General features: G+C 46.9%; 3 protein-coding genes across 6 annotated transcripts; 1 reads left to right on the forward strand and 2 right to left on the reverse strand.

Moving 5' to 3' along the window:
- Window positions 1–2431: 2431 nt before the first annotated feature.
- On the reverse strand, window positions 2432–9894 carry CNOT8 (CCR4-NOT transcription complex subunit 8; the record flags this gene model as incomplete). Of its 2 annotated transcripts, XM_079703187.1 has the most annotated exons (6): window positions 2432–2581; window positions 4491–4601; window positions 5303–5447; window positions 6185–6346; window positions 8403–8596; window positions 9778–9894. In XM_079703187.1, the coding sequence occupies 6 exons, from the start codon at window positions 9892–9894 to the stop codon at window positions 2432–2434; spliced, it is 879 nt and encodes a 292-aa protein (XP_079559313.1). The 2 variants fall into 2 exon arrangements, with proteins under 2 accessions (XP_079559313.1, XP_079559314.1); XM_079703188.1 differs by lacking the exon at window positions 6185–6346.
- Window positions 9895–35059: 25165 nt separating this feature from the next.
- FAXDC2 (fatty acid hydroxylase domain containing 2) lies at window positions 35060–48687 on the forward strand (the record flags this gene model as incomplete). The annotated part of the gene is made up of 8 exons (XM_079703381.1): window positions 35060–35107; window positions 37141–37232; window positions 37364–37467; window positions 40768–40889; window positions 45924–46129; window positions 46620–46725; window positions 47125–47291; window positions 48068–48687. 8 exons carry the CDS (start codon window positions 35060–35062, stop codon window positions 48222–48224), a joined length of 1002 nt encoding a protein of 333 aa, XP_079559507.1. The 3' UTR covers window positions 48225–48687.
- A 5506-nt stretch (window positions 48688–54193) lies between these two features.
- Window positions 54194–107561, reverse strand: LARP1 (La ribonucleoprotein 1, translational regulator; the record flags this gene model as incomplete). Of its 3 annotated transcripts, none has more annotated exons than XM_079703899.1 (19): window positions 54194–54637; window positions 56161–56288; window positions 56465–56574; window positions 58233–58377; window positions 61142–61293; window positions 62155–62261; window positions 62724–62929; window positions 63052–63175; window positions 63977–64369; window positions 66563–66732; window positions 66835–67009; window positions 71142–71286; window positions 72118–72280; window positions 72477–72578; window positions 72656–72784; window positions 73710–73884; window positions 74828–74893; window positions 75160–75221; window positions 107123–107561. In XM_079703899.1, 19 exons carry the CDS (start codon window positions 107559–107561, stop codon window positions 54428–54430), a joined length of 3201 nt encoding a protein of 1066 aa, XP_079560025.1. In that variant the 3' UTR covers window positions 54194–54427. The 3 variants fall into 3 exon arrangements, with proteins under 3 accessions (XP_079560025.1, XP_079560024.1, XP_079560026.1); XM_079703898.1 differs by having other exon boundaries at window positions 72378–72578; XM_079703900.1 differs by lacking the exon at window positions 107123–107561 and having other exon boundaries at window positions 72456–72578; window positions 75160–75211.
- Between the last annotated feature and the right edge of the window lie 36618 nt (window positions 107562–144179).

The raw sequence follows: 144179 nt of genomic DNA on the forward strand, positions 1-144179 counted from the left end.
TTTTTGGGGGCTCTGAATATTTTATCTTAAAAAAAAAAAGGAAAGAAAGAAAAGGGGGGGAAAAAAAAACCGTCCCCACAAGGGGGTAAGGCCCCCAGTGGGCCCTGCCTGTTGTTCTCCCCGGCTCCAGAGACTTCTGCATAGGCCTTAGCTGCTTGCCGGCCAATCTCCTCTTCCTGGGGCAGCAGCCACTGCTAACCATCCTATCCTCACTTCTTGCTGAAGCCTGTTCCCCAGAGTCCTCAGGTGCACATCTGAGCTCCAGGGAAAGGAAGAACCAGTGGAAGCGCCAGTGTCCTGGGGCAAGCCAGAGCTTTGCTTGTCAGCAGACCCTCCGCTGGCACAGCACCACTTTAATAAGCTGTTTCTTATCTCTCCCATGCAATGAGCACACCCCTACTCAACACTCAGTTCCTCAACCCTTCATCTCAACATTTCTCCTGACATGTCAGTAAGCCTGTTGTCAACTGTGGCAAAAATAAACACCTATTTTAAATCCAAATTTGTTAAGGATATATGTGTAGGGCTCACAGTCACCAGCATGCTAAAGCACCTTGGTTGAGAACCACTGACCTATGCTGCTTTACCACAAATCTTACGATAAATATATCTCTTCCAATATGTGAACATCCCAGTCAAAATCCTAGATCTGCGCCTGTACCTGACTTCTTAAAACCCCACATTTTTGGGCCAATAGATAGGATTGGAAACAAAGTCCTGAACCAAGTCTAGGATATCAGACGTTCAATTTATCCAAAAGAAGTCCACTAATTAATAAGTGAGTCTGCTGTATATAATGGAGTAGCACCAGGAAGTAGAATTAAAACTGATTTCCTAGTAAGGCCCGATAATCAGCGAGGCGAATGAAGTAGAGAGACAATTCCGTTTACACAGCTGCTCATTAAAAGCTTCCTACGAAGAGACACTTTGTTTGCAAGCCAACTTGTGGAAAATGGAGGCAAGAGTTAGGGAACAGACAAGATGCTTCCATGTCACTGACAGCGAACAACCATCTTCTAAAGCCAGCAATTCAGAGCTTTGAAAGACCAAACCTTCATGCCAGTGGTTAAAAAGAAATCTTTATTTTACAAAATTAAAAACATAAATAATATTTACAAGCATCTTAAATACCAGCTTATAATACTTGACATTTTTGAATCATTTTAAATTGAGTTTTCCATAAGCTTTTAATATGCAAGACTATTCAACCACTTCAGTGAGTTACCAGTTTTCATTTCCACTATTCCAAAGGAGTTTTTGGTTTTTTGAAATTGTCCATACTGTAGTCATTCAAAAAAAATACAGTGTACTTTTTAAATGACTAGTTAAAAAAAAAACAAACCACAGTCCTGAGCTTCCTACCCCAGTTGTAGGATATTACTCCAAGAGAACCCTATAACCCAAATTCCTTACTGTCCTGTTTACATGTAACCACTATAACTTTAAAGACTCACATTTCTTGTACTCACCATAATCCATCTCCCTAACTTCTCCTCAGTTTGCTGAAAAGGCAGGGAAAACAGAGAAGAGAGGCAGGAGAGTACAGACGACCATCTGAAATCACATTACTGAAAATGTAACAGACTTATGATCCAAAAACCTGCTCTTAGTAATTTCCTTCGGGATCAAATCCAAGGTATTTTATGAAATGAAAACTTAAAATGATTTCAAATGATGCACATGTGACAGCAAATCTCAGTGGCACAATGGAACACAGACTTAAAGGAAGTGGTTAAGTTAATACCCATTCTGGAGTTCCTTGTGAATAAAGGGTAGACAGATTCAGTAGAATTTTGTTTTTAAGGAAAGTTTTCATTATCTGGTCTTCGTATTTCAGCACTGAGTAATTCATTTCCACGGAATAATACATAAAGACCAACAAAGTGTGAGGAAAGCAAATGTCCTCGAGAAGGGTCAAAATAAACGAAAAGAAAGGAAGGAAAGGAAAGGCTCAACATCTATAACCCGCTTCACAAGACCACCACTTGGTTCCACTTTGCCTTGAAGCCCTCAGCTCAGCTGAGAATCACAGCAAGAAGTCTTCATCCTCAGAGATTAGCAACAAATTTAAAAGAAAAAGAATGACACAGGTAAGAGTTATATACATTTTACTAGTTTGTTTCTGACTTGTCCTGGATTTTAGAAGGTGTCAAATGAGCCATGGATGCTGGTGGCAGGAGGCAACTGGAGAAGAGAGGCTTAGGGATGAGGAATAGGGAAGACTTGTTTACAAATTCAGAGCAAACTCCCTTCTTTTGGATCTAAAAGACATCTTTTGTCTTCAGTAAAACAAAAGTCTTTTTGTCAACGCAGATGGTAGGTACGGTTTGCTCAAAGAAGCGTCTTCTCTTGGGGAGGAAGGTAAGTATACACAGTCAGCACATTAAGCACCACTCTGGGACCAGGCCCACTCCGCAGAGCCTCGCCGCCATCACTGCTGCATGTTGTTGATGATCGCCAGGATGCTCATCTTCTCCTGGGCAGAGTCCACATCCTCATTCTGCTTCTGGGCCACTCCCGTGCCTAGGCCATAGAGCCGCCCACAGTACTTGGCATCATCAATACTGTCCTCAAAAAACAACTGCAGAATAGGACAGAGAACCCCTGGTGAGAATCATGCCAAGAGTCATGCCAAGAATCAGGCCAAGCCGCAACACTACTACATCAGCACCTCCCAGCTCTCTTAAAGCCTTGAAAACCTAGCCAACTAGAAACTAACTTCATAAAGAAAGGCTCCAGACCTTTCCTACACAGTCTTTTCATGCTCCTTTCTCTCTACATAGGCTCCCCTTTCTGAATAGACTTCCACTTTCCATGAGTTTTTACTGCCAGGATCCCTGTGCTGCTGTTGCTGTTTAATACAACTGCCTCTATCTCCTCCCTTCTCTTTAACAGGCAGTGCAATGGTGAAGAGCTTGAGCTCTAGACTCAGACTGACTCACTGTGTGATCTTAGAAAAATCACTTCAACGCTCCTTAAGCCACGGTTTCCTATCCGTAAAATGGGTAATATAATAATAGGTTGTTACGAGTGAGAAAATGGACAGGAAGCACATACACAGCAAGGTATCTCACCCTCTTGGGCACTACTAGGCAGGATAACTCTCTGCTGGGGGGTGAGGAAGGTTGTCCCATGTATTGTAGCACTGTAGGATGTTCAGCAGCATCCCTGGCTGGTAGCACACAACCCAACTCCCACAGGTCATGACAGCCGAGAATGTCTCCAGACATTGCCAAAGGCACCTCAGAGGGCAAAATTGGGAGCATGATGCTTCCAGCTATGTTCTTCCTCCTCAAGATTGCTTCGGCTATTTGGAGTCTTTTGTGGTTCCATACAAATTTTAGGATTATTTGTTCTATTTCTGTGAAAAGTGCCACTGGAATTTTGATCAGGATTACATTCAATCTGTAGACTACTTTGGGTAGTATGGACATTTTAACAATATTAATTCTTCCAATCCATGAGCCCAGAATATCTTTCCATTTATTTGTGTCTTCTTCAATTTCTTTCATCAGTGTCTTAGAGTTTTCAGTATACAGGTCTTTCACCTCCTTGGTAAAATTTATTCCAAGGTTATTTTATTCTTTTTGATGCAACTGTAAATGGGATTGTTTTCATAATTTCTCTTTCTGATAGTTCACTATTAGTGTATAGAAACAACTTTTTTTTTTTTTTTTTTTTTTTTTTTTGCGGTACGCGGGTCTCTCACTGTTGTGGCCTCTCCCATTGCGGAGCACAGGCTCCGGACGTGCAAGCTCAGCAGCCATGGCTCACGGGCCCAGCCGCTCCGCAGCATGTGGGATCTTCCCGGACCGGGGCACGAACCCGTGTCCCCTGCATCGGCAGGCGGACTCTCAACTACTGCGCCACCAGGGAAGCCCAGAAACAACATATTTTTAATATTAATTTTTTATCCTGCAATTTTACTGGATTCGTTTATTAGTTCTAACAGTTTTTTGGTGGAGTCTTTAGGGTTTTCTATATATGTCATCTGAAAATAGTGAGTTTTCCTCCTTTCTGATTTGGATGCCTTATATTTCTTTTTCTTGCCTAACTGCTCCAGCTAGGACTTCCAATAACATGTTGAATAAAAGTGGAGAGAGTGGGCATCCTTGTCTTGTTCCTGATCTTAGAGGAAAAGCTTTCAGCTTTTCACCACTGAATATGATGTTAGCTGTGGGACATTTGATAATTAATAGAACTTAGCATAAAATAAGTGGGTGGTTTCACAAATGTGTTCATATTATAGAAATCAGAAGAAAAGCAAATAATTGCAAGGATGAGAGGTGCTAGGAACACCAAGTACACTTGAGTGACCTCCATTTCAGAATGCTTCTTTGCCTCCCAAATCACATCTAATATACTGAACACATGCATAACAAACAAACCAAAAAAAAAAAAAAAAACACACTGCTTTCAAGGTGATCACCAACTTCCAAGAGAAACTATAAATTTTCAACAAACCTCAGCCCAAAAAACCTTTGCCTTACCTCTTTCATCCTGAAGAATGCCATTCCCGTTAGCAGTGAGTCTGAGCCTGCCTGGTGCTGCCTTCCAATTCTCTGCAAATCCAACTGATCAGCAACTTCCTGAAGACCTCCCTGGAGATGTAAGGAAAACAAATATAATATTACAGACCCCACTTCTCTACTGGAGTCAACTATGTCTATTCTTGAGTTTACTTCTTGTGGTGACAGGAAGTAGGAACAGGCCATTTACTTAACAGGTCTTCCCCAGCAGTATCCCCTTTTCAGCCCTCCAAATGATACACTGTGTTATATTCCACTTTTCACTCTGATCGTTCTTTTCTGTATCGTTAATTTTGTCAGACCTCCGCCCCTGAAAGTCCTCACTGCTGTAAAACAAGGTTGGGGAAATAGTAAATGCCAATCCAATTCTAGATGGCAAACCTCTTATATCAACAATTTATTAGAGGAGGGAGTTCTTAAATTGTCTAGAGCTAAGAACCCCTCTGAGAGTCTGGTACACTGTAGACCCCATTCCTAACAAATCATACATATACCTCATGTCTCTAACTGTTTCACTAGGTTCGTGGGCCCTAAGTGAAGAATGCCTGCCTTAGGGTGAGAGTAGCAGAAGGCTCCCTTCATGCCCAGGTTAAAGACAGTTACCACACAAATCCCTGTGCCAATCAACTCTCTATATACCCTGTCTAGCACCATGCTGGCACCTAGCAGGTACTCAAGGACACATGCTGAACAAACTGCAATAAAGCAAAATGATAAGTCTGCACTTTTGTCTTCTTGTTGTCATTACTACTATTAAGAAAAATATTGTGTACCTTAAGATTTTTGCAACTTTTCATCAGGTATTTCACATCATAAATGGATGGGAAGAAAAGGTTCAGAATGTGAAAGAATTCATGTTCCTCTTCTGGCAAACGAGAATCCGTAAGTAACTTTACCATGTAGCCAAAATCATAGCCACTACGAGGAAAGAATGAGGCAGTAAGGTGAAAGAGCAGGAGTTAACAGGCCCCAGCATTGAACTGCTTTATTTCTCAGAGCTTATGATGCTACCTCATGGTAGGAACTTTCAGTTTTCCAAAGTAGTTTATCCTGTCCTCTGAACTTTCCATTAAATAACCACATAACAGATTAATATGGGAGATATACAAGAGAACCCAAGGGTTTATAAATGTGGGTTTTATTCATCAAAAATTTAAACGTACTGAAAGGTATGGAGTCCCCTGGGGGGGCTAGTGGTTAGGATTTGGCACTTTCACTGCTGTGGCCCAAGTTGAATCCCTGGTTGGGGACTGAGATCCCACAAGCCAGGCGGGGCGACCAGAAAAAAAAAGAAAAGGTACTGAAAGGTAAAATAACTTCTCCTAAGGGGAATTTGGCTTTTGAGTACCCAGGAAACTCCAGGCCAGCCATTTAAATGACGAGAAAGAGATGACCAAGTGCTTCCATCCTTCCCACCCTCCATCTTTCCACTTGGCATATGCCCACTGCAGCCACATGATACAGCCTAGTACTGTGTGAAATAAACCAGCATGTGCTCCAAAGTGTTTTCTGAAAAACTGAAATGTAAGCAACTGTTACCATTTCAACTTTATAACTGCTAGTGAGCAACAAAAGAGTGCCAGAGGACTGCAAAAATAACACAAGAATTCAATTCCTTGCTTCCAAAGGAAGAGAGAAACACTCTCGAGACTGACCTGTGAAATGAAAGCCATTTGACATTGTCACAGAGAACCACCCCTGATGTCATAAGCAGCTCTGCAAAGTGCAATGTGTCAATCCCTTCCTCTTCATGCTTCTGAAACTGCAGTCCTGAGTTAGCAAGGAGATCTATGGAATCCTGGGAGTACATGTCCTCTCTAAAAAGAGAAGGTGTTTACTTCTTAGCTGGTGGTAAGGTAACAGAGTAGTGGGTAACAATATTACCATCACCTTATAAATTACAGAATAAGTATTCTTTTTTTTAATTTATTTTTTTATATTTTATTTATTTATTTTTGGCCGTGTTGGGTCTTCCCTGCTGCATGCGGGCTTTCTCTAGTTGTGGCAAGCGGGGGATACTCTTCGTTGTGGTGCGTGGGCTTCTTATTGCAGTGGCTTCTCGTTGTGGAGCACGGGTTCTAGGCGCGGGGGCTTCAGTAGTTGCAGCATGTGGGCTTCAGTGGTTGTGGCATGCAGGCTCCGCAGTTGTGGCTCATGGGCTCTAGAGCACAGGCTCAGTAGTTGTGGCGCACGGGCTTAGTTGCTCCGCAGCATGTGGGATCTTCCTGGACCAGGGCTCAAACCCATGTCCCCTGCCTTGGCAAGTGGATTCTTAACCTCTGCGCCACCAGGGAAGTCCCTAGAGTAAGTATTCTTGAAGTACTTTAATAATTTAAGAATAAATCAATTAATTCCTCCCAGTATTCTAGCAAACACACAAAGTAATCTTACCTGTGACAGAAAGAAAAATGGGATTTTTCCCCCACAAAATAAGTATCTTAATTATGAAAGATCCACATTTTCTCATTATTTAATGAAAAGCAGGACTTCCCTGGTGGCGCAGTGGTTAAGAATGTGATCTTTTGTGTCTGGCTTCTTTCCCTTAGCGTAATGTTTTCAAAACTCATCCATGTATAGCATATGTCAGTACTTTCTCTCTCTGTACTGTGCAGTAACATTCCATGGCATGGATATGCCACATATAGCCATTCCTCAGATCACAGACATTTGGACTGTTTCCAGTTTGGGGCCTTTATGAATAATGCTGCTATGAACACTCACATACAAGTTTTTACATGGATGTATGTCTTCATTTCTCTTGCGTGGAATTGCTGGGTCATACACTAACTCTATTTTTAACCTTTTGAGAAACTGCCTGTTTTCCAAAGAGGCTGCATCATTTTATATTCCCAATAGCAATATATGAGAGTTCTAATTTCTCCACACCCTCACCAGCATTTGTTATTATGTTTTTTTGATCATAGCCACCTAGTGGGTATGAAGTAGTATCTCATGGTTTTGGTTTGCATTTCCCTAACGACTAATGGTGGTGACCATCTTTTCATAAGCTTATTAGCCATTTCTAAATCTTCTTTGGAGAAATGTCTATTCAGATCTTGTGCCCATTTTTAAAATTTATTTATTTATTTATCTATGGCTGTGTTGGGTCTTCGTTGCTGCGCACGGGCTTTTCTCTGTTTGTGGCGAGCAGGGGCTACTCTTCGTAGCAGTGTGCAGGCTTCTCATTGCAGTGGCTTCTCTTTGCGGAGCACAGGGTCTAGGCAGGCAAGCTTCAGTAGTTGTGGCTCGCGGGCTCAGCAGCTGTGGCTCGCAGGCTCTAGAGCACAGGCTCAGTAGTTGTGGTGCACAGGCTTAGTTGCTCCGTGGCACAGGAAATCTTCCCAGGCCAGGGCTCAAGCCCGTGTCCCCTGCATTGGCAGGCAGATTCTTAACCACTGTGCCACCAGGGAAGTCCTTGTGCCCTTTTTTTTTTTTTTTTTTTTTTTGCAGTACACAGGCCTCTCACTGTCGTGGCCTCTCCCGTTGCAGAGCACAGGCTCCAGACATGCAGGCTCAGCGGCCATGGCTCACGGGCCCAGCCGCTCCGTGGCATGTGGGATCTTCCCGGACCGGGGCACGAACCCGCGTCCCCTGCATCGGTAGGCAGACTCTCAACCACTGCGCCACCAGGGAAGCCCCCTTGTGCCCATTTTTAATTAGGCTGTCTTTTTATTGTCGACTTGTAAGAGTTCTTTAAGAGGGACTTTACTACTTTTTGAGATTCCTTACTCCATCTTCTGCTTGACTACTCTCTCCAACCCCTACTTGGGTTTGGTGGAAACAAAACTTAAAATTAATAAAATCAGTTAGAAATCAGTCTGTACAAATGTAGCAAATCTAAGAATAACATTGAGAAGTGTCTCAGACACTTACGTAAGGTTGAATTTGAAGTTGAACTGCCAAGTGTTGATTCCAGAAGGATATTCTCCCTTCTCATTCGTGAATGTAAGGCCCAGCTGGATAATTTTTAAAAGGTCAACATTGCACCGTAAAAGCTGATACTGGTAATCTATGGAACTACGAAATTCACCAATGGGTCGCACCACAACACCTGGAAATTCTGTGTCCTAGAAAAGGAAAAAGTCTCTCATCGTAAGGTTTCACAGAACACTGAATGCTGAAAACAACAACAACAAACACTGAATGCTGACTTGACCATTCATAAATAAAAGTTTTATCTCAATTTATAAAAGTTATGTGAGAAGCCCCAAGCTCAGGCACAAAAATTCACCTTAAAATACTGATTTCATTGATGTATACAGAAGGAGCAGTAGAAACGTGAAGGTTTACACAACAGCTTGGAGATCCTAAGCAGGATGTGAATAGAAGTAGTTGACTAACTCTAGGTCTATTAAGAACATTCTAGGTTCGGGAATTCCCTGGTGGTCCAGTGGTTCGATCCCTGGTCGGGGAACTAAGATCCCACAAGCCACGCAACACACCCCCAACCCCGCCAAAAAAAAAAGAACATTCTTGGTTCATATACAGTTAATTAGGAACAGTCTAGGTTGAGAACAAAACACTATATAAATAAAAATACAAATATAGGAAAGTGAAACAGCCATTCAACAAAAGTAATAAATAGCCACATTTGGCTTAAAGTAAAAAACCTGGAACAAGATCAGAGAGAGTTCTGAATACCAGGCTAAAGACATAATTCTATACCCTCCACAGCAGGAGTTGCAAACCAGGCAGCTAACGTAACAGAGTAAAGTGTGCAGGGTATTAAAATGGTATGAGTAATGGGGACTGGAGCAAACTAAAGGGTACATGCCACCCCTAAAAGAGGCTCTTGATATCACTATGATACGTGCCTCCCTCCAGCCACTCAGTGTCAGGCAGGAATGTAGACCCTATAATGCCGGATCTGTCCATTTCTTCCAGAGATACCAGAAATCTGGAATTTAAGGAAGGTCTCTTGATTTTTAAATGTTGGCAACTACTTTTTAAAAACTGCTTTAACACTGCCAGTCAAATTCACCATACCTGTGGAAGAGATGTGCCCTATGGACTGAGACAACTTCTGCTTAGAGACTTGCAGACAAAAGTAACATCATAAACACTAGATACTAGAGGTTACATCCTTTTCAGACACACAGGCTACCTTGATGTTTCATAAAAGCAACATAACCCTCCATGATGTTTAATTTACCATGGCTTTAGTATAATCATTTCTTTCAAAAATCTCACATTAAATATTCCCTAAGTCCATACCAGAAGGTGAGTCAAACAGAGTAGAGCTCTTTACCATGGCAATATAACTGTAACTGAGCACGATTTCTCGGATCTTCCTCATCTCTTCTTCTAGATTGCTGGCCCAGACTTCACAGATGACCTGGCTGTTCTCCACAAGTGCCGCAGGCATCCTGAAGAAACTTGAAGTCGCTTTCAGCTGACTATGTTAGAGGGCAAGTCAATGGTTGATCTGATCTACATTCAAAAACATATTTTGAAATCACATTAATTTACATACTGGCATTAAGACATTAACAAAGACATCAAAACAGTATTTTACCATCACTTCATCAGCTTAAGCTAAAACATTAGGACTTTTATATTTATTCTCCATTTTATATGATGACGGAACCTGCCTTTGTCAAAACAGACACACATACAAACACACACACACACACACACACACACACTCTCCCTCCCTCAGTTCTTTAACTTGAAGAAAATAAAATTCCTTAAGAAACATGAAGAAACTTTTGCCCAAGCTGCCCTTTAGCATAGAAATGAAACCATTGCCCTAAACCAGTTTTTGAGCCCTCTCCAGACACCTAAAGACTAAAATAGTCCCCTGTTAACACAAATATGCCCTTACCATGACTTTCACATCACTTTGCACAGGGACCAAATCATGGAAACATTTCTAAAGGAATCACTTTAGCCAGTTTAAATGTACTGGGATCTCCAAAAGCCTGAAAGAATGTGGACCTGAACTCTCACACTGAAGTCCTAACACCGTATGATGAATATGGACGTGGGACTTGCCCCTCCACTCCCCCAAAAAAGGAAATTCTTTTTCCCAACAATCCAAAAGTCAAATACAACTAAAGGCAAATAGATCATGAAGTGAGAGATGTAAGTTGTAAAAACCAATCCCAAGTTGAACAACCACAATGAAAATCAGAATTTATTAATGTCTACTTTTCAACATACAATATTATAAAGAAACTAAGTATCAATTCAACAATAAAAATAGAGAAGACAGCAGGTATAAATAATTCAACCAGAAGCAGAATGACTTATAGTGTATATTCTGGGAGGAAACTGGGGAGGCAACAGTATTCTACACGATAAAACTCAACATGGTTCAGCCTCAGAGTAATGCTGTTATTATAGCAATGATACACTTAGTTATAAAAAGACAAAAAGGAGCTTATCATAAGGGGATTTCCTTAAACGCAAGCCCACGCACAGATCCTCAACACAATGTAAGAGTGGGCTCCAGCGCACATATTTAAGGAACAATTCCTAGAAAGAGTAAAACGAACCTTTGCTTTCTACTTTCAAGATAGGCAGATACAACAATAAGAATCTGGATCAAAACAAAATTGGCATTCTCAAGTGTCATCATTTCTCTGAGGCACTTCTGAGAAAACAATCTATTGGTTTGTCACCAACCCTTGAAGATTCCATTTATTCAAGTTACTCTACACTTTTACAGATGCTTCTCTGAAATTACAGTAGACTTACTGTAATTAAACTTAAGTAGACTGTGGTAGCTTCCTAACAAATACGGGTGAACACTTCTTAAAGGCAGAATCCATTTCTTCTCATTTTTGTTCTATACACAATGGGCATGAATTAAAGGCATGCAGATGAAGAAATCAAGAATATCAGAAAATGGCAGAAGTTCAGACTGAGCGTGTAGTAAATTCCACTATCTGACCATAATTAAGAACATGTTGGGGGAATTCCCTGGCGGTCCAGTGGTTAGAACTCAGCGCTCTCACTGGGCGGGGGGTGGCCACAGGTTCAATCCCTGGTCGAGGAACTAAGATCCCACAAGCCATGCAGCAAGGCCAAAAAGACAAAAAAGAAAATGTTGGGGCTCAGAACTTTCGATTCTAAACCATGCTTAAGGTTTTCCCCTGCAAAAGGGCATAAAACCATTTCTATGCCCATTAATGTTAAATCAGTACCACTTCGCTTCCTTATTTCCCTAACTGAAACAATGCACTCCCTTTTAGGTGTCACTTTAGACACAACCATAAACTACTTTAGGGGAAGTGGGTATCACTAATTGAAACATTTCCATAAAAGCAAAAGCAACTAAAGGGACTCAAGCAAAAAATGTCTCTGGCCTCCAAGCAGCAAAGAGCAGACTTAAAAAGAGGGCAATTAGATATTTACATTAAACCCTTAGAACAAGGCTCCCCAGCTAAGAAGCTCTTAAGGTTTTATCAAAAGAACTCAGGAAACAATATGAAGAGGCTCCCTCTCATCAAATAAAATATGATATGAACATCATTATGGATAATTACTACAATGCATCACGACTTTTCAGATAGAGATTTAAATCCAGGGGTTCATAATGAACTAAGAAAATTAATTTACTTGGCCACCATTGGAGAATGCTAATGAATGGACTTATTTTTAAAAATACATATCTTGTCTTTCCTATATAAACTGTAACACCAAGTAACCAAATAGTTGAAGGAAAGTTTCTCTTTATAAAAGTTGTATAAATAGAGCTTCCCTGGTGGCGCAATGGTTGAGAGTCCGCCTGCCGATGCAGGGGACACGGGTTCGTGGCCCAGTCCGAGAAGATCCCACATGCCGCGGAGCGGCTGGGCCCGCAACGGGAGAGGCCACAACAGTGAGAGGCCCGCGTACCGCAAAAAAAAAAAGTTGTATAAATAAAAATAAATAGGGAATGACAGATTATCACCGTTTTGTAACCCCTAATGAATTTAGAGATCTGGGCAATAATCATAATGGCGTTTATACAGAATTTCCAGAAAAGGCAACTCTATAAAGGCAGAAAAGACTACATGGTGGGATGGGACTGAGAGTTATATAAATGGGAATGAGGTACCCTACTGAGGTGACAAGAAATGTTCCCAAACTCCATTAAAATGATTATTGCACAACTCAGTAAATTTACTAAAAATCACTGAGTTTTACATGAAAATGGGTGAGTTTTATAGTATGTAAACTATATCTCAATAAAGTTGTTAAAATAATCACTAGGGCTGTAATCATCACACAAAGAGACCACCAGGTATTATGTGCCTCAAAACAACACATCACCACTATGAAACAGTCTTGACCAAAAAAAAATCTAACTTGAATCTGACCAAGCCTCTAGATTTAACTACCAATGTACAGAAAATACAGGCAGAGAAACATATTAAATGACACCAGAGAAATGCAATCAGCAAAATCCAGAAACTTCTATAGGAAACTAGAGAACCCAGCTTCTTCAACAAATAAATTACAAGAAATAAAAGTAAAAGACTCTCAGGAGACCTATCAGTCAATCAAAACATACAGACCTAAATTAAACCCTGCTCTAAACAAGCGATAGGAAAAAAAAAAACTATAACATTTTTGAGACAAGTAAAGTCTGAACAATGCCTGATTTGGGTTTTTTGTTTCAGGGTTTTGTTTATTTTGCTTTTTTTTTTTTCTTTCTGGTGTTATACTGTGGTTATGGTTTTTTTTAAAAAAGAGTTCTCACCTTTTAGAGAGAATGAAAAATAGTTATGTGATACAATATGAAATGTGGGGTTTACTTCAAAATAACAGTGAAGAAAACTCACAATAACTTTGTACAGTACTATCTTTCTCTACATTTTACAGATAAGAAAACTGAAATGCAGAGACATTAATTTTAAAAGGTAGTGCCCGGGCTTCCCTGGTGGCGCAGTGGTTGAGAGTCCGCCTGCCGATGCAGGGCACGCGGGTTCGTGCCCCGGTCCGGGAGGATCCCACATGCCGCGGAGCGGCTGGGCCCGTGGGCCATGGCCGCTGAGCCTGCGCGTCCGGAGCCTGTGCTCCGCAACGGGACAGGCCACAACAGTGAGAGGCCCGCGTAACGCAAAAAAAAAAAAAAAAAAAAAAAAAAAAAGGTAGTGCCCATGGCTTCCATTTCCAAGAAAATTCTTTTTACAATATAGGGGTTGGGGATTAAGAGGTACAAACTATTATGTAAAAAATAAGCTACAAGGATATATTGTGCAACACAGGGAATATAGCCAATATTTTATAGTAACTGTAAATGGAATATAACGTTTAAAAATTGTGAATCAGGGCTTCCCTGGTGGCGCAGTGGTTGAGAGTCCGCCTGCCGATGCAGGGGACACGGGTTCGTGCCCCGGTCCGGGAAGATCCCACATGCCGCGGAGCGGCTAGGCCCGTGAGCCATGGCCGCTGGGCCTGCGTGTCCGGAGCCTGTGCTCCGCAACGGGAGAGGCCACAACAGTGAGAGGCCCGCGTACCGCAAAAAAAAAAAAAAAAAAAAAAATTGTGAATCACTATGTTGTACATCTGTAACATATAACACTGTACATCAACTATAATTTAAAAATTTTTTGGATTATTTTTAAAAGCTAACCATTGTTATACATATCTGACAAACAAGGAAGTCAAAACCAGACTAGTGGCAAAACATTTAAGGCATTCTTCCACCAAACCCTTACCTAGGAAAACTTGCAAGCCCCAAATGTAGTGCCACACAAACAATGAAAAGGAATCACACTGCACACATTTAACTTAGCATAAATTACTGGATATGCTAGCCAAAATAGAAATAATAATAAAATAATACTAGCAATTCTGCCTGCCACTTTCCACTCAGTGAGCACATGCTCCAGTATGAGCCTAAAATGGGGATCACAAACATACCATTCCCCTTGGTTATTAGTCTTCCTCCTTCTAAGCCTCTCAGAGCCAGCACTGCACAGTGCACCTCACGGTGCAGAATAACTCTATGCCATTCACTTATGTTTATTTGTGCAACAGGGCCCCTAAAAGTAAACCTAATTACTCTACCTGGGTTACAACCAAAGAAATAGTAACAAGTTTCAAAACAGAAGGAAAAACGACTGTGCTGGATTTACTGAGAAACACTATGGCCACCTCCAACTCCACACCTTCCTAAGGAATTTTTAAGGATAATTTTGGTTGCATGCACTGCTTGCCTTGCAGGCTGACTTTAAAACTTGACTGCCAAATGAGCTACTCTACATGAAAGCAAAATACAAGCCCTGATACCTGCTGTTTCCCAGTACTAGACTGTATAAGAAGGTAACCCAGGAGTTACTGAGGTCTCTGCCCTGCGCTCATCTGTAGAACAAACTATGCAGTTCGCCCCCCAATGATCTACAGTGTAAACTTCTCCAAAACAAAGCTCCTTACTAACCCAGGAAAGCTCTGAAGAGCAAAGTAAATGATAAAGGCAACCGAAAGCTTTCTCTGCAAGCAATTCAGAGTGCCAGACCTTGCTGGAGAAAAGCATGTTTTGGTTTTTCTGATTGTGTTTTGTTTAAGGCTAAGAGTGCAAGGAAACAATAAACATCACTTCCCCATTCTAGACGACCGGACAAAGGCTTTGCCGCGCATGGGTAAGATGGAAAAGGAAGTAGCAGCACTTCACAACAAATGGCAGCCGCTTGGAAGAGGGTTCTCTCTATCCACGGCCGCGGGGGCCGCAGTCCTCCGTCCCCGCCAAACACAGTATCCCAAGACACCACTCTCTTGGCTCCTCCAGAGCCAAGAGCTCGGGTTCATAAAGCCACCGAATAGCAAGGAAAAGTTGCGGGGACGCAAGAACCAAGAAGGGGGAAGCCCGCAAGGTTCCAAAGTCAGGTCCTCTGACTCACACCGTCTCTCGTCATCCTTCTCTTCCTGTTCAGGATCACTCTCCCTCTTCAAACCACCCTCATCCCTCTCCTCCTCCTAGCTCCCCTTCTTCTCTTTTTTTCTTTTATTGTAAACCGAAGATTTTTAAGTTGCATGCCTTAAGGACAGAGAGACCTAAGTTCGAAGCCAGGACACGGACGAGCTGTGTGGCTTTGCATAAGTTACTTAACCTCTCTCGTGCCTCAGTTTTCCCTTCTTGTAAAATGGGTCGTCTAATGGTGGTACACACCTCGGAGGACTGCTGTAGGGGGTAACAGAATGAAGCATATAAGGTGCTGGCACATATCACTAGAATATTAATATCGTGTGGTAGTGGTGGTTATTATGACGACTAGTCGATGGACCTCTCTCTCTTTTCACACACCCTGTCCCTCTCGCACGCTCCCACTCCCCTTCCTCCCGCAGGCCCCCGATGGCCTCCCACACTCTCTCATCTCACGCTCCTCTCTGATAAGCGGGAGCCCGCTTACCCTGACCGGCAGGGCCCGCGAAGCGCGGGCAGACGGGCTGGCGGACACACTACCCGGGAGCGGCGTGACCCGGTGTTCTCCGCCCGCTGCCCCGGATCGGCTCCTGGAACCGAGCGGCTCAGTGAGATGAGCGCCCTCATGCCCAGAGCGGCCTTACGCACAGCCCTCCAAACAACCCGGCCGTACCGCTCTACCCACCCGATCCTCCCGACTCGCCTGCTCCCTTCGCGTCGCTCCAGGCGGGCGCGCGCCTGACGCTACCTGCCCCTCCCCTTCTGCGCGCCCCGGCGACTCCGTGCGTGTTCGCCCAACCTGTGAGCTCGCGGGAGCGGCGCGCAGGCACAAAACCAAGAGGGCGCCGCGAAAACGCCGGGGCGGGGCGACCTCAGACGACGCAAGTGAAATACGGCCCCCTACGGCCTTCGCTGGGTTCGTTTCGCTGGTTCAATTCACCAGGATCACTGCTCCTCCATTTCGGTTTTACTTCTGTGCGCTCAGAGGGGGCGTGGTCTAGAACTAGCCCCCCCGTGGTGGGCGTGGCCTGGCTGAGGAAAGGGCGTGGCCCGTCTGACCAAATCCTCCAAATTACAACCTGCCCGTCTACCTTCTTTGGAGGGCAATTAAAATCGGCGGGAGCTGAGTTGGCAGGAGGTTCGCTGGGGGCGATCCTGACCGCTTCCTTCTGTACTAATGCGGCCCCCTGGACCCTTCACTTACAAAACCTCTACCATACGGCTTCCTTTCTGGCAAACAGTGGGTTGGGGGTGGGGCAGCACCCCGAAACCGAGTTTGGGTGACGTCAGCCAAGGCCCGCCTCCCCCCTCCGAGCCTCTGGGAGCTGAGCGAGCAGCGTTACCATAGCAACCGGCCCGCTTGGGTCAGCTCGAGTTACAAAGAAGATGCTGCCTAGGTTGGGGAGACGCAGGGCGAGCGCTGGCGCCCTCCCGCTTCCCGAGAAGGTCCGAGACCTGGCGGACGCTAAGCGAGCTCGCCAGATCTTCGCTGTGAGACCAGTGGGGTCCAGGCCTATATTAGGAGGTTCCTTCAAAGCTCCCACCCGCCCTCCTACTCTCTGTGAATCCTGTTTGGAAAGAGCTCTTTGCCAACGCCTGTCCTTAGCAGCGTTTGTTCTACAGTGGTGGGAGAGAAGACAAAGCACGACTTCCCGCACACAGCTATCAGTTCCGGGCCGCCCTCCTAGTCAGTCGCGCAAGACCTCCACCCTGTCCCTACGAGATGGTGCGGACTCCCCAGAGCATGGCTGTGGTCATACTCCTTGATGCCTTCCCTCGAAGGGGGCTGTTAAGTAGATAGCAAATTCACCCCCAAGTCCCTGCACCTTCCTACTTTTAACCATTTCCCCCTAAAGAGGCTCTCCAAAATCCTACCTCCGTTTCCGAGACTGGAGGCCGGGCAAGTCTTCAGCGGCAAATTCCAACCTGGATTCCCAAAAGCTAGTCTCCAGGGACGTGAACCGCCCCCCTCCCCATCAAATGCACTTCCTGAACACTCCTCCCCTTCTCCCCTTCACATGAGTGTCTGTCTCCTTATCTGTAACATACGGATATGAATAACTATCTCAGCGGATGTTTGCGTTAATAAATGGAAAAACCACCCCACACTGTAGAAGATATATAAGTGTATTCAATAAATAATTGTTTCTGGCCTGTCTCAGGTTGTTATCCCCGAGATATTCAGTGTTTGTTAGCTCTGCTGCAGACTTAGCACTCTTGTCATTCTGTGCAGCAATACTGTGATGCAGAAAGCAGGTAAGCCGCTCCCTTCCCCCTGTCCTGTGAGTTTCTAATATTCTGTAATCCACTCTGTAATTACATTCAGGGGAGCGTAGGCCTATCAGCAGCTAGTCGCATGAAGAGCAGCCTGTTTTTTCCTGCAGCACTGGGCCTGGTGTGCACTGAAACAATCAAGCAGGAAACATACCCCATCTCCTTCCCCCTAATGCCCCCTCACCCAGAACTGATTGTTCATTCCTCAGGTTACTGAAGACAAGGGTAACACAAACACAATGACGGCTTGTGTTTCCAGAGACCTTGGAGTGTTTGTTGCAAACAATGGATTTTATGCTGCTCTTATTGCAAAATTAGAACAATTGTGTAAATCACTGATTCCTGACGGGAGGGAGGCCCCAAACAAATAAGAGGGTAGTTGGAGTAGAATATATTCATTAATATAATATCAGATTCGAAAAAAAAACATTGCTTCTGAATTACAAACTATAGAAAGTAAGGCTTAAACATCTTCTCAGCTGGGAGAGTAAAGGTTTTAAAAAACCGAGGAACATTGGTTGTAAAACGGGTCTCCTTAAGAACCAGACAGGGTGATTTCCTTAGCCAGCCAAGCCTTTCCGTTATTACCAACTCTAAATAAATCTAACAAGATGAATTTCTTAAACTGGAATATGTACAGGAAGATAAAATCTAAAATACATATTTGGGTTTGAAATATTTTGCAAATGGAGAAAAAGGTAAATGCCTCCAGGCATATAGTACTGCTATATGAGCCCAAATCTCAAAAACCTGTATAGAGTGCTGACACACCTAGATACCTGTCAGCTGATTAATTCCATTCCATTACAGTACCCACTGCCCCAAGCTTAGACAAGATCTGTCACTTTGTATAATGTTGTTTTTTTATCAGATAATATATATGTATCTTTACATTCAACTGAAGATGCATCCAGCTGTCTGGTTTCCTTGGTATAGTTGGATAAATTTCCTGCTTTTGAAGTGTGTTGTCCCTGCTTTTCCTACATAATAGAAAAACCTTCTGACCCTTGACAATTATCAGCAGAGCATCAAACTTCCCCTAAATGTAAAGCAAAGATCATGTTTCATGACTAAGCATTTGAGTATTATTTTGATCTTTTTATTACAACCTGAAAAACCTTCTGATCTCTGATTAGATCAGAGATCAGAGTTCATTTTTTTAAATCCAGAAATAGGTATCATTTTATTTGTATCTCATTTGATTTTCCTTCTCCCTTGGAGTCTGCTAAACTAACATTTCAAAATCTACCAATAGTGATCATAAGACTTATTTCCACAGCTGAGAGGGTCCATCAAGGTGTCCTAACTAATACATTCCCCTAATTTCACAATAATTAAATAATTTTAGGTTACCCAGCTCCCAAAGATAGGACCAGGATTTGAGTCTTCTGATTTCCAGTCCAGTATGGGACTGGGTGTTCCCCCAATCAGTTGTGTTTACGGTCCATTTGCTATGGGCAGGGCTGCATTTTGGCACTGGAGGATGCACTGGTGAATGAAACTGATATGGTTCCTGGCCTGGTGGAGCTTAACATTTGGTGGCAGGGACTGACCATAAAACAAGTAAGCAAGCATTCAAGTAAGAAATAAAAAGATAATGAAAATTGTGATAGCCGTCATGAAGGAAACTAATGAGGTAAAAGTCATGGAGAATAACTGGATTGGGGGAAGACATAGGCAATTACTTAAAGAAGACCTCTCTGAGAAGGTGGCATTTGGGCAGAGATGAGAAGGACAAGAAGGACGAAACGAGAGGGGCGGGGGGCGGGAAGAGAAAGGCATGAGCAGCAGCTGGGAGCAGTAAAAGGATTAGAAATGAGTTTTCTGTGTTAGAGGTAGTGAAAGGCCAGGGCAGCCGCCAAGAGGTGGAGCAAGGGCAGAGTGGCTCCACAGGAAAGCAGAGGCCCAGTGAGCCTAAAGGCTGGGAGGCTTTAAACTGCACTCTGTTCAAAGCGCATCAGGAAACCCAGAAGGATTTTACTTACAGGAATGACCTATCAAATCTATGTTTGTTTTTTGTTTTGTTTTTTGGGTTTTTTTGGCCACACGGCATGTGGGAGCTTAATTCCCCGACCAGGGATTGAACCCATCCGTGGCCCCTGCACTGGAAGCGCTGAGTCTTAACCACTGGACTGCCAGGGAAGTCCCCCGATCTATGTTTTTAAAGATTACCTTAAAAAAAATAATAAATAGGGACTTCCCTGGTGGCACAGTGGTTGAGAATCTGCCTGCCAATGCAGGGGACACAGGCTCGATCCCTGGTCCAGAAAGATCCCACGTGCCGTGGAGCAACTAAGCCTGTGCGCCACAACTACTGAGCCCATGTGCCACAACTAGTGAAGCCCGTGCGCCTAGAGCCCGAGCTCTGCAACAAAAGAAGCCACCGAAACGAGAAGCCCACGCACCACAACAAAGACCCAACACGGCCAAAAATTAAATAAATAAATAAATAAAGATTACCTTGACTCTCAGGGTCAGAGAATGGAGTAAAGGCAGAGACATCTTAAAATTTTACATTTGAATTACAGTAAATTTGATAAGAAAAGAAAGCTAGCTTCCCCCAGGCATGATAAATCTGTTGCCTATGGAAATATTTGATGACAACTTAGGTAATTTTACTAGGTGGGTCTGATTAAGAGTGACTTGCCACTACTTCTTTTGATTTTTGTTACTGTGAAACTCATCAAGGCTGCTAAATGAATATTCAGTACTTTATAAAGAAGAAAGTTGATCTCTGTCTGTACAGAGCAAGGCAAATAGAAATACAAGCCAATGGAAAGAGAGCAGGAAAGCACATCAATATAGATAAGAGTAAAACTTTTACTTTGGGACTGTCTAGTCACTTCTAAATCTCTCTTCTCTAGCTCTCCCTTCCTCTCCCTGTTCGTGAATGTAACAAACCCATCTCTGGTGTTACAGCCAGATCTCAAAATCCCCTGTGATTTTTTTTTTTTTAATGTGACCAGTGTTGAGAATCTTGTTTTGAACTTCTGTAACATTCTGTAATTTTCTAGGACCAATGGGATCCAAAGGCTTCAGAATATCTCTGAAGTTTCTAACCAGATGTGTTTGTTTGTGGGATAAGGAATATATTCCAGAAAAATTGGTAAGCACAGTTATAAGTCTCAACTCCATTAGAAATAGAATGGGCCTCAGAGATCCTCTAATCCAACTGGCTCATTTTACAGATGAGGAAACTGAGACTCAGAGAGGCCGAGGTCACAAAGCTGGTCAGTGGCAGTGCTCAGTTTGAACCCAGATCTACCTTCTTCCAGGATCTCAGGGCCTCTCCTCCTTTAAAGGAGATCAGCTAAGGGAGGGGCCATCTTACACAACCTTGAAATAACAGGAAAGCTAAGCAAGTCCTCAAAATTAGAATGGAGAGAAAACCCAGAGGACCAGAGAGATATTCTCGTTTGTGCAAGCTCTACTGAGAACCTACTATGTGTGAGAGTTATTAGAGCCATGAAGATACATAAAGCTCCTATTTGACCTGATTACAGAAAAAATTACTTGCTACTCTAGGGAGTGTTGAACACATAAACTAAGAAAGTTCAGAAAGAAAAGAACAAGTGATTTCCCTGGTGGTGCAGTGGTTAAGAATCCACCTGCCAATGCAGGGTACATGGGTTTGAGCCCTGATCCAGGAAGATCCCACGTGCCACAGAGCAATTAAGTCCGTGCGCCATAACTACTGAGCCTGCGCTCTAGAGCCTAGGAGCCACAACTACTGAGCCCACGTGCCACAACTACTGAAGCCCGCACGCCCAGGGCCCGTGCTCTGCAACAAGAGAAGCCACCGCGATGAGAAGCCTGTGCACCACAGCGAAGAGTAGCCCCCGCTCACCGCAACTAGAGAAAGCCCATGTGCAGCAACGAAGACCCAACACAGCGAAAAATAAAATAAATAAATTTATATATTAAAAAAAAGAACCAGAGGCAGAGTAGTGGTCAAGACAAGGAAGGAAATTCTGGGTGGGAGGATTAGTATAAGCAATTACTTGGAGGTAGGCATGACAGAAAGTAGAAAAAATTTTTCTGTACATAGCGATCAATAAATATTTGCACATGACAGTGATGCTTAGAGCACAGGAAAATAGGAAGTAGTGAGGAATAATGTTATATGAGAGGAGCTAGATTAAGGCGGGCCTTGGAAGTGAGGTAGCAAAGGTTTGATCAGTGCACAAGGCAGACTTGGATGGCCAGGAATATATACATTACACAAATATCTGGAATATTGAAAAAAATATTGGTGCCTCTAAAAGGACAGATGATGAAAAACAGGAACAAGTTGTACAAAATAAAATTTGTAACAAACGTTGAATGTTTACTGACCTTTGTGCTGTGCAAGGAGTTAGTCAGGGAAAGATGACTAAGACATGGTCCTTTATTGGCCAAATAAAGTATGACACATCTAGACAACGGGACTGCACTCAGCCTTAAAAAGAACATTGTAGCTCTTAAAGGCACTAATATGGAACAATCTCCATATGTGCATGCTAAGTGAAAAAAGCAAGGAGCGTAACAAGTATATATGGTAAGCTGTTTCTAAAGATGGGGAGATGTATATGTTTCTATTTACAGAGACAAGCTCTGGATGCATATACAAAACACTCGTCCCAGGGGTTGCCTCTTGGGAGAAGTAGAGGACTGGGAAGGGGTAAAAAAGCCTTGCTGTTTACTGTACACTCTGTTTGACCCTTTTGTTTTTTATATTAGACATACCTATGACCTATTCAAAAATAATTTTTAGAAATTTAAAAATAAAAGCTCACTTCTTTTTCAAAGGTCTCACCTTTTTACATCACGGGTCAACCTGTATTCTAACTTCACCTGTTTCAAAGTGTAAACTTCACCTCTCCAGGGGTTCCTTTCCTGCATCTAGACTGAACAGTAGTAGTTGATACATCTCTCCTCCCTTGGCTGCCCTCAGCAGCAACAGAAGCAATCAAAAATGAGAAAATGAGGCCCTGTGGTCCATGTCACCTTTTCATCCACTTGAACTGCCCATCTTCTGCCTTCAACATGATCTGACCCCCATGCCTCTTATCGAAACTGCCTCCTAGGGGACCGTGACATTTTCTTAAGTTGAGGAAGATGCGGGAAGCTTGTAAAAAGAAGAAAAACAAGCCCAGAGGTCAGCCAAATGTGCTTTCTCCAGCTCTGGCTTGAACTGCGCATTTCCTCTCAGCTTTCAGGAGATGTCCTTTGGCAAAGAAGGGCGCTTTTGTCTCTCGTCAAAACAGACCCAAATTCTTTCTCCCGTCACGTGCCTGGCCGGAGCCAGTCAGCTGCTCTGTAACATGATCACCTTGGCCAGCCTCCCAGCCTTCCTTTTAATAACAGGGCGAGGCGGCAGCACAGCGACAGCAGCTGCCAACGTCGGGGCTGAAGGAAGAGAAAGCAGGCTTGAGCTGTGCCAGGACCTTGGAGGAGCTGGGAGACAGCCCACTGCAGAGGTGAGCGGGAGCTGCTGGGCAGGGAAGCTGGTCGCCAAGGTCAGGACGCGTCCAAGTTCACTTAAAGAAAGGCAAAGCGTACCCTTCTCACCTCTGTGTCCTCTCCACTTACAGGGCAGGTGAGATCTGCCTCTGAACAATGTCCTGGGATGTTTTCTTAGTACACAGAGTCCCTTCCTGTCTCACTAATGTCTGCCGTCCTCTGCCCATGTTTGTACAATCTACCTCCTCCGTAGTCTTGTTTTTCTAGCAATTGACAGCTAATACTGTCAAACGGACTTGCTTTGGCTTCAAAACCACATGAAAGAGAAAATCCCAAATCAGAACTCAAAAATCCTACTGGAAAAAGACTGCCAGGAAGCAACTGTGGTTGAACTGTTTCTCCTCTCTAACCTGCCAGGGTCACCTGGAAGGGATGGGGCCAATTACAACAGTCTTAAAATTGCAAAGGCCCCTGGTCGATGTGGGGACTAGAAGGTGGACAGCCATGTCAAAGCTGTTTTGATCGACATACCGGGATTTATCAACAGATGCTCCACTTTCAGACTTGCTGATGTCCTGGTAGTAGCTCAGGAAGGATTCCCACAGAGGTTACCGAGGGAGAGGAATACAGTGTGTGTAGATGGGTGTGAACAATGGGCCACTGGTTTTCAGGATGCTATATGGGTCTTTTGGGGCATAATGCAAGCAAGACAAGACAGAGACTTGTAGGGTGCTTCAGTTTCGTATGCAGTTCCAGCTAACTTTCTCTGGTTGGGATATAAAGATTCAATTCAATTTGGTAAAACAAGTGCTCTGAGCGTTAGCTTCTGACCTTAGAAAGGTAAGTGTGTAGTATAGGAAAAGGTGCTGACACGTTCAAGAGCAAATGTTGGACACATTCTGAGGGCAAAAAAATAAGGCTCTTAATTCTTTTCCCCTTCTTTCGTTTATTCAGCAAATATTTCCTGAGTATCTGCTACATGCCAGGTTTGTGTTTGGTACTGTGGATCTCATAGTAAACAAAATAGGCAGGCTTTCAGCCTCATGGGCATGCAGTCAAGTGGGGCAGGAAACCATAAAGGGTATAAGTACCCAAGGCAAAAGCAGTGAAGGGAGCATTGCTAAAACTGTCCAAAGGGAATAATTTTTGTCTCAAAATTCAACCTTTTCCTTCATGCATTTTACCTTCTTGAATGAATATCTTCCCCTCCGTAAAAGTCTCACATACGTACAGACCTTGGTCATAGCAGCTCCTCGAAACCCTCTTCATCAGAGGCTTTAAGCTAGAGGCAGGCTGTTCAGCTTTTCCCAAGAATACAAGCAGCCTGAGAACAGAGGCTGAAGTAATGGGAGTTTCAGTCCTCAGGAGAGTAGCCCTCTCCCGTATGAAACAGAATTTATGCTATTCTGAAAACACATGTGGCACCAGGCAAAGTGTTAGGAAACCTGGATTTTGCCAGAAACTGTGTGGAGTTTGGAACAAGTCAGTTTTGCTATCTGAGCCTATCTCCTGAGCGATAAAAATGGAAGGGGTAGACCAGATGGTCCATCAGGTCTTTTTTTTTTTTTTTTTTTTTTTCCTGATAATTTCATGAGATATTTACAAAGAAACCATGCACATTCACATAAAGATAATATATCTTGTACCTATAAAATGGGAACCTTCATCAACCATGCAGAATATCCAGGAAGCTAGAATCAGAAAGAATCAGGCTGCAGACAAATAAAAATTAAAATTAAACTGTCTACTTCTCCCACCCTCATCCCATTCCCCTTCCATGTCTTCAGATTTTTTTATGTTGTGAACATGCACTATAGCCTCACTGTGCTACTTACCTAGATTGGGGATTCTGCAATAAATCATTGCTTTCAAAACAGTCAGAATCATCTGCTTTCAAAACAACCACACTAAAAAGTATCTAATTTGGATAATCTTATAATATCTATCAAAATCCCTTTAAGGGAGAATCAATTCATTGTTATTAAGTATTAGAATATTTACTTTTAGTGCATTTAATTTCTCTCTCTCTCTGAATGCATTCTTATCATAAATGTTATTTCATATCCTCCTCCTACATACTTTCTCACTTGGAAAATCAAAGTTATATAGTATTACATTATTAAGTAGGACCAAGAAGCATGTCTTATTCACGTTTGTATCCTCTGTAGCTAGCATTGTATCTGGCATACAATAAGTATTTCTTGAAAGAATGATTATTATCTTAGAAAAACCATGTTCTATTTTACCTTTTGTATTAAAAAAAAAAAGCATACACACAATATCTAATCCATTATTTGTGGCTGACAGAGGCTGATCTCATTCCTTTGTGTCCTTTTACAATCCAAATGCCCACCCTGCATTCACCGACATCAGCACATTCTATACCTTTCGCAGACTTAATCGGTATAATGAGCACTGAATTCAAGTTCTGCCACTAAATAACTGTGTAATTTGAAGCTGAATAATGAAGATTTCTATGCCTCCATTTCTTCAAATGGAACATGGGGGCATCAGAATAGATGAGCTTAAGACAACTTCTAGTTCTTAGATGGGAGACTTCAAAAGGTAGAGAAAAAGAGAGGAGGTACCATAAAAATGTAATGATTATAGTACCTTGACATAGTAAATATTTAATAATTGTTGTTGATTTTGTTTGCCAAAACTTCTAACTTGAACAATACCACTGGCAAACAATGTCAAGGAAATTCTTTGGGTGAAGACACATCGGCCCACCATGTCTGGGGTCCCCCCTGGAACCTTTCTGACTGACTCTGTTCAGTTAAAACTGAAAACAAGTCTACAGATATAGAGAGGCACAGAAAACAAGCTGCTTTGTCATAAAATATTCAGAAGAATGATACGGTTGTGTAGCTTAGAGGAGTCAGCTACCTAGACAAACATCTCAGGAAATAGCATATGGGCCTAATGGCTTAGCCGAAGAAAAATGGCATATCACGAAATGTTTCATTGCTTCTAATGAAGTCAGATGTCAACAGATAAATGCTATGACTCCTGCAGCCAAAGGGCCTTCCCACCACCAAAAGATAAAGAGTCACTTTCCCTTTGACCAGAAGGCTGATGTTTCAAGGTCAAGCTTATGTATCAGCCCCTAATCACTCAGTCTCAGCAAAACAGTTTCTATGACATGGACGCAGCAGGCATCAGCACCCTGCCTGTGGAGTCAACAGAGCCGCCTCCTCCCAGGGTCTTATTGTACTGACAGCCATCCTAGTCTCACTTAGGTGTTTAATTTTAATACCTACTTAATACTTTACATCCAGCCTCCTTCTCAGAAGAGTTTGAGATAGCTTCCAATAAAAGGATATATGCAGTAGAACAGTTGCAGAAAAATAAAAACTGATTAGAACCCATCAGGCACTCAATAAATACCTTTTTATACTGTTTTGATGTGGGGGGGGGCAGTGATCTGTAGAGAAAAGAACCAGGTGCTTTACTGCTATTGCTTTGCTTTTGGACCGTGTAAAATCATTACCAAAAAAAAAAAAAAAGAAGAAGAAGAAACAGGGCACTGGTCCTTGTCATAGTTACCTTTAATAATCTAATGAATGCTATAAATATGAAAAATGAACATGGAAAAATCAGCATAGAATTTCAGGGGAGACAAAGATTTCTCAAAGCCCTTAAGGAACTGCAATTAATATGATGAAGAGTAAAGTAAAAACGAATTACTCTGTGAATCTTCAATAAAATATTTCCTATGATTGAGCACTGAATTCATTAAAAGTTTTTTAATATTTCTGTAATTTTCTGAATAGGTAAAATATACTCATGGTACAAAATTCAAAAGGCAAAAAATAAGGCACATGGTAAAAAGATAGCCTTCCTTCTGCATTGTCCCCCAGCCACCGAATTCACCTCACCAGAAGCCACCACTGTAACCAATTTCTTATTCTTCCAGCAATAGTCTAATATTTTATGTATTATTCTATGTATACATAAACAGCACACACACACACACACACACACACACATGTTCCACACATTACTTTTTCACTTAAGAGTTCTGGAAAGTACACATAGGGCTGCCTTATTCCTTTAATGGCTACAGAATATTTCATTACTAGATGTACTATAATTACTTAACCAACCCTTTATTGATGGAATTCAAGGTGTTTCCAATTTTTAGTCATTAAAAACAATGCCACAATGAACATCCTTGGACACACATCATTTTTTATATACTGGATTATATAAAAGGAAAAAAAATCCCAAGAAGTATAATTGAGCATTAAATTTAACTCTGAACTTACAGGCAGCCAAAGCAGAAAGGGGTGAGAAGGACCAAAATGGATTGCCTTTTTGCATTCCACAAGTAAACTTCTTCCAAAGAGGAGAACTTCTTTTAAAAAAAAAAAAAATTAATTTTTTTAATTGAAGTATAGTTGATTTACAATGTTGTGTTAATTTCTGCTGTACAGCAAAAGTGATTCAATTATACATATATATACATTCTTTCTTTTATATTCTTTTCCATTATGGTTTATCATAGAATATTGAATATAGTTCCCTGTGCTATACAGTAGGACCTTGTTGTTTATCCATTCTCTCTATATATACTAGTTTGCATCTGTTAACCCCAAACTCCCAATCCATCCCTCCCCCATCCTCCTCCCCCTTGGCAACCACAAGTTTACTCCCAAAGAGGAAAACTCCTGTGCACTAATTTCTTTATAAGAATTTATCAGCTGTATTCTCATAAAAAGTGCACTACTTCATTTGGGGAACTAAATAATGGGGTAAGGAATATATTCGATGGCAGTTTTGATATTCACGTGGCAGATTCTTACATCTATCTTGATTTTTTAAAAAAAGTATGATATAACTAAAACCCAGCATTCCTTGGATAAGCTAAAATGCAATTTAGGAGGAAAAGGCTTGGTTATAAGGTTGGAGACCACGAGAGAGCCTGGGCACTGTCCTCCTTTAAAGATTTCTTGGGCATGCCAGATCTCCTGCCCTACTCAGTGTTTTCTTAGCTCTGGACCAGATCTTAGGCTAGCACTTTTCATATGGATTTTTGAAATGATGGGTTCATGTACCTAGACTGAGAGTTTGCACCTCCAGGAATCCTTGTACGTAGTAAGTTCTTCGTAAATGTTCCTGGAAGGAACAGATGAGCTTCAAAAGGTCAAACACCGTGTCTTATTAGCTTTGCAAGCTCTTGGCAAAGATAATGGTGATGATAAGATATCAGGGAAAAGCTAGATGAGACTTTGACTTGTAAGTAAAGTTCCTGTGGCGTGGCATGGCATGGCAAAAAGAGTCCTGGTAGCTAAAGAAACGAACAGGCAAACAAAGAAACAAACCAAAAATCCCCTCAGCTTCCATCCCAAACAGGATGGATATCTCGACAGGGTCCACAGAGCCTTTCACACTTCCTAACAAGCACTGAGGAGGGAAATCCATGGTGATGTGAAGGTTCTACCTTTTTGCACATGGTTTGCAGACATTAAGATCTCCAAGTTGTTCCCAACTTGAGGTGTTTCCTTTAATATTTGGTTCCTTGTCATTAAGACACTTTACAGGCTTAGCCCCCAAAGTACCTAGCACATCTGGGCAGTTAAAGATCTGTGCTTTCTGGGACTCCAGGCAGAAGGCAAACTGCCAGATTGAAAATGACCCTGCTTCATCCCAGAATTCTACCACTGTGTGAAAGGTAACTTCATGAATGGGCCCATATCCATCTTGAGGATGTGGGCCAAACTTGGGAATTGGGCCAATAGGAATTGCTCAGCACAATGAAGGTGGAGAAAATCACTATTTAAAGAAGAATTCTTAAGGACCTACTGTATACCACAGTGAACTCTACTCAATACTCTGTAATGGCCTATATGGGAAAAGATCTAAAAAAAGAGTGGATGTATGTATATGTATAACTGATTCACTTTGCTGTACACCTGAAACTAACACAACACTGTAAATCAACTATACTCCAATATACAATTTAAAAAAATTTTTTTAAAGGATAATTCGGGCTTCCCTGGTGGCGCAGTGGTTGAGAGCCCGCCTACCGATGCAGGGGACACGGTTTCGTGCGCCAGTCCATCCGGGAAGATCCCACATGCCGCGGAGCGGCTGGGCCCGTGAGCCATGACCACTGAGCCTGCATGTCTGGAGCCTGTGCTCCGCAACAGGAGAGAATTCTTGGGAATCCTTATAAATTCAGGTTACTGAGTAACATCTGTTGTCCCTGATGTGGCGCAGGGCTGTTTACCATAGTTTGGGGCTGACACTTGTCATCCTGAAACGTTTGTGCAGTTATTCTCTGCAAGCCTCAGGCGGTACAGAATATGACTATAGAGCACCCCTAACACTCAGGTAAGCAAAGGAATCCTGCCTGCCCTCCTGGGTCAGAACAGGGAGTGAATGCCTGCAGCTTCACTTTATTCCTTCTCTTCTGTTGTGTGTTTTTCTTTCTTTCTTTTTTTTTGAGAACTCAGCACAGGGTGGAGCTCCACACCTCCAAGCTACAGCAGGTTCTCCTGCTGCTGGCCAGGCAACAGAGGGTGCTGGAGGAGGGAGTGGAGGTGACAAAGAAGCAGGCCTAGGAGGGTGGGGCTGGGGGGCTATAGTGTGGCTGAAATCCATTCCCCTGCCTCCAGGTAGAGACTGGGCTGACACTGCACCAAACATTCAGGTGCCTTTTCTTAAACCAGATGCTATCTCCCTTACTGGGAATCAAATCTCCCGGTATTTCTCCCTGACTGGCTTTTCCTCTGAGCTGACTGCCTCCCTTCTGCTGTGATGTGATTCACAGTGGAGCTGGTGAGCAGCTTATCACCTCCCTCTGCTGTGCTAACTTCTCAAACCCCTGGAGGCACTTTATAAGTCACCATTCCTCTCTTCCCTTCTCCAGCCTAAGTATTCTGTAAGAAATGAGGGTCAAGGGGAAGCTGTATCTCCTAAGGTCAAAGCTGGTAAAAATGCATCTAGAATAATAAAGCCAAGCATAATCATCCACAAAAGAATAAAACATCCTTAGAGATATTGGAAGCTGGGCCTGATCCTGGCTCTGCCATCCATAAACACACCTGGCCTCCTTTCTCTAGGTTCCTTCACCCTTGTCACATGGCAGGACGATGATCTGTAATGCTCCTCTTCAGCCAGGTTATGACACTATTCGATAGCGACAATAATAAGTGTTGGTGAGGATGTAGAGAAGTTGGAACCCTCATACATTACTACTGTTGGGAATGTAAAATGGTGTAACCACTTAACATTCCTCAAAAAGTTAAATACAGTTACTATACGACCCAGCAATTCCACTCCTAGGCATATATCCAGGAGAAATAAAAACGTGTCTACACAAAAACTTATGCAAAATTGTTCATAACATTATTCATAACTGCCACAAAGTGGCAACAACCCAAATGTCCATCAACAGAGGCCTGGATAAACAAAATATGATACATCCATATGACAGAATGTTATCTGGCAATAAAAAGGAGTGAAGTACGGATAGATACCACAACGTGGATGAACCTTGAAAAGAGTACGCTAAGTATAAGAAGCCAACCACAAAGGACAACATACTGTAGGATTCCTTTAATATGAAATGTCCAGAATAGGCAATGCCACAGAAACAGAAAGTGGATTAGTGATTATCGCAGGCTAGAGGGGGGTGAGGATAGGGAGACGGGAAATTCATGGCTAAGGCGTGTAGGATTTCTCTTGGGATGATGAAAATATTCTAAAACTGACTGTGATGATGAATGCACAACTCTGTGAATATACTAAAAGCCATATATATGTACACTTTAAATGGGTAAATTGTATTGTATGTTAATTTTACATCAATAAAGATATTTTTTAAAAGAACAAATACAATATTAAAGTCTCCTCAGCCTCATCAGCAGAGCATGTGGCCAAACTTTTGGATTTTTGTCACGCTGGCAGGTGAGAAATAATATCTTATTATAGTTTTAATTCACATTTCTCTTATTATGGAGCAAGTTCAGCATCTTTTCAGTTTAGAGTCCATTGATATTGATTTCTTTTTATTATATACTAAAGTCCCATGTATATTTTAAGGTCTATTTGCAGACTTTCTAATCTGTTGTATATGTCTGCCTACTCATGCGCTAGCACACAATTTCAACTATTAAAACTTCATGGTGGGGCTTCCCTGGTGGTGCAGTGGTTAAGAATCAGCCTGCCAGTGCAGGGGACATGGGTTCGAGCCCTGGTCCGGGAAGATCCCACATGCCACGGAGCAACTAAGCCTGTGCGCCACAACTACTGAGCCTGCGCTCTAGAGCCCCCGAGCCACAACTACTGAGCCCACGTGCCACAACTACTGAAGCCCATGCACCTAGAGCCCGTGCCCTGCAACAAGAGAAGCTACTACAATGAGAAGCCCGCGCACCTCAACGAAGAGTAGCCCCCACTCTCAGCAACTAGAGAAGCCTGTGCGCAGCAACAAAGACCCAACGCAGCCAAAAATAAATTAATTAAATAAAAATTTAAAAAAAAGAAAAAACTTTATGGTGGGACTTCCCTGGTGGTACAGTGGTTAAGAATCTGCCTGCCAATGCAGGGGACACAGGTTCGAGCCCTGGTCTGGGAAGATCCCACATGCCACGGAGCAACTAAGCCCCTGAGCCACAACTACTGAGCCTGCGCTCTACAGCCCGCGAGCCACAACTACTGAGCCCGTGTGCCACAACTACTGAAGCCCGTGCGCCTAGAGCCCGTGCTCCGCAACAAGAGAAGCCACCACAATGAGAAGCCCGCGCACCGCAACGAAGAGTAGACCCCGCTCGCCACAACTAGACAAAGCCTGTGTGCAGCAACGAAGACACAACACAGCCAAAATTAAAATAAATAAATAAATTTATTTTAAAAAACCTTTATGGTAAGACAAGTAGGGGGACAGTCAACCAAGTCAAGCTGGGCAGCAACTCAGGGTAAGTGCAATCCCCAAGCACCCTCCCACCAAACCCAGCCACCGTCCCAGGCTGTCACCTTCACAGAGAAGTCATGGCCTTATTTCAAATATGGAGAAACACAAAGTTTGTTGCAAAACACTTAATAGAAATGCCAAGAAATGTGATAAAGAAGAGACTGAAAAAGGTCAAGGTCTAAAAGGTCATTCAGATTGGCACAGAGAAGTCACAAGAACACACTCCAAAGACACAAACCATCAGAAAAACCTAGCACTTAATTTTGTGAGACTAAAGCCTAGGGTAAATGCTGTGGCAGCTGGAGACCAAACTGCAGTAGCAGTAAGCAAAGGCAAGTCTGGCAGGTGTAGTCAGATCTTTGGATGCTACACTGAGGAGTATGAACACGGACAAAGACTTCTGCCTTGAAGGACAATTTAAACACCGGTTTGACACATTGGATGTTCAAATGCAACAAATGGAAGACACAATGAATAGCATTTCAACCCTAAGAACACCACAAAGCCGAGAGGCTATGTCTCTTCAAGAAACACACCAACAGCAACAACAACAAAAAGAAACAGCAGATGGCACTGGCCTTGACCTCACTATGGAGCCACCACAGGGTCAGTCAGGTGGTGTTGGCACAAGAACAGGATGAACTGTCAGAGACGTACCCACATCCGTGATCAAGTGTAAGGTGTAAAGAACTGATGCTTCTGAAATATTCCCTGGGTGTATATGTATATGAATGTGTTACACCAGAGTTACATAGGAAACACTGCCTGAGTCAGCATGCATACTTGTCTACAATGCTTTCTTTTGGCTTGCTGTACCTTGAAAATACACTGGAAAATTCCAGAAAGTTTCTACCTTGCCAGATTTTATAGTTCTGTACAGTATGTGTGTAAGTGTGGAGGATATACTCTTGTAGATGTTTTTGACAGTATAGAACTAGCTTGTAGTAAAAGGAATATTGTCCTCAAAACTTAGATCAAAACTCTAGTACTGGGCTTCCCTGGTGGTGCAGTAGTTAAGAATCCGCCTGCCAATGCAGGGGACACAGGTTCAAGCCATGGTCTGGGAAGATCCCACATGCCGCGGAGCAACTAAGTTCATGTGCCACAACTACGGAGCCTGTGAGCCACAACTACTGAAGCCCGCGCACCTGGAGCCCGTGCTCTGCGAAGAAAGAAGCCACCGCAATGAAAGCGCGCGTGCAGCAACAAAGACCCAATGCAGCCGTAAATTAATTAATTAAAAATGTTAAAAAAAAAAAAACTCTAGGGCTTCCCTGGTGGCGCAGTGGTTGAGAGTCCGCCTGCCGATGCAGGGGACACGGGTTCGTGCCCCGGTCTGGGAAGATCCCACGTGCCGCGGAGCGGCTGGGCCCGTGAGCCATGGCCGCTGGGCCTGTGCGTCCGGAGCCTGTGCTCCGCAACGGGAGAGGCCACAACAGTGAGAGGCCCACATAACGCAAAAAAAAAAAAAAAAACAAAAAAAAACAAAAAAAAAACTCTAGTGCCAAAGTATTGTATAATCTTTAGAATAAAGGTTTTTATTTTTTAAGTCAAAATAGTTTATCTCTGCATGCATTGACTTGTGATGCATAAAAATAAAAGCAGGGAAAAGCACACCTAATATGTTGACATGGCCATAAAAAGAAACGATATTCAGTTATTTGTAGTGAGGTGGATGGACCTAGAGTCTGTCATCCAGAGTGAAGTAAGTCAGAAAAACAAATACCGTATGTTAACACATATATATGGAATCTAAAAAAAAATGGTTCTGATGAACCTAAGGGCAGGACAGGAATAAAGACACAGAAGTAGAGAATGGACTTGAGGACACGAGGAGGGGGAAGGGTAATCTGGGACGAAGTGAGAGAGTGGCATGGACATATATACACTACCAAATGTAAAACAGATAGCTAGTGGGAAGCAGCTGCATAGCACAGGGAGATCAGCTGGGTGCTTTGCGACCACCTAGAGGGGTGGGATAGGGAGGGTGGGAGGGGATATGGGGATACATGTATACGTATAGCTGATTCACTTTGTTATACAGCAGAAACTAACACAACACTGTAAAGCAATTATACTCCAATAAAGATGTTAAAAAATATGTTTACATGGCCAAAAAATATCTCATTCAGCATATATTATGGACAATGCCATTTTTTATCCTTTTTGTTTCATTTTGCTAAGTAGAGATGCAATTGGTTTTTAATCTGTGTTCACCACCTTTTGACATCAGAATTTTTATTCAGTTGTCTAATAACTACTATTTGGATTCCTTAAAATAACTTTTATTTTTCATTTGATCATTATCTTTATATAACCAGGAAAATTCTGCACCGTCACATTAGAAAATAAAAATGATCAAACCTTAATTTCTCCACTTATTAGATATTGGTTTTATTAAGACTTCCAGAAAGATTTACCCTGTCATACTTTCAAATGGAGATCTCAAACGCATTCCTAATTATTCTCCTTCTAGCCAGTTCTTGTTTGACTGCATTTTAGAAGGAGTTTCATACATGGCATTCCTATCCATTTACTTGGCCATAGAATTGTTGACTGGTTTCAGGAAAACCTTGGTGGTTGTTTTTAAACTGACAATAACAAAGAATACAAAACTGAACCAACTCAAGTTAGAGCTACTCTTTAAGTCCTGGTTAAGAGTCCATTGATATTCTTTTATCTCGCAGGAACAACTCTTTACTACCTTGAAGAAATGAGAAGAGCGTAATTAAGTTTTTTTAAAAGCCTTAAAATGTGTTTTAAGAGTTGCTAGACCTAGTATCCCTCGTGCCCGTCCCTCTACTCTTCTGCTGTATTCCTGGCTATTCTTGCTTATTTGTTTCTCCATGTAAATTTTAGAATCAGTTTGTCTGCCAGGGGTTTTTTTGGGTTTTTTTTTGTAACTCCCAGGTGATTTTAATGAGTTGCCAGCATTAAAAACCACGGCTGGCCATTCACCTTGACTCTCTCTATTCCTTGCTTCCTTGGTTGCATGTGAAAATGACATCTAGGCTCACCTGTGCTTTTTTATTCCAGATGAAGGGAGAAGCTGGAAGTGTGCCACACAATGAGAAGCAAAAGCAGGTAAACGCGAGTACCTCACCCACCAAACTGGTGAGAATGCAGCCAGTGACCCTTTCCACATCTGCGCCTGCAGCATAACTGACACCACCCCCCACCAAGGTTTCGGGATAGCTGACACATTAGTGAAGTGCTCGCTTCAGTAGCTGAGCAGAATCACTTGACTCCAGCTGCCTGATTATCACTCAAGCCCCTTTGCCCGCATGAAGGTAGCTGAAGAGCCCCATAGCTGTCCCACCAAGGTCTCATGGCCCTTAGAATGCCCCAGGCTCAGGCCTTTGGAACCACCCCTTTCTACAGCTGCTCTGGGGACAAGAGAGGCCCACTGGGGGCTGGGAACTGGGGGTGGGAACCAGCTGTTGACCCCAGATAACTTCTGTGCTGCATGCTCCTGCCCTTCACAGAGACCTTTGTCCTGTCTATTTACCTGGCCCTCAGGCTGCCAGAGAGAGAAAACACCACGATCCCTGAAAACACATCTAATCTTACATGTGAAATTGAGGTTTTAAATTTGACTTGGCTTGATTTGATTAAACTCAAATGAAAAATTCCTAGTGAATCTGGAAAGCTCATGAAAAGTGTCCTTTGAATCCTAAAAAAGGAATAATTGCAAAAGCCCAAGATGAACTGTCTGGCAAATTTGGGGGTGACCTTTGAACAGCCTGTATAAAAGAACAAGTTTCTGTGGTCTTAGCAATCCAGCCCTTAATGGGGGGAGGCAGAGAGAGAGAGAGAGAGAGAGAGAAACAGAAGGTCATTTTCAGAGCTGAGAGAGAGAGAAGGTCATTTTTCAAACCTCAGGACCCGAGGGGTACTAGACCTTTAAAAACATTTCACTAGCCATGGAAAATGACTTACTAACTTCTTTTTGGTCTTCTGATCAAAAGTGGGATGGGGTAATCAAAGAAGAAAAGAGTCAGTGCAGATTCAGGTTGCTCTGAATGAGTCAGTCAAAACGGTCTGCTCCTTTAGATCTCCAAAGGCTGGATTAAAACATGGCCCCCTATTAGATCAGCTTCCCCTACAATAGTGTATGTGACCTGATTCACTAACTGCACACACCTATAGGGACCACCACCTCCAGTCCTCTCTCATGAAAGAATATTAGCAGACTGCATCTGGGTGTAGAAACATAGGCTGTAATGGACATTTGTCATTCCTGCCCAAGGTACTATAGAAATTGGTGACAAACCTGGCAGCCAGGGTTTTCCTTCTGCAAGTCTGGGACCTGCTGGTTGACCATCGAGCTTGCAATGACCACTGTTTTAGGCTTTTGGAGGAGAACATGTAAGGACTGCCCAGTGACGGCCAGCGGTCTGTTCTTTGCCCCTAGAAGCCATCATTGTCCCATTCAGCTGGCAGCCCAGACTAATATCTCTGGAAGACATATTACAAGTCAGAAAATATGTTTATTTACTCTTTTCTTTAAGGACAAAAGGGTAATGGGCATGGGAAAATAGGCCTGGCTCAGGAATACAGTTGAAGTCCCTGTGGCCTCATCAAGGATTCTGCAGATCCTTCTGTGATGGCCATCCCCGCTTCACCTGTCCATTGGAATTAGCTGGGGACCTTTAAAAGACAGGGAGGCCCAGCCCCACCGCCCCTACCCCCGCACAGACTCTTATGTAATCGGGCTGGGGAGTATTGGGATTTTTTGAAAGCTCCCAGGTGATTCCAATGTACAAATAATCTGCATCTCTGTTCAACAAGAAGACTGGTCATGAAATCCCATGGCTCTTGGAAGGCTCATCTGTCCTTCTCTGGGTGACGAAATTGCATGCTAGATTCTCTGGATCAGGTTTGCTCTCTTCCCTCCCCCAACCTTAAGCTCTAACTTTCATACTCACCTCCGCACACAGCCTGAGAGCTCTTGATAAGGAAGAGCCTTCCACGGAAGCTGGGAAAAGGTCAGCAGATGTGCCATGGTGGCACGATTCAGATCCTGATGGCACCTCACTCCTGCCGGGCTTCAGCAGTGAGCTGCGTGGGAAGGCAGGAGGCTTGTTGGGACCTGACGCTTTCTTGTCCTCCCCTAGGAGGGACACATCTGGGGCTCCATGAGGAGGACGGCTTTCATCCTGGGCTCTGGCCTTCTCTTGCTTGTGGCCCTCTGGAACTCAGTCACATGGTGAGTCTTCTCGGCCAGCTCTAATTCGGGAGCTGGGGGCCGTGCGGTGGCGGTCTATGGGCAGAGCATGGATTTAGGAGCTGTCCACCCACCAGTCTTCACCCAGAAACATGAATGAGTTTTCTTTCAAGGCATCTTCAGAGATTTTGGGGTGCTTCTGGCTACTTCTGGCAAGCCCAGTGGGAGAGGCTGCTGTCTACATTTGAAGGGAAGGAGTGGCTCCTCTACATTCTAGGTGAGATTCCCAGACCACCAGCACTTAGGGTTTGGGTACATGGTTATAGCTTAATTCTTTTTCTTTTGTTCTCTACCTTGGGACTTCTCAGTTTATTACTCTAAGGAATGAGGACTTAAAGTTTAAGGCACTGGTAACCCCAGAGTGCTAAATTTGGGGGTTAATCTGGAATGGATGTTTAAGGATATCTAAGAAAAGAAGTTGAGACACCTCCTCCATCCCCCCAAATAAAAAATAAAGAAATAGTTTGTTTGAAAATAAATGCTTGTGAGAGCAGTAATCCTGCTTCTAGACGTCAGGTCCAGAAGTGCAAAGGGCTGTTCTGTCTCATGTGAGGCTGTGTCCTTGGACCTGGTGCAATCTAGCTAGCTGTTGGGCCTTGACAGCAAGTGTTCACTCAAAATGTATTTACTGACAGTGCCAAAGCCTGAAAGCAAGCTCAAAACATAGTAGAAGAAAAAACCTATTTTAACATCAATATTTATGACAGCATTATCTACAATAGTGACTGTCCTCCGTCATACATTCATTCACTCACATAATATTTATTAAGTTATTCTGTGCCAAACTCATTTGTAGGATATAGAGATATTTAAGATAAAGTATTAAGGTAAAATGTCTACCCTATTAAAAAACTATGTCACCGTTTGACTGGAAGAAAATTAATAACTACAAAACAAACAAACCTCAACCAAAAAAACTTTGTCACAGTCTAGAATGGGAGATTAAAAAAGTGTCAGTTGTCACAAAGCAAACATAGAAATAAAATGTTTCTGATGATTGTTTTCTTCTAGGAAGAGAACTCCGAAGATGGGCTGAATATTAAACATGACAGGTTAATGGAATCTTAAGCACTCATTGAAAAGAACAATGCAGATTGCAGATATACATGGGGAGAGTGGTGGGAAAACATTTTATATGTTTCTGTTACGATGATGGGAAAACCACCTGTCATCTCAGTGATAAGCAAATACCAGAGAGAAAAAATATTTGCCATTTGAAATGTTAGAACTGGAAAACAGTTCAAGATCACCTCTTGTGATTTTCATTCGGTATTCCTCAAGGAGCCCTTGGATTGACACACAGGCAGGCACCTCGAAGGGTGGCCCGCTGGGCAACCACCAACCTAACATTTTTTTTTCAAAATAAAGTTTTTTATTTCTGAGGATAAAAGTAAATACATGCTCACTGTTCAAAATAAAAATCACACAATTCAAATAAGCATAAAGAAGGTGAAAACCACCTACCTCTCATATCCAGGAAATAACCACTGTTAGTATGCTGCATATTTGGTTAAACTTAAAAGACATCTACTACTTTTTAAAATTTATTTGTTTTATTTTTGGCTGCTTTTTTTGGATCTTCGTTGCTGCATGCGGGCTTTCTCTAGTTGCGGACAGCGGAGACTGCTCTTCGTTGCGCTGCACAGGCTTCTCATTGCGGTGGCTTCTCTTGTTGCGGAGCACGGGCTCTAGGTGCTTGAGCTTCAGTACTTGTGGCTCGCGGGCTCTAGAGCGCAGGTTCAGTAGTTGCGGCTCACAGGCTTGGCTGCTCCACGGCATGTGGGATCTTCCCAGAGCAGGGCTCGAACCCGTGTCCCCTGCATTGACAGGTGTATTCTTAACCACTGCGCCACCAGAGAAGTCCCGACATCTACTATTTTTTTAACTTTTTTTTCATTGAATTGATTATGGACATCTTTCCATATCAACCGATACAGATTTGCTCAATATTGTAAGCTGTCCTGTCTATTCCATTGTGTGGAAATATTCTAATCAATTTAGTCCATTCTCTGGGAATTCCAGTGGTTAGGACTCTGTGCTTTCACTGCCATGGCCTGGATTCAATCCCTGGTCAGGGAACTAAGATCCGGGACATTTAGGCTACTTAAAGGTTCTACGGTGCTTTTTTTTCGATTGCTGAGATGGACATTTATGTGCATGAGTGTGTGTATGTCTTTTCTTTCTTCCCCCTCTTTCTGTCTTTGTCTCTCTGTCTCTGTCTTAGTCTGTCACTCTGATCTTTTCCTCACTTCAGACACTGCCAAACTGCCCTGAGGATGTTTGAGCCAATCACATTTCCTCACAGTGCTAGCCAAGTATTTTTCAGGTATCAACTGCCACACAGCACAGTGATTGATGGAGCAAGACGGGTACCGGAGGAAGAATAGAGAGACAGAGAATTAAGTAAAACACCCTTGTTCCTCGGAATATTGAAATTAGAGGAGGCGGCAAATCAAGGAAAAATAAAGTTAATAGTACAAGAGTTAGGTAACACTACAACGTCACTTGAATAACTGCCAACTGGGGTGGACAAAGTGCTTATCTGTTCACAGGAGGAGAACAGAAATACTTGGGATGACTTCATGGAAAAGTGGGATGTGGAGCAAAAAGCCCTATCTAAATGTGTGTTGATCGGTATTTTCTAAAATACCCTGCAGAACATCAGTTCTATCGGAGGTTAATGGGTGGGGAGACCATACGACTTATCATCGAAATGGGACATTTGTGAGAATAAAGGAGGGGTTATTAATCATGATGCTGGAATGATGGATACGTATTGAAACTGTCCTGGGCAGACAGGGACGAATGGCCAGCCTATTCTGAGATGTTCTGAGAAGACAGAGTGCTGGGTAAAGAAAAGTCTGAGAAAGGTTGAGTTTAACAAAGTCAAACAGGAATTCTCAGAGCTGTGACCACACTTGTCTGGACCCTGACTCTCCAAGAAGGTAGGGTGTGAAGACTGTTTTAACCAAGGAGCCCCTTGAGAGGTAGGTTTTTCACTTTGGAAAATGCTCACTGGACGCCTGAAGTACCCCTGCTCATGTCATCATAGGGTCATGGGGATTGGGGAACCCAAGTGCCCGTGGTGAGCTGTACCATACCAAACTCTTCCTCTGCTTCTCCCTTTGCTTCTCCCTTCCTTGGCTATTCTTAAAGGGCTCAAGTGGGCACAGACACCCAAATGTCAACCGAAATTCATTTCTGTTTGGAGTGTATCATACATCTTACCATAATTTTGTGTTTTTTTCTCCAACCACCTAGAAGGTTGTTGTCCCCGTTCTACAGCTAAGAAAAGAAATAGAGACACTCCTTAAGTGACCCATCCCAGTCCCCACAGCTGGTGTGTCACCCCAAGACTGAAGGCAGGCCCCCAGCCCCGAGCACCAAGACATCAAGGCCCTGGCAAGGGCCTGCCTACAACGCAGCCTCAGTTACCACCGAGCATGTGTTCAGGGAATACGTGCGCCGCCAGCTCCTGAAGTTGTCCTGATGGTTTCCTTCTTCTTCCCAACCTTAGGTGCCACCCAGGTGCCCATTCTGTTCTTCTGGACCGTCAGTGGACTTCTACTGGTGGTTGACACAACTGGAAAGCCTAACTTCATCTCCCGCTACCGAATTCAGGTCGGCAAGAATGACCCTGTAAGTGTTGCTGCAGCTTCTCCTGGTCAAAGCACAGAAAGCAGGGGCTAAAGCCACATTCTCCAAATTCTGCTGGCTGGCCCAGGAGAGACCGGGGCCAGTGGGAGCCAAGTGATTCTGTACAAGGCTCCCCCAGATTAGAAGATTAGAGAGAGGAAATAGTATGCCCCAAATCTCAGAGCCAGCCAGCCAAGACTAATGTCAGTCAAGACTAATCTTCTGACTCCCAGGCCTGGCTCTCTACCTGCCTGTGCTGGCCTACGGCACTGTGGTCAGCATTTTAGCAACAGAAATGACTGTCTCAGCCCAGCACTGGACCGAGTCCCAGATATGTCAGGTAGGTCTCCACCTATCCATGGGAGAAGGGACAGCAATAACTAGCTGCTGAAAACACGGATAACAGCTGCCCTTGTGAGGGAGGGACACAGCTGCTGAAATAACGGATAACCCCACTATCATATTAATTGTGAGTGTGTCGGTGGTGGTTGTTTTTTAAGCAGGTCCTCCTTCCCAATTATTCAGTACCACCAATAGTATGTAGGCCATCCATGGTAAACAAGGCCTGGACCTTGCTGACAGGAGCTCGTGGCCCAGAAGGAGAGAAAAAGCCAAGCACATATCTTGTATGTACACAGGCCGGGGAATTGAGCCCCACTGTTCACTGCTCCCTGAGCCCGGCTTGCCTGCTTAGTGCTCTGACAGCCTCAGAAGCCTTTTCTTACACAACAAGGAAGAAGTTGATTCTTAAACCCAGATATTTTTTACCCCAGCTCCACCAAAACCACATCCTGGCTTCTTTCCCAGACAAGACAATCATTTTCTTCTTTTTTTTTTTTTTTATAAATTTACTTATTTATTTGTTTTTATTTTGGGCTGCGTTGGGTCTTCGTTGCTGTGTGCAGGCTTTCTCTAGTTGTGGCGAGCGCGGGCTACTCCGCGTTGCGGTGCACTGGCTTCTCATTGCAGTGGCTTCTCTGGTTGTGGAGCACGGGCTCCAGGCTCTAGTTGTGGCACGTGGGCCCAGTAGTTGTGGCTCGTGGGCTCTAGAGCACAGGCTCAGTAGTTGTGGCACACGGGCTTAGTTGCTCCGCGGCATGTGGGATCTTCCCGGACCAGGGCTCGAACCTGTGTCCCCTGCATTGGCAGGCGGATTCTTAACAACTGCGCCACCAGGGAAGCCCAGACAATCATTTTTAATTATCTGTCCAGGTGCCTGGGTGAGTCACCTCAGCTCTCAGGGAATTCTACCCAGGCCAGCACTCTAGAAAGCAGAGTGGCTGATAAATAGTGCCCTTGATCCAGGCTTTCAGGACGGTCCCTTCCTGAACCAGAGCTACTGGCCTGGCTCACAGTTCCCCTCACTTGAGATGGCAGGGGCCTCCTCCATGTCCAGTTCAGCAGGCAGGGACCAGAGCCAAAGGGTTAAAAGCAGGGCTTGTTCCTTGAGAATGTTTCACCTGTCAGACCACGGAGGTCTCCTTACCAGGCACCCCTGACTAAATGCGTACGTCTTCAAGGCCAAGTACTGTAAACATCTTCATCATTCAGAAGAGAAAACAGAGGCTTTGAAATGTGACATGGCTTAGAACCATGAGTCACACTCAAGTTTTGTGACACCAGGGCTTGTGCCCTGAACCACTAGGCCACATCAGCTCTCAAGAGAATCACCTAGCGCAATAAACTTCACAGTCTACAATGAATGGAGGACCACACAGGGAAGGTCTCGTGGCATTTGGCAGAAGCTGAGGTTCAGAAAGGTGCACTGACTAGTTCAAGGTTAGACTGTTCTTGGAAAGAGAGCCAGGGCTCGTCTCATCTGCTCCTACACTGTGTGCACACTCAGCTAGCCACCCAAGTAAGGAGGAAGCCCCAGACGCCATTTGGTCTTCGGCCCATTCCAAGAAGGTCTGACCCCTGACCTAAGACATTAGAAACAGGTCATCGAGTGGGACCTGAACGCAACGGCATTCATAGGACACCACCAGCCGCCCCCGCCGCCCCGCTCTGGTTACCCTCCCACTCTCCCGGCCTGGATGGCTAGTTCACGCCTCTCCTCCCTCCTCAGATCCTCAACACCTCCGCCCGTCACCTCCTCCCAGAGGGTGGCCTTGCCTTAAGCAGAAGACAGCTCCCACAGCCGTGCAGCACCGCAGCCTGGGGGCAGCACTTGCGCACCCGCTCTGCCTGCCCACCTGCTGCAGCCCGTGGCCTCTCTCTGGTCCTACTCCAGCCCGTTCCTCCACTGTCTGCACGCTACACCCACCACCTCTTGTTTACTCCAGCAAGTTGCTCCAGCAATTCTTCCTTCTCTTTCTTTTGTCCTTTTTTTTTTTCCTTCCTCTTCTGGATTTTACTCTCTGGCTTATTACAAACCTGCTATAATTTTTCCCAGCTTAAAACCCAACCAAAACCAAAAACCTTGCGTCCATCTCCCATACTCACTCCCACTCCTATTTTTGGTCCCCTTTGCAGCAAAGCTCTTTAAAGACTTGTCTATACAGTTTCTGATTTCTCCCTGTCCACTGTCTTTTCCCAAAATTTCAGAATTATGAAAAATTGAAAACACGTATACAGAAGTGGAAAAGGTAGTAGTACCCTGATCACTCATTTATATACCACCTAGATTCTCCAGTCTTGTCTTAAACATTTTACAATATGTGCCTTTTCTGTATATAAAACTATAAATATCTATGCATCTGTAATTTTTTGCTTCACCATTTGAAGCTAAGTTCAGACACCATAAAACTCTAAATCCTTCAGCCTGCACCTCCTAAAATAATCACAAAACAATCCTCTCACCTCCTGTAGAAACCTCCTCGCATCAGGCCTTCACCTCCACCGCTCCACCACGATTGTCCTGGGCAAGGTCACCAGTGTTCCTGTCACAGGCTTGTCTCATTAGACCTACCAGGGCTGTCTCCACAAGTTGCTCATGCCGCATCCTGCTGTAGCTTCTTATGCCGGCTGCCAAGGCCCCACTGTGTCCTCACAGCTCGCCACTCACCCCTTCACAGCCTGCTTTCTGGATCCTCCTCAGCCTAACCCCCCCACCCTCTTTACGCTGACGTCCAGGGCACAGCCTCGTCGTCTTCTCTGTCCTCATCCCCTCAGCGTCGTGACTTTAAATAACCGCCTCAACGCCAACAGCTCGCCAATTTACCTCTCGAGCTCAGAACTCTCTCCCGATGCAGGACTACTAAACATCCAAATGCCTCCTTGGCATCCCCAACGCAACATGACCCAGAGAGAATTCCTGATCTCCCAGCCTCCAAAGCCTTTGATACCCACAGCCTCCCCAGTCTCAGCTGGGGAGCCTCTCAGTCCAAAGGCCTTGGAGTCACCCCTGGCGACTGTCTTTCCCTCGTACACCACATCCAACCTATCAGGAAACCCTATTGGCGCAATTTCCAAAATGGATCCGGGATCCAGCCCTTTCTTACCACCTCCATCGCCACCATCCTCTTATATGCGTACTTGAGCACTTCTAGTCTTCCTGTTTGTATTCTTGGTCTCCTACTGTCTATTCCCAGCACAGCAGCCAGAGTAACCCTGTAAGGTCCTGTCACTTCTCCGCTCACAACCTTGGGATGACCCTCGCTTCTCTTGGAATAAAAGCCAAGGTCCTCATAGTGGCCTACGGGGCCCTATACGCACTGGCTCCTCCCTGCCTCTTTGACCTCCCCTCCCACTTCTCCCCACCTCACACCTCACTCTTCTCCAGCCAAGTACGCCAGGAGTGTGGCCTGTCATAGAGCCTTTTCACCAGCTCTTCCCTTTGCCAGAAGACACTTCCCCCAGATACCTGTTTCCCTCATCTTTGTTCAAATCTCACCATCTCAATGAAGTTTACCCTGACCATTCTATTTAAAACGATAAGAGTATAAACACAGTGAGGGCAGGAATCTTTGTTTTGTTCACTGCTTCCTTCCCAGCACACAGAACACTGCCTGAAACATAGAGGGTGCTCAATAAATATCAGCTGAATGAATAATCGTATGTCACACCCACCTCCTGGTCAAGGCTGCCAGAAGAGGTGTATGGCTTCCTCTGTGGTGCTCTCAAACCAAGGCTGCCCAGACCTGGCTTCACCATGGGATGGAACTGAAGGTTTAGAGAGTGAATTCTGGTCCATCAATACAAGCAGGACATGAAAAAGCCAGAGGAACAGGCAGGCCTGAAGTATGAGGACCACGCTGAACCCGGCCTCACCTTGGAGCAGAAACCCTCCAGCTTGCAGACATTTCTCAGGAGGGAATCCCCTTTGAGAATGCCAAACCAGTTCATCAGGACCAGCAAATGACCTGTGGTCATGGGGCTGTTCCCAGGAGCTCCAGGGCTCTGACAAATGGAAGGGTCAGGGGTCACTGGTTCCCAAGGAAACGCTGGCTGTAGTCTTGAGGCTCGAAGGGATGTGAGCACGTGGGGCCAGCTCTCCACAGGGCTCTGGGGAGAATGTGCAGGCAGCCCCTCATCCTGACAGCCCCACCCTGAAAACCAGCAAGACCTGCTCACAGCAAGCGGGACAAGAGGCCAGATAGCAGCTCCCTGGCTCCCATCCAGGGAGGCTGGACCACATGAGGAGGCAGGCGACCCTGATCTCTGCACCTGATCCTGGTCAAGGCTCTCTGGACGAGCAGGGACCAAAAGGCTGAAGAAGGAATGAGGCTGGGAGCCTTCTCCAGCACCCTGGAGGCTCCCCAAGATGCCTGTCGGGAGTGCGTGGGGTTGGGCCTGGCCAGAGAAATGGGGAGGACAGTGGTGGAAGCTGCAGAAGCAGGAAGGAGCAGGCAGCTTCAGGCAGAGACTAAGGCCGGGGGAGGGGAGCTTCCAAAGGCAGGGCATTACCAGGTGGTTCCATCCCTGGGCTGGGCAGCACTCAGGGGTTGCTGGCTACAGCCAGACATCACTCCTAGCATCCAGCCCCGAGTGAGGGCCTCCCGAGAGCTGGTCACAGAGGAGCCTGGTTCCTAGAAGGCAAAGACCTACTTCTCACACTCTCGTCCACCTCCTTTCTTCCTTCTTCCCCCTGGGCAGGTGGACCCCATGAAACTACGCCAGTCTATCCACATGGTTCTCTTCAACCAGCTGGTGATCTCTTTCCCCATGATGGTCTGGCTCTATCCCATCCTCAAGTTGGGGGGCGACCCCTGCCGCCGAGAGCTACCCACCTTCCACTGGTTCCTCCTGGAGCTGGCAGTCTTCACGCTGACTGAGGAAGTGCTGTTCTACTACGCACACCGGTGAGCGCTTTCCTTCCTGAGCACAGCCAGCTCCTCACTCTCCCAGGTTCACCCACCAATGGGGGTGAAACCTGGCCTCCTCGGAGTTGTAGGGGTGCGACCAACAGCACCTGGAATCAAGAGACTCCCGCTAACTAGTTAACACGAAGACAACTCTTCGCTCCACAGCTGATAATGTGCGACCACCGACGAGTGTCTGGGATCTCCGTTCATGTGTGTGGCAGGGTAGTTTCCCATTCATCCCTTAATTGAATCCTTTCTGGCCATCCTCCCCATTTTACAGCTCATACAACTGAGGTAGAGAGAGGCAACGTCACCAGGAGAACTCACAAGGCAGGGCTGTCGGAGCACCAATCCAGTGTGTTTTCACTGGACGTGAAACTTTGCTCCATGGATATGACCCCAGTTCCTACCTTTGGTTTCTCGTGTTCTGGTGGGGGAGGGGGAGAGGGAGGTTGGCTGACTTATCAACTGTTAACTCTCTTCCCAGCCTCCTTCACCACCCAAAACTCTACAAGAAAATCCACAAGAAACACCACGAGTGGACAGCTCCCATTGGTGTGATCTCCCTCTACGCACATCCTATTGAGCATGTGGTGAGTAGAGCTCGGCTCCCCCAGAGGAAAGGGCAGCGGGCGCCAACCCCCTTCCCCAAGCTAGTCTCCTGCACAGAACGGGATCACACTGGCTCTTTCTTCTGCCCATTCAACAGCTACCATTTGTTGTTGGCATATGCCGGGCGATGCTGTATGCCCAACCTAAGTTATCTCATTTAATCCTCCCAACAACTGTTTAAATCCTCATTTTGCTAATGAGGAAGTTGAGGTTCAAACAGTGAATAACTTGTCCTACGTTTCATGTCTGAACGAGTCCAGCAAATCAAGTCCAGAAACTCATTCAGCTTCCCCAGATCTGTGTCAAAAAGTCTTCCCGGACACCCACCTGCGTCCCCTCCATCCCCTTGGGCCCCTCTTCAAACCGCCCTCTCCTTGCAGGTCTCCAACATGCTGCCGGCGATGGTGGGTCCAATCATCATGGGTTCCCACTTGTCCTCCATCACCATTTGGTTTTCTTTGGTCCTCATCATCACCATCATCTCCCACTGTGGCTACCACCTACCTTTCTTGCCTTCACCTGAATTCCATGACTACCACCATCTCAAGTAAGGCACTCCTCCTCACTGTGGGTCTCTGGGCAGTAGCCCCCACGTTTACTCCTAGACCTCCTGACAGCAGACACCAGTGTCTCAGTTCAAATGTGGGTCTAGTGGAGGGAGAGGTCTGCAGGTGGGACAAAGGTGACCATCCTGGGACCCAGATCACCTTGTCATTCTCTTTCTGATATTGGATCTTCCTGCCACTATGGGTCTTTAACCTGCATTTAGGTCCTGGACCCTTTGAGGATCTAGTGTAAGCCATGGGCACTACCAGGAAAACGCATACATGCATAGAATTCCTGCAGGCAATTCAATAGAAGTTGTGAGTGCTCTGAAAGCCTCCAGGCTCGTCGGTGTGGTCTAGGAAACTCCTGCATCAGAATCACCTGAGATGCTTTCCTCAAATGCAGCCTCTTGGGTTCCACTCCAAATACACTGAATCAAAGCATCTGGGGGAGCAGGCCTTGGCATCTGCATTTAGTTAAGTGTTCCAGGGGATTCTGATGGAGGTGGTCCCAGAACCTACCTGAACAAGCCGGCTTTGCCACAGGTTCTGACTTGTGTGCATCGAAATCACAGAGAGCTTTCCAAAGGAAGAGCATAGCTTTTCAGTCTGGAATGGCCCCAGGAATATGTACACCACCGCCTGGGTTAATCGGAAGCAGGTGGGCAGCATGGTGGGGACGGGTGTGGGATAGGAGGGCTCAGAAATGTGTGCAAGGCTGGCACAGGTGAAATGAACGTGAGCTCGCCTGCCTCCAGCACCCTCCTCTCTCCTCCAGGTTCAACCAGTGCTATGGGGTGCTGGGGGTGCTGGACCACCTCCACGGGACTGACACTGTGTTTAAGCAGACCAAGGCCTACGAGAGACACATGATCCTGCTGGGCTTCACCCCGCTCTCCGAGAGCATCCCTGATCCCCCGAAAAAGATGGACTAAGACACGGCCCGAGTGCCATCCTAGCCGTGCCCTCTGCAGAGGTCTGCTAAGGTGGCCTGAGGCCTCCTGGTCGCACCTACCAACTCGCTCCTTCAGCCACGCACTCTGATGACGAACCACGAGGGCAGGGGGAAGGTCAGCTTCCTGGAAAAGCAGGCCCAAGGAGGGGACCAGGGCTCCCCCAACTTCCCCAATCATCCCAAAGGGGACCAGGGATTGGCATAATGAAAAAATATAGCTCCCTGGAATAGAGGCCAATCAGAGGGAAGAAACCACTTTGAGAGGGCTCCTGGGGGGTCCCCCTGGTCCTCTGCTGTGGAAGGGGAGAGGGACACCAGATGACTCCTTGGTAGCCCTGGCAGGACAGAGAATGACAAAGGTGGCAGGAGGCCACGTGGCTCCAGCCATAGCTCCTCCTGATGCCAGGGGGTGGGAGAACCAGAAGATACTGCTTTGCCCCTTCCTGTCCCCAAAAGCCTCTCATTCTCTACTCAGGCCAGGGCCAGGACACCCTGGCAACGGTTCTGGGATCAAGTGCCCACTGCTTCCCAACACACGCACGCATGCGCACGCACACGCACACGCACAGACATGCAGTATGATAAAGACCCCACTTCAACTCTGCCCCACTGCAATTGGACATCACCCCTCTGAAAAGGAAAATACCAATCACAAGAGCTCTTCCTGGGATTACAACTGAGATACCAAAAAGAGGCACAGACCAAACCCCAATACCTTCAGCCACAGGCGGAAACCAAAGGCCAAACCCTGTGGCCCCACTCAGCTGGGGCCCCCTTTTAGCCACAGAGGGTAGGGTCAGAGTTGCTGACCTTTGGGGACACCCAACTGAGGCCCCTTATTAGGCTCTCTGAAGCAGGACCAAAGGAGCTAGAACCCTCTTCCTCCACTAAGGCAAGAAATACACGGCTGAACAGAGGGTAAAATCCTTATTTCCCCCTCAAACGATGAACCAGTTGTTTCACCACCATTTTTACAGGATGACTTTAGCAGTGATGCCTTTTCCAATGAGACCTTATTGTCTACAACAAAACCACAGAGCTGCCCAGGTGGAAGCAGTCCCCACCCTGGGTTCGCTCAGCTGCTTCTGACATTGCCAGGAACCCTGTGGCTCCCAGTATCACCGTGAAGACACTCTGATTTGCAAGGCCACCATTACAGTTTCCAAAGTCTGATATTTTCCTGAACATTCAGTTCTCCTCTGTCCAGAAAACCACCCGCTGTAGTTTTATAAAATACTTTAACATCTGATAGGGCCACATCTCCAGGTAGAGCTATCAAAGAAACGACCTCCTGCCACAGGCCCTAGCTCCCCAGAGGACCTGCCCAGGAGGCCGACCAGGCGCTTAGCAGGCAGCGTCCTCCTTGGGCCTGGGTGGGCCCAGCCCCCTCCCTGGGACCGCACACCCTTCGCTTGAGCACAGCTCCTGGTGCATCAGTGCTGGACGTGCTCATAGCTGCTGACCTGCACCCACAACCTGTCCTACGAATAAACAAACAGTTGGAAAACAGTCCCTCTTCAGTGCACTAAGCGAGGGTCGGGAATGAGGAGTGTGGAGAAAGGGGAAGAGTGGCGGTCTTTCTCCTTTTATCATCTGTAGACCTGGAGGTACTGCTGGGGCGCAGAGGGGCGAGGGGCTTCGTTCTCTCACCCTTTTTCTTAGGCAGGTCGCTGGGCCTGGCCCCGCCACTGGTTACCAAATAGCCTCAAGGAAAGGTCGAGGTCTCAACACTGGCAGAAGAAAATGTGAATGGAGAAAGCATGGAAAACCAACCGGTCTCCTTTGACTGCAGTGGATACTTGGGTTTTTCTCTCCCTACGTGAGTCGTTCCGGCATCATGACCACATGGTGTCTGGGCGCCACAGCAGCACAAGGAAACACTCTGTGGCTTCTTTCAGAGTATTCCCAGCAAGCCATGGAAGTAAGGTTGAATGAATGTCTTCCTCTTCCCAGAGCGGCCTGCAGAAGCCCTGCCCACTGTCTCCTAGCCTCACCTTTGGCCCCTGCAGGCCATCGGTGCTCTTAAAGTTCCTGTTCACCTGACACAAGGTGGAGTTGTCTGGAAAACCATTTCTGATGGGACGCTCAAGTGCCAGGCCCAGGAGACAAATAGCTGTCAGTGAATGAGTAAACAAGGTTCATTTTTAGTTTTGTAATGACACCCTGAGGCCAGGCCGGCATTCAGACTGTTATCACTGCTGGTGCCTGGCCTCACGGGCCAGGGAGAGGCACCAGCAGCTCAGGGGCCAGTCCCAGTGGGAGCGCTCATCCTTCCTTCCCGGAGTCAATCCTCAGGGCTCGGTGGCCGACCTGGATTCCACAGGGCCAGAGTGTTGGTCCCTCCTTTATACCCCGCAGGCAAGTCTGTCCAGTGAGGAGTCACAGCAACTTCTATCTTCCTGGCTGTGCCCTGACACCATGCCAAGTCACAGCCAGTGCCTGAAGTCCTGGAATTCCAGCTGCTGGACTGGTGTCGCTCTGGTCTGTGGCACTGCCTACAGCTCCCCCATCTCACTTGAGACACAAGGCGGACATGAATTCAACACTGGCAGAAGCTCTCCAGATCTCCGAGGAACCACCTGGAAGCACTAGCAGCCATAGAAGCTGTGTCGGGAGCCCCTGCCCTGGGCAGACTCCCCGACAGCACAGTGGCCGAGCCCCACAGAGGTTTCATGTACACATCCCGAGCACAGGCTCCTCTGGATATATGCAGTCGGAAGGCGAACCAGGCTCCACCCCACACACCCAACAGCTGCACCCCTCATGGGAGACCAGCCAGGCTTTTGCCTTTTCAAGTTTTTATTTTTATACATTTTTTTGTATTAAAAAGAAAAGCAATATTACCACAAATTACAAACGACTAAAGCAGGACTAGAATAATGAATCACTTCAGCCTGGAAAGCAGATACTCTCAATAATATTAATGTTATAATACAAGCTCATTCAAGTATTTTACATTTTTTTTGTCCTTGTAAGTGTGATATCCTAGCACATGGTAAAGATAACGTACTATGAGCATAAGGTGGAACCTTCTCCGCAAAGCCGGTGACAAGTTTTCCTCTCCAGTCAGAAATGGGCTGTATGCTCTGATCTTCTCTGCCTCTGCTATCCACGCGGCTGAAGGAGAGGGTGGGGCTGGGGCACATCCCGGGCCCTGCGCACACAGGAGAGACCCGGGGCCCCGCTCAGGAGGCACCAGGCGATCCAGACCGCTCTACCCAGGCTTCTGGCAAAAAGCCACCACCCTCCCCAGCTGGCCGTCCTTCTTGCCCCCCCTCCCCACTGCCAGGGCTTTCTGAGCAACTTTCTTTTTAAAAACCAATCATCAGGAAAGGGAAAAAAAGAGCTACAATAAAACAAAACAAAAACATAACAACTTTGACACGGGGGCTCTGCACCTGGATCTGAGCCCAAGGGGTCCAGGCTGGGGCAGGGTCAGGCAGCCCCTCTCTACTGGTAGTGCCTTTACTCCCAGATTCAGGAGAGCACGAGAGAAACCTGCCCCTTAGCAGGGCTGAGGTACACAGACCTTCTGATGTTTGATGCCCGAAGGTTGTGTTGGCATGGACCAATCTTGGAAGGGTACAGGATGAACGGAAGGATTTGGGCAGGCTGCTGCTTTGTGTCTCCGATCTCGGATCCCCACGGAGGATGGTGCTTGTCACAGATACATCGGTCCTAAATTCAAGTGTCTTCAGAAAGTGAAGATGTAAACTACTCTTTGCAACGTTAACTCCGAACATGTTACAAAAAAAAAAGAAAGAAAGAAAAAAAAGGAAAAAGCCCCCCCCAACCCCAGCCTGTGTTGAGATGACGTCCTCACCTCCCCACCCAAAAGGGGCTTCCTCTTTGTGGGGTGTCTGTGGGGAGGATCAGGGAGAGGATGGCAGCCCCCTGGCTTGGGAGTAAACTATAGATATGCATGAACAGCCTTTCCCCACACTCCCAAGGCTTCCTTGTGCCCCCAAACCCAGCAGAGGACAAACACTGAGGTTTCTGTGGTGCTGGATACAGTACAGGGCCGAGCAACCCAAAGCAAAGAAAGGCAATGAAGGGAAGGAGGAGGGCGTCCAGTGTCTGGCACATTGTGGGGCGGGGAGAGGCCTCCAACCCCACTGTCAGAGCAGAGACCAGACACTCGTCCTTGGCTTTCGAGACAACCGGCTCACAGGAACTAAGATGGGCTTCCCCATACTAACTGCTGGGAGGGCAGAGACGGGGGAGGGCACAGGCCAAAGCAATGAGGCGCCCAAGACAGAGGGCAAGCCCTAGCCAGCCTGAGATACTGTCTCCAATTCCCAACTTTAGGGCCCGACAGAGGAAGCAGTTGACAAGGGCCAAGAGGCGTGAGCACATGACCCCCACCACCCTGTGGTGAGCGTGTTGGCACACCCGCATCCAGCCCCATTTGTGAGGGTCAGTTCTGGGTCACCCTCCCTAGCTTTGGATGCCAGGAGACTCCAGCCATTCCACTGTCATTCACAGCCCAAGTCAAGCAGTCAGTGGCTGGAGAAGTCAGGTATACTCTATGTCCACATATACCTTCCTGCCACAGGGCTTCTCCAACTGGCAGGACGCCCTCCCCCATCCTCAAAGCCTCCTCAATCTCTTGTTCCCAGGCAGGGTCAACTGGAGGGTGGGCAGAGATGGCTTGCAGAGGGGGGGGCGCAAGATGGGGATACCCACCCGGCCCAAGGGAGGAGAACAGCATCTCTCTCCACCTTTTAAGAGACAAAGCCTCCTTGAGGTCTCAGAGATCTATCAAGGGAACGCAAGAAAGGTTTCCAAGCCTCAGCTGCCAAGTGTTCACCTTTCCCCTCTGAGGTGGGGGAGACAGTCAAGCTGAGGACAAGTGTGTCCCAGATCCAGGCCAACGTTGTCCTCCAACAGTCTGAAGCAAACTTGGCCTTGGCGTTCCAAGGGTAGGATGAAGGGTGTCACGGCAGGACGGGCCCTGGCGTGAGGCAACAGCAAGCAGAGCAAGGACACGACAGTGGCAGCAGTGTACAGACACGGGACGTCAGCTTCAAATGATGCAACAGCGGAGATATTTTGGGCACGGCTCCGATCTGAGCCGCCCCCAACTCTCTTGCCTACAGGCAGGAGGCACTGTACATGCAACTCAATCCAGAGACAGATTCTAGTCAATCCAGCCCAGGCACATCCAGAGAAGGTGGGAGCTCTTCGAGTTGACTCCACCGAGGAAAACAGGCATTTGGGTATTTCAGATTCCCACTCCACAATAAGGCAACTTTTAAAAAAATACTATTTCCAAGAACAAAACAAGAAAATTCCAAGGGTAGGGGAAAGACATCACTTTCTGTGGATTAGGTGGGGGTTTTCTGATGGTTTTTTTTTGGTCTTTTATGGTCGATTTTGTCTTTTTTTTTTTTTTTTCTTTTCCATTTTCCCAAGGATGGAAAGGTCAGAGAAAAATAAAATAAATCATCTTTCAATAGTCTCTTCTGGTACGAGCAGCGTCTCTCTGGGCTGGGGAGTAAGGGGCATGGGGGGAGGGGAGTGGAGAGAGGCCGAAACCTTCCCCACCCCCACTTCTAGATCCTTTGGTTTCCTTCTCCCGGAAGATGGCAGGAGGGCGTGGTAGGGACAGCAGGGCAAGAACAAGGTGATGGCAAGCCCCAGATGATCAAGGGGCTGGTGCTCGTGGGGCCCAGGGACGCTGCCAGAGCCTTCTGTGAAACAGTGCTGGGCAATGGGGCCCACAGGGCCTTTCTGTGGGCTGCATAGTTGGCTGGCGGGGGAGCAGGACACAGCTGTGGATGGGGAACAGGGTTGCGGCCTACCAGCCGCGGGCAGGGCTGCAGAGTGATTTTGGTAATCCAGACGAACGATCAATAATTTAAAACTTGATATATATATATGTATATATATATATATATATAAAAAAAATTTCCCCCTTACCCTCCCCCCCCCCCAGAAGAAGCTAGGATGTGAAGAAGAGCCATGGAGAGAGAAGAGGGAAGGGGTGTGTGGAGGCTCCTGCCCAGGGGCGCCTCTGATAGCCCAAATGGTGTACACACTGCTACTCAGCACAAAGGCCCATCCTAACGACTACAGGCCTGTCCCTTCTCTGTCCCCTCTCCTGGGACTGGGCACCCCCACAGACTCTCACCTACCCCCTCCATCCCTTCTCCCCACAAAACCCCAGGGCTAAAGGGTTTTTCACTTTCCCGAAGTCTGTGTGTCCGAGTGCTGGCTTGTCCATTTAGCGTCTTCTCGGATGGGCTGGCCGGTAGCTGGTGTGGGGGGTTGGCTGACCACGGCGGAGGGCCTGCCGGAAGACTGGGAGGGGCACCGCCTCCTGCCCTCGCCGCTGCCACCTCCTGCTGCCACGGGGTGTCGCTTGTGGTTGCCCTCCTCACCCATGGGGGGCTGCAACAGAGGAGGGAGTCAGAGGTGATGAGGGAGCACTACTTACCCACACCCCCTTCCTTGCCAGAGCTGTCTAGAGACCCCCTAACTTCCTACCTCCCAGTGTAGATGATGAAGAGGTTTATAACCCTGAAAACTACTCACCCGTTTTATTAAGCACAGCTCCATGCCAAGAGGCCAAGCCTTGTGCTGGTTTATGCACAGTCACTCCTGTGCTCTACACCACCCTTTGATGGAGACATGACCATCTGATTTCACAGATGAGGACAGCGAAGCATAGAAAAGTAATTTGCCAAGGGTCCCAGAGCTTTTAACTAGTAAAGACAAAATCTGGACCAGGCCCATCTACCTCTGAAGCCCAGGCCTTTATCCATACAAGTTTCTGCTCCCCTTCTGAGAAGAGGTCACTGCTCAGGAGATGGTACACAGAACGGGGCATGCAATATGCTGCAATGCCTCCGCTCATAAGGCCCAGATGCTCCTGGGGACTGCCTCACGCCCCTCAAGGCCCTAAAAAGGACACTGATCTTGAGAGTCAGACCGGGATCCAGTCTAGCCTCACCACTGCCAAAGGTCCTGTAACCCCGAGGACACTTCCTTCCCTTTCTGGGCGCCAAGGGTGGAGCCCTTCTTGCTCTACTCACAACAGGTCTCCCTATTCTCTGCACATGTACTCCCCGTTCCAGGCCCAGAAAGGAGGAAGACCTTAAGGATGGAAGACAACGGACTCATCTTTTTGTCAGGACACCTGAGCAGCGCTGCCGCTATCTCACTGGCTGGCCATGGGCTCCAGCTCATCCACTGCTATAGTGATGATAACAGTAACCCTGCTTGCTTCATATTATAAAGGTTAAATGAGGTCAGTGTTAAGTGTCTAGCACAATCAGTGTCAATTTTTAAATAAATGTGAGGACCATTATTTACTTCTATTTGCCCTTTTGCTAAAAGGTTTCAAGGGAATAAGATGACTGGCATATCCCTACTACATTATAAACTCTTTGAAGGAAAAAGAGTTTTACTTATCTCCGGAGTCCCTGAAGCACCTAGCACAGAAGAGGAACCAGCAGTAATAACTTTGACCCACCACTGGATGTCACTGTTGAGTCACTGCTCCAAGAAGATGAAGTGGGTGGAGCAGGGAAGAACCAGACATATTTTATGAACTTCTGGGGTTAGAACTGACCTCTCCCAGAAAGACATTTACCTTGGGTACTCATCCTGATCACCTCTAACTAGGGCACAGCAGCAAGGAGGGTTAGAGGTAATAGGGAAAGAGCATTATGATGGTTTAGCCACATCCACCATGGGAGAGGGAGGAAGGAGCAACCATACACCCTCCAATTAGCCTTCACTGCCCAACTTCTCACACCCTCTGTTTAACAAAGAAACTAAGGCCCAAATGGGGGCAGGAAGGGTCCCTGAGCTAGTGGCACAGCTGGGATCAAACTCCAGGTATCCTGATGTCTGGTCCAGTTTTCTTTCTAGGACACTCAGGGTGGGAAAGATGAGAGACATCCACTCACATCCACTCGGAAGTCTTCAAGACGTCGGAATTTGCCGAGGTATTCTTGAAGTTTGGGGTCAATGTCCAAATTTTTGGCTTTGGAATATTTCAAGAAGGCCCAGAACTTCTCCAGCCCATACAGCTGACCTGCAGGGAAAGAGGAGAAAGAGGTAGAGAGAGACTTGGCTGCTGCGAAGTTGAGAATAGAGAGGCTCAGGAGAGGGAGGTATGACATGATACAGACAAGCTCAGGCAGAGCTAGGGGCCGAGAAGAGAAGACTGAGATGACCAGGGCTTGCAGAGCCCCAACTCTTGACTCTTACCAGCTTCATAGTCCTTCACGGTTTCCTCCTGAAAGTCCTTAAATATGTCCAGCCGGAACTTCTTTTCCAGGCCATAACTGTAGTATCGAAAAAGGCACTCCAAACCATATCTGTAGAAGAACACAAGCCAGTGAAATTGGGACAGTTTCTTTATCTGTAAAACAGGAAATGCACCTGGATGATAGATGAACTATGAAACAGTTTAAACACATGGATTATTGAGAAAATGGTAAGCATACTTGGAGAAGGCTAACATTTAATGCTAGTCTCAATGAGTCCAGCATTAAATGTTTGCCAAGGGTCAGCAAACTGAGGCCGAATGAACGACAGCATCCTGCCCACACCCATTCGCCTAAGAAATATCACTGGTTGCTTTCTGCTACAACAGCAGAGTAGCTGAAACAGAGACTTTATGTCCCACAAAGCCCAAGATATTTGTTGTCTGTCCCTTATGCAAAGTTTGTCAATCACTGGCATGAACTCTCTGCAAAGCCATTTGACCATGCCAATTAGTAGGTTTCTTCATTTACCTCAGAAATTTCAATTCTAGGAACATATACCAGGGAAATGACCAAAAATGTAGACTTAGATTGTAGAGATGTACAAAATTGTTCATAGCAGCATTGTTTTGAAAAATTTAAATGTCTTAGAGAAGCGATTAAGAAAAATCATCGTAACTTAGTACAACAGAATAATATAATCTATTAAAAATTATAATGTAAATATACACTCATGGCTACTGAGAGATGTTTACAATATATTATAAAGTAGAAAAAACACGTTTCAAACTGTTATATGTAGAATGAACCCACTGTTGTAAATAAATATGTAAATTTTATATCTATACATGCACACAAAGTCTGGAAGGGCACAGACTACATATATTAAATATTATTGACACTGGTTATCTTTGGGAATTGGGATTTTCAAATGATCTTGTCTCATGTAACAACTTCTGTAAGAAGGCAAAAAGGTTAAGTATTTTAACAACATGGAAAAATGCTCATGCTTATAAATGATAAATAAGACATACAAAGGCATTCCTTGCATGACCTAAATATATATAATATGGCAGAACATTAACACTGGTTGTCTCTGTACTGAAGGACATTTTCCCCCAGCTTCTTTAAACATTTCTGGTCCTTTTCAAATTGCTTACAGAGAAAACATTTTACTTGGGAGAAAAAGTGTCCCTTCAAAGTTTTTTGGTTTTTTTTTTTTGAATAGCAAAATGTTGAAAGCAACCGAAGTATCTATTAATAGGAGACTAGTTAAATAAATTATGGTACATCTATACAGTGTACGACCATACAAGCTACAAAAAAAGAACAAGAAAGTCATTTATAAATGGATACAGAATGATCTCTAAAATATAGCCTTAAGTAAAAAAGCGAGGTGCAAAATAATATCTAATAGAGGCCATCTCTTGTGTAAACAAAAGGGGTGTGTGGGGAGACTACCTAGGTCTGTTCTTGCTTACATAAGCAAAGTATTTTTAGAAAGGACTCACAAGAGTCTAACAATACTGGCTGCCTTTGGGGAAAGGAACTAGACGGCTGTAAAACTAGGACAAGGAGACTCCTCACTCACTATATAACCTTCCGACTTCTTTGAATTTTGAATCTCATTCAAAGTAATAATTTTTTACAAAGTACATGAAATATATACACAAATAGATTTCCAATTACAGTTCTGGAAGTAGACCCAACAGAGAACCCTCACCACGCCCCCAAGCCCCAGCCAGAGCCTTCACCCCAATCCCACTCACCTGTAGCCTTCTTTGGCATCCTCCAGAGCCAGCTGCTTGAACTCCTCATACATCTTTTTGTTGAAGTGATCTCGGAGGAAGAAGGACCAGAAGCGGAAGAGAGTGTTCATCTCCTGAGACTGGCCAATGCCCAAGCGTTTCCGCTCTGATTGGGGAGGAAGGAGGAAAGATGTGTTTTAGAGCCAGGCTGCCTGTGCTTCAGGGGACAAATGATCCGGGGGCTCAAAGACATCGGTCTTTTCTCCTCCCAATTCCCTTCCTCATCGCCTGCTCCCTTAAGTGTTTGGGGAAGTGTTTATTGAGGACTAACTACCCTGGGTCAGGCTCTGCTGCTGGACACTGGGCCTGAGCACCCCCAGAAGTAGGTGGCATCAGCTTCTGAACCAGGTCATCCTGGTCTAGCTCTCCACCTCAAAGGTTACTGCTCTCAGTGTAGTTATATAACAAGGAAAAGCATGAACAAATAATTTGTACACTCCAACAAATTATATTCTTCACTATATCATCAGTACCGATTATTTCAGCAGTCCTACAATATTAACAAGTAAAAATGGTACCATTAAAAAATATATGTTAAACACCCAAGAACAAGAAACAAAAGAAAAAAATAGAAAAATCTGATATCATTAAAAAATTAAGAACCTTTGTTCTTTTTTTTTTAAAACTCTCTTCTCCTTTTTTTTATTTCTATCTATCTATCTATCTAGATATTTATTTATTTATTTATTTATTTAGCGTTACGCAGGCCCCTCACTGCTGTGGCCTCTCCCATTGCGGAGCACAGGCTCCGGACGCGCAGGTGGCCACGGCTCACAGGCCCAGCCACTCCGCGGCATGTGGGATCTTCCCGGACCAGGGCACGAACCCATGTCCCCTGCATCGGCAGGCGGACTCTCAACCACTGCGCCACCAGGGAAGCCCAGAACCTTTGTTCTTAAAAGGACATGATCAACAAGGTAAAAAGACAACCCACAGAATGGGAAAAACTATTTGCTAATTATGTTATCTGATAAGGAGCTTGTACTTAGAATATATAAAGAATCATTACAACTTAATAATAAAGACAAACAATCCAGTTAAAAAGTAGACAAAGGATCTGAATAGACATTTCTCCAAAGAAGACATTTCTTACAAATGGCCAATAAGCATATGAAAAAATGCTCAACATTATTAGCTATCAAAACCGTATCAAATCAAAACCATAAAAAGGTATCACTGCATACTCACTAGGATGGCTATACTCAAAAAGATAGACTATAACAAGTTTTGGGAGGATGTGGAGAAATCAGAACCCTCATACACTGCTGTTAAGAATATAAAATAGTGCTGCCACTTTGGAAATCAGTCTTGCAGTTCCTCAAAAGGTTACACAGAGTTACACTATGATATGACCCAGGAATCCCAGCTCTTCCACTCAAGATAAATGAAAACCTATGTCCACACAAAAACGTGTACAGGAATGTTCAAAGCAGCATTACTCATGATAGACAAAAAGCAGAAACCCAAAATGTCCATTGATTGATGAATGGATAAACAACATGTGGTACATCCATAGTGGAACGTTTGTTTTTTTTGTTTGTTTTTTTGCGGTACGGGGGCCTCTCACTGCTGTGGCCTCTCCCATTGTGGAGCACAGGCTCCAGACGCGCAGGCTCAGCGGCCATGGCTCACGGGCCCAGCCGCTCCACGGCATGTGGGATCCTCCCAGGTTGGGTCACAAACCCGTGTCCCCTGCGTCAGCAGGTGGACTCTCAACCACTGCGCCACCAGGGAAGCCCTGGAACGTTGTTTGATAATAAAAAGGAATGAAGTACTGATACATAGTACAACGTATAATGAACCTTGAAATTATTATGCTAAGGGAAAGAAGCCAGTCACAAAGGACTACATATTGTATGATTCCATGTATATGAAAAGTCCAGAACAGGCAAATCCATAAAGACAGAGAGCAGAGTGGTGGTTGCATAGGCCTGGGAGGAGTTGGGGAGGCAGGGGGTGGGGAACGACTAGTAAGGGGCACAGGGTTTACTTCTAAGGTAATGAAAATGTCCTAAAACGGATTCTAGTGATGGATGCACAACTCCTAAATATACTAAAAGGCACTGACTGCACTGTACACTTTAAGTGGATGAACGGTATGGTATGTAAACTGTATCTCCATAAATTACATATACACACACACACACACACAAACACACACACACACGAAGAGAGAAGGTAGATGAACCAAGCATTTAGCAACCTTGTTTTGCTGAATAAAAGGGGGTTGAGTGACTTAATAACTCAAAGTGAGCATTCAGATTGACTCTGAGCATCTTTAGAAACAACCTGACAGAAACCTACAGTTAAAAGCTATCTCCTCTGTGATGAAAGGTAACAGGTGAGAGTGTCTAGAGAGGCTCTCTCCTTGCAGTCTCATCTAGAGCAGGGGTCAGCCATCTCTTTTTCTGTGAGAGGCTGGAGAGTTAAGTATTTTAGGCTTTGCAGGTCACATATGGTCTCTGTCATAAATCCTCTCCCTCCCCAACCCACAAGCACTCAAAAATGTAAAAAACTGCTCTCAGCTCCATGGCCGTACAAAGATAGGCTGCTGGCTGGATTTGGTCCACAGGCCATCACTGCTCTAGAGAACATATGCTGTCTCATGCACACCGTTTTGTGACACTGGTGGTCTTGCCAGACACAGGAAAATTCTTGGTATTTTTTATATCAATAGAGAAAGATCAAGGAACAGGAATGTTCTAAGCACCAGATTCTTTTTGCCTCCTGTATTCCAAAACTACCTGGCTATTTTGTCATGTCACTTCTTGCTCTGAGGTTAGAGAAAATAGTCACCTGCTCCACCAGCCCTTACACTGGATCTAAGTAGTGGTCCAGGAAGCTCAGCCCTCTCCCTCTGTGCCTCTTACCGTTAAGGCAGCGCCTACGATACTTGTGGTAGACGTGTTGTGTGAAGCCGTTTTCCTTGAGCAGCTCGTGGGAAGGATGCTGGAACTTGGGCAGCGATTGAGGGGTACAGCCATAGCTGCCAACCGCAGGCGTGCCTTCTGAGGGGCTGGAGCTATAGAGACCATGAAACAGATAGTGTCACCAGGTTCCTCAGAGCTGCCAGCCATCAAATAGGAGGGGCCTCTCTGGTCTCTTCCAGCAGCCAAGATCCAGCCTCTCACAGTGCAACAAAGAAAGAGGCCCAGGTACTGTGCTAGGCCCGTAACTTATTATATCCATGGGTCTCACTCTTTATACCAACCTTTGGATGCTTTTTTAACAAAGAGGTCACTGGGGCTCACAGAGACTGGGAGTCTTGCCCTGGGTCACAGAACTAATATTTAACTTCCCAGATCTGTACAATGCCCAAACCTGAGCTTTTAGCCATTTACTTATCCCGTGTTAACATTTAACTTTCCTTAATGAGCTGTAATGGGTTAACCCAAACATATTTTTCTTAAAACCATGCCTATGTTTGCAGGGAATAGACTGCATAGGTCAGTGGCTCCCAAATCTTGCTTTGGAACTGAGAACACTGGGGTAGTTTTACTGAGAAAAAATAAAAGGAATCTGGGCCCTACTCCCTGAAGCTCAGTCAGGAGATCCAGGGTGGGGTCCAGGAATCTGTATCTTTATTCAACTCCCTAGCTATCTTGAGGGAGGCAGGAGACACCCACTTTTGAAATCAACTGAGCTATCCTCTTGAGAGAATGCCATGTGGCCGCCACACTTCAGAAGGCAGCCTTTCTCTTCCTGGGATCTGGATTAAGCTTTCTAGACTACTCCTGTTTTTTTGGATTTGGATGAGGCCCCTTTCTTTAAATTTTCTTTAATTTGCAGACCAAAGAGTTTCTCTCTTCTCGGTCCCATCAATGTCACGGCTGTGCTGCCCGCCCTGCAGTCAGCCTGACCTCCCTTCCCCACTGTCCCATACCTGATGGAAGCAGTCCGGGGCCTGTGCTCGCGGGAATCCATCACCCAGCCCACGTGACTCTCCAAGGGTGGGTTCGAGCTGTGTCTGGTCTTCCTCTTCCGAGGCATCTGCAAAGGTCAGTCCGGGACTTGTTACTAACTGTACTCACCCAACACTGAGGAGCATCAGGCATTTGTAGGACTAAGATTCCCTCCTAGGCGTGAGTTATCTCACAATTTATAAAGCATTTTCATGTCTATTTTCACATGATGTCCACAGCTGTAAGCTAGGAGCTGACACGCCTACTTCACAGGTGAGGAGATCGAGGCTTGCTGGTGACATGATCTGCTCAAGGACCCACACCTGGTCAGTCCTCCTTAGGCCTCACCATGGCTACATGCGGCCACCACTCCCACGCCCAGTCCATCTTGCAGATGTGTCACTCAATCCTGGTGGGCCCACCAGCCTAAGAATACGGAGCAGGTGGGGGACGTGGCACTTTCTTGGCTCAAGGCAAGAGAGAGAAGCAGAGCCCTGGAATGCAGTGAACTGAGCCCAAGACTCTTAGCAGCTCAGCAGGAACGCCTCACCTTAGCATCTAGCGTCCGGCCTTCCTTCACCACTGGATAAAACCGTGACGTCTGGCTTGAGTCTTTGAGCTGCGGTGTCCGGGGAGTGCGAGGGGTCCTGGCGTTGCGATAGTTTGGCGACTCTGGGACAGTGGTTGGTAGAGAGCGGGCAATGGTGGAGGGCTCGGGGGCACCAAACAGCTTGTTGGCCAGGGCATCAGTGGGAACTGCAGAGGCAGAGTGGGGACAGTAAGCAGAGGTAGGCCTGTGAACGCCTGTCCCTGTAAGGCCCCGTCGGACGGCTCCAGACCCTCGCACCCAGGCCAGGGTGGCAGGTGTCACCTCTCACCTTGCTGGAAGCGAGGCGGTCCAGGAGGGACCTCCTGGTTGGGGTCCACAGGGGGCTCAGGGGTTAGCGTGTCAAACTGCTCCCGACTGATCATGTTGACTTTCTTGAAGTTCTCGACTTCTTGCTGCAGAGGATACAAGATGGGGCGGGGGTGGGTGGGTGGGGAAGATGCTGGTAAGAAGACTGCCCTAGCCTGTTTAGGGATCAAGACATGCAGGAAGCTGAAGAGGGCAGCTCCCACGACCACATACATGGAATTCTGGTCCCCAGGCTCTCAGCTGCCCCGTCGCTATGCCTCAACCCCAGGTACCCAGGCGTGGGTGTGCTAACCCAGAATGGGGGAGTACCTGCCCAGCCCTCTCTGCAGCAGCACTGAGGTCAGGACTCCGGCTCCCCAGGAACGTGCTGTAGACTCCCCCACCCCGATTCTCTTCCTGCAATTCTCTCCTCATCTCCACCAAACACACTACTAATCGCAACAGAGGCTCACCAAAGGCCAACCGACCACCACACATACCCACTCTGTAAACACCTACTATACCAGTTTTGACTGTTTCCAGGTAGCAGTGATTTTTTAGAAGACCTATCTTTCCTCCATATATCACACTCAAAGCAAGTTCCTCAAAAGGCTTTTAAACTTTTATATATGCCTAAATATTTAAGAAGAGAAATGACAATCCAATCCTTATTCTATTCCTCACCAAAGTGCCTAGCCAACTTAAGACATTAAACATGGATGCTCACGAAGCAGAGTAACCACCTCTCATACTGGCACAGTCTACAGTGTCCACGTCAAGCACCACCCCCTTCTGTTAGATGAGGATGCTGAGGCTCTGTGCCCAAGGTCACACGGCTTGTAAGCCTTCCTCTTCCACACGTTACAGGCACCCCAGGCCCCACCACCACTGCCATGCCCAAGACTCACCTTGATCTGGGAATACTCGGGTTCAAACTTCTCAGTCCACAGGTCCTGCTCGTAGTAGAAGAGCCCATCGTTAATGACCTTGGCCAGCTCAGCGCTCATCTTGGCACGCGAGGTGTGGTTGCCTGTGCGGTCCCCCCCTGGGTGCCGGCGCATGTAAGGTGGCGTCTGGGTGACAATGAGGATCTTGTTGACATCCCGGTCATCAATCTCATAGTCAGAGTCCTCATCAGACCAGGCGGTAAAGGTGTTCTTCCGCCCATCCATCTGCTCCATTTCCTCGTCAAACAGGAAATCCAGTTCCTCTTGCTCGTCTTGATCCTTGGATATCAGCTGCTGAGAGGGCAGTTGCTGAGGCAGAGTGGTCGGGTGGAGGAACCTGGGCTCCTCTGACTTCTAACATGGGGGCAGACCAAGGAGAAAGGGAATCACCAGGGAATCACCTTATACCAGGCTCTGTCGCTGTGCCCTGGGAGAAGCCCTGACCCCTCAACATGGGACTGTTACAACTGCGGCCCTGATAATGCCAGCAAGTCACAGCTGTCAGCCTCGGAGTCAGCCTCATGGAAAAAGGATGTCCCGTTCGAGTCCAGGTTTCTCCACTCACAGCTCACATCACAGTCATTCATAAACACTGAGATAACAAGTTCCCTGCAGTTAGGAACTGCACTCTCATTTACCTAAATGTGTATCCCCCACAGCACCTGGCCTGAGAGTGGGTACAAGTTCAACAGGCTGATTCATCCATTTGTCCATCCCCAACACCTCCCAATAAACTGGAAGCTTCATCGGGCAAGAACCACAGCTGCCTTGCCTTCCATCATATCCAGTACTTAGACTGGGATCTAGCAACAGCACGTGTTCCACTACTTGATAAATGGGCAAGTACCCACTGGTACCAGGCCCTGTACGAAGACCCCAAGAGCAGAATAAAGAACAAGACCAGGTCCTTGAATTTATGGAGCTCTCAGTTCAGTGGGAGAAAAAGTCAACCAACCAACCAACTGCAGTGTGTTGTGGGAAGGACTATAAATAGGCCTCGTGGGAGTACACAGGGAGTAGCACTTAACCAACTGGGGGTGGGAGTGGGGACAGTCAGGGAAGGCTTCCCAGAGGAAGTGACTATGAAAGGACACGCATAAGTAAGCCAGATGAAGGCAGGGACAAAGATGGTGAGAGGCAAAAAACAAAACAAACAAAAACACAGCATGTCCCAAAGGCAAGAGAAAACAAGACTGCTTTCAGCCAAAACAAAGTATTTCAGAGTGTTGATAGGCTGAATTTATCCGAAATTTTGGAGGTAAAGCATTCGTCTACCCCCTAGTATATATCTAAACGTCAATTCCCTGCTGTGCAAAGCGCTTTCTGCATAAACTCTAACCCTATTCTCTTTTGGAAGGTTCACGATAGGTCAGGTGGCAGTGGGGGCTCGAATTCTGGAATGGGGGCTAAGCACGGCTCCACCTTTCCAGAGCCTTTGCAGTCGGCAGCACTGAACTGAACTCTGTCAGGTCCTTGTGCACTTACTACCCTACCCTCTCCTGATGACTCCAGCCTAACCTCTGACACTTTCTGGAAGACTGCAGCCAGAACAGACTGGGAAGTCGGGGTATAAACAGGAAGGGAGGACGCAGGAGTTGAGGGGGGTGGTCACAATGGAAAAGGGAGCACAGAATTCCATAAACCCAAAGTCCAAGGTCACCTCTGAGGCCTCCTCACAAGCCCCAGACCAAGAAGGTCTCCAAAGAAGGGACGGCAATGGGCAGTTGAATGGAGCAAAAGTCTGCTCCTGGAAAGGGGGCAGTAATTTTAGTTTGAGATTGGAACAGTTCTCTAATAGGGGACTAAATGTGAGCTATTCATATATTGCTTTACTATTTCTAGAGCAGTCTAATCCCTCCTTACTTCCATCCGAAGAAGGAGAAAATGAAGCCTTGAGATATTAAAGAAGCTTCCCAAGGTCAGCAGTCAGCAATGACAGGAGACCTGTGTTCTAGTCTAGACTCTATCCAGACCATGTGTCTGCTCTCCCTCCCTTCCCTCTTCAGAAGGTCTGAGGGGCTTATATATGGGACAGTGAGGACAAATTCAGGGGGAAGGCACTAAAAATGCAGCCCCAGGGATTTAGATGGGGTCAAAAGAACAGCCAAGGGACTTCCCTGGCAGCCCAGTGGTTAAGACTCCACTTTGCCACTGCAGGGAGCATGTGTTCGATCCCTGGTCGGGGAACTAAGATCCCGCATGCCACATGGAGTGGCCAAAAACAAAAAGAACGGGCAAGTATTAAGAAACACTTAATACATAATGAGACACTGCTGCCAGAGGCTGCATGATCTCCTCCTGTGAAAAATGCCATTCAGGATCTCACGGAGCTAAGGTTGTCCTGAGGGGTGATCCCCACTGGAAACGGAAACAGGCCATATCAGCCTTCCTGCAGTCACTGGTGACCGCCAGCTCGCATTACAACCCTGAGCCACCCAGCTTGCCTGCCAGCCCCTACAAGCCCAGAGCTCTGTGCCTTTGTAACACCCCTCCCCACACTCCAGGCCAGGCCCCTAGAACCTAGGGTGGGTGGCAGGCCTCACCCACCTTGGGTCGTGCTGGGGAGGGCCGAGGTCTTTTCTTCACTTCAATCCAGTTCTCAGAATCCAGGTCAGGGAGGCTGGCAGACAGGCCCTTGGGCAGGGTCTTTAGGTTGCTGACCTCCTCTGTTTTAGTTGGCACTGGGGTGACAGCACGGGGAGAGCCAGGCGCCGACTCTAAAGGGTGGAAAGGGGAGATCCTCATCCCTCCAGCCCTCCTCCTGACGGCCAGAGGACAAGGGCAACAGGGAGGCATCCACATGCCAGCAGGGTACCTACCTGTCTCCTTCTGATAGTGCTGGCGGGGCACAAACTCTGGGCAGTTGAGAAGCTGGGAGAAATCAGTCTGGGAATAATCCACTATTGGGGGACCAGGAAGAGGCCATTTCTCTGGCTCCTCCCTTCGGCGGACTTTTTCATCAACGATCTCCACCACCTTGCTGTCCTTTAGGGCCTGCAGGGGAGAAAGAGGGAGACGATGCAGAGGAAAGACACGGACAGACGGAGATCTTGGAAGCTGGTGGATGACTGAGCCCCATGAGCCCAGGGATAAGTCCAGTGCTGGCAGGGGTATAAGAAAACTGGTACCATCTTCCACGACCAGCGGACGGGTGAGACGTTCAAACTTGTAGGAGGGTACCAACATGAAAAACACACCTGCCCTTTGACCCTGCCATTCTACTTCCAGGAATCAGCCCCAGAGAAATACTTGCACAAACAGGTGACAACATGTATAAGATCTGGATACAAGGCCATTCACAGCAACATTGTCTGTAAAAGGAAAAAACCGGAAACTACCTACACTTGCCACCACATAAGCAATTTAAACCAATTATGGCACATCCACTCAACGGAACACCATTCAGGCTTAAAAATCAGCTTCAAATGTGCTGAGGTGGTAAGAGTCACAAAAAACCAGGTGTAGGTCAGTGAGTTTAAGATCCCATTGGGGGACTTCCCTGGCGGTCCAGTGGTTAAGACTTCACCTTCCAGGGACTTCCCTGGTGGCGCAGTGGGTAAGACTCCACGCTCCCAGTGCAGGGTGCCCGGGTTCAATCCCTCGTCGGGGAACTAGATCCCACATGCATGTTGCAACTTAAAGAGGTCACATGCCGCAACCAAGGAGCCCGTCTGCCTCAACTAAGGAGCCTGCCTGACGCAACTAAGACTCAGCGCCACCAAATTAATTAATTAATTAATTAAAACGAAAAAAAGACTGCCTTCCAATGCAGGGGGTGAGGGTTTGATGCCTGGTGGGGGAGCTAAGATCCCACATGCCTTGAGGACAAAAAACCGAAACATAAAACAGAAGCAGTATTGTAACAAATTAAATAAAGACTTAAAAAAACCAAAAAGATCCCACTGGTGTTTGAATTTTTTGGTGTTTGAATTTTTAAGTAAAAACATACAAATGCACACAAATTTTTCTGGGATTCACAGGTAAAGTGCTACAGGTGTTTATCTCTGGGAAAAGGGTGAAAAATGGAGGGGGGAGAAGAGTTTCCTTTTAAAAATCTTGTAGGGGCTTGCCTGGTGGTGCAGTGGTTAAGAATCTGCCTGCCAATGCAGGGAACACGGGTTCCAGCCCTGGTCCGGGAAGATCCCACATACCGCAGAGCAGCTAAGCCCGTGAGCCACAACGACTGAGCCTGCGCTCTAGAGCCCACGAGCCACTACTGAAGCCTGTGCACCTAGAGCCTGTGCTCCGCAACAAGAGAAGCCCGCGCACCGCAACTAAGAGTAGCCTCCGCTCACCGCGACTAGAGAAAGCCCGCGCGCAGCAACAAAGACCCAGTGCAGCCAAAAATAAATAAAATAAAATAAATAAATTTATTAAAAATAAAATTAAAAAAAATAAAAATCTTTTAAATGGAAGAGGAAAACATTTTAACATGTGACAAGATACTCTGTTGGTGAGGCTGGGGAAGAGGCACTCTCATATACTGCTGGTGAGAATGCAAAAGGCACACCCAATAGAAAGGGAATCAGGTAACAGCTAGCAAAATTACATATGCATTTGCCTTTCAGTTCAACCATCCCACTTCTAGAAATCTAAACCAAAGACACTGGCTAAAACATGAGAAGATTATATATATATACGCACCTGTAAATAAGAATGAGGAGTACCTTTCTTCTACTACTACTACACGTCAGCTCCCAGATATATTAAGTGAAAGCAAAAAAAGTGTGAAGAAATACATGTGCCATATGTTACCGTTGATCTAAGAAAGGGGAAGTATATAATACACACAGAGGCATTTACTTGAGTTTTTTAATAGAAAGATTCAAAAAAGGTTGCTTATAGTAAAAGAAAGGGAAAAAGGTGTAAGTAAGAAAATTTTAAGTCGGGCTTCTATGAACATACCATCTGACTTTGGAACCACATAAATGTTTTCTATAAATGTAAAACAAATATGAAGGGGTAAAAAAGCAATCCCCAAAACGTGAAAGCAAAGCGAAACTAATGAAACTAATATATATTAAGTTAAAGAAACAACCACAAAAACATTATTTCAAGTTGAAAATAGTCACTGACTGTATAAATAGGAAAAAACCTTTTTAGGAGTAGGAGAGGTACTATAAGTATAATGTGTATAAACTGTAGAGTAAAACAAATGAATAGGGCTTCCCTGGTGGCGCAGTGGTTGAGAGTCCGCCTGCTGATGAAGGGGACACGGGTTCGTGCCCTGGTCCGGGAAGACCCCACATGCCGCGAAGCAGCTGGGCCCGTGAGCCATGGCCGCTGAGCCTGCGCGTCCGGAGCCTGTGCTCCGCAACGGGAGAGGCCACAACAGTGAGAGGCCCGCGTACCGCAAAAAAAAAAAAAAAGAATAGTTATGTTGATGTTGTTAGGAATTAGGATTTTTGGCATGGGAGAAAGTAGTAGTTACAAATAAAAGATACTTGGAGTTATGTATAGACCCTACAGAAATTTTAATAGAAAATATCAGTATAATCTCATGATGTATTTTATTAAAACAAACAAACAAACAAAAACCTCTAGAAACGTCGACCAATCAAGTAGCAATAAACACCGCTACAAATCAAACTGTGTTATCTAAATACCAAAAATACCACTTCCCCAAAATAGAGGACCTAGAGTTCCTTAAAAAAAACGGCCAATTTCAGATTTGGGACAGGAAATGTACAAGATGAACCAGGGTCCCACTGGCCAAAGACACAACAATTTGATTCAGCATAATAACTACAATAAGTTGAAATAAACAAAACATTTGAACCTATAAGTTTGTAATGATATTAAATGATACTAACACACAAAAAACAAACTCAAAACTCACTGTTCACCTTTGAAGGTTATTAGGGATCAGCTCATAATTCTGAAAACTGGTTAACAAAGGAAAAGATCAAGCACTTATCTGCCCTTCCTGTACAAAGTATATACTTCTTGGTAACCAAATAGTTGATAATGCAAAGTACCTCCTTAAAGAGGTATTCCAGCTAACAAATAAAGACAGATTGACAGAATATAAACATTTTGTAGCCCCTAATGAAGTATAACAAGCAGTGACTTGCAGCTTACACGGCAAAAAAGAGAACCAAGTGAAGCATTAAGTGCCATCTGAGAGAATATATCACTATCTATGAAGTATTCTTGACGAGTAGGGGAAAAAAAAAAAAAAACAACCAAAACCTGAATCTCATCAGGCCTCTCAATAACCAATTTACAAAAAAAATTGGAGTACAGAAGAACATGTGAAATGATACCACTCTGTCCTATGGAAAATTCTACAAGATATACAGTCTAGCATATTCAAAAAATAAACTGCAAGGAAAAAGAGAGGGAGGAGACTTAATAAGACAATATATTGGTCTTATCTGGATCCTGATTCTCATAAACTACCAAAACAAAACACTTTTGACAAGTGGGGTGAATTTGCAACTGACCAGATATTTGGTGATATGAAAGAACTGTTAATATTTTTACATGCAATAATCATATACTGATTATTTTTTTTAACATGCCTTTATCTTTTAGACACAGATACTGAAACATGGATGAAATGTCAGATTACCGGAGAGTTCCTTCAAAGTAATTTGGGAAAGGAAACACGAGGAGACAGATGGAGTAAGACTGGTCACGAGCTGATAGATGCTGAGGCTGGGTGATGGGCTCATTACACCATTGTGTCTACTTTTGTAAATTTTCCATAATAAAGGGATGGGTGTGGGGAGGGGAGAGAGAGAGAGAGAGAGAGAGAGAGAGAGAGAGAGAGAGGGAGGGAGGAGGGAGGGGGAGGGGGAGGGGGAGAGAGAGAGAGAGAAGAGGGAGGGGAGGGGGAGGGAGGGGGGAGAGAGAGAGAGAGAGAGGGAGGGAGGGAGGAGGGAGGGGGAGGGGGAGGGGAGGGAGGGGGAGAGAGAGAGAGAGAGAGAGAGGAGGGAGGGGGAGGGGGAGGGAGGGGGAGGGAGAGAGAGAGAGAGAGAGAGAGGCTGGCCAAGCCTTGGAATCTTAGCATAAGTAATGAGATGGGGACTCTTCCAGGGTTTTCTGCCTTGGCCCAAATGCCAGCTCCTTAAGTAAGGATCTTTCTTTCCTCTGCACCCCAGCCCCAGGGAGGGAGACATACCGCAAAAATGAGTGAAATGTCAGTGGTAAGGGCCTGTACTCGGTGGAAGGACGCAATAAGTGTGATGGGAAGGAAACCGTCAGCGTCCATTTTCCGTCGCAGGAAGAAGTCTCGCTCTAAATTGTCCACGCTGAAGTAGTATTCACTAGGTGGAGGGGAGAAGAAGTATGATTGCTTCATCATTTGTGAATATGCCTTCCTTGTTCTGTACACTCCAGGAAGCTCACATAGCCTCTGACCAACCCTGTCCCTACTGTACTTACAGTCCTAAAGGCTGAAAAGAGATGATGTTATCCTTTCATGGCTCCCTAACCTTGGGTCACACTTCTCTCTGCCCTTCAGCCTCTTTGTATGCCTGACAAGCTCCTCATCCTCCTTTAAAACCCAGTCCCAGTATTGCTGGTCACTTTCTCTTCTGCTCCTAAGCCACTTATCACACTCTTCTGCAATGATCTACTTCCTTGTATGGCTCCCCCACTGGACTGAGAAACAACATATTAGAGAGGTTAGGAGTTAAGGTTTTGCAAATCAGACAGAAATGGACTCAAATCTGTGCCTTGTCACTTACCAGTTAGGCAAGTTAGTGGGCCTGTATGCTCATCAATAAAAAGGGGATAAAACCCAGCTCATAAAAACTAAATAGACAACTATAGGACTAAATAAGAGAATGCCTATAAAGCACGGAGCACTGAGGCTCACCAATAATGCTAGCATTCTGAATGCTGCCATTACAGATAAAGGGATAAAGCAGAGTAGAATCTAGACATTTTCTCTCCTTTTAAAAAAATTAACTAATTAATTTTTTAAATAGTAGTATAGTTCTCTCAAGTTACCTTTTTCAGCTCCAGCCAGAGGCAGCAAGTGCTGCTAGCACCAGAAGGGCCTGCACAGCCCTACTCTACCAGGCTAACATCCTCCGGCAGCCCCCAATCCTACCCTACCCATGTCTCCAGGAAGAAGGCGCCTGTCCACTTACATCTGGCGTTTGATGTAGTCTTTAAGCAGCTCCTGGTCCACGCTGTAAAGCTCAGTGCTGCTGACATTGTCAAAGTAGTAGGTGATGTTGTTCATGTACTTGGGGGTGCGTGGCCCCTCTGCACCGTCAAACTTTCGGTAGCCAAACTGGTAGTCAAAATGGGCTAAGGGGGAAACGGGCGTCATGATGGAGAGGAGACCCCTGCCCGCCCCCCACCGCACTCCCTCAGACATCCCGGAGCCCAAAGGGGCCTCACGTACTTCGAGTGCCACCCCGGCCGCGTCCCCGGCCGCGACCACGCCCCCGTCCACGGCCACGGAAGGAAGCCCGCGCCCCACCAGCCCCATCACTCTTCACACTCGATGTCTCATCCTGGTCGTGCCAGGCAGGCTCCGATTTGGTCTCTGGTTGCCAGGCTGGGGTGGGGGGGGCCACGGGCACGTAGGTGGCAGGCTCAGACCCTATGGGGAGAGGGGGCACCGGGTCAGGCCTGAGGAGGAGCCCCGTGCCCAGGCCCTCCATAGTGGGAGGCGCATACCTTTGATCTCCCCGCGGTTGGCAGGTGTGTGTCGTGGCTCCGGCGGGCGAGTAGGGCGAGAGACCAGTTTCTCTCTGGGCACTTCAGGCTTCATGTCTATTTGCAACGGAACCCACTTGTGTTTGTTCCCTGGAGGACAGCATGGGTACAAGAAAGGCTTGAAGGAGAGGTCCCTCCTGGCCATCCCTACCCCCAACACTTCTGTCCCTGTCTGGGGTCTCAGGCCTGAATCACCATCTGGTGCCCTTGGGAAAATGCCTTTCCCTCACTGGACCTCATTTTCATCCCTCAAATAAGAAGGTGGTGGACTTCACTGTGATGGACACTCTTGGTTGACTCCTAACATCAATTTCTGCACCGTCAAGAGAACTCCCTCTGGAACCAGACACACGACAGCCCAGAATCAAGACTGCACCTTCAGGCTCCCTTAGACACGTGCTGAAATTCCGCCCAGGGGAGCTGAGTGGAAGCAGTCAATTCCAGGGTGAGTCCCTAAAAGGCAGGGAGCTGCTCCCCCCTTTCCCCATCCTGCTAGGTGGAGTGAGTCATCTGGAATGAGAAGAGCCAACACACAGCAAGACAAAGGAACCAAAGAGCTGCACCTGGCCTACTTCCACCCAACTCTCAGGTGAGAGAAATAACCTTCCGTCCTGGTCAAACCACTGTTCCTTTGGATATGTATGAGAGCAGCCAAACCTGTACTCTAGCCATTTCAGCCAGAGCAATGGGAACTCCTGTCTTTAAATGAAATCTAACACGGGACAGCAACGCATCAAGACACACAAAGAACACTCTGAGGCAGAGACCCCTGCCCCCGCCTTCTGCACTGCTAGAGCCCCAGTGCTGAGGACAGGGCTTACCAAATGCTTGTTAAAGAAAAGGAACTGATGGACAGATAGTTGGAGTGAAGCTCGCTGACCCAGTGGCCTACAGCCATCAGCCTCCCAAGGACTTCTTGCGGGGGCTCCTGAGATTGCTCCAGCAGCCCTGGCATTCTGACGTTTCTTGGTTCCGCCCTACCACCTTCTCCCGAGTCCTGGTCCAAGTCACTCACCTTTCTTCTTCTGCCCGCCTCGCTGGTAGTCCTCATCCCCATTCTTCTCCTCCCCCGATTCATCTGATTTGGTTTTCGGGCTCTCCTTACTATCACTCCCCTCTCCTTTCTCCTGTTCCTTCATGTCCTTTTTGGGTGGCAGCTTGCGGGCAGGCTGAGACTTGTGGGACTGTGGCTGCAGTGGGAGGCGGAGGAACAGGGAGGTGATGTGAGCCTGAGAGCCTCTCGGGATGGGAAAGAAGGGAGCTCCCTGTCACTGGAAGGACGGGATTGAGGAGCTGGAGCATGTGACGGCAGGTTGGGCTGGATGTATTCTAAGGTCGTACTTTCACACCTGAGATGCTTTCGCTGGGAAGAGTAGTCAAACAGGCAGGAGGTAGAGGACAACCTGTCTCTCCAGCTTCCTTAAGTCTAAATGACAGAGACAACCCCCAGGGCCGGGGCTGCGGCCTGCAACGGACAATTGTTTTACTCCCTACAACAGGACCACATAGTTCAGGTCACCTGTGGGACGGAGGAGATGCTGGCCCCTGGTCTGCCCACACCAACCCTGTCTGTGAACTGAAGGCCAGTGTCACCAGAGCCAGTGAGGGACCTAGCTGTCAGCCCAGAACGGAAGTGCTGGGAAGGAGAGGACTGACCAGGAGTCCATCTTCTGCTAGGGCTCAGGAAAGCTATATAAGCTTCCCCATGACCTGTGGTCTGGAGGCGGGTACCTGGCCTAATGATCACTGACAGGCAATCCAAGTGTAGTGATGGAGAACACAGGCTTTGGAACAATACAACGCACCTGATTTCTAATCCCCAGTTGGCCATCAAGGGCTAGTAATTAACCTTCCCCAGCCTCAGTGGCCTCATCTGTAAAATGGGAATTACTGAAGGACCTATCTAGGAGTCACTGAGGGTTAGATGAAATGATGAAAAAACAGCACTTGGCAGTCCCTGACACACAGCAAGGGCGCAAAGAATGATTCTTAGCTATTTCAATGTTGCCCATATTGTACCAACCACTCCTCTTAAAAAAACAGAAAGGTAACACCTGAGGCTCTGAAAGCTTGAGGCCAAATGTGAACACGTAGACAGAATTCAAACCTGCCCATCCCTCCCCACAGACTCACCTGCACACTCTTGTGGGCTATCTCTCCAGGTGTTGGCCAGTTGATTGCATCTCCAAAGTCACCAACCTGCAAGGCACATTCTATGAGGGCTCCAGGGTAACCCTGCCTCCACCATTCAGGCCCTCATCCAAAATACAGCTCCACCGAGAGATCAGAGGCCAAAATCAGTCTGTCCACGAGGACCATCCACAATGTAGAGACCCAGAAAAAGTGCCCCTGCTATTCAGAGAGAACCCAGAAGTACCTTGCAGTCCAGAAGCACTCACTACAACAGAAAAGAGGCTACCACCTCCAGGAAGTCCCTGCTTGGGTTGCCAACTCCTATTTCTTACCTTGCTACCTTTGCGCTGTTTAGGAACTGCTGCCCTCACCACCCTGGCCGGAGCAGCATGTTCTGTGGGAACAAGAAGGGAGCAAGAGTTACGCAGAGCCCATGGGAGGGGCCCACAACCACCTCCTCAGCCTCATCGCTACCCCACTCCACCAAACAACCTGCAGGCTCCCAAAGGAGGAAGATGTGGTGGGGACGGGAAGGACACATGCTCAAACACCTCTTTCTGAAGAAATCATGGCAAGTGCGATCATGGAAGCAGCAAGCAGCCGAAACCCCAAGAACTCAACTCGGAGGACCCTCACAGCTCTATACCCTCTTGTGAAAAAGGGAACTGAGTCCATGCCAGGGTTTGCTCTGTAGTTCAGGGCTCCCGAATTGACCCAGATTCCATAAAGGGATCTGAAAGGCACTCTCTGGCTCTAACATTCTAGAAGTCTGTGTGTGAGCAGACTTAGGAAGGCAAGATACAAACCCTAAGTGGGCAATCCAAGGACCTCTTCTAAGCCCCACATGTCAGGGCCAGCCCTGTCCTCAGTGACCTGTGGTCAACAGATGAGTGAGCCATTCAGAGAAGATGTGCCTGCCTTCCAAGTTTCTGAAGAAAAAGTGAGACCCCCATTTGACTCAATGGTTCCACCTCTAGGGATTTATCCTAATGATACAAATTAGACAAGTGTTTAGGGTTATGTGCAAAGATGTTGAAAGGGCTATTCATCATTTTAAAAAAACTGAAAACAATACATGTCCAATAGCAGGGAACTGGCTAAATAAAAGTTCAACAACTTTTAGAATGGTCATAAAAAGATAATGATCTCTACTGATATGAAAAGATAAACACAATAAATGAGAAAAGTTATAACCCTATTTTTGTAAAGTAAATAAAAAACGTATACGTACACATACACACAGCAGAAACTCTAGAAGGAGATATAACCAAGTATTACCAGGAGTTAAGTAGTATGTTTACAGTGATTTAATTTTGTTTGGGGTTCTCCGGTAGTTTCAACAAGGGCAGATGGGGATTTTTATTTTTTATTTTTTTGGCTGCACTGCATAGCATGCAGGATCTTAGTTCCCCAGCCAGGGATCAAACCCACGCCGCCTACAGTGGAAGTGCGGAGTCTTAACCACTGGACTGCCAGAGAAGTCCAGGGGCTTTTTAAAAAGAAAAAAAAAATTTTAAGGCAGTGGCTCTAAAAGGTCTGATCTTTCCTACATCTACACTTATTTTTCCAACTTGGTTCTGAAGACCAAGAGTTTCTGAACCCTTCCTCTCCCAGAGATCCACGGGAAAAGATACATATCCTGGGGCTCTGCTCACCCACTGCTCGCCCGTCACTTTGCCTCCATTGTTGGTCAGCCATGCCAGGGGTCAGGAGCTGCCCCCAGTCCCTGAGCGGAGAAATTTGTCCAGCTGGTCTCAAAAGGAATGTTCTATGCCTTGGTCAGACGCGTGTTCCCTTAATGAGTAGAGAGAGTCCTTGCCTGACTCCTGTAAGGCCACTGCATTCTTGGCTTCTACCCCATACCGGAGCCACTGCCCCCTCAAGACACCCCACATGCCACAGGAGAGCTGGGGCTCTGTAACCCAACCCACAGCATCCCCCATTCCCAGGGCTGGGCAGTGGAGAACCAGAAAACCCCTCTCAGTCCCAAGAGGATGAAGCCCTTAGGCCCAGAGAACTACTTACTCCACACTGATTTTCTTGCTAATTCTGGTTTGGCCCAGAGAAGACTAATACCACCTAGTTCCCTGACTAGGACCAGCAGGGGCAGCCATGAGAAGATCACCTCCTTCAGCTACACACGAGCTGTGACAGCAGTCACTTCTGCTGGGACCCAGCCTCCACACTCCAACAGCACCGCCTGCATGCCACCAGAACGAGAGCACGCCAAAAGGCCTGCAACATCAACTTCATCAAGACAAAGCTGGATAGGGGGATCAGTCAGAGGGCCAGGTGTTCCTGAAAACTACTGCAAAAGGTTTAAGGCAAAGTTTTTCAGGTCACTGTCTATTTCCTCTAATAAAAACTCTTTCAAAATTGGGAGGAATCAGATCCTGTAATCACCCTGCCTGACATTCTGTTCACCAAGATCACAAAGGGACATGGTAAAGTACTAAAAGTTCAGTCTCCAATTAATGGGAGCGCCCTACTGCCACTGAAAGAGCCCACTGATTCCCTACTCCCCCACAATCCCAAGCTGACCAGGGGAACGTGACAACACAGGGGTTAGGGGCACCCACTCCCGACAGTCAAAAAATCCAATCGCACATCATGTGGTGCTGCTTTTACTATTGAAAAAAACACATATAAGTGGACCCACACAGTTCAAACCTGTGTTGTTCAAACGTCAACTATATTTTCTATACTGCTTGTTCCAGAAAGATCCTAAAGCTGCTGATCTTTTGGAAAAAAAGCTACCTAGAAGGGCCAGTTCTAGGAGGTCTAAGGAGCGGGAAACTAGGGGAGGTTTAGGGGGAGAAGGCACGTGGGTGAGTCAAACTCATCGGGTTGTGGTAAAAAGAACTGGTAAGAGGAAAGGAAAAGCTGGAAATGAAACAGGGAGGAGTGTAAGTGAAGTGAGATGGGGCCGGGTAAGATGGGAGAAGGCCTGCAGGATGGGGCTGGCCGGAGGGAACTACTAGATTTCAGGCCTTAGTGCCACGAGAATAGGCGAAGGCCAAATATTTATTGTGGGGCTGGCATCATCTCCTAGAGATGAGTAAAGTATCTAAAAAGACTGATTTTACCCTGATTGCAAAGAACTTCTACCTTGGGGAACAAGGTAATTTGTAGGGGCTTAGGGGCTGCATTACTGGAGTTCATACCCACCTGCTGCCATATACCTGGCCATTAGGTCGACCCCCTCGGAGGAGTCCAACCAGATCCCAGGCGAAGTGCCCTGGCTCTGCGCTCTCACTGCGTTGTGTTGGGTGCCTGGTTACTAATCTACCCTTCAGCCCACCCCACCCCTTAAGAGCAGGTACCAGGGTGCTTTCATAGCAGTGATCCCAGAGTCTAGCTCAGGGACTGGCAACACGGCTGACGTTTGTTTAATGAACGGAGAGTTCACACACCCATCTCCTCTAGGATTTCACACTAGAGAAGAAAAGAAGCTTTGCTTTCCAAGTGCTAGTCCCTGAGTCTATGGCCTTAACCCTCAGCCGGAGCCTTCCCCCCGGCAGAGAAACAAGTATCCTAGGCACTGCTGGATCCCAGGGGAACCCACGCCCCAGCCCTGCTTTGACTCCAGAGACAACTGATCACCTGATCAGTCTCGGGTCCTAGTCCAGACTCCAATACTCACCAGTTGTATAACTTTGGAGACACTACCTACCACCCCCTTCTTCCTGGGGCCTCCCTCACCTTCCTCAACTGAACAAAGGGAATTCACATCTAGAGGTAGAGGGAAGAAAAGGTAAGTCTCAACCAATGAGACTTCTCATGAAAGCAGAAGAGATGCTAGCAACAAGCCGTGGTCATAATATTAACGGAGTAAGCACTTACTAGATGCCACGCACTGTTCTAATGCTGAATTAGTTTCTCCAGCTGGTCTCATTTTACAAATGAGAAAACCAAGGTACATGGTGGAAAGGTTATTTACCAAGATCACAGTTAGCAAGCAACAGAACAGGATTTGAAGCTAAGCAATCGGACTCTAAATCCTGTGCTCTCAGCCACTTGGAGGACGGTCCAAATTACTTCCTCATCGTGGCCAGTAGGGCAGGCCCTCAATGGCTGGGCTGCAGGGTATCATTCTACACAATGGAGAAAACCAAGGCCCACTGCAGGGAAACCTAAGGTCACAGAGCAAGACAAGCAACACTCCTAGGATTGGACACTGGCAACCTGACAATTCCCTCTCCTGCACCCAGAGAGAGGCAAGGGAAATTGCCACCAAGCAGGCCCAGAGGAAGCCCTACGTGTGGCACCCCCCAGTCCCGTGAGGAAAGAGGCATTGCTTCCAGGCCCGCTTCCCAGTCCCTCCACTTCAGCATCTGCCCCAGTGAGGATGGGGGTCGGGGGAGGGGCTAAGCATCCAGCTGACATGGATTCTGCCCCCACCACTGCCTGAGCTACGGCCCAGGACCCTCACTGTGGAAGGCAGAGACACCATTTAAGGGCAGGGAGTGAGGCCAGTAGGAGTCTAGATTACATCACCCACCTGTGCCCGTCCCTCCCAGGCCAGCCTGGGGACAGAGTCAGAAAAGCCTGATGTATTTTCAGCTGTCATCCAGCCTGGGGGTGTGGTGGAGTCACAGAGGAGGAGCTTGGGGACCCCGGTCTTTTCAGCCCATCCTCACTGATCCCAACGCCACCCCCAGCCCTGGCAGGAACACTCTTCTACAGAATTTAAAAAAAAGTGCTGTGTTAACCATCCTCACCTTCTTCACTGATTCCTACCGCTGCCACCACCTCTCAGAAGCCTCTCTCTATCCAGCCTTCCCGCCCCAAGTTCCCTCAGACCTGCAGGTGAAACACGGGACGGGGCTGAAGGGTGCCCTTACAGAAAGGAGTGGACGGAGAAGAAACCTGCGGAAGATCCGATCATCTTGAGGCTCCGCTCAAAGGAAGCTTCTGAAGAGTCTGCGTCCCTCGGCCTGGGAGGAGGGGCAGGGGCGGCGGGCTCTGGTCACATGATACCACCTGGCCCGGCCCAGCTCAGGCTCGGGCCCCAGTCAACTATCTATAGCCTGCAGTGACTCTCCCTGCCCAGACACGGACTCTGCTGTCCTGGGGTGGCTGTGGTCACTCCCACTACTGGTACCAGTCCCTGAAGTCCTACCCCAAAGCAAATTAACTAATCATCATCACAGCTGAAATATATCAGCAGGCAGTGAAGCCTCTGGCCTCCGAGCACCAGCTCCCTAACCCAGCCTTTCCGAAGAGCACATTTGATTCTAGTTAGAATGGTAATCGTAATAAGCACCTTTTACTGGGTAGTGACTAGATGCCAAAAACTGGTTTAACTTGTTATGTGTAATTTCACATAATTGTTTCAGAAAGACATTCCAGTTGTTCGGAAAATGAAATTGACGGAAGAGACTTGCCCAGGGTCACACAGTATGTATTCTGTGTGACACACAGATCTCAGCATAAATTCTTCTCAAGGCCTTCCCTAATTGCCCAACTAGCAACTCTGGATCAAGTTCTAATTCAGTCTATCATGTGGGATCTTCAGAGTACTCATTAGCCCCTGAAATGGTTGCATTTTTGTGCATCTCAACCCCACTAGACTAATCAGTTATCCATGCAAAATGCCAAAGTACTTCACATGCAGTAGCTCATTTATTTTTCACAACCACGCTAGGAGCTAGGAGGCAGGTAAGATGATGAAGACTCCCAGTTTACAGATGAGGAAATTGAGGCTCAGAGAGCCCACCTGCCTAGTAGGTAGCAGAGATGGATTGAAACCCAGGTACAGCCTGACTCCAACTTGGGCTTCACCAGCAAGCAACGTGCTGGATGTGTGGACAATGACTGGGAGTTCCACAAGGGTAGGGATCTTTTCTGCGTTTCTCATTGGCCACTGGAACCCAGGACTGCAGCCTGTACATGGCTGGCCCACAGTAAATATTTGCTGAATTAAGAAATTTACATCGGGATGGGTGCTTCTTTTTTTTTTTTTTTTTTTTTTTTTGGCGGTACGTGGGGCTCTCACTGTTGTGGCCTCTCCCATTGCGGAGCACAGGCTCCGGACGCGCAGGCCCAGCGGCCATGGCTCACGGGCCCAGCCGCTCCGCGGCATGTGGGATCCTCCCGGACCGCGGCACGAACCCGTGTCCCCTGCATCGGCAGGCAAACTCCCAACCACTGCGCCACCAGGGAAGCCCCGGGATGGGTGCTTCTTGAAGGACTTTCCAGAGCGTTCTTTTCTGGGAAAAGAGGTTAATTACCCCTTTGCATTATGTCTGAACAGCACAGCTCTGCAGCCTGGCAACTGCAACCCCTTTGGAGTCTACACCTATGATGCCCTGTTCTCCTTCAAGTTGGAATCAGTGTGCTTCAACCCAAACACCAGACGTCAGCTGTGGAAAACAGAACAGAGAGAGTGTGCAGCAAACAAAACAGCACAGGAACTCCCCAGAGGTCCCAGACTTAAGCCGCCAGGCCCCGGGCTACACCATAAATCACAAGGCAGGCAGGCTGGCTGGCTGGCTGGCTGGCTGGCTGGCACGGCAAGCTGGGAAGCACAGACACCAGCTAAGAGGGCAGCACCCACTCAAGAGCAGTCGCAATGCCACCCATGAACACAAGCTTATGTTGCCAGAGCTTCCGAGTTTTCAAGAAAGGTAGAAAAATAAATTTGATATGGAAGGGAAATTTTCTACTTTCTAAATACTGTTAATGAATTCACATTAAAAAACAAAACCCGGGCTTCCCTGGTGGTGCAGTGGTTGAGAGTCCGCCTGACGATGCAGGGGACACGGGTTCGTGCCCTGGTCCGGGAGGCTCCCACATGCCGCGGAGCGGCTGGGCCCGTGAGCCATGGCAGCTGAGCCTGCGCGTCCGGAGCCTATGCTCTGCAACGGGAGAGGCCACAACAGTGAGAGGCTCGCGTACGGCAAAAAACCCCAAAAAAACCAAAACCCTTCTTCAAGCCGTATCCAGCTTGTGGGCTCCTGCATGCTCTTCCTAAGCCCTGCCTGAGGAGCAGGCTAATCACTCAGCAGCTGGGCCCTGGATTTCAGAGCCAATCCTCAGGCAGGCTGCAATGCTCTGCTGCCCCACTGACTCCACTGTCCTTCTGTGGGAGGCTGCTGACATCAAAGCTGGTTTTCCCTTGTCCCTGTGGTCACCCACCACACCTTAGGTAACGTAAACTCATTTTTACTGTCCTAAGTCTAAGGCATTCTCTGCTGCATGAGGCTTCCGAATCTCCAAGAAATTACTTTGGATTATCCCTGTTATTGGAGTGAAGAGGCTGGAAGGGACCTGAGAACTCAGGCCATTGTACAGATAGGAAAACTGAGGCCCAGGAGGGACCAGGCTGTGCCCAAAGTGACCAGTGAATTGTTGTGGAGCTGACACAGAACATCGAGTTTCTGCCTAGTGATCCAGAGCTTTTCCCACAGGCCAGGAAGCCAATTTTCTCACTCAACAAAATATGCCCTGTGCACAACTACACGCACTCACAGGCTGGAGGGCAGGGCCTCAGGGACCCAAGCATTCCAGGTACCACTCCCCACAACCACTGATGGTGCCTATAATAGAGTCCCAGAAAGTCCCGGTTTTTAAGAACGGCTTCTCACATGAAGCTGGGATACATAACAGAAAAGGAGGGGTGCTCTGGTTGAAGTGGATCTGCAAGCGGGGCCCCACTTCCACCAGCGACTTAACTTCTTTGCACTTCTCCAGGGAAGGCTCCTGGCCCCATCTGGAAGACGTGGGGCAGGCAGGCTCTAGAGGTCCTAACCAGCCATCTATCCAGTGTGACAGGTTGGGTACCCTCACTAACCCTTAGTTTCCTGTTCTCTCAAATGACCGGGTCCTAACAGCTCCAGCCCTGCAGGCTGGGGACACTCGGTAACAAGGAAAACTCCAGCAGAAATGGGAGAGACTTGCCAGGTGTCCCAGAAGCACATGGGGAATTGGAGTTCTTGGGTAAAGACTAGTTCCCCCAATCCAGTTCAGCCAGATTGGCCTTGCTCCCCAAAAGCCACTGATTTGTCCCTGCTGCTGAGTTTGGGCAAGCCTTGGAGGCCCCTTCAGTGCTACTTATTATACTCCAACTGGGTAAGAGAAGAGCCCTGGGACGCCATGGATAAGGAGACAAGCTGCCCCACCAGCAGACCCCCTGCCCTTGCTCACTGGTGCCCTATTTCACTCCCACCCCCCCTTCAGCAAATGTAGAGGGGATGTGACCCCTACACTACCACCACCCCCCGCCCCACCCCACCCCAATTAGGCTGTTGGGCTAAAAGGCAGGACAGAGCAGCTGTTAACAGCACAGACTCTGGAGTCCACATGAGAATGCTCTAACAACCAGCTGCCATCAAATAAGTAACTCATAAGGCCAGGGGAGATGGTCTTATCTGACCAACTCCTCATGCAGCTTGTAACTCGATAGGCATTAACAGGGCCACAGAGGAATGAAAGCCAAGCAAGCAGGTTCATCAGGAGGCAGAAAGGAACCCTGCATGGAAGATCCTAGAGTAAGACTTAACCTCTCATTTTTTGAAACTATGATAGGGGTTCAGGGTGGCTGCTAGCTAACAGGATTGTTTAACAGCTTAAATACGGGCACAGTTAAACAGAAAACTACCATAAATGCATTACAGTTATTTTTTTAAATCTCTTTGAATCAATTCTTGAATCTGTCTGGTGCTTTAAAAAAATTTTTAAGAAGGATTACAGTTGCCAGATTTAGCCAATTTCAGATAAGACTAATTTTTTAGATTATGTCCCACGTAATACTTGGGACACCTTATACTAAAAAAATTATTTGCTGCTTATCTGAAAATCAAATATAACTGGGCACGGTGTATTTTTAATTGCTCAATCTGGCCACAGTACGAAGGAAGGACCATTGCCCCATGTTCCATGACAGTGAGTCAGTGTCCAGAGCACGGAGCTAGTAGCCAGGAGACTGACGCCAGTCCTGGTGCCGGCACTACAGCCCTTGCTATTGGAGCTTGGAAGAATTCCCTTCTGGGCACCTTCAGTTTCTCTATTCAGAGGTCTCTTCTTGGGGTGTGGGGATCTTGTCATCTTCAGTCCTAACGCCCTTTAATTCTACCCTCACACTCACTGATCACCCTAACCACAACCTTAGATGAAACCAGCTTTCCAGGGGTACAAGCTACCTCTGAAACTACTGCTACAAAGGACTTGGGCCCTAAGATTTCAGGGTGCAAAAAAATTATCTATCTTCTGAGAAGCTTGTCAAAATGCAGATTCCTGGGTCCCGCCCTCCAGAGATTCTTGCTCAGGAATGGTGGAGCCAGGAATCTGCTTAGTAATTCTAAGGGAGGTTTTCTCTGGACACACTTGCAGTTATCTTGATAGACCAAATGAGTTTCACCTGCTAATTTTGATAGGGGTTACTCAGAACCACAACACCGCATTTAGTATTTTTTAAATTTTTTATGGAAGCATAGTTGATTTACAATATTGGGTTAGTTTTAGGTTATAGCAAAGTGATTGATTCAGTTTTATATATATATATATATATATATATACTTATTTCAGATTATTTTTCATTATAGGTTATTACAAGAAATTGAATATAGTGCCCTGTGCTATACTATACAGGAAATCCTTGTTGCTTATCTATTTTATGTATAGTATTGTGCATCCATTGATTTTATACTCCTTCTTCATCCCTCCCCTTCCCCCAAGCTTGTTTTCTATATCTGAGTCTGTTTCTGTTTTGTAAATAAGTTCATTTGTATTATTTTTTAGATTCCACATATAAGTGGTATCATGTAATATTTGTCTTTCTCTGTCTGACTTACGCCACTTTATTATGATAATCTCTAGGTCCATCCATGATGCTGCAAAATGCAGTATTTCTTCTTTTTTAATGGCTGAGTAATATTCCATTGTATATATATCCCCCATCTTCTTTATCCATTCATCTGTGGATGGACACTTAGGTTGTTTCCATGTCTTGGCTGTTGTAAATGATGCTGCTATGAACATTGGGGTGCATGTATCTTTTCGAATTATAGTTTTGTCTATATACCCAGGGGTGGGATTGCTGGATCATTTGGTAGCTCTGTTTTTAGTTTTTTAAGGAACCTCCATACTGTTTTCCTATAGTGACTACTACACCAGTTTACATTCCCACCAACAGTGTAGGAGGGTTCCTTTTTCTCCATACCCTCTCTAGCATTTATTTGTAGACTTTCTGATGACGGTCATTCTAACCCCTGTGAGGTGATACCTCACTGTGGTTATGATTTGCATTTCTCTAATAATAAGTGACGTTGAGCATCTTTTCATGTGCTTATTGGCCATCTGTATGTCTTCTTTGGAGAAATGCCTATTTAGGTCTTGTGCCCATTTTTTTTGATTGGGTTGTTTCTTTTTTGATATTGAGCTATATGAGCTGTTTGTATATTTTAGAAATTAACTCCGTGTCAGTTGCATTGTTTGCAAATATTTTCTCCCATTCCATAGGCTGTCTTTTCATTTTATGATTTCTTCTGCTGTGCAAAAAGCTTTTAAGTTTGATTAGGTCCCATTTGTTTATTTTTGCTTTATTTCTTTTGCCTTGGTAAACTGATCTACCCAATTAGTATTTTAAAATCAGGGCTGTGCTTCTTAAGAACTGGTAGTGGGTACATGGGTCCTTGTTTCAATGTTTCCCTTTTTATTTTACATTTTTGTATTAAATAATACTTTCTTGAAAAGAAAAATAAATTGCAGAACTATTCTGGTGGAAATGGAACCCAAGCCCCCTTCCCACCATACCTCCCACTCAGCTGGAGTCCCTGAGCAGAAGGCTGTATGAAAACCCCTCACCTCATGCCTGTGGAAACTGGGACCAGTAAGCTAGCAGACTGGCAACACCACTTCCACAATCTAAGAACACCAGAGGAGGTGGGGGTGGGAGACCTTGGCTAAATGCAGATTCCTGCCTTCTCCCAAGCTCCAGAAAGCAGTTTGCCAAGAGGGGCAGAGCATGTGCACCTGCATTTCTAAACAAGCTTCCTGTGCAGTGCTGGTGCCAATTAATGTTTGAGAACTGAGCTGCCAATGAGTGAGACTGGCGGTAAGGGACCCCCTGGTCTCCAAGCCCCAGTCCAGGGTCTCATATTTATGGACAGGAAGTGCAGACAGGAATTAACCGGCTCACAAGAGCAGGGAGGGAGCGTGTTTTAACTACACACACAGACAGCAGCCTGAGGAGGGATGTATGAGGAACTCACCACCATCCAATCTCCAGCATCAAGAACAAAGATTGGTCAGGCCAAGAAGCCACAAGCAGAGTGTCTTGACGGACGTGAGCTCACAAAAAAATCAGTCTGGGCTGAGCTTGAGGTTGAGTTTTACAGTGAGCTCCCGACTATGGCTGTGCCAGAAGAATGAAGGCTCTGAAGGGACCTGTCTGCCTCTTCCTTACAACCAAACAGCTTCCACTCTTCCCCTACACATCGCTGTTTGCGCACCCAAGGCCCTGAGGTCTGGATCTGTTAAATAATAATGGCTACCACTTACAAAGCATTTACCTCAGGCCTCCTGCTGCAGGCCTTTTGTGCATTTTCTAATCCTCGCAAGGGCAGAGCCATCCCAGTTTTAGAGGAGACCCAGAGGCTAGGTGGCTAGCCAAAGGTCACACAGTGAGAAGGTAGCTGACCCCAAGGACCTGAAAGTTCAGGCTACCCTAGGCCTCTCAGCACTGCAGGAGACGACACGAGGTTCCTGAGGTCCCAAAGGGCTCCAGCTCAAGCTGACCGTACAATGGACTGAAGCCATCAGCACCAGAATCCACTTCTCTGAGCCTATTAGCTCACCTGCCAGGCGAGGATAATGCCACTCAGCATAGGGCACAGGAGCAAAGCACAGCCAGGAATCAAAGCACTATTTATTGCGAAGGCAACGCTCTAGGGTGGTCTGCAACCCAAAGGCCTGGGCTCTGGCTGCACCAAGCCCAGGAGAATTTTGCCCCCTCCAGCAGATCAGAAAGAAGAGGATGGAAGAAACTGCAGAGCCCCCATAGGACAAAGGACAGACAGGAGGGAGAAAGGTGGGTAGAAAAGCAGAGATTTTATGTAGGCTCTGCACCAGGGCACAGGGAAGAGCTGAAGAGAGCATAAACCAGCCATTCAGATAAATTATCCCTCCTCATCGTTGGTGACCAGGGCTAATCAGCTCATAAGGTCTACCTCAACCATCATTGCATCTAAATCTCACAATTTCAGTTTGAGGTAGGAAGGGTGGAAATGGTTCTCCCCATATTACACAATAAGACAGAACTGAGACACAGTGAGCTTCCTGGCTTGTCCCAAGAATATCAACTTGTTTTTGAAGATGCCAGCCCTAGGCTCCTGCCACTCTTATCATGAAACGTCACCACTGACATGAGGGATTTTGTGTGCCAGGCACTGGGGAAGTAATGGTAAACAAGACAGTCCCTATCCTCTGAGGGCTCAGTTTGTATAAAGTCTTAATCTTAACTCCACCTGTAATTGGTTGATCTCAACTGCCTGGGATGCTGTACTGAGGATCCTCAGTAAACAGGCTCAGGAAAAGCCTGTGATCAATCAGCAATGTCTTTTGTGGGCATGAGAAGGGAAAGCAGTCACAAACGTGTTTATAACTCCAGTTTGGTAACAACTGAAAAATGCTCTTCATCTCAACAACCATTTAGCCCATACTATGTATTGTGGATACAAAAATGGGTACGATTGCCAAGGGTCCAGCCCATGAAACTAATGACTGACCTGAGAGCTGACATGGGTGCTGGTGGATTCAATGTACTTTCCCTCCAGGGACCACTCTGTCCTCACCCCCAGGTAAGACCTGCAACCCTTAGGCCTGGCCTCTCCCAGAGAGATTAAGGCAAGGCTCAGGAAGAACAAACTGCAGAAACACAAGTGAGAATTATGGAATGGGTGCCTCTGTGGAAAGCTCACCTGGCTGCTACTTCCCCAAGGTCAGCCCGGATCACCCCACTTCACTACCAGCAGCAGGGAAGGCAGTGCAATGGTTAAGAAAGAGCCTGGGCTCCAGAGTCCCGGTTCTGCCAATCCTACCTCAACGACTCTGGATTTCTGTAAATGGGAAGAGAGTTTCTAACCTACTGGGATTCTGCAGATTAAATGAGTTGATATTTGTAAAGCACTTGGGGAAGCACACAGGAAGTACTCATTCCTTGTTAGCTATTACTTGGAAGTTTATACATATCTCTGATTAAGGCCATTGACAAATTTTTCCACCCCATCTCACTCATTGGTGAGCCTATTAGTTACTTGATCCTGGCTGTTTGAGTGTTCCTTACCCCTCCTAGAACCATGCTTTACACTCTTTATGTTCTATCTTGAAGAGCTCATCAGTAAGGTAGAGTGGAAAGGGGCAGGTGCTGCTGTTACTGGGAACCTGAGAGCATTTCTGAGCAATACCTCCTCCATTTGGGCAGGCCTTCCCTGGCCTGCTCAGGGTGTGTCAACTGCTGGCCCAGTGTAGGGGAGGGAAGAAAGCTGAAAGCTTGTGTCTGGAGGAACAGGAGTCACAGCATCTGCACCGGGTCACCTTGGGGCACATGCTGCCAGACCTAGTCCCCTTCTAATCTTCACTCCTACAGCACCAACCATTCGAAGGGCCTCCCATTTCTCTATCCTTGAAGAAACAAGGCAGAAGGAAGAGAGAACTAGCATGGGCATCCTGACTCCTTTGGTGCCACCCAGGAGATGTTGGCTAACAGATGACATCAGCTTTCTGCAAAATGAGAAGCGACCAGATGGCTTCCAAAAGTCCCTTTGGACTCTGGCCTTCCTCAACTCTAGGATCTGCAAAAAGCTGCCACCTCAGAGGGGCAATGGCAGTGATGATGCAAGCCAGGGGCTGGGACAGGGAAGACCTGGAATGGCAGAGACCATCCCAGAGCAACTGCAAGCCCAGCTGCAGCCAATGGAGAACTTTAGCAGCCAGCCTCTCCATTCCCAGCCAGGAGTCTGGCATCCCCAGGCTGCCACTGCCCTCACACTCCTTTCCCCAAGAGAACCTCCCACTCAGTAGACAAACTGCTATCCCCACAGCTCCTTGATCAAGTCAAGTATCTTTCTAAACAAATGATTATGCAGCTACTATTGAGCCCTTCAGTATGATCTGTCACTGTGCTAAGTGTCTCCCTTGCAATATCTTAATAGAAAGACTGATGCTTGGGATTTCCCTGGTAGTCAAGACTTTGCCTTCCAATGAAGGGGGTGCAGGTTCGAGCCCTGGTCAGGGAACTAAGATCCCACATGCCTCGGGGATAAAAAACCAAAACATAACACAGAAGCAATATTGTAATAAATTCAATAAAGACTTTAAAAAATCCCACAGGCTGTGGAGCAACTAAGCCTGTGCGCCACAACTACTGAGCCTGCGCTCTAGAGCCCGCGAGCCACAACTACTGAACCCGCGTGCCACAACTACTGAAGCCCGCGCTCCACAACAAAAGAAGCCACCGCCTACACACCTCAACGAAGAGTAGCCCCCGCTCACTGCAACCAGAGAAAGCCCACGGGCAGCAACGAAGACCCAACACAGCCAAAAATAAATAAATAAAATAAATTTTTAAAAAGGTCCACATCAAAAAAAAAAAAGTAAGAAAGGAAGACTGACGCTTATCTTCTTTTTACTCTCCTTAATTTCTTCCGTATTAGTTGTGCTTTAAAGGGGTGGGGGTTGGGGAGGGGGACTGGCTCTGCCAGTTTTTAACTCTGACCCTGGGCAGTCCTCCCTTAATCTCCATGAGCCTATGGAGAAGGAATTTCTCCATCAAAGGGGGCCAATTACCACCCCCCTCAAGGGTACTGTGAGATAAGAATAAAGAAGTGTTCTGTAAAGTCTTAAGGGCTATCCCAAAGGCAGTACCAACCCTTCCAATCTAAGGACTTGATGAGTAAGACTAGACCCCAGGGGTAATCAAAGGATGGCGGCTTAGCATCCTCAGCTCTGGCAGGTGACCTTGGGCGGTGTCCCGCCTTAGGGCAATAGAGCTCCCAGGAGTACAAACCAGCTGCCTCCTTGGTACCTGAAACAGGCCCCTCCCAGCCTGTGGAGACTTGGCTCAGGGCTGCTGGATGCTACAGTGATGGGGGAGAAAGGCTGGATTCCCTGGATCCACCCAGTCTTCAAAACCTCAGTCATCAGGAATCTGATCACCTTACCTGAGGCCCGATCCAAGGTCTGCTGGTCAACCCAGCCCTCCTATGAAGGGGCAGGGGGTGGCCAGCAGCAGGCTAGTGATTTGCCTAGAACGCAGCCCCATTCTATAGGCTGAAAAACTGAGGCAAAGATTTGGGTGTGGGGGAAGAAGGAAAAAAATGACACTAGGCTCCTACAAACCTCAGACCTGCTAAGAAATGAGGTTTTTGCCACAAAAGCCGCCTGGTGTGAAGCATGTGTCCCTGCACTAGGGGGGCAGCACTGTTTGACAAACTCATCAATTATTTAGAGATTTCTAAGTCCTGACCTCACCCAGTCCAACCCATGTTCCTTTCTGCACTCACTCTGGCCCTGCTGGTCTTTTTCCCATTGCTGGCCAGCTTCCACGAGGGATGTGCTGTGGCCTTTGGAAGTACCCCAGGGCAAACCCAAGTGGAGGGCTCTGCCCACCCCTCCCGGGTTTCCCCTTTGTACTTTGGCTAGTCGAAAACCCAAGCAGCAAGCTCTTGGAAACCAGCCGAGAGTGATGGAAAGAGCACTGGACTGGGCATCAGAGTGCCTGTATTTTAAACAACGCACCCCTGTACAACAGCCTTGGTCAGTAGCTTCCCCTGCGTGGGCCTGTTTCCCTCAGCAAAAGGGTGGTACGCGTGTGCATGTGCACAGGGTACGTGTGAATTCTGGCCGGGCTCAGTGGTCTCAGATCAACTCCAGATGCCTGCAGGGTGCAATGGAGGAGCAGGGGCCTTGGGTAGAGAGCGGGTGTGCGCGTCTGCCAGGCAGCAATGTAGTACTGGCCAGCTCCTTAACCTTTCTCACCAGGAAAATGTAACCTTCCTTACCAAGGCTGCTTTGAGGGTTATAAGCGACTTTGAAAGCCTATGTTTTTAAGTGGGGGAAAAAATTTGGCTCACAAAATATCATGATCCCATTTTTTTAAAAGGTGTGTGTATATATACAAAATATACATATGTGTCTGTGTGTGTGTGTGTGTGTGTGTGACTCACAAAGAAAAATCTAGAAATGTGCTGTCCAATACAGTAGTCACTAGCCACATGTGGATACTGAACACATGTAACGTGGCTAGTCTGAATTGAGAAGTACTTTAAATGCAGAAGACATACCAGATTTCAAAGACTTAGTAGAAACAATAATTTTTTATACTGACTATATGCTGAAATTATAATATTGTGATTATCCTGGGTTATATTATTTAAGTTGATTTCACCTGTCTTTACTTTTTAAAAATATGGTTACTAGAAAATTTTTAATTGTATACATGGCTTGCATTGTACTTCTATTAGGCAGCACTGATATAAAAGGATATGGTTGCTTAGTAGTATTTCTGGTGGCTGGTGGAACAGATTATGAATGGATTTGTTTTCTCTTCACTAAAACACATTTGGACGTTTTTTCTACAATGAACTGGTGCCGCGTGAATAAGCTGAAAAGATTTCCCCTTCGAAAGAAGTTAAAAGACGGAACACAAGGACTTCCCTGGTGGGTCCAGTGGTTAAGAATCCGCCTTCCAGTGCAAGGGACGCAGGTTTGATCCCTGGTCAGGGAACTAAGATCCCACATGCCGCAGGGCAACTAAGCCCGTGCGCTACAACTACTGAGCCCGCGCGCTGCAATGAAGAGCCCTAGTGCTGCAACTAAGACCCAACACAGCCAATAAATAAGTAAGTAAATAAATAAATAAATAAGACCCAGCACATAATAGTATTTTCCATCCACTTTGACAACCCAGAGCCTGAGGGCCTCCCAATGCCAGTAGAGAGCAGCCCCCACCCCTCCCACTAGCCTAGAGGCCATGCCCGAGAAACCACAAGGTCAGCAGGGCTCTTTCCAGCAGGCTGCACATGGCCTGACAGAGCTGAAGAGGAACATCTCTGAGGGAAGAGGGGCCAGGGCTCCCCAGCAGGATCAGAAGTTCCAGGGCCTGTCTCACACTCACTGAGGGTGGCCAGGGCAGGCAGAGCTGGGACCTCCAGGCTGGGCCACTGGGGCCCACACAATCCTGCTGTCTGAAGATTTGTGTGGGTCCTCTCTCCCCCAGAAAGTTTTTCAGGTGAGATATGTATACTTCTGTGGTCTGGGAGAATGCAAAGCCAGATGGTTAGTCAATCTGCTGTGAGCTGGAATCCCAGCTGCTAACAAACTACTACGCAGCCCTGAGCAAACTACTGAACCTCTCTGAACTCCTGTTTCCTGGTCTGTAAAATGAGGATCATGACTGTAGCAGCTGGATCCCACAGGGATGTGAAAATGAACCAAGATCATGAACAAGATGTGTGTGATGGCTCAGAAGTTTGTTAATCACGGGAGACGTGGAAGCTCTCAGGCAGTCTGGCATGGATCCCTGGGGCATCTGTCTTCAACAAGGCAAGCTACCCATGAGGCAGGTTCTGGAACACCTGGCTAAGCCCAGGGGCAAGATAAAAGCACATCAGCAATGGATGAGCAATGCACTCATGAGCATGGGATCCAATCCCTTCATACAAGTCGTGAGAAATGAATGTCCAGCCAGGAGAAATGTGAGAGCAGGGCTGAAATCAGAACATGGATCTCCAGACTTCCAGCTCTGGCAGCTTGCTCTGACCCCACCCTGAAGTTCTTACCTGAAACTTTCCAATAAGAAGTCAGGAATGGAAAACTGTGACCAAGAGAACCCATGTCGGGCTCATTCCCTATCTCCAGGCCTCCCTGTGCCTGACGCCGTGCTGTTCACCCACACGCTCCCTCCACCTCCACCCCTGAGCATGGAACCTGGGAGAGGCCAGGGGAAGCAGAGAAAACACTCATACTCCTCCTGGCTCTGGGGCTAAGAGACCCAGATCCAGGGGGAATATACCTGCCTGCCTCAGGCCACCCTTCTGATTAATGGACATAATACAACTGATCTGACTTCTGGACAGCACATGAAGAGAGGAGGAAGTAAGAAATAGCAATCAGGAAACGTCCTCTTTAAGTGGCCTAGTCTGGATGAGGGGGGACAGGACAGGGCACTAAGTTAGTTGGATGGCCCAAGTCACTATGCCATCGTCTGTTCCTTTCCATCTCTTTCCTGGATGCCTGCCGAAGTCTCCGAGGGGCCTCCCTGCAACTAACCGGGCCTCTTCCCGTCCCGACCCCAGTCCACTCTCCACAGAATGGACAAACCCTAAAGCAGAAGCCGGATCATGTCACCTCCTTCCCTGCTTTCAGAACAGCAGCCAAACTCCCTAAGCTGGCCTCCAAAAGCCTCTCATGTCAGTTGCTTGGAGAACTCTGAATTCATCACCACCTAGTACCTGCTGTTCCTCCAGGCTAGAGTGCCTACAGCAGGCTCCTTATCAACCCCATCTTGGCTCACCCTTAGAGGTATTCCCTGACACCCTGATTGAAGCTACCCTCACCCACACAACCCCCAACACTTCTCTATTAGTGTGTTTCTTTCACAGCACTCACCACTATCAGAAAGTGCCAAGGAGTACTAGAGATGGTGGCAAACCGACATTCCTCCCATTGAAAAGCAGGGCCCATGTCCCCTCCCCTTCATTCTCAGCAGGGTCTGTGACCTCTACCAACATAACATGCCAAAAGTGATATTGTGCCAGTGCTCAGGCCCAGGACCTTAGAATACTGACCACACCTACTTCCTGTCTCTTGGAACAGCTCTCCGGGAGCCCCAAGCCACTATGTAGTAAGTCCTACTACTCTGAAATCACCATGCTGGAGAGGGTACGTGAAGGCACTCCAATTCTAGCTGAACCCAGCCATCCCTGTCAAGGTTCCAAACATGTGAGGGAAGCTGTGGTGGGCCCCGTATGTAGACCAGGACCTGCCTGCCACCTCTATCACTACCACGAAGAAAAGAAGAATCACCTGGCTGAGCCCTGTCCAAATCCCGTGAATAAAAGGGCTGTTTTTGATATAACTAGTAGCCTCCCTTTCCCCGCCCCACAACCCCCCAGTGAAGATGGCCATGTGTCCTGCCCCCCATCCACCATACATGGTGGGGTACCGCTCCAGGACCTTGCTTCAGACATGTAAGCTCCCCATCCATTAAGCCACTGATGACTCTGTCGTTGACTCCGGGATCTTTCTTCAGTCTTGAAGCTGGGCAACAAAGGCCTTGAAAGCCTGCAGGGTGCAGCCCAACAACCAACAAAGAAATAAAGATCTGTGACAGGCTAGTTAATCTTCAGTCTTAGCAAACACCAAAATCACAACTAACTGCTGAACTACCATTGACAAAAAAGACAAAAAAAACAAACAAAAAACAACGCTGGAGGGCTTCCCTGGTGGCGCAGTGGTTGGGAGTCCACCTGCTGATGCAGGGGACGCGGGTTCGTGCCCCGGTCCGGGAGGATCCCACATGCCGCGGAGTGGCTGGGCCCGTGAGCCATGGCCGCTGGGCCGGCGTGTCCGGAGCCTGTGCTCCGCAACGGGAGAGGCCACAACAGCGAGAGGCCTGCGTACCGCAAAAAAAAAAAAAAAAGACAATCTCTCGAGATGGGCTGGCTTCCCCTCTCACTGAACTAGTTGATACTTTGACCCTGGCCTCCACCAGTCCTAGGTTCTAAATCTCGGGGCCAGAAGGGGGTTCTCAGCAACTGCCCAAACTAACCAGGTACAGAACCTCCTCAACAACATTCCTGCCAGGAATGAGCCACCACTTTTTGCACAGTGCTGGGGGCACTCAACAACTTTCTGGGGCAGCTCACCTCGGCCCAGAACTTCCCAGAAGCCTAGGGCAGAATACCCCATGCCAAGGTAGAAGAATCCCACAGCCTTGGCCAACCTCTTGGGGATGACACTCTAAAGCTGGCCCAATCAGGTGGGGAAAAGCAATCCCCATTAGATAAAATCTTTCTCAAACTAGTCTTGACCTCTGATTTGATACAAAGAACTTAATCCCGGTGAGAAAGGACCTTGAAAGGTCTTCTGGCTCCACCACTTTCATTTACAGAAAAGAGAAAAAAGTCCAAAGAGGTTCAGTCAGTCACCCAAGGTGTCTTAGCAATTGAGCCAAACATCTGGGACTAGAAGGCTGGTCCCAAATTCTCCTGCCCAGAGTTCTCTGTCCTAGGGCTCACACCCGTGGAGAAGCCTCTTTCCAGTGTCTGTTGCCCCAGAGAGAATTCAGTGTTCCAATGAGCCTTAGTTCCATTGCCCAAAGAACAGGATCATGACGCACAAGGCCTCTAGCCAGCATCTTTCCCCTTTCCACCCGAAACACAGTAACATCTGCCTTAGCTGCTGTCATACCCGAAGGGTGTTTGAGCTAGAAAGGGCCTTAGAGATTGCTATCAAGGATGTTACACCCATTTCACAGATGCAGGGAGGGGAGTGAAGTCTCACTGGGGCCTAACATAACTGCAAGCTCACGCCTTAGCATTCAGACAGCTTTCTACTGCTGCTCTGGGGCCTCAGGCCACAATGCCCAGTGGTGTCCTGTCTCCCCATCACACCCGCTCTACCTCAGAGAGGTGGGTACGGAGACCCCTCCAGGGACTGTATGCAATTCCTGCCCTTGGCCTTAAAGTCTTCCCCACCCTTTCCTCTCAAATTCTTCTCGAATAAGGATGCTCTCAGCTTGTGGGCTGGACAGACTGATGTCCTCTCTCCTTTGTATGATAAAATACACAAAGACTGAGCCCATAGGCCCGATGCAGGCATCCTCGTCTAAAGGGAGCTAGATCCTGACATTGGATAGTAGTCATAAAGGAACAGAGGCTCAGTGTGGCCAGGTCTTCTCATTTTTTTTCATAACAGCTTTACTGATATTATTCACATACCATGCTACTGACCCATTTAAAGTGTACAATTCATTATTTTTTTTGGTATATTCAGAGTCTGGCTTTTAAAAGAGGAGCTGCAAATCTCCAGGTTTCCAGACACATTTTCTTGATTTTAAAACACAGATGATTACTTTCAACTGTTTTTATTTTTTATTATTTTTTAGTGGTACGCGGGCCTCTCACTGTTGTGGCCTCTCCCGTTGCGGAGCACAGGCTCTGGATGCACAGGCTCAGCGGCCATGGCTCACGGGCCCAGCCGCTCCACGGCACGTGGGATCTTCCGGGACCAGGGCACGAACCTGTGTTCCCTGCATCGGCAGGCGGACTCTCAACCACTGTGCCACCAGGGAAGCCCTCAACTGTTTTTAAATGAAGGGTAATCAAACGCTGTCAGCAGGCTGAACTGGAATTGAGGCAGTAAAGGGAGTGGATACCCATTTGTAACTTCTACCTTTCAGGACAAAAGCCCCATCATGGCTTTTGTGTCTTATTTACCCCTGAATTCTGGAGCCTGATACGTAACAAGTACTCAAAAATTTTGGAATGAACAAATCTAGGAAAGTACTTCGCAAATTTTCAGCTGCAGAGCCCTACAGGAAACTGCCATCCAAACTCTTTAAATACTATCACCATGTCAAGGAACCCAGTACCTCCTGTGGCAGCTGAATCTGTCGGGGGCACTACTGAAAGTTACTACTTGACCAGAGCCAAAACCTACTGACCCTCCACCTCCCACCTGACATCAGAGCTTTACCTGTAGGGCCACTTGAAGCAGATCTGTTCAAATGCTGTAGTTCAGAACAACCGGCATTTCCACCCACCCCAAGCTTTGATTCTCTGGGAAAAATAATCCTAGTTTCTTCAACCATCCTCTCCCTCTTCACAATAAGGTGCATGCGTCCCAGTGAGCAGCCACCTCTTGTGTGTTCCTGATTTCCTGTCTCCCTCCCATACTCCCTAGAAGCAGCATCCAGCCTCCCACACCCAACCATGTCCAAACTCCACCCCTACACTCGGCTCCACTTTGGACAAAACCTAAACTAGGCTATTCCATCCAGATAATTGGCCTCTCTTTATTGTATCACTGTAAAAATATATGAAGAACAGGAAAAGCGCAGACCTCCACTCCCCCAAGCAAACCCAAACCTGCAGAAAGATACCAAACATGGAGCAGGAAGGTTTCACTTCAAAGCACCTGAGGGGCTCCCTGGTGGCGCAGTGGTTAGGAATCCACCTGCCAATGCAGGGGACACGGGTTCAAGCCCTGGCCTGGAAAGATCTCACATGCTGTGGAGCAACTAAGCCTGTGCACCACAACTACTGAGTCTGCGCTCTAGAGCCCACGAGCCACAACTACTGAGCTCACGAGCCACAACTACTGAGCTCGCGAGCCACAACTACTGAAGCCCGCACACCTAAAGCCCGTGCTCCACAACGAGAGAAGCCACCGCAATGAGAAGCCTGCGCACCGTAACCAAGAGTAGCCCCTGCTCACCACAACTAGAGAAAGCCCGCACGCAGCAAAGAAGACCCAACGCAGACAAAAATAAATAAATAAATATTTTTTAAAAAGCACCTGAGCTGGTCTCTCACAGACATTCTACCACTAGGGCACTCCCAAGTGCCACAGTATGGGCTTCTCATGCAGGATTATAGCCCCAGTGATTCCTTAAATTCCCCTTCACTATGGAGTTGTGTAACAGCCTAGGGCAGGGTGGGAAGAACTGGCTCTAAGTGACATGGGCGGCTTTCCTGTGTATGCTCAGGACCAGACAGCAGGGATAAGGGGCAGAGAGGACCCAGGAAGACACAGGAAGCCTGGCTTTAGCACTTGAGTTCTATTAGCAAATTGAAGACCTGGGTCAAATTCAAGACCTCGAAAGAAGAACCACCAACACTCTTACGATTATCACTTATTATCTGCCAGGCTCTGGCTGAGCACCCACCTTCCCCTAGCTCACATTCACAGTGATCCTACGACGTGGGTAACTCCAGATATAACTCCATTTTACTGACGCCTGGAAGTTACCAACCTTTCCAAGGGCACTCACTTGGTTGGTGGCTGGGCTAAGTAACTCAAACTGGATGACTAACTCCAAAGTCGACATTCTACCACCCAATGCTATTTCTTCCTCCAGAGGAGTGAAAACAAAATCAGAGTAGACCCAAGAGACATGGGTTCAAGTCTCAGCCTTGCTTTGAACTAATTGGGATCTTGAGCAACTCTATTTCCTTTCTGGGCCTGAAGTACCTAACCTGTAAATCAATGGTTTAGATTCAATGACCTCTTGGGTCCCTTTCAGCTCTAAATACTCCTTCTCCTCTGAAAGGAGAGAAAGGAAATCCAAGCCCCTGAGGGCACAGCAATGGGAACAGAGTTGATAAATGGGCATTGGTCAGGGTAAGCCTGGCTCTCTAAAGCCCAGTATTCTCAGGAACTCACTACAGCAGCCCATCTATGCAAATGCAAACCCACTGTTAGCACAGGTGTAAAAATGGCTGAATTCAGCTGAAGGGAGGTAGCTCTGATGGGAAGGAAACCTTGTGCACGTAGCTATCTCTGGAAAAGCCCACAGAGCCAAGCTGCAGAGAGGCTGGTGGCAGGCAGCCTAGATGTGGACCTAGAAGTCCCACCACATGGGTGCTTTCCCTGGTGGAGGTGGGGATTCCCGTATGGAAGCCTGTCCCCCTACCAGGGCCGCCTCTTCTTTCCACCTAAACGGCTGCAGCAGCGCAAGCAGGCGGGGGCTCTTGGCTTAAGCATGGATTCGGACTAGGCCAGTCCATCAGCAATTGTGATTCTCCCAGGAACTGAAACGCATTCCAGATAATCTGGCCTTCTGAAAGGTCAGAGAAATCCCATACACTGGAGCTGCTCCCTACCCCTTAAGGATGACAGCTGATAACTGTCCTAGACATACACTTCAGGAAAGACTCGGAAGTCTGCTCCCTTTGTAATCCAGGAACCTTGCCCCAAAGGATCAGACAGGAAACCCCAAATCATCTATTCTTAACCTAAGAGGTTCTGCCACGTGGCAAAGGCAATCTTTCAAAAGCAAAAATCTGACCATGCCACTCCCTCACTTAAAATCTTCAAAAGCTCCCTACTGCCTTCCAGTTAAAATGAGAATTTATACTACAGCCACAGGGAGTTACTCAGTTCTCTGAACCTCATGGCCTTTCCTCAACCAAGACAGCTCTCTTTCCAGGCCTCTTCTCAGATGAGTCCTACCTGTCCTTCCCATTTCAGGTTAGCCACTGCTTCCTCCAGAAGGACTTCTCTGACCTAGACTGAACTGGGTGCTCCCTGCTGCACTCTCGAAGAATCCCACAGCTTTCTTACACAGCACTTTCCATTATGGATTCTGAGTGTGTGTGTTCTTTGTCAACACAGATTTTTATTATTCACTGTGGTATTCCTCTATGCCAGACTCAAAATGTGAATGATGCTGTTAAAAGTACGAGATTCATTCATTCATTCATTAAATGTTCACTGAGCTGCCTACTATGTGCCAGGCATGCTTAGGTGCTGGGGATAAAGCAGTGGTCCAACACCAAAGACCCTCATCCAATGGTGATAAAAGCTAAGAAGAAAAATGAAGCAGGGTAAAGGGATGGGGATAGACAGTATGGGGTGCAGGCTTGCTACTTAATACAGGGTGGTCTGGGAAGGCCTCTCCATCTCAATGAATGGAACAGGAACCTGAAGAAAGTGAGGGTGTGGCCCATGCGGCTATCTGGGGGAAGAGCATCGCAGAACAAAAGCCCTGAAGCAGGAGGGTGCACAACATGCTCCAGGAAAAGCAAGGACCAATGTTGTTGGAAGGGGAAAGTGGTAAAAGATGAAGTCACGAGCTAAGGGTCACGGCAAGGGGATGTCTGGGGAGCCAGATCAAGAAGAAACTCTAAGGACTCTGAATTTTACTCTGCTATAGAAGCCATGAGAGGACTTTAATCAGGAGTGACAGGAGACCAGTTCAGAGGTTCCTGCAACCTTCTAGCTGAGCAGTAATGGTATGTGGACTAGGCTGGCAGCCAAGGAGGTGGTAAAAAGAAAGCATTTAGCTTTGGTCACAGTTTTTTGGAGCCAAAAGGATGTACTTGTAAATTAGATGTAAGGTGACAGAGAAATAGAGGTGCCAAGAATGACCCCAAGGTTTTTAGTCTGAGCATTCAGAAGGACAGAGCTGCTTACTAATCTTTCCTGAATCTCACTTTCCTCATCTGTGAAGTGGGGATAAAAAGAGCACCTGCTGGGCAGGTTACACAGGATAATTGCAATATCACTATTACTTATAGTGAGGTTATCAGGAGCTTCAATAAGCTAGGGTATGTGGAAAGGAGAGCAAAAACCAGAGCTCAGGTGGACCATGCATCCAGATGGCTCCTGGCAACTGTGGGACTGAATTCAGTTCCTCTGAAAAGCTTAGAACTTCATTTTAAAGGAAGAGAAAAGGCTACCTGGAGTTGCTGGAATGTATGTTCAGACAGGAAGGTGGTTACCACAACAAGCTTGGAGGGTTATTACAAAGTACCCTGTACACAGGCCTCCGATGGGCCATCTGGGTTTACCAATAATACCTCAAATTGAGGTGGTAAAGCCCCTCACTGTATGTCAGATTTATGTGGCCAGCTTTACAAAATTCATCATAAAAGCCCACATACCTCACCTTCCACACCAGCTTTGCCAGTCCAAAGGCACAGTCAAAGGAAAAGTGCCGCATCAAGACTGTCCCTCTGATTCTGGGAAAGTCCCTCATGGAGATACAGTAAGCTATCTGCCACGAAAAACTGGCCAGTTGGCCCTGGTAACTATTACATAGCACTGCTTGACAATGAAGTTAACTCCAGATTATCCATCCTCACTTAGGAAAGGCATAGATAACCTCTCAGAATGGGTAATTACCTCAAACTACATATACAGTTGACCCTCACTAACGTGGGGTTAGGGCGCCAACCCCCAGCTCAGTGGAAAATCCATGTGTAACTTTATAGGTTGTGCGGGCTATCTGCTGTTCCTCCCTATCTGAGCTTCTGCATGAGTGTGGACTCAACCAACAGTGGAGAGTGTAGGACTGAAGTATTTATGGAAAACAATCCACACGAGTGGACCCATGCACTCGTGTCATTCAAGGGTCAACTGAACCTGGCTTTGGAATGCATCTTCTGGAATCTAAACCACTTACATCTATCTGTGTGGAACATTTTAAGTCATGAACTGGGCTACCCCATAACGAGGTATCAATTTGATCCTCAAAACAACCTCAGCATAAGGGTTAGTCCCCTTCTGGGAACAAGAAAACCAGCATGTTCTGATTTAAATCCCATCACCTACCCCTTTGCTCCTTCACCTCGCTGTTTCCTGTGCTTTCATTAGCCAGTTATCAAAACTTATTTTCTTTCACAAACCCCCAGCAGGAAAACTGGCCTCTCTCCTGGCCACTCCCTTAGATCACTCTGGACCAGCCAGGGAGGTTTGTGAGCCCTCTGGAGGCCCCAACACCCTAATTACCCCCCTTTTAGGTTGTCTGGGATTTTGCAAACAGGGGCACTCCCATCTGCCAAGCTCTACATGTTGAAGAGGTTTTTGTGGTTTCAGGTCCACTGCTCCACCTCCTCTCCCTGCCCCCTCTCCCTGCCCGACTCCCGAAGAGAGGGAAAGAGTGCTGAGTAACAGCTCTAAAATACTTACTCTAGCCTAGGTCCCACTGCAGACAGGGGCTGGGTCAGCCAAGAGAATCCCCCCCTCCACTCCGCCCCCCAACCCTGGGAGGTTCAGAGTTCAGGACTGCTGAGACTGCCCCCTACCTGCCAAGGGCCTAGAACCACCTCCAAAGCACCTCTCCCTCCCTAACAGGCACTCATTTCCCGGTTAGCGTAAAACTCAAACTCCCTGCCCAGAACAGGGGGCAGGCAGCTGAAGTTCCTGGGGAAGGCCACCTTCCCTTCTCCCCTTCAGAGGGTGTCCTAATTGTGTGCTTTCTTCACAAGAGAAGAAAGTGATTTGAACTACAGGAAAAGAGCTTCAAGCCCTCGTTTATCAAGGCTAACCTAACAGTTCTTTGCCAGAGGTGCACAATATAACCAGCTATGGAGCTTAAAACAAACAAAAAACAACCATAATGCCATTATCACCCTTGACAAATAATTCCTTAATATAATCTAAACTGATCAGTTATCCTCAATTGTCACCAAAATTTCTTCTTATAGCCTGTTTGTTCGAATCAGGATTCAAACAAGATCCACACAATGCATCTGACTGACGTCTCAACTCTTTTCATCCATAACAGTTCCCTCTTTTAAAAATGTTTATTTTTTAATTGAACGTGATGTACAATATTATATAAGTTACAGGTGGATAAGTTACAGTGAGTCATGATTTTTAAAGGTTATACTCCATTTATAGTTATTATAAAATATTGCCTATATTCCCTGTGTTGTACAATATATCCTTGTAGCTTATTTTATACATAGTAGTTTGTACCTCTTAACCCCCTACCCCTATATTGCCCCTCCCTCCTTCCCTCTCTCCCCACTGGTAACCACTAGTTTGTTCTCTATATCTATGAATCTGTTTCTTTTTGTTATGTTCACTAGTTTGTTGTATTTTTTTTGAACGCCACTTATTTATTGACAAGATAATCTGTCTTGTAGAATTTCCCACATTCAGAAATTGGGTAACTGCTACCTCATGGTCAATCAATGCATTCCTCTAACCTCACAGATCTATGGTTCTATTAGGTGTGGGTTCAATTTTATTTGCTGGAGGCAATTTTTATAGACAGCACTGTGTACTTTCTATTACCCCATTCATTGTAAGGCACTTAATGCCTGGTTGTTACACAGGTTGCTCTGATATGAACCCCCAAGCAATTGGCTTAGGTTCCTGAAGCCAGAAGAGTGTCTCTAGCACTCACAGAACCTGGATTCAAAACTGGAGTTCTTTAACCACTATGGCAGATACGAATATACACATTTAAAAAGCTTTGCTTTGTAAAAATTGTGAATTACTGTTGTACACCTGAAACTTACATAATAATAATTTTAAAAAAGGCTCTGCTTTGGTTTCTTTTGTGGGGAAGGGGTTTATCGGAGAAAAAGTGTTTTTGATACTAAAAAAACTTTGAAGACATATTCCAATTCCCTCATTTTACAGATGAAGAAACACAAGTACAGAGAAAGTATGGGGGTTGCTAGTGTCCACAATGCTGGACACAAGCAGAATTACAAGTGAAATGAACACTCCTAACAATGGTGATCATTTATTATAACTAGCACTTATTAGACGCTCTGTACCTGGCATTAAGCTAAAGGTTATGCTAAACATCTTGATTTTCACGACCCTATGAAATAGTTACTACCGTTACTCCCATTTTGAGGATGAAGGAACAATGGTTTAGAGAGGCTGAGTAATTTGCCCAAGATTGCACACCAAGTTAGAAGCAAAGCTGGGACTCAAAATTACAGACTGTGTAATTCCACCCAGTCCACTTCTAGTGGTGAGGAAGGAAGGAGCCAGGGTCTGAAGTAGCTCTGACACCGTGAGGTCTTCATGCAATGAGGACTGACTGATCCACATGGATGCCCCACAGAGTACAACCAGTTGTGGGGTTGGTGGGGGAGGGCAGATGGGAAAAGGGCCCAAACCCAGCAAGAAAACTGAGACTGGGAGTGGAGGTTTATTTGGGGCCAGTTCAGTGTGGTGGCAGATTCCTGGGGTTGCCATGGGTTAGCTGGGATTATAACCCTTTTTTATTTTGTGTCACCAGTTAGCTGCACTTCAAAGAGACACAGAAAAAAATGATGCCCAGAATATAAATATTCAAGTCTCAGGCCCTGCCCCCGACTTTCCTCTAAAGAGAAATGAAGAAAAAGATCACAGTACTGCTGTTTTCTTACTATACAAAGTTAGAAGTGTCAGACAATCAACCCACTGATTCCCTGCTAGGGTTGCTGGAAGCTTGTGGGGATGATATGCTCTCAAGTCTCTACCTACTACATGTACACCAGCCACAGCAAATTTTTAGTTCAGTTAGGCTCGCCTTTCCCCACAGCCCTGAGAGCACATGAACACTCTGCCAAATAGTAATCTTTACGAAAGGCAAATAAATTAAAACTTATTTTTAAAACATTCATCATAACACATTCCGAAGAAAAAACAGCCAATTACTTGGGTCATCAACCTTTAAGATTATCCATACTATGCCCTTCATGTCTGTGGATAAGCAAAAGCCCACTTTTAAGGAGACAGATCCCGTATGTTTCAGGGAGTACAAATACAATACCAGAAAAGGAAAGTACAACACTCTCCAACCCCCTCATTTTACAGGTGGAGAAAACGGAGACCCAGAAAAAGTCCCAGAAAATCCCACAGTTTCAGTCTCCCAGACATGGTACAACAGAAAACACATGCCAGGCACCAAGCTAGATACTTCACACATATCATCACAGTGAATGCTCACAATGGCCCCATGAGGCAGATAAATAATTTAATTTCTAGAATACAAATGGAGAGGCTGAGGCACAGAATGGTTAAGTATCCTGCAGGAGGCACAGCTAAGCAAGTGGTTGAGCTGGCATTCGAACCCATGCAGTTTTGACCCCAGAACCTTTGCTACGTATCACTTCTTTAACTAAGGCATCTTGCCTCTCTCATATTTAAAGAGTTGTGGCTAAGATAAGGAAAACATATTTAATGTTTTCAAAATATTCTAGGGGAAGAAAATATAAAAAACCAAAATGCAAATCCCAAGATTTAAAACTACTAAGACACAGAATTTTAAACCAGACCAGAGAACCCCGCAAGAAAGGGAGAATACAGCAAAACATCTTTTATTACTAGTTACTGCATGTGTCCCTTAAAGAACTAAAATACTAGCATCTGAGCCAAAAGGAGAGCTAAAAATAGGCATTTGCAGCAAGCTTTGGAAAGCTTTTGGCTTGCTTATGAGGCACCCAAAACATATGCATCACAGAACACAAAACTTCCCAAGACCACACTGTCATTCCATTGGTGTCTCATTTAAACTTGTCCAAGCTGTAAATAAAATCAGGGCTGGAAAAGGGCCTTAGTGATCCACGTAAACTTCAAAGAAAGTGCCACCAGCTACCCTGACTACAAAATTCTCCCTCAAAAAGCATCCAAGCCCTAACAATTGGCTTAAACAGAAAAGCTACTGAATTCAGAGTTTGTCTGTCAAAGACTATTCTGCAAGTTCAAAACCAATGAGTAGACAAGACACTTTCTTACCTAACAAGAACAGAGTAAATCTACCGGACTCAGAATTTTGCTGTGGGCACTTAAAGCAAGTTGGCTTTTCTAAGAACTCAGAGGTAAAGGCGAGATGCCAGCCAAGCTGTCCTCTTCCATCGATCAATAACCCCGGTGATGCACCCTATCAAGGGCCCCTGGACTTGCACAAAATGCCAGCTCAAGCACCCAATACCACCTGATGTCATGGCTGATTTAAAACCCACAAGGTAGGTTCACCATTAGCTAAGCAGCAGCAGCCAGAGTGAGTAACCCCATTTAAACTTCTGAGGAGTGCTCTTTCCTGGGCATGATTATACCCCCTTGAGTTTAAAGAGGGGGGAAGGACCAAAGACTGTCTTAAAGTTGCTATTCCTCCCTCTGTGGGTGGATCAGGAGGGATTTGCAAGAAAATGGAGGTTTCAGCACTGCCCTTTGCATAAGAGGGTTCTGGAAGGAACGGGGGGAAGGGGAGGAGGGCAAAAGGAAGAGAACACGGTTTGAGGTACTATTAGTAAACGCCCGATGTCCCCTCCTCCAAATGAAGCAACCTTAAAAGAAATAAAAATTCCAACATGCCATTTTCAGAATTCGCTGTTCTGGTTCCCCTAGGACTACAAGGGATTCTATTCCCTTGAATGTGAAGGCATTAAGCTTCCCTTTCCCCATTTTGATGGTCTAAACCAGTCAGCCTCAACCAGCGCTACAGAAGGGGAGGAGTTTTGAAAAAGCAATACGGCTATGGCCACAGGCCATCATTCTAGCTCCAAGCGTGTTTTAACACCGAATCACTACAAAAAGACCCTGAACCGAAGAATCCAGCCCCACTGTGCCTCTACGCGCCGGCAAAGGGTGCAGGGCGGGCGCGCCCCCTACCAAAGCCGACGATCTATTTTTGGCAAAGGAAGGCCGAGCCGAACCTCCATATTCTGCACCGCCTCTCTCCCCACAGCGCCACTGACAACGCTCTGCGGGGACTTCCCACCTTTCCCAAGAGGCCGGGTCCAAAAGGACCCAAAGCCGAAGAGGGAGAGGGAGGGCGCGGGGAGCGCCGGTCGGCGGTCACATGCCACTCGCCGCGCGGGGTGGCACCACGTTGTCCCGGCTGCGGAGGAATGCCGGGAAGGAGGAACGCGCACTCACACCCGCGCACACGCACACTCCCGTCCGCGCCGCCCGCCCGCACCCGCCTTCCACCCCGAGCGCCGAGGCGGGCCCCGAACGCCCAGGCCGAGCGGTCGCGAGCAGCCCGCGGGTCCGCGGCGCGGCGCAAGGCGCCCTACTGTCACCCGCCCGCCCTCCCGGCCCTGCCACTCCCTCCCCCGCCGCCACACGCCCCTCGCGTCGCCGCATGCCCCCTTACTCGCCTCACACTTCCCCCTCACTGGATGCCCCGCACGCTCTCCACTCGGCTCCCTCTCAAGACGGAAGGTCCCCGGGATCAGGAAGGGAAAGCACCGAATTCAATGACACGTTGGGTTTCCTCTTCTCCCCATTCTGCCCGTAACCGACCCCTGAACCCATCGCCAACGGCCATTCTACCGCCTAAACTATCTACTCGAGAAGAAAACTTGTTAACTTTTAAATCCCGAATCCGTGTGGTCGGTATGAACTCATCGCCGGGCGTTTTGCTGCCTATGACATATACTTATTAAACATTTACAACATGGGGACGATCGCAACGCTACCAAAACGAGAAGCATGAGGCGAGGTGGTAAGAGGGGGCTTCCCCAGGAAGGTTCAGGCTGGAAACCGTCTCTTACACTAACATGCGGTAGGGGGAGAGGGCCCTTTTCACCGTAACCAGCGCCCACCCTCTCCCCGCGAGGTAGGCCCGGACCACGCCGTTGCCCACTAACCGCTGCGGCCCAGGCGGTGGCCGTAGCCTCCCGGAGGCCGGGCCCTCTGGCACGGGCAGGTTCCTGAATGTGCTGGGGGACAGGGCACGGCGACCCGAATGAGCCAGGAGATAATAAAAAACAAAAATCCCGAGTCACCACGACCAGTGGCGGACCCCCGGGCCCTGGAGCCGCTGGGGGAGGGGACGCCTATGTCCCCGGAAGAGGCCCCGGACCCAGGATACCAAGCAGAAAGACCCACCTGGAGGAGACTGTCCGTTCACGGTGGCCAGGACCGGCGGCAACGCGTTCTTAGTCCACGGGTTCACCTTGGGCGGAGGGGCCTCCACGAAGTCTCGGCGCCCGGCGCCCGCGGCTCCGGCAGCTCCTCCGCCAGCGGCCGGCTCGCCGCCGCCGCCCTCCTCCCCGTCGCTGACGGCCGGGCCCTCGGCGCCAGGCGGCTGCGGCGGCCACGGGCTCTCGCGCTCCAGCTGCCCTGTGCCCTCCTTGTGTGGCTTGGCGCAGGGCGGCCGAGGTCTCCGGGCGCCGCCGTCCGGCTCCCCCCCTCCGACGTCGTTCGCCCCAAGCTCGCCCTTGCCCTCGGACGACGGCGGCGGCTTCTTCCTCACCAACCCCCCGTGCTCTTCGGCCTGCAAGAGTGGGGCGCCCCCCGGCAGCAGCGGCTCCACCTGAGTGGCCATCTGCGCGCCCGCCCCCCCGGAGAAGCCGGGCGCGCCCGAGGCTGCCTCCCCCGCCTCGAACTTGGCTCTCCGAGCGCCCGCGACGCCTTCCTCCGGGGCGCTGGGCCCCAGTCCCGGCGAAGAAGGGTCGGGGTTCACGCTAGGCGCGGCCCCCCTCTGGGTCGGATGCAGCCGCCGTAGATCCAAGGCCCGCTGGCCGGGCGGGGGGGGGGACGAAGGCCCCCCACTATGCGGTCCAGGCCTCCTCGGCGCGCGTCCCCCCCCGCCCGTTCCTCGCAAGGCGTCCCCACCCCGAGCCTGGCAGGCTTCACGTCCCGTCCCTCCCTCCCCCCCGCCGCCGGGGCGGCCCGGGCTTCCCGGCTCGGGGGCTGCAGCAATATGGACGGACGGGGGAGAGGCGCGGCGAGCCGAGCTGACCACGCGATCCGCGGCAGGCGGCGGGCGGGCGCGCGCCTCGCGACGCAGCGGGCAAGGGGGGGGGAAGGCGCAACGGTGCCGCGCCCGCCGGGGCCGGCAGCTGGCGACGGGAGGGCGAAGGCGGCGGGAGCGCGCGCGCAGGGCCTCGCAGCCCCGCCCTTTGCCCCGCCCCTCGCCTCCGATTCCTCGGCGCACCTCGGGGCTGGTGGGTGAGGGGTACTCAGACCTGACGGGGGCGAGCACGTGCCTGATGCAATTCGGGAGCGGGCGGGGGCAGCGAGCCGGGCAGGAGAGAAGGGACGGTAAAGAGGGGGAAGTGTCTTAAAGAGCCAGCGCGTGAGAACGGCCGCAGGTGGAGCACATGGGAGTGGGCCACGCGGCCGGCCAGGCCTGCTCGCGCTCTTTAGGTTGGGTGCTCCAGATTCCGAGAAAGGAGCCATTAATGTCACCCTCCACTTACAGGATGATGGAGGTGGGTGCTAACGGCTCTCTGGCGTCCCGTGGGCCTGCCCCTTGCAGGCCCCGCCTGGGTGACCTTGGGCCAGCCGGCCTCACCTCCGCGGACTGTGCTCGGCTCCTCCCAGGCGGCCCCGGCCGGGACACTGCCCGGAGTTGGATTCGACGCCTGGCCTGGAAGGCGGGCCCTTAACCCTTGGGGGCATTGGGCGCCTACGAAAATGAACGAAAATGAACGGGGAATTACCAACAGACCCCAACCAGGCCAAGCTCCGAAACCGAGTATTTATGGGCAGAAAATGTCTTTTTTCTCAAGTGGATTTCATTTACGAGGCTTGCTTGGGGCGGAGACGATCAAATGCCCGATTGGTACTCTGGAGATTTGAGATTTTATCCTGACCCTGGTTCTGCCCCTTACCAACTCTGCAGCAGTTGGGCCTCAGTTTCCCTAGTGTAAAATGAAGGAATGGTGTATAACAGGAGTTTCAAATTTTAGTACACATTCAATTAAATGAATATTTACTGTAGGAGTTCTAGGAAACAGGGTTTGGAAATAAACCAGACTTACAAGGACCCTATCCTCATGTAATTTACATTCTAAGGTGGAGAAAGAGACAGTAAAACAATTTAAGTGATAAACAAGTGCTTGTCTCATAGGTTAGCCTAGATCAGCTACTTTGGATGATGAGGGAAAACCTTAAATGCAGATTCCAAAGCATTTGGAATCAGGCATGTCTGGGATTGGACCCAGAAATCTGCATGTCTAGCAAGACCCCTTGGGTGCTTGTGGTCCCACACTTCACTTGGAGCAGTCCTGGCCTCTGGCTGGCTGTGATCCCACCTGCTTAAGACATAACAGCCTAAAGTGTTGGCCATCTCCAAAAGAAGGATTAGAACACCGGAGCCGCTGGATAGAGGATAAAGCTTATTAAAAGGCTTCCTGAAACTGCCCCCAAGGGGTGAGGCCAGTTGTAGGGTTGTTGTAACAAGGACTACTGGGGGAGGGGTGTTCCTGGGCACAGCCAGGCAATCTGTTGTTTAATCCCAACTCTTCCATAACATGGCCTCCACACCTTGGCCAGCTCGCAGCACTTCCCTGGGCACCCCCTTCCCTGGTGGAAAAATAGGGGTAAATTAAGCTTGACTTGCTTCTACCGTCTCAGTTTTTGTGAGGAGTCAAGTGAGACAGTGTCAGTCAAAATGCTGTGTACGTTATACAGACTGAGGCCAGTGCTTCAAAAGAGATACTGGGCTTCCCTGGTGGCGCAGTGGTTGAGAGTCTGCCTGCCGATGCAGGGGACACGGGTTCGTGCCCCAGTCCGGGAAGATCCCACATGCCGCGGAGTGGCTGGGCCCGTGAGCCATGGCCGCTGAGCCTGCGCGTCCCGAGCCTGTGCTCTGCAATGGGAGAGGCCACAACAGTGAGAGGCCCTCGTACCGCAAAAAAAAAAAAAAAAAAAAAAGAGAGATACCAAGGAAGCTAATGATTAAATGATTAAAGGGATCTTGATGAATTAAAGCAGGATTCTTCATAATTACATTATATATACCCTTAATCAGAAGGTAAATTATTGTACATTGTCACCAGAATGCACTATTTTTTATTTTATTTATTGATAAATATTTCCTGAAGAGGATTCACATTAGAACCTCTCTGAACTTTTTAAAAGGGGACATAATGGTCATTGTTGGTCATTCTTTTCTATATTCCTTTTATTATTTATTTATTTATTTATTTATTTAGGCTGCGTTGGGTCTTTGTTGCTGCGCACGGGCTTTCTCTAGTTGCGACGAGCGGAGGCTACTCTTCGTTGCGGTGCGCAGGCTTCTCATTTCAGTGGCTTCTCTTGTTGCGGAGCACGGGCTCTAGGCGCGCGGGCTTCAGTAGTTGTGGTGCGTGGGCTCAGTAGTTGTGGCTCGCGGGCTTAGTTGCTCTGTGGCATGTGCAATCTTCCCGGACTAGGGATCAAAACTGTGTCCCCTGCATTGGCAAGCGAATTCTTAACCACTGCACCACCAGGAACATCCTTCTATATTCCTATAATTGGAGGTAGAGGGGAGAAGTGCCCGCATACACTTTGTGAGGGGACCAGGGCTCTGTGTGGACAAGTAACTTGTTCATGCTACCCAATACTCAGTCTGAGCTGAACAAGCACCACCTGGCCCTGTGTGCAGGCTGGAGGGGCACTGAGATCTTCACACCCTGGGCCTGCCGTGCCCCAGAGAGGGGCTCCTAAACACTCATGTGCCATTTTACAGATGGGCGAACTGGGGCCAGAGAAGGTAAGAGAAGGTAACCTGCATGAGACCACATCTTAAACTGAGGATGTTAGAGTGGAAAAATGAATCTTAATGATTACTCAGTCCCCTTGTTTTTCAGGAAACTGAAGTTCAGAGAAGTCAAGTTCCTTAACCAAGGTCACACAGCTAGTCCATGGCAGGGTCAGGTCTCACACCTGAATCTCCTGATCCTAAATCCAGTAGCTTTTTCTACTGGAAATGATGGAATTGCAATTTGAATTCAGTTTTTTTTTAATTAATTAATTGATTGATTTTTGGCTGCATTGGGTCTTTGTTGCTACACACGGGCTTTCTCTAGTTGCAGTGAGTGGGGGCTACTCTTTGTTGTGGTGTGCGGGCTTCTCACTGCGGTGGCTTCTCTTATTGAGGAGCACAGGTTTCAGTAGTTGTGGCACACAGGTTCAGTAGTTGTGGCTTGCAGGCTCTAGAGCACAGGCTCTGTAGTTGTGGCGCACGGGCTTAGTTGCTCCACGGCATGTGGGATCTTCCCGGACCAGGGCTCAAACCCGTGTCCCCTGCATTGGCAGGTGGATTCTTAGCCATTGCACCACCAGGAATGTCCAGTTCTTGTTTTTTTTAATTCCTGACCTGCTGTGGCATTCTATATGCATGTGTTCAGTTCTAAATACTACTAATGACCAAACTGTTCAGAGTAGCTACTTTTATTAAGTAACTACTACATGCTAAGTTCTATGAGAAATACTTGACATACATTATCTCATTTAATCCTCACAATAACCCAATGAGATAGGTATTAATTTTTTCCACAAATATCTATTGTGTCCCTACTATGTGCCAGGCATTGGAGCTATTATTATCTTTGTTTACAAATGAAAACAACTGCAGTTCAGAAAAAGAAAGGTGGGTGCCTAGGGTCCCAGGCAGCAGCTAACTCCCAGGCCTGTTTTTACCTCCCACACCACACTGTGAGGCTGCCCCTCTTCCCTCCATTGCCATATCCACAGGTATTTATGGAGAACTCATCAAATACATAGGACTGGGTAACATACTAAAAAAGTTGAATCCTGTCCCTCCAAAAGGTAATTTCTAATTGGGGGGAACCAAGTAATTAAGCAATAGGTGACCTCAAGCCAAAAACGAAGAAGTTTAACAAGATATACTTTAGACAGAAAGCAACACAGATCAGACTAACTTTTTTTTTTTTTTTTTTTTTTTAAGCCACGCCACACAGCTTACAGGATCTTGGTTCCCTGACCAGGGATTGAACCCAGGCCCATGGCACTGAAGGCACCAAGCCCTAACCACTGGACCACCAGGGAATTCCCAGGATCAGACCAGCTTGTGCTGTGCCCATGGCTTCAACACATCCTAGGGTTAAAACTCACAGACACACAGAGAGAGAAAATCAAACTTAAAAAATAAAAATTATAAAGTGGGTCCAGGGACTTCCCTGGTGGCACAGTGATTAAGAATCTGCACTCCCAATGCAGGGAGCCTGGGTTTGATCCCTGATCAGGGAACTAGATCCCACATGCATGCCACAACTAAGAGTTCACATGCCACAACTAAGGAGCCCACGTGCTGCAACTAAGGAGTCCGTGTGCCGCAACTAAGGAGCCCTCGAGCCGCAACTAAGGAGCCCACCTGCCACAACTAAGACCCAGTGCAACCAAATAAATAAATAAATAAATATTTAAAAATAAATAGGGACTTCCCTGTTAGCACAGTGGTTGAGAATCCGCCTGCCAATGCAGGGGACATGGGTTCAAGCCCTGGTCTGGGAAGATCCCACATGCCGCGGAGCCACTAAGCCCGTGTGCCACAACCACTAAGCCTGCGCTCTAGAGCCCATGCGCCACAACTACTGAGCTCACGTGCCACAACTACTGAAGCCCGTGCGCCTAGAGCCCGTGCTCCACAACAAGAGAAGCCACCACAATGAGAAGCCCATGCACCACAACGAAGAGTAGCCCCCGCTCTCCACAACTAGAGAAAGCCTGCATGTAGCAACAAAGACCCAGCACAGCCAAAAATAAATAAATAAAAAATAAATTTAAATTAAAAAAAGAAAAGGAAAGCTTTGCTTTAAAATAAATAAATAAATAAAGTGGGTCCAAATACCTATTTATAATTATGTGCTTGTTTGCCCCTGGTGCTGACAACTTCCAAAAGAGATACAAGGAGGCTGAATGAGGGACTAGAGATAGAAGACCTGGTTTATAACCTGGTCCCATCTCTGGCTTTGCTGAATGAGTTGGGGCAGCCTCCTGAGCCTTCCTGGGCTTCTATTTCTCTGTTCACAAAACAGGAAGCGTAATACCTGCCCATTGAGCTTATGGGTGTAAAGAAAGATACAGTTTCCCTGAAACTATTTTTCTGGGGGGAACACATGTAAAAGGGGAATGGTTCCTTTATCTGTGCTTGTTTGGAAGGAAAATTTAACATACTTGGACATTCACTTTTTTTTTTTTTTTTGTGGTACGTGGGCCTCTCACTGTTGCGGCCTCTCCCGTTGTGCAGCACAGGCTCCGGACGCGCAGGCTCAGCGGCCATGGCTCACAGGCCATGGCTCACAGGCCCAGCCGCGGATCTTCCCAGACCAGGGCACGAACCTGTGTCCCCTGCATCGGCAGGCAGACTCTCAACCACTGCGCCACCAGGGAAGCCCTGGACATTCACTTTTATTCCTCTTTGAGTTTCATTTTCCAAAGGACCTTTTGTTTCTGGAAGAACTTGGGCCCGTATCACTTATCTTCTTCTGATACCAGGGGCTTCTGGGCTTGAGGCCTCTTTATACCAACATGGAAGAGTGGGTGGGGAGGGGAGGGGCATTGGCCAAACAGGGAGGGGCATTGGCCAAACAAACAGTTATCAGCTAGAGAGTGTTTTCCAAAACCTGAAGACTTTTGGGCCTTATGGCACATGCCAAGAAATTTACTTCAGTTCACAAGAGGAGGCTCAGCCTAGATCTCCTCTTGTCAAATAGATGCAAAAAGCAATAGTTAACATGTAAGGGGGCTAAGGAGTAGGGGAGGGTACTGACTGTTCCCATAATACATGGTTAACCCTCAGGGCAACCCTTTTCTGTAAGTGTGATTATCCCCATTTTACAGATGAGGAAGTAGGCGCAGAGGCCGCCCAAGCCACCCCACGAGGCTGGTAAAAGAGGAGGACAGATTTGCAAAGAAGGTCTGATAGAAAATCAACTTTTAACACGTTCACCACTGAGTTAGAGACAGGCACCCACAACTCTTTCCACTCCATTCCACCTACACAGCCTATTCCCCCAGCCCCACTCCCCTCCCTGGTATTCCTGCACTGTCTCAAGTGGTCTCCTGATGAGCCTCCCCACCAACTAAATTCTCCTCCCTGCCATGCAGCCTACCACACTGCCTGAGCCAATTCTCTGGCTCTTTGATTGACGGGCCCTGCCTCTGCTTAAAATCACCACGCACACATCCCTGCCTGTCCTACTGCCTTTAGCCACACAGGCCTACGCTCCAGCAGCAGTGGACCACTCACTGTTTGTTTTATTCCTTCATTCAACAAATATTTATTAAGCACCTATAATGTGCCAGCTACTGTCCAGGCCCTGGACATGGAGAGGAGGGCAAGACACACATTCCCTGCCTTTAGGAAGCTCCCGTCTAATCCCCTGTGGGTCCCATGCTTTCCTGCCTCAAGTCATATTATTTCTCTCACTCTGACATAGCTGCAAGGTCCTGAGCGTGAATCCCAGCTTGACCACCTCGTGACTTCGGGAAAATATCCATCCTCTCTCTAAGCCTCAGTTTCCCCATCTGTCAATTGGAGATGATAATACTACTTTCCTCACAGAGCTTCAGTGAGCCTTAAATGAGAGAATGTGTGTAGTTTAAAAGCACAATGCCTGACACATAGTATATGCTAAGTAAATATTACTTTTCATTACTTTTATTATTGCCAGTGATGCCTTTCCCTTTCCACTTGTCCAGAATTCTACTGGTCCTTCAAGGCTCAGCACAAAATGCCAACTTCTTCACAAAAATCTTATTTAATCTCCATAGTTCAAATAGATTTCTCCCCTCTCTTAACTCCTAGTGACAATTTCCCTAAAGCATTTACTACTTTCTATCTTCAATTATGATTACTTATAAATATACCTTATCCTCCATCTAGATTATAATATATTTCTTGAGGGCAAGGATTATACCCCATTCTTCTTAGTGTTGCTTATAGTAACCATCAGTGCTGCCTTTATACAGCTAGCCCTCAGTATGTTTTCTGGACAAAGGAATGAATGAATGAACGGATGCAGGATCACTCCTGATCACATCAATGTTTTGGTAACTAGAGCAACACTGTCAAGGGCCAAGCACTAAATTTTATATATTTATTTATATATAAACATATATAAACATTTAATATATATGTTCTTAATGTATAATGTATATAATAAATATATTTATTATATATAATAAAAATAAATTATAGATATATTTTCAAATGATAAAATATAATACAAAATGGGCTAACTTTTGCAAGTAGAAAAAAACATTTAAGTCTAGCAAAGCAAAACCCACATATAAGCTCACAGCCCAGAAGCAATCATAGGCAAGTTGGTGTATTCTAGTCTCTTTTCTGTTTGTATTTTACATAATTGAGATCATACTGCCCATTCAACAGCTTTATTTTTTGCTTTTTTTCCCCCCTTAACATTGTATTATGAGCATTGTCTCCACATCGTTGCAAATCCCCTCCACATAGTCAGTGAGGTGTCATCTATTGAGCACCTATGGTATGCCTCACCTCACAGCAGCCCACCTTCTATTTGTACCACACTGCATTTCCCAAAGGGCTTTCACGGAGAGAGGACAGATGTGATTGTCCCCAGTTGGCAGCTGAAGAACTGAGCCCCACAGAAGTTCAGTGACTTGCTCCAGGATTCTGGGGCAGCAGAATCAAGATCAGAGCCCAGGTCTCTCCCCTCCCATTCCAGACCCCTGCATCACACCACAGGAAACAGAGATAGCACACATTGAAAATGCAAAACTCTCATAGCCAAATGAAGGTAACCATGTTTAAACATTCCAGGGTCAAGAAACATCCAAGTTCATGGGGGCAGGTGGGAATCAGCAGTCAAAATGGAGGCAGAAGGCAATTTTCTTGGTAACATGACCATAACTGAGCTCCAGGACAGCAGGGCCCTGAGCTAGGGACTGGAGTAGAAACAAGAAAGGGCAAGACAGGATGGGAGGGGAGTTTGGGGGAGAATGTCTACATGTATATGTGTGGCTGAGTTGCTTTGCTGTGCACCTGAAACCATCACAACATTGTTAATCAGCTTTACCCCAATATAAAATAAAAAGCTAAAAAAAAAAAAACAAAAGAAAAAAGAAAGGGCAAGACATGTTTTCTGCCCTGGGGAACAAAACTCCCTCTACCAGCACACGGTTCTCTTCACAGACCACTTGCCTGTCCTTTACATATGGCACAGAAAAAAGGGCAAAGGGTTTGGGGTCAAAGAGTTGGGTTGAAGCTCAGGTTTGCCCACTTCCAAGCTGTGTGATATCAGGCAAGTTACTTCACTTCTCTGAGCTTCAGTGTCTCCATCTATTTCCTGATAAAATTCAGAGAACATTAAATGAACCAGTGTTTGTGTAAGGGTGTTATAGTCCCAGCTCTGCCACCCACCACCTCTGTAACCTTGGGCAAGTTCCTTTCACCTCTCTTTGCCTCAGTTTTGTCATCTGTAAAACAGAGATGATAACAGCACCTACCTCTTAGGGTTATTGTGGGGACTAGGTAAGTTAATACTTGTAAAGTGCTTAGAACAGTGCCTGACAAATAGTAAGTTCTGAATAAATGTCTGTCATTATTAAAAAGGATAGTGGTCACTGGCATAGAGTCAAGGCAACCATTCTTCAAATTTCATGAAGAAAGCAGAGCCAGTGTTACGCTAATTATAGATAAGGAAACTGAGGCTCAGAAAGATTAGGTACTTATCTGACTCACACTGCTAGTTGGTGGCAGCTCCAGGACTTCTAAAGATTCTAAATGCAATGCCTTCTCCTCCAGATAACATTCTAGCTGTTGCAAGCTGCCAGCCCGCTGGCCAATTTCAGCCCACAGCATGTTTTGTTTGGCCCACATGGTATTGGGGTTTTTTTTTAATTGAGTTTAACCGTGATTAGATGGGCCCAGCACACACTAGTGAGCCTCAGGTCCCAGCTTCCTCTGGTGTTTGTTACTCCCAGCCAACTACCCTCATTTAGATCCCTGCACAGGCTGACGCCATGCCAGTCACTAAATACATGATACAGACAAGTTCAGGAGACTAAAGGGGAGGCAGAGAGGAGCACAGGCCAGAGGGACAGGGAAAAGGCAGTTAGGGAAGACTTCTTGGAGGTGGCTGTACTTGAGTTAGGACTTAAAATTGGAGAGTGGGGATTGTTTAGATTAAAAGGGAGGGTAGGGCTTCCCTGGTGGCGCAGTGGTTGAGAGTCCGCCTGCCGATGCAGGGGATACAGGTTCGTGCCCCGGTCTGGGAAGATCCCACATGCCGTGGAGCGGCTGGGCCCGTGAGCCGTGGCCACTGAGCCTGCGCGTCCGGAGCCTGTGCTCCGCAACGGGAGAGGCCACAACAGTGAGAGGCCCGCGTACCGCAAAAAAAAAAAAAAAAAAAAGGGGAGGGTAGGAGGTAAGGCAGATTGATTTGGCATTTGGCAACCTTCAGGGATGTTTATGAGTTTCCCCGCCAAGACTTCCTCAGGCCTTTTCCTTGGTTGAGAAGAGGAAAGAAATGAGTTGCCCTTTATCTCAGATGAGGTCATGTGACTCAGGAGGTCACACTGTCAATGTTTGATGATTGGATTACTGATCTGTGTCATCATCCTTGAAGACTCACTGCACTGCTCAAGGCACCAGGAAGGAGGTGTGGTCACAGGAGCCCAAGTATGAACTGTGGCCTAACTATGGCCATCTAGAACTAAACTTCTTTCCATCCGAGCAGTCTTGATGGTAGTTTCTAACATTTCACACCTCTATGGCAAAGAGGATGAGTGCTGGTCGCAGAAATGAAATAGGGAAAGACTGTGGCAAACTAATGAAGCTGCCTGACTGCCTGACTCAGTGACAGTCACTGGATCAGAGAGGTTTGCCAATTCCCACAGGGTCCCACAGCACTTGAGTCTCTGGATCTGTGACACATGGTAGGAATAGGGAACTCCAAATAACGTTGAGTGGCCTAATTACCTAATGTGGGTAAAGGGCGTAGAGATCACCAAAGACAAGGTTTAGCCGGGCTCATTTTGCACCGATAGCATTGCCTGCCATGTTCTCTGCAAGCCTCCAGGGTGACAGGGCTCCCAAGGAGCCCCTCCACTGGGAAAAGCAGGAAATGTTACCACACATCTGCCACTCCCGTGCATAAAACCCTCCAATGGCTTCAGAGTGCAACAGAAATAAACTCCAGACCTCTCATCTCGGCCCACAAGACCCCGTGGGCTCCAGACTCCATCCACCTCAAATTTCCCCTCTCTGCTCCTCTCCCCCTCCCTTGCCCTGTGCCAGCTCCTCAAACACCGGGAACTCATCCCTGCCTGGGGGCACCGCCTGGAACACATCCTCCCAACACACGCACACAAACAGCATGCACTTCTCATCCTTCAAGCCTCAGCTTAAATGGCCCCTTCCCAGAGAGATTTCCCTTGATCGACTTGGCTGAAGTACTTCATGTGCTTCATAGCACAGATCATAATCTCATCTTTTTCCCATTTCCTCCACTAACATGTGAACTGTGAGCCTGGAGCTCATGGCTATTTTGTTCACCCTTCGTATTCCCAGTCACAAGCACAGCAGACCCTTAATATTTTGCTGAAGGAATGCTGTGTGGTCTCTGGCAAGTTGCTTCCCCTCTCTGGGCCTCAGTATCCCCACATGTGAAATGCAGTGGCTGGATGAGGGGCTACTGAGGGCCCTTGGTGCTCTGACTGTGGTTCTGTGACTAACATCTGGGCCTTGGGCCCAGGAGTGAGCCCGGCGTGCTGCATCTCCACAGCACTGGACGCGCGTGCTGATTTAATCAGGTGGCAGACAGCCTGTAATTTAGTGCTGTGCTGTCCCTCCTCCCTAGTCCCTGGGCTGGAGACCATGCTGTCAGATTTCCAGGATGATCCATGCACAGCCACCTGTTCTCCCAACTCACTGATCCCAGTGTCCACGAGGAGGGGATGGTTGGCAGGCAGGACAGGCTGGGAGAGGATGTTCAAGCCAGAAGTTTGAGAGCCAGGCGGACTTGTCAATGTCATGAACTGAAAGACTGGGACCTATGAGAGATTTCATCAAACCCTACACTCTCTGATTAGAAGGGACCTTCCAGGACAACTGACCAGCCCTCTGCCTAAACCCTACCTGCCCTAAACAGTGCTCAGTAATGATCACCATCACCTTGATTCCACTCGAAGTGCCCAGAATAAAGGCCTCGCGCCCTCTCAGAGCTGCTCCTCTTGTCAATCAGCAGCTTTGTCAAATCAAAGCTCTTTACTCAGCAGCACAGTGAAACAGGAGGCAGTGTAGCATGGGGGCGAAGGGCCAGGGATCTGAGCCAGGTGGCCTGGGCAGAATCTCAGCTCCACAACCTCCTTGCTTTGTGAGCTTGAGCAAGCCAGGAGCCCTCTTGGTGCCTCCATTTCCTCTTCTGTAAAACAGACAGAACACTCGTTGGGCCGTTGGGAGAACTGCAAGTGTTAATATCTAGTGGGAAGGCCATAAACGTTTGTTACTGTTAACTGCCACCTATGAATGCCCTTCTTGGTTTTGTTATTGTTTTTAGTTCTTCTTGGACTCTGTTCTCAGGGTTGCTTGATCTGTTTGCAAAAGAGTGGGGCACAGCCCAAAAACACAGGGCTGGGAAATCAGAGGGGTGTGCTCGTTGGTGACTGTAAGAACAGTCACTTCATCCTTCCGGGCCTCAGGATCCTCACCTGAAAAAAGGGGAGGGATAATCCCTGTCCTGCCTTCTGTCACAGAACCGATGTACAGAACAAATAGGAAATAGACAAGAAGGCTTTGAAAAGTGAAAAAATGCTATCTAAATGGGAGGGATTCATCTTATGTTGTCAGAGAAGCCCTTTCCTCTTTCAGCAAGGCACATTAGATTCCAAACAGCAAAAGAGCTAAATTCAACCTATTTGGCAAACAGTGTGTTTTGGGTACTTGTGAAGTTGAAGCTACTCCTTTCAGAATCTTCTTTTATTTTATTTATTTATTTATTTATTTTATTTTTTGCATTACGCGGGCCTCTCAGTGTTGTGGCCTCTCCCGTTGCGGAGCACAGGCTCCAGACGCGCAGGCTCAGCGGCCATGGCCCACGGGCCCAGCCGCTCCGCGGCATGTGGGATCCTCCCGGACCGGGGCACGAACCCGTGTCCCCTGCATCGGCAGGCGGACTCTCAACCACTGCGCCACCAGGGAAGCCCCAGAATCTTCTTTTATTAATGTACCAGAGCAAACAAATTTGAGAAGGGTTTACTTACAAGCATTTGATACATTCCTACAAGATGTAGGGCTTGGTTTGGCTGATTTCTGCCATCTTTGTTTATTGTTATAATTATTGTTTCTTCAGTTTCTCTTCTTCAGCAATTTGATTGGCAGGATCCAGGTGATGCACATTCACTTTTGCAAATATCAGCAGGACACAGTAGCTCTGCATAATGTCAGGAATCTTGTGTGACCTTTGCTCAATACCTGTTATGCCTTGTGGACCCAGAGACAGCCTCTTCATTGTACAGATCAGAAACCAAGGCCTAGAGAGGCGAGGGCACAGGCCCAAAGTCACACAGCTGGTTAACGTGAGGCTTGACTTGGTAACCAGCTCTCTTGACTCCAAACACCATTCTCTTTCCAACAGTTCTGTGGACTCTTGCAATTTCTCTAAATTAGCTGACTGTGTATCAAAATCTTGTAATTCATAGGGATTTATGTTTGTCAAAACTCATTGAACTGTAAACTTAAAATCTGTACAGTAAAAAAAAAAAAGCAAAAATGAGAAAATCTGTACAGTATATTGTTGTAAATTTAACACAATTTTTTTTTTTTGGCCGCGCTGCATGGCAGGCAGAATCTTAGTTCCCCAACCAGGGATCGAACCCGTGCCCCCTTCAGTGGAATCGCAGAGTCTTAACAACTGGACCACCAGGGAGGTCCCAAACACAATTTTTAAAAATGATAAAATGGTATGGCAGAGTCCTATTTCATGAGGGGATCAATGTCTAAGGTCAGCATTTATGGCAAAAAAAAAAAAGTATAATATAAAGGGCTCAAGAAAAGCCTTTAGAAAGGTAGCACATAGGAGCCAGCATGGTCTCTCAGACATGGTTTCTTTGGGCATTTTAACAGCCGACTGTTTCTTCAGAGGGTCCAGATTAAATGCTGACTGGCATATAGGGGTCAGGTTGTGAGAAAAAGAATGTGTCTCTACAATAGGGTGATATTCAGTGTGGTGAGATGCATACGTGGGAACCAAGTCTGCAAAGGGAATGACAACTTGTAGTACCTCACCTTAGACACACACGCAGGCGCTCGCACGCACGCACGCACATGCAGACACCCCCCACCCCGCCCCAGCAGGTTCCTGGATCAGGTTAACCAAGGGCCTTAAGCCAGAGACAAAGATCTGAGGGTTCCTGGGACCCAGCGTGTGAGTGAAGTAGGGGAATTTCAGGGCCTCTGCCAGGGAGGGCTGAGGGGAAGGGGTTGGAACCAGGCTGGAAAGTTGGAACAATGGAAAACACCTCATTCAAGAGGAGAGGGCAGGGATGGGAACCAGAGAAGGAGGAGGAGATTAAAGGCTTGGAGGAGATCAAAGAGAGAGACATTGGGAAGAAGTTCGGTTTTTGAGAAGGAGAAAGCAAGTATCAAGGGCTGACCTGCTGCAACATCACAAAACTAGTAACTGTCCTTCGATAAGTAAACACCCTAAAATTTGGAGTGATGGGAGGCTCATCCACAAAGCAGAATATGTTTGATGAGATTAAATTTTATAAGCTTCAGAAAGGTTGTTAGTCATTTATACATAAAAAGGAAGATTCCACATTTCTCAGTATCAAAAGGGTTTGCTCTTTTGAGGATTTTAAGCATTCCCCCTAGGATTGTGTTAAAACAATATATATGTTCACCTCATACCCATTAGGATGGCCACTATCAAAAAAGAAAAAGAGGGCTTCCCTGGTGGCACAGTGGTTGAGAGTCCGCCTGCTGATGCAGGGGACATGGGTTCGTGCCCCAGTCCGGGAAGATCCCACATGCTGTGGAGCGGCTGGGCCCGTGAGCCATGGCTGCTGAGCCTGCGCGTCCGGAGCCTGTGCTCTGCAATGGGAGAGGCCACAACAGTGAGAGGCCCTCGTACGGCAAAAACAAAAAAAACAAAAAAAAAAGAAAAAGAAAGTAAGTGTTGGAGAGGATGTGGAGAAACAGGAACCCTTTTACACTGTTGATGAGAATGTAAAATGATGCAACCACTATGGAAAACAGTATGTAGCTGCCTCAAAAAATTAAAAATAGAACTACTATATGGGGACTTCCCTGGTGGCACAGTGGTTAAGACTCTGCACTCCCAATGCAGGGGGCCCATGTTCGATACCTAGTCAGGGAACTAGATCCCACATGCACGCCACAACTAAGAGTTCGCATGCCATAACTAAGAAGCCTGCGTGCCACAACTAATGAGCCCACTGCTGCAACTAAGAAGCCAGCGAGCCTCAACTAAGGAGCCTACGAGCCACAACTAAGGAGCCTGCCTGCCGCAACTAAGACCCAGTGCAATCAAATAAATAAATAAATATTTTTAAAAAAAAGAACTGCTATATGATCCAGCAATCCCACTTTTGGGTATATATCCAAAGGAATGGAAAGCAGGGTCTTGTAGAGCTATTTGCATACCCATATTCATAGCAGCATTATTCATAATAGCCAAGAGGTAGAAACAACAACAAAGTCCATCAGTGGAGGAATGGATAAACAAATGTGGTCCATACCTACAATGGAATACTATCCAGCCTTAAAATGGAAGGAAACTCTGCCACATGCTACAACATGGATGAAGCTTGAGGACATTATGCTTAGTGAAATAAGCCAATCACAAAGCAACAGATACTGTATGATTCCACTTATATGGGGCATCTAAAATAGTCAAACTCACAGAAACAGAAAGTAGAATGGTGGTTACCACGGGCTGGGGGAAGGGGGAAAGGGGAATTGTTTAGTGGGTACAGAGTTTCAGATTTGCAAGATGAAAAGCTCTGGAGATCTGTTTTACAACAATGTGAATATACTTAACACTATTGAGCTGTACACTTTAAAATGGAAAATGTTATGTTAGGTGGCTTTTATTACAATAAGAAAAAAACCAGACAAACAAAAACCCAGTACATTTGCCTGTAGACCTCCCTTTACTCATTGAAAAACAGCTGGCTATAAAACAGCTTGTTCAGTGTGATACTGTTTGTGTCAAATGTCCTTTTTTGTTTTAATACATGTAGGTCATCATCATTAGGATAAATACCAAAAGATAAACAGTGGTTATTTCTGAGTACCGATTTTGTTCTTTTGGCCAATCTGTATTTTCTAACTTTTTTAAACAGAGCATTCCGTTACTTATTAAAACAACAAAAAAAACTTCGCCCCATTCCAGCCCCTGTCTTGATGTCCACAAAGTTTACAGAAGTTGAATTTGTATTTTTTTAAATTAATTAATTAAATTTTTTTTTTTTTTGTGGCTGCGTTGGGTCTTCGTTGATGCGCGCAGGCTTTCTCTAGTTGCGGCGAGCCGGGGCTACTCTTCGTTGTGGTGGCTTCTCTTGTTGTGGAACATGGGCTCTAGGCACGCAGACTTCATTAGTTGTGGCACGTGGGCTCCGTAGTTGTGGCTCATGGGCTCTAGAGCGCAGGCTCAGTAGGTGTGGTGCACAGGTTTAGTTGCTCCGCAGTATGCGGGATCTTCCCAGACCAGGGCTCGAACCCGTGTCCCCAGCATTGGCAGGTGGATTCTTAACCACTGCACCACCAGAGAAGTCCCTGAATTTGTATTTTTGAGTTTTATTTCATATATAATTAGAAATCACTGCCAATAATTTTTTTTTTTTTGGCGGTACACGGGCCTCTCACTGTTGTGGCCTCTCCCGTTGTGGAGCACAGGCTCTGGACGCGCAGGCTCAGCGGCCATGGCTCATGGGCCCAGCCACTCCGCGGCATGTGGGATCTTCCCGGACTGGGGCACGAACCCGTGTCCCCTGCATCGGCAGGTGGACTCTCAACCACTGTGCCACCAGGGAAGCCCTAATAATTATTTTTAAGATAATAATACTAATAGTAATATTTCCTATGTAGGCAAGCTTAATCTGTGCCAGACACTTGTGCTTTTCATGAGTTATGTCACACAATAACCCTTTGAAGTAGGTACTATTATTAAACCCATTCTGCAGATGAGAAAACAGAGGTTAAGTGGCTGGTGCAAATTCATTTATAAATGTCAGAGGTATGTTCAGTCTCACAGCAGTATGATTCCAAAGCTTGTGTTATTGACAGCCTGACTATTCTGCTAGACCCGCATGACGTGCTTATCTGTCATCCGGTTTATGAGTGCCTTGTCAGCCACAAACATACAATTTACGTGTTACTTAGATTGTTCAAACAATACCTCTCACTCTCCCACAGGTTATAGGATATTTGTTTCAAAGATAACACAAAGATCAACCTCCCTCCAGAAATCCCAAGCCATCTAACATTCCAGGTGAGTCCCGACAGAGCTAATGAGCCAATCTTGGGGACTCGGAGTGGTCTGGGACCCTGGTACTGTACCCAGGACATTCCCCTTCTTCACCTATATACTGACTCCACTGCCCGCTACACCAGTCAGAATACACACTCACTTCCTGGGACCAACTTCAACTGGAGGGGAGGGGAATGTGCGACAGGAAAGGCTGTCAAATGTGGCAAATGTCATAATATGATTTATCTCAAAAGAACGATTACAATTATGTAATTAACACTTTGTATCCAGACATTTTCGTCTCTAAGGATCTCTGAAAGTCTTACAGATAACTTAAATATATATCACATACATTGCTGGAGACGAAGTCTATAGCTTCAGAAGATAATTAAAACTCCTTCCCCTTTGGAATTAAGAGAATTGCCAATGGGAAGAATATTATGCCCACCAAACACGAGTTCCTAAACCCAGGAACTCTGAACACAGGGCTGGAAAGGATCTTGAAGAGGAATATGTCCAGGAAAGACAAATAAATTTCTAATAAACATAATACCAATTTCAAATCCTCTGCTCATGGCAGGAATTATTAATCAACCATAGCACCCTTCCCCACTAAGCCTGGCCTTGTCCTCAGAATCTTTCTTAACACAGCACTCTAGGCAGCCACCACCACCTAATCAGAGTTGAACCCTATTTGCCATGCAGGAAATTAGTCCACTGTCATCCCTCCAATGTGACAGACAGGGAACTGAAGTTCAGAGAGGTAAATTAACTTGCTCAAAGTTATATAGCTGGTAATACAAAACTGAAGTTTCCAAATGTTTGTTTTTTTTTCTTAATCTCTTCCCCTGCTCTTCGCTCTGTTCAAAATATACTTGGATTATATGCTTTGCACCAGATTTCTCTTTCCTGAATGAGCTGTTTAGAATGCCTCTTCCAAAGATTTGCTGAGTGACAATGGGCCTATTGCTTAACCCTTCCAGCGTCAAGTGCTTTCAAATTGAAAATGGAGATGGTAATCTGGGTTCAGATCCCTGCCTTCTTACTGGCAAATTGGGGTACTCTTTTGAGAAATGTGAGCTGCTGCTGAAATTTATATGACTATAGGGAAAGGATGAGACATTTTGACAGCACCTTCTCTAGGTAAGGTACTGTGTTCTGCTGCAATGTGGTTTTGCCCTAGAAAGTGTAAAAATGAAGTAAGACACTGGCTGGCTATGGTGATCTGGCTATGTTATTTGGAAGACTACTTGGGAGGAGGTGGCATTTGAGCAAGACTTTGGAGATCAATAGGATTAAGTGTTTCTTTTGATTATAAAAGAGTACATGATCATTATACAACTACTGGGAAAGACGGTATGTCAACAGGAAAAAATCACCCCTATTTCCTTTATAAACCATGTCAACATTTTGTTTTATTTTTCTCTTCTAATATCTTCTTTACTCCATGCATAGGTATTTATTTTTTTCCCTCCTTTCATATGGTTGTTGTTAATCTATGCATACCACTTTATATTTTGATTTTTAAAAAGTTTTAATATACTGTGAGAGTGCTCCATAACCCAGTAATTCTACTCCTAAGAATAACCAACAGAAGTACATACATACATATGTTCACCAAAAGGCACGTGCCAGTAGTACTTTTCGTAATAGGGCCAAACTGGAAACAACCTGAATATCCACCAATAGAACAGATAAATAAACTGTAGCATATTCACAAAATTGAAAACTATACAGTGATGAAAATAAACTATAGCTACACAAAGCAATGTGGATGAATCTCACAGATATAATTTTGAGCAAAAGAAGCCAGACACAAAAGAGAACACACTGTATGATCTATTGACATTAAGTGCAAAACCAGGCAAAACCTACCATGGTATAAGAAGTCAGAACAGTGCTTATCCTTGGGGGCATGGCTAGTGACTGGAATGGAGCATGGGGGCAGGCATCTGACTGTAGTTTACAAAGCATAATCAACTGGTGGAAATGTATCAAGCTGTAGGTTTATGACATGAACTTTTCTACATATATGCTGTAAGTCAATAAAACATTAATTAAGTAGTTGCAGGAAAATACATTCATTAGGCAGACAGGGCCAAGAACATCACTTTGGGCAGAGGGAACTGTACAGACTCAAGAGTGGGAAATGGAAAACATTCCAGATTACTCACAACGTTGGTATTATAATATTTTGCATAAACAAACTATCTCAAAACTTAGGGCTTGGGACTCCCCTGGTGGCGCAGTGGTTAAGAATCCACCTGCCAGAGAAAGACAAATACCGTATGCTAACACATATATATGGAATTTAAGAAAAAAATGTCATGAAGAACCTAGGGGTAAAACAGGAATAAAGACACAGACCTACTGAGAATGGACTTGAGGATATGGGGAGGGGGAAGGGTAAGCTGTGACAAAGCGAAAGAGAGGCATGGACATATATACTCTACCAAACATAAGGTAGATAGATAATGGGAAGCAGCCGCATAGCACAGGGAGATCAGCTCGGTGCTTTGTGACCGCCTGGAGGGTGGGAGGGAGGGAGATGCAAGAGGGAAGGGATGTGGGAACAGATGCGTATGTATGACTGATTTACTTTGTTATAAAGCAGAAACTAATAAAAAAAATAAAAATAAAATAAATAAAAAATAAAAAAAAAAGAATCCACCTGCCAATGCAGGGGACACAGATTCGAGCCCTGGTCTGGGAAGATCCCACATACTGCGGAGCAACTAAGCCCATGCGCCACAACTACTGAAGCCCACACACCTAGAGCCTGTGCTCCGCAACAAGAGAAACCACCACAATGAGAGGCCCGCACACTGCAATGAAGAGTAGCCCCTGCTCGCCGCAACTAGAAAAAGCCCACTTGCAGCAACGAAGACCCAACGCAGCCAAAAATAGAATACATACATACATACATACATAAATTTATTTATGTGTTTATTTATTTATTTAAAAAAACAAAAAAACTTAGGGCTTAAAAACAACTACATTCATTTGTACATAATTCTGAGAGTTGGCAGTTTGGGCTGGGTTCAGCTAGAGAGTGCTGCTAGTATCATCTGGGTCGCTCATGCAGTTATAGTCATGGAGACTGACTGGGGCTGGATAGTCCAAATGGCCTTGCTGTTCACCCTTTTTGCCTGCTCTAGGAAAATGAATCTGAGCCCTTTAAATATCCTTTTCTTGGCATGCTGCTTAATTTTGTCAGTAGAGGGAACTGGAGAGACATTAAAGTAAGAAAGGTTTTTTGTTTCCTGGTTTCAGGGTGCAGGCTCACTAGGCTCCTGCACTGCATGTGGGTCTCCCATGCCCAGCTCCTCCAAAAGATGGCTTCTCCAGCATCAGGCTCCTGCAGTTCACAGCAGCCAGAGGCTTCCCGGGGAGTTCTTGTCAAGTGATTTTTGTAGCAAAGTGTCTCTGGTGAGACATTTCTCTATGAATGGCTTTCTTGGTAACTGAGATGGCACATTTCCAGCAACTTTCAGAGCATGATTTCTACCAAGTCCACTGGCGTGACATGGTACCACAGTGACTTCTCTACCATTCAGTGGGCCCAGCCATGTCCTCTCCAACGAGATCTGGATCTCAGCCCTGGGGCAAAGGGGGAGGCTCTTCCTCAGGTGTTCTATGTCAACTCTAGGGATAGTTGCTGCTCCTTATATCTGCTATTCCTATATTCTTTAGAGTTCTCTTTACTTCTTATTAGTGAGTCCCTTGTTTCTCCAAACCTCCTGTTATAATGAATAATTATTTATATTAAACTTTCCCTGTTCAAATACTGTGTAGTTTCTCTGTCCTGGTTGGACCCAGACAGATCCATGCCTCACTCATCTATCTGGTGATTGTTGCTGGCTACTGGCTGTGCCTTGCTCCCCATATGTCTCCAGCAGGATAGGCTCAAATTTTTTTTTACATGGCAGCTGGACTCCAAAAGGGTTAATGCTGAAAATGCAAGGCCTCTTGAGGCCCAGGCTCAGACGTCCCATAATATCACTTCGACTGATATCTATTAGTCAAAGTGAGCCATATGGCAAACCCAGATTCAAAGGAGAAAAAATAAACTCTACCTCTTGTGGCAAAGTCATACTGCAAATGGGCGTGGGTACAGGAATGGGAGGAACTGTTGTTCCCATCACTGCTAACAACTACCACAGACCCACTGCATCAGAAGCAGCAGAATACTTCCTGAAAGCAGATTCCTTGACTCTACTCTAGAGCTGCTAAATCCAAATATCTGGGGCAGAATATGAGAATCTAAAATGTTAACACTCCTCTCCCTATCCCAGCCTAGGTGATTCATACTCATATTAAAACTTAAGAACCATTCATCTATACTCACACAATATTGATACTCACTTGTCACTTTGAAGATATCTTTCTATTGCCTTCTGGCTTTCATAACTTCTGTTGAGAACCTGTCAATATTATTGCTCCTGCCTTCAAAAGTTTCCCCCTTATTTTTGGTTTTTAGAAGTTATAACATAGTAGGCCCTAGTTCAGTTTCTCTATATTTGTTTTGCTTGGGGTTGAAAGTGATTCTTAACTCTGTGGCTTAATGTCTTTCACCGACTTTGGAAAATCATCGACCATCAAATACTGCTTCTGGTATCACTTCATTTCTCTTCAAGTCTCTCCCCTCCACCTCTACCTCCCCATTCTCCTTCTCCTTTCTTCCTTCATCCTTTTCTTCCTTCTTCTATTCCTTCTCTTCCTCTTCCTCCTCCTCTTTCTTCTTCTTTTCCCTCTCTTCTTCTCTCTGCCTCCCTCCCAATGGGACTTCAATTATTTGTATTTAGACATTTTCACCAAGTTCCATATGACTTGCATTACATGTGCTGTAGTTTAAATATTTTCTACTGACCTGTTTTTCAGCTCACTAATTTCATCTTTAGCTGTACTATATACTGTAATCTTACACACATCTTTTGAGTTCTTAATTTCAATTATTGTATTTTAGGCTTGGAATTTCCATTTGATTCTCCTTGATAGATTCTAGTTCTCTGCTGAAATTCTCCATCTTCTCATATAACGTCTTAAACATATTAATCACGTTTTATTTATTTATTTATTTTAATATTTATTTATTTGGCTGCACCGGGTCTTAGTTGCGGCACACAGGATCTTCATTGCAGCAATGCGGGATCTTTTGTTGCAGCATGCAGGCTCTTCATTGTGGCATGCGGGCTTCTCTCTAGTTGTGGTGCGCTGGCTCCAGAGCACACAGGCTCAGTAGTTGCAGCACGTGGGCTCTCTAGGTGTGGTGCATGGGCCATAGAGCGCACAGGCTCAGTAGTTGCAGCACAAAGTCTTAGTTGCCCTGAAGCATGTGGGATCTTATTTCCCCAACCAAGGAACCTAAGTCCCTTGCGTTGGAAGGCAGATTTTTAACCACTGGACCCCCAGGGAATTCCCCTTAATCACGTTTTTTTTTGGTTTTTTTTGTTTGTTTTTTCTGCGGTATGCAGGTCTCTCACTGTTGTGGTGTCTCCCGTTGCGGAGCACAGGCTCCGGATGCGCAGGCTCAGTGGCCATGTCTCACAGGCCTAGCTGCTCCACGGCATGTCAGATCTTCCCAGTCCAGGGCATGAACCCGTGTCCCCTGCACTGGCAGGTGGACTCTCAACCACTGCGCCACCAGGGAAGCCCCTTAATCACAAGTTTTAAAGCCCATGTCTTATAATGCCAATATCTGGATCTTCTGTCGGCCTTTTTTTTTTTTTTTTTTTGCAGTACACGGGCCTCTCACTGTTGTGGCCTCTCCTGCTGTGGAGCACAGGCTTCGGATGCACAGGCTCAGTGGCCATGGCTCACGGGCCCAGCCGCTCCGCAGCATGTGGGATCTTCCCAGACTGGGGCACAAATCTGTGTCCCCTGCATCGGCAGGTGGACTCTCAACCACTGCGCCACCAGGGAAGCCCTGTGGGCCTATTTTGATTGTCTATTTTTTCCTCTTGGTTTTCAACCATTTGGTCTTGTCTACTGAGATGTCAGGTAAATTGTGATTGAATGCTAAATATTGCGTATGAAAAAAAATTATAGGAAAATTTGAGGCCCTTGATGGTATTATCTTCCTTCAGAGAGATTTATACTTTTGCTTCTGGCAGGCATTTAAACCTAAGTCATACAAAGGAGATTTAACTGATTAGATGTTAGTCTTCAGTTCTGTTGGGGCTGGTCAATTTCTAATTCACTTCTACTCCTAGGGTGTAGCCCTTTGGGGGTTACATTTGAAAACTTGTGGAGTGTTTATTAGGGACACTCCTGCTTGGTAGACCTTGAAATCCAATTTTTATACCCCAGCTTCATAACATCTCCAGACGCTCTGCTCAGATTCTTAGCCATCTCTTGAGAAACAGCATACTGAAGGGCAAAGTGGCAGCTGGATATGGGGCTTACCTCTCTGCATTTCCCTTACCTCTGGAATCTTTGCCCCTCAGGTCATTCTTGTTTTGGTTGTTCTCCAATGTCTTCAAATACACACACATAGACACATTTATTTTGTTCAGCTACTTTAACAATTTCCAGTGAGAGGGTGTATCTTCAATAAGCTACCATAATTATTAGAAATAAAAGACTCTTGTTCATCTAACATTTATGTTATATTTTTCAGTGGGCTGGAACCATGCCTTATTCTTCTTTGCGGTGCCAAGTCCTCACTTGCTTTAAGTTCTTAAAAGACACTATTTGAATAAATGGATAACAGTTTGTAAGTTGCTTTCAATTTCATAATTTTCAACTGTAGGCAGAATTAGAATTACCTTTCTCTAATCCTAGATATTGGGCCCACAGAAGACTTGCCCAAAGGTTCCCTGACTAAAGTGCATTAAGAAGTCACTGGCCGGGCTTCCCTGGTGGCGCAGTGGTTGAGAGTCCGCCTGCCGATGCAGGGGACACGGGTTCGTGCCCCGGTCTGGGAAGATCCCACATGCCGCGGAGCGGCTGGGCCCGTGAGCCATGGCCGCTAAGCCTGTGCGTCCGGAGACTGTGCTCTGCAACGGGAGAGGCCACAACAGTGAGAGGCCCGCGTACAGCAAAAAAAAAAAAAAAAAAAAGAAGTCATTGGCCTACCTGGGGCTTGACTCCAGAACCAGAACAGGGCTTTTCCCCACTCTGCCATATTGCACTACAATATAATGGTCAAGAGCCTCATGGGTTTGGGTGTCAAGGAGACCTGAGTTTAAATCCCAGCTCTGTCATTTACGAACTGTGTGGCCTTGGAAAAGTTCCATGAACTTTTGGAGCTTTAGACTCCTCATCTGGTAAAGTGGCAACGATAATAACAGGAAACACTCAAGATAGCACTGTTGAGAAAATGAAAGTGAGCCAATGTGTATAATAAGGTACTTGGCTGAATCACTGGATCTATAATTAGAGGGTTTTTTTTTTTTTTTTGCATTACACGGGCCTCTCACTGTTGTGGCCTCTCCCGTTGCGGAGCACAGGTTCCGGACGCGCAGGCTCAGTGGCCATGGCTCACGGGCCCAGCCGCTCCGCAGCATGTGGGATCTTCCCAGACTGGGGCACAAATCTGTGTCCCCTGCATCGGCAGGTGGACTCTCAACCACTGCGCCACCAGGGAAGCCCTGTGGGCCTATTTTGATTGTCTATTTTTTCCTCTTGGTTTTCAACCATTTGGTCTTGTCTACTGAGATGTCAGGTAAATTGTGATTGAATGCTAAATATTGCGTATGAAAAAAAATTATAGGAAAATTTGAGGCCCTTGATGGTATTATCTTCCTTCAGAGAGATTTATACTTTTGCTTCTGGCAGGCATTTAAACCTAAGTCATACAAAGGAGATTTAACTGATTAGATGTTAGTCTTCAGTTCTGTTGGGGCTGGTCAATTTCTAATTCACTTCTACTCCTAGGGTGTAGCCCTTTGGGGGTTACATTTGAAAACTTGTGGAGTGTTTATTAGGGACACTCCTGCTTGGTAGACCTTGAAATCCAATTTTTATACCCCAGCTTCATAACATCTCCAGACGCTCTGCTCAGATTCTTAGCCATCTCTTGAGAAACAGCATACTGAAGGGCAAAGTGGCAGCTGGATATGGGGCTTACCTCTCTGCATTTCCCTTACCTCTGGAATCTTTGCCCCTCAGGTCATTCTTGTTTTGGTTGTTCTCCAATGTCTTCAAATACACACACATAGACACATTTATTTTGTTCAGCTACTTTAACAATTTCCAGTGAGAGGGTGTATCTTCAATAAGCTACCATAATTATTAGAAATAAAAGACTCTTGTTCATCTAACATTTATGTTATATTTTTCAGTGGGCTGGAACCATGCCTTATTCTTCTTTGCGGTGCCAAGTCCTCACTTGCTTTAAGTTCTTAAAAGACACTATTTGAATAAATGGATAACAGTTTGTAAGTTGCTTTCAATTTCATAATTTTCAACTGTAGGCAGAATTAGAATTACCTTTCTCTAATCCTAGATATTGGGCCCACAGAAGACTTGCCCAAAGGTTCCCTGACTAAAGTGCATTAAGAAGTCACTGGCCGGGCTTCCCTGGTGGCGCAGTGGTTGAGAGTCCGCCTGCCGATGCAGGGGACACGGGTTCGTGCCCCGGTCTGGGAAGATCCCACATGCCGCGGAGCGGCTGGGCCCGTGAGCCATGGCCGCTAAGCCTGTGCGTCCGGAGACTGTGCTCTGCAACGGGAGAGGCCACAACAGTGAGAGGCCCGCGTACAGCAAAAAAAAAAAAAAAAAAAAAGAAGTCATTGGCCTACCTGGGGCTTGACTCCAGAACCAGAACAGGGCTTTTCCCCACTCTGCCATATTGCACTACAATATAATGGTCAAGAGCCTCATGGGTTTGGGTGTCAAGGAGACCTGAGTTTAAATCCCAGCTCTGTCATTTACGAACTGTGTGGCCTTGGAAAAGTTCCATGAACTTTTGGAGCTTTAGACTCCTCATCTGGTAAAGTGGCAACGATAATAACAGGAAACACTCAAGATAGCACTGTTGAGAAAATGAAAGTGAGCCAATGTGTATAATAAGGTACTTGGCTGAATCACTGGATCTATAATTAGAGGGTTTTTTTTTTTTTTTGCATTACACGGGCCTCTCACTGTTGTGGCCTCTCCCGTTGCGGAGCACAGGTTCCGGACGCGCAGGCTCAGCGGCCATGGCTCACGGGCCCAGCCACTCCGCAGCATGTGGGATCTTCCCGGACTGGGGCACGAACCCGTGTACCCTGCATCGGCAGGCGGACTCTCAACCACTGCGCCACCAGGGAAGCCTTAGAGGTTATTTTGTAACAGAGGGTCAGCATGGTGAACAAGGTGCCTTATTTCCATGAGTTTCAGAGGTAGTGCGGCACCCAATGATGTCTTACTACCTTTCCCTCCCTCGGATGTGGGGACTCTACTGCAGGATCATGGTTTTTTTCATGCAAAACACCCACCCCAAGTACTGCTGATAATCTCACACCCATGAAGGCAAGGGTCGGGGTAGTCTTTACTTCTTTGGGATCTTCAGGACCCTACTGCCTGCTTCTCTCCTGCGAAAGGCCTTCCCTTTCGCAGACTGGGCCTCCTCTTTCCTGGCAGACTGGGGTGGTTGGAGACTCAGCAGCCCTGATGTCAGGGAACTAGGATTGAAAGGCCCCAAATCTTTCTCTGCCACTAGTCCCCAAACATGTCCATATGGCAGAGCAGTTAAGAGCACAGAATCCAGAGAAAGACAGACTCAGACTCAAATCTAAGCGCCACCTCTCCCTAGTTGTGGGATCTTGGCTAAGTCCCTTTATTTCCCTGACTCGGTTTCCTTATCTGTATAATGGAGCTGATAATAATACCTACTTAAAGAACTCTTTGAAAGATTAAGTGAGGCACAATAAAAAGTACCTCTTATTTTTTTCTCCTGTTATCCCCCCCACCCCACCCAGAATATACAAGTTAGAAGGAAACAATACAGCTAGAACTAGAACCTGTGTCTTCAGACTCCCCCCTCCCCACCTTCGCCCACACCACCCCTAAAAGTACTTGTGCCTTGGAGTGAAGACAGTGCTTCCTGATTTTCCCAGCACAGTACATGATAACATTTGGTTATCCGCTGGGCTAACCTAATGAGGTGGGAGGCCCGCAGGTGACTGTCCCAATGGAGTTAGGGGCTCTGGCTACCCTGGGCTCCACCTGGGACCTGAGGGTGCTATATCTCAGCACACTTGTAACCTGTCTCTGGGGACCTTTGGGTTAAGGTGTTGACAACCCCTGGTAAGAGCCAGCATTGCATTGCCTAGAAGTGACACATTAAGCCACTGCTGGTAAATCAGTCCTGGGCCAGTTATTCAGTCTCCTGGTAGGAGTTCAGAGGCCAGAGCCGAGGAGATGGAGACTGGGAAGAAAATCAGACATCGGCTCCAGTCCAGGCTCTGCCTCAAACTCATGTGGCCCTGGGCAAGTCACTCCCCGTTTCTGGGCTTAACCTTTCTGTTTGAAGCAGAAAGGAGTTAGACTAGAGGAAACATCCACAGGGTCCCTTCTAGCTCTGACATTCTAAGAATCAGGGATTCTATGAATTCCCCATTGCTCAGCTGTATTCTGCTCCTGGTGACCTGGTTTTTGCCTCTGGTTTGGATAAGTATAGCAAATGGTCGACTCTCCCTGACTGGGCAAGGTGCTCCCAACTCTCTGCACCGTTACTGGCTGGTCTCTGAAAATAACCCCTGTCTGGCCCAGACAGAGAACACCTGTCCCCTGCCCCTATCAGCAGAACTCCTTGGAGTCCTCTGCATGTTCCACTCCCCTGCCCATCGCATCAGCCTCTGGTTTCCTGAATCCTCTAGTCTTCCCACAGCTCCCAGGGCTTGTACTGTTGTCTGGGCTCAGGCAGAAGGCAGGGAAGCCTCCAGAAACAGTGCAGTAGTTCCCCTGCAAGAGGAGGTGGGGATGCTAGAAAAGGGAGGGCGGGGGAGGCTGCAGGCAGATCCTGAGGAGTCTGGGTTGCCATGCTCTGGAGGCAGAACTTGGCCTTGTGTGCAGTGAGGAGACATCACAGGCCTTAAAGCAGAAGGACATGGTCAAAACTTATGGTCAGAATGTGTCTGGGCTCCATGGAAGGCAGACTGGAGCAGACAGAGAGACTGGGGGCTGTTAGAGAAATGCAGGCCAGAGATCATGACACAGCAGCAGGGACAACAAAGAGGAGGAATTGAGGAGGTCAACTGGCAGACGAGGTGACTGGCCGATTGGCTGTTCAGCCACAAATCTGACTGCATCAGTGTGCTCGGTGACTGGGGTTGTACTGTGTGGGAGAGAGGGTTTGTTGGTGTTGGGAGAAAGACCCCAAGGTAGAGTTGAGAAAAGGGTCTCAGGCTTAGAGACAAATGTATTAAAATCCTTTCAATAGTTTTTTGTGTTTCTTAAAACTTTCTCATTTTGCAAATACTGTATGATATCACTTATATGTGGAATCTAAAAAATACAACAAACTAGTGAATATAACAAAAAAGAGGACTTCCCTGGTGGCGCAGTGGTTAAGAATCCGCCTGCCAAGGCAGGGGATGCGGGTTCGAGCCCTGGTCCGGGAAGATCCCACATGCCGCGGAGCAACTAAGCCTGTGCGCCACAATTTCTGAGCCTGAGCTCTAGACCCCTCAAGCCACAACTATGGAAGCCCGCATGCCTAGAGCCCGTGCTCCACGACAAGAGAAGCCACCGCAATGAGAAGCCGGCGCACCGCAATGAAGAGTAGCCCCCACTCACCGCAACTAGAGAAAGCCCGCGTGCAGCAACGAAGATCCAACGCAGCCAAAAATAAATAAATAAAATCTACGTTTAAAAAAAAGAAAAAAAAAGAAGCAGATTCACAGACACAGAGAACAAACCAGTGGTTACCAGTGCGGGGAGGGGAATGGGCAGGTAAGAGGTACAAACTTACCTCTTACAAAGAGGTATAAAATAAGCTACAAGGATATATTGTACAACACAGGGAATACAGCCAATATTTTATAATAACTATAAATAGAGTATAATCTTTAAAAATTGTGAATCACTATATTGTACACCTGTAACATATAACAGCAACTATACTTCAGTAAAAAAACAAAAAAAACCCAAAAACTTCCCATTTCATCCTCTCAACATCCATATATTACTGTCTCCAAGAAGCTCCAGGTTGTGTCAGATCTAGGGCCCCGAATTAAGGTCTCCTGACCCTTGGTCCCGCACCTGGCCCCGGCCGACTGCTTCCTTGGAACAGTTCGCAGGCAGAGGTAGCAGGAAGTTCACCCCCACCCAGCTGCTTCCCACCACCTCCTTGGACTCCACAGCCCGACCCTGCCACCACACGCCATGTGCCTCCAGCACCCTTCACTGCTCTAGGCCTTGGCTTTACTTTCTGTCACAGGAAGAGGCAGGCAGGGCTAAGTGAAGGTTTTTGACATTCAGACAGGAACAAGTGAACCCTTTTTTACAAAGGGGTCTCATATGAACCACAAAAATGAACTCAAATAAGAAAACCTGCTCAGGCAAGGCAGAGGTGGTGGATTCAGAGGCTGTTTGTCTAGTTGGACAGTGGTCCTCCTTTTCTCCATACTTCGGCAGCCTCTGAGACATTCCCCAAATCCCCAGTGTTCCATGGCCCACAGTTTGCAAACCACTGGACTAGCAGACTCCCAATTGAACATCCTAGAGCAAGGGCGTCTCAGCCTGGGACCACAGACAGAATTCAGGGTGTCTCTGAGTTTGCATGGGAAAACTTCCATCTTTATTTTCACTAACCTCTAACTCAAGTTAAGTACTTTGTTCCATTTGAATGTAGGCAATGACCACAGTAATTCTGATGGTTCCTGTGACTGTGAAACCAAGAGAAATCACAGGTATTTTTCTATCACATTACAGTTGTCATAGATCTTTTATGCTCACTATTACTCTAAAATTACAATGGTTATTATATCTGCTGCCCAATCTCATTTTAAATGTATTAATGAAGTACATATTATATCATAAACAATTTTAAAACTATCGTGTTAACTATATTTCAGTATGATTGGTTTCCTCTGTAGTCCTATGTATTTTATTTTATGCATTTAAAAACACTCTTGAGACGGGGTCTGTAGGTTTCACCAGCTTGCCAGAGGAATCCATGGCATCAATAAAGTTAAGAACCTGTGTCCTAGGACTTCTCTTCCAGAACAGAGGGGGCTGGGGAGCTCGTTCCCAAAAGAGGGCATGTAGGACTCAGGATCCCAGGAGGCGACATGCACTCTCTGAGCCTGAGGAAAATGAGACAGGAAACTGGGGCAGGAGCAAAGGGACTCTAAGAAGTGGAGCAGAAGCCAACAGGTCATCTGGCAGGGCTCAGTCTAGTGGGACAGAACTAAACTCCTTAGCTCCAACCCCAGCCAGGCTTCTTGGGGGAGCCAGGACTCCCGGGTCCTCAGCTTGCTTCTGTCATTTTCCCTCCTATTCTCAGTTTCCTTCTCTGAGCTAATATAGTGGGAGCAATAGTGGCTTGCAGGTCAAGAGAGATCCTGCTTCTGGATCTGACTTTTCCTTGTCTTGCTGAGTATTTCGGGTAAGTCATCTCCCCTTCCCAGCCCAGTTTGCATATCTGTTTAATTTCTGGCGTAAGTACTGCTACAACCCCTTGTCATGCCCAGAGTAGATACTGCTGACAGATCTCAGTATATGACCATTCCATGCTTGTATGTAGCTTCAGAAGCCTTTCCAATGTTCTACTGATTGATAGGAATCAGCAAACGAAGTAAAATATATTTGCTATTATTGGACTAGATGATCTACACATTTCCATCTCTACTATTCCATGGCTCTAAAGATCTGATCTCAGAAATGTGAACAAGACACTAGATGGATGGGAAGACCTATAAAGCATGGCTATTTCTGAACCATGTGTGTGTGTGTGTGTGTGTGTGTGTGTGTACGTGCGTGCATGTGTGTGTGTGTTTAACAGAGAAAGAGAGAACATTCTCAGTTGGGCTGTAGATTTTCTCTCACGCACCCTATAGTGAAAATGGGGTCAGAAGAAGATACTCAGATTTTGAAATCTCAATCTGGCTTTCTGGAACAGGTAAACAGAGGCACATGGAACTCAGACTCTTTGCAAAGTGTTAAGAATGGGCACCACACCAGGATTGGTACCACCAGGCCCTACCTGTCGCCAAACGTCCTGTCACCAGGGACATCACACATGTAGTGCAGTGGAATGATGGTAACAAAGAGCAAATAACACCAGCCACTCCTGGCGTAATGTACACAGACTCGGATCCTGCACAGCAAGGTCACCAAAATGTGGATGTGCTGGAGACTTAGGGCTTTTCCCCCAAGCAGCACAGAAAGCCACTTAGGATGTTATTTCAGAGTGTTACCTAGCCCAGGTTACAGCTACAGCCCAGATAGATGCCATTACTTATTTGAAGTCATAGCCAGCTCAAGTGCTAGGAACAGAACCGAGATATCCACAGGCCTGTGGGCCCAGGTTGGCACCATAAACGGGAAAGTGGATTGGATGGAAGAGTAGGGAGTGGTGAGGACTGTGGCAAACTAGAGGTCACATGCCCTGTTTAAAGGCAGCTGCTGATCATCAGTTCTAGTTGATTGCTGGCTATGAGAATGTGGACCCATAGTGCCACGTCTTCCTTCTGATCTTTAAAGAGAAATCAGAACCTAGATTTTTATGTTAAATAGCTGCATTTTCAAATGTTGGCATCTAAATTTTTTAAATGTTACAACGAAACAAAACACTGTGCAAGCCAAACAAAACACACCTGGGAACTTTAGTATTTGGCCTGATTTGCAACTGCCAGTGGAATGGGTAAGAGACCAGGCTCTGGATGTAGACGTATAAAGATCTGAATCACAGTTCTGCCACTTGTTAGCTGAGCAATCTTATTCAAGCTTTGTAGCCTCAGGACTTCCCTGGTGGTCCAGTGCTTAAGAATTCGCCTTCCAATGCAGGGGATGAAGGTTCGATCCCTGGTAGGAGAACTAAGACCCCACATGCCGCGGGGCAACTAAGCCTGTGCACCGCAACTACTGAGCAAGCAGGCCACAACTAGAGAGCCTGCGTGCCACAACTACTGAGCCTGCATACCACATGTAGAGAGAAGCCAGTGCACCGCAACTAAGACTCGATGCAGCCAAAACTAAAAAAAAAAAAGATTTGTAGCCTCTCTGAGCCTCAGTGTTCTCATCTGTAAAATGGGAATAATAGAAGGGGCTACTGTGAGGATTAAATGAGGTAATGAGTTTAAAACACCTAGCACAATCATTAGCTCATAATAGGCACCCCATAAATGTATCTCCTCCAAAGTGCCTCTAAACTTCATGGTGATTGGAGAAAACCTCAAACCCCTCACTGCACCGCAGTCCTTCCACCTCATATTTATTTTTCTGCAAGGTCTGAGGGCTCAGTGCCCTTGGAACTCTAACTTAGACACCCAAGGCCCTCAAACATGTGCATACACAGCCTGCATGCACCCTGGGGAGGATTTTGAGATGCCATGGCTAGTTACCAAGGAAAGATGTTTAGAAGGCTTCCCTGGGGTACAGCTGCAACCTTCTTGTGTTGGTTAGAAGAGACTCCTGCCCAGAGCAGGGGGCTGGCTAACATGACCTCTTGGGGGCCTTCACACTCTTAGAAGTTTTCAACTTGAATTTTGTTAGCTCATGTGCACACACACGCACACTCTCACACACCGTCTGCCCAAAGCCTGGACAAGAAGGTCTCCCTTTCCTGGGAAGCCTCTATTCCAGCTCTCACTCCACCTCATCCTCCTGCAGCCTCGCTGGGAGGGGAGACACTGTCACGACCCCTGAACTTCATTTTCTGTGATTGATTTGCTCAGCAGGGAGCTGCAGGAGAGGGGATAACAGGGTGAGGAGGCTCAAATGACCAAATAGAAGGGGCTAGGACCTTGGCTGGGCCCCCAAAGCAAGGAGCAGCAATAGCCCCATGCACTCAGGGGAATTTACTGGTTCCAAGCACTGGCTTCTCCAGCGTCTCCCTGGAGCCTCCTTCTGCCCCAGAAGGTGACAAGGGTGTGAGGGGCCCCAGATGGGGAAACTGACTGCAGTGTCTTGCCCTGAATCAGTTTATCTGGCCCACTTGAATCTCCAAGGTTCAGGAGCCCTCTGGATCCGGGCATCTCTAGTGGAACACATATGTGGGTGCTGAGTCCCTATCCTAAGTTAAACCCCAACTTATCAACAACGATGTCAGCCAGGACTTGTGACTTGCCCCACATGCCTTTTTTTTTTTTTTTTTGCGGTACGCGGGCCTCTCACTGTTGTGGCCTCTCCCGTTGCGGAGCACAGGCTTCGGAGCCATGGCTCACGGGCCCAGCCGCTCCGCGGCATGTGGGATCCTCCCGGACCGGGGCACGAACCCGTGTCCCCTGCATCGGCAGGTGGACTCTCAACCACTGCACCACCAGGGAAGCCCGCCATTTTAGAATTTAGAAGAGACTGAGCATAGAAAAGCACAGTGACTTACACTCAAGGTCACCAGTAAGTCTCCCAGCCTGCATTTGAACCCAACATTGCCTAACTCCAAAGTGCACGCTCTAACCACATATCATACTGCCTCATGTACTAGGGCCACATTCCAGGCCTGGGTTTGAGTTTCAGAAGTCATTAGAAGATACCATTACTCAATGAGCTGTTCTGTCCTGCTTTTTGTTTATGAGTCTACGTTTCAAAAAATCCCAATAAACGGAACTTTTAAAAAGGAAAAGAAACAACAAGTAGTCACCACTCCCTCATCACTGAAATAATTGTTTATCATGGTGCTCACATTTTACAAAATATCCATTACTCTACTGCATCGATTCTAAAATGCATGTTTGTGGTTCTTTTAATCTCTGAATTTTGGATGCATTTTAAAGACTGTGAAATTTAAGCTTCCATGAAATACACAATATTATTTGGTTCTAAGAATAATCCTGGTAGGTGAACATTGCCAAGATTATAATCCCCATTTTACAGCTGGGAAAACTGAGGTTCAAAGAGGTTAGGGAGACTAGCCTGAGGTCACAGAGCTAGTCAATGCAGATTAGCCCTGTTTCCTGATTCCCAGCACAAGCTGTGTCCACCGTACACTCCTGGCTTTCAGGCCCTGCGCTCACAGTAACTTGTTCCCATCACCTCCTCCACCTTCCCCCCGCCGCCCACCCCGGGCTACCCACCAGCAGAGGCCTGAGGGAGACCTCAGTTCCCCAACCCAGGGTTCCCCAGCCTCACTCAGAGCTGGGGAATGAACCCAGTGTGCGGACACCTGGGAACAGTCCAACCCCACACAGGAAGTTTTCAGGCCAAAGGGTCCCACTTTCAGGAATGCATCCCATGTGGCAGGCAGCACTGTAGAGATCAAAGCTGGGCTTGGGGTGTGAAGTCAGTATTTCTGCCTGGTACCCTCACACACCATGCAAGCTAGATCTAGGGGCTTCTCACCTAGGGTCCCCATTCTCTGGAACTACTTCCCATGCCCTATTTCTCCTATTTCAAGAGGTCAAATGAACATCAAATATTGCTTCTAGATAAGATCTCACAGACTAAAACACCACATTTCTTTGCTATGGTTAAACTTACATCAGCTCAGTGGTAATGCCAGGGTTTGTTCCTGCTGACCAGAAAACACTGATTGATTGTGATAGGGCCCCAATTAACATACAAGAGGAAAAACCAATTAACGACTTACGTAACAGGTACAGCTTGGCAGCCAAAAATCTTTCAAAACAAGGAGTGTGACAGGCGAAAGTAATACAAGGGGCAAGCTGACGTGGAAGTGTGAGCTCCTCATTTTCCCAGATGGGACATGTGAGGTTCGGAGAGCTGGAGTGACTTGCTCAAGGTCACACAGCAGGGCTGGAACTGGCACCCAAGGTTTCTGCCCCTCAGGAGAGGCATCTTCCCACCCCACCCTTCTGTGATGAGGTTCGAGAAGGCCAGAGCATCAGGACTCACCAGGGTTGCTGAAGGGGATCTGGATAGGGAAATGGCTTCTCCCTGGCACCTGTGGGCTCCTTCCTGGCTGGCAGCTGCCAAGGCCACGCTGTCTTTCCTCCCCAGGTGTCTGCAGAGGCAGCTAGGCGTGGGAGACTCCTGGAAAGCCTGCTCTGGGCAAGGTGGAGGAGGCCTTCCCGAAGAAAGCACCCTCCAGGACGTGGAGTGACCAGGCCTGGGGTCACAGCGTGGCCATAGAGGGCTTCGCTACATCTAGCTTGCACAGCTGCCTCCTGGCATCTGCCTAGGAGCTCTCCAGATCGCAGGGCTGGTTTTCCTGCCAGCTGCTGGGTGCCTTTAAGAGAAGGACAGCAGTTCATTGGCTGAGCAAGGCTCCCCCTACCTCTTTACCTGAGCAGGTGAGAGCTGCTAGGCTAGGGGCAGACCAGGGAGTAAACAAACTGTGGCAACCAGCTGGCTTGCCCCTCCCCCACAGCCCTGGTCCTGGGCTTCCTTCCCCTCCCCAGCCCCCAACTCCAGGAATTAAATGGGAGTAAAGAAAGGGCAAAACATTCTGCAAAATGCTTAGTACTGTTCAGTTTAGGAAGCTTCATTATTTCACAGTCACCCTCAATCAGAGTTAACAGTACGCCTTCTCTTTCAGATGGGAAAACCGTGCTGGGAGAGGTAAAGGGCTTGTTGAGTTCGCCTGGCTATTCGAAGGAAGGTTGATGGGGTAGGATGGTATGAGGACCCAAACCTGAATCCCCTGTTTTTGACTTCCCATAGGTGCTCTAGACCACACCACTGCCTTCTCTGTGAAACCTCTGGCAAGTCCCTCACTGCCTCAGTTTCCACATCTGTAAAATGGCACAGTCATGCTTGTGTGTAAGTTCACACTCACTGTATTGTATATTGTATTACACTCACACTTAGAGCTAAAAAGGACTTTGGAGATTCTCTAAGCCATCTATTCATTTACCAGGAATTCATTCATTCAATAGGCATCACTATTCAGCAACTATTTTGTGCCTGCCTGGCCTGTTTTAGGGCCTAGGGATACATCAGTGAACAAGAAAGTCAAGGATCTTACTCCTGTTGAGCTTGCATTCTAGAAAGAGGGGAGCTAGACCTAAACAAGTAAACAGATCAGATAGGTAACAGTCCCCTGAAGAAAGGAAATAGGCGATACGATCAAGTAATGGCTGTTGCTATTGTACATTATGGGGTCAGAGAGGCTCTCTCTGAGGAGGTGATGTTGAAGGTGAGACTTGAGTAATGACAAGGAACCAATCATTGGAAGAGCTGGATAGAGAGTGTTCCAGACACAGGGAACTACAAGTGCAAAGGCCCTGAGCAGGTGTGTTTGGAGAACAGAAAGAAAACTGCTGTGGCGAGAGTAAAGTCCAATCCCTGCCCCCTCTTTTTTAATAGATAAGGAAATGATTCAGAGGGATGACTTGACTTGCCCCAAAGCCCCTCCTGCAAATATCTCCTTCCTCTCTTTATCCTCATGTATTAGGGAGGGAAACTGAAGCCTGGAGCTTACCAGCATACGTGGGTTACCAACCCAACAATCATCTCACCAGCCTACACTGCTATAACTTCCTGTTTCTCCATTCTCTAGACACTTAAAAGGGTAAAAACTATGATTTTAAGAGTGGATCACACTGAAGAACAAAATCCTGACCAACAGAATACAGTATTAAAAATTCCAGCAGTAATGCAAACTGCCACACAGTTATATGGGGTCAGCACAGACCCTTCCTGCTGAGGTCCTCTCCTGTTTCATTTTCAGAATTTTTCACTCTGAT

The sequence above is a fragment of the Hyperoodon ampullatus genome, assembly GCF_949752795.1.
Source record: "Hyperoodon ampullatus genome assembly, chromosome: 4".
Lineage (NCBI taxonomy): Eukaryota > Metazoa > Chordata > Mammalia > Artiodactyla > Ziphiidae > Hyperoodon > Hyperoodon ampullatus.